Source organism: Hibiscus syriacus, unplaced genomic scaffold, assembly GCF_006381635.1.
Source record: "Hibiscus syriacus cultivar Baekdansim isolate YM2019G1 unplaced genomic scaffold, ASM638163v2 tig00112344_pilon, whole genome shotgun sequence".
NCBI lineage: Eukaryota > Viridiplantae > Streptophyta > Magnoliopsida > Malvales > Malvaceae > Hibiscus > Hibiscus syriacus.
In genome coordinates this window covers 373,563-507,514 of record NW_024063307.1, presented here as the reverse complement: position 1 = coordinate 507,514, position 133,952 = coordinate 373,563, and the positions used below count along the sequence as shown (strand labels likewise).

At 34.2% G+C, this 133,952-nt stretch overlaps 11 protein-coding genes, 1 long non-coding RNA gene and 2 pseudogenes across 18 annotated transcripts; 8 read left to right on the top strand and 6 right to left on the bottom strand.

The window, feature by feature from the left end:
* The first annotated feature begins 20,154 nt into the window (after positions 1-20,154).
* Positions 20,155-23,562, top strand: LOC120178104 (BEL1-like homeodomain protein 6). 2 transcript variants are annotated; one of them, XM_039184049.1, is made up of 6 exons: positions 20,156-20,939; positions 21,057-21,731; positions 21,762-21,916; positions 21,990-22,369; positions 22,457-22,517; positions 22,602-23,561. In XM_039184049.1, exons 2-6 carry the CDS (start codon positions 21,080-21,082, stop codon positions 23,328-23,330), a joined length of 1,977 nt encoding a protein of 658 aa, XP_039039980.1. In that variant the 5' UTR covers positions 20,156-20,939; positions 21,057-21,079; the 3' UTR covers positions 23,331-23,561. The 2 variants fall into 2 exon arrangements, with proteins under 2 accessions (XP_039039979.1, XP_039039980.1); XM_039184048.1 differs by having other exon boundaries at positions 20,155-20,939; positions 21,057-21,916; positions 22,602-23,562.
* A 383-nt stretch (positions 23,563-23,945) lies between these two features.
* On the bottom strand, positions 23,946-25,134 carry LOC120178108. The gene is given in 4 exon segments (XM_039184052.1): positions 23,946-24,362; positions 24,365-24,385; positions 24,388-24,928; positions 25,086-25,134. Coding segments are annotated over 3 exon segments (975 nt in total). The 5' UTR covers positions 24,926-24,928; positions 25,086-25,134; the 3' UTR covers position 23,946.
* Positions 25,135-26,620: 1,486 nt separating this feature from the next.
* LOC120178105 (SUMO-activating enzyme subunit 2-like) lies at positions 26,621-32,018 on the top strand. Of its 2 annotated transcripts, XM_039184050.1 has the most exons (11): positions 26,621-27,003; positions 27,087-27,176; positions 28,637-28,720; positions 28,804-29,022; positions 29,570-29,671; positions 29,839-30,288; positions 30,369-30,598; positions 30,714-30,807; positions 30,893-31,075; positions 31,242-31,339; positions 31,486-32,018. In XM_039184050.1, exons 1-11 carry the CDS (start codon positions 26,971-26,973, stop codon positions 31,802-31,804), a joined length of 1,902 nt encoding a protein of 633 aa, XP_039039981.1. In that variant the 5' UTR covers positions 26,621-26,970; the 3' UTR covers positions 31,805-32,018. The 2 variants fall into 2 exon arrangements, with proteins under 2 accessions (XP_039039981.1, XP_039039982.1); XM_039184051.1 differs by lacking the exons at positions 26,621-27,003; positions 27,087-27,176 and adding an exon at positions 27,708-27,726 and having other exon boundaries at positions 31,486-32,017.
* A 2,329-nt stretch (positions 32,019-34,347) lies between these two features.
* Positions 34,348-37,459, bottom strand: LOC120178107 (annotated as a pseudogene).
* Positions 37,460-39,043: 1,584 nt separating this feature from the next.
* LOC120178110 (protein CASPARIAN STRIP INTEGRITY FACTOR 1-like) lies at positions 39,044-56,798 on the bottom strand. Its single transcript, XM_039184054.1, has 4 exons — positions 56,788-56,798; positions 39,955-40,044; positions 39,613-39,671; positions 39,044-39,342 (listed from the first exon to the last, which is right to left on the bottom strand). The coding sequence occupies exons 2-4, from the start codon at positions 40,025-40,027 to the stop codon at positions 39,223-39,225; spliced, it is 252 nt and encodes an 83-aa protein (XP_039039985.1). The 5' UTR covers positions 40,028-40,044; positions 56,788-56,798; the 3' UTR covers positions 39,044-39,222.
* LOC120178109 (bZIP transcription factor 11-like) lies at positions 51,183-57,476 on the bottom strand. The gene is made up of 3 exons (XM_039184053.1): positions 57,465-57,476; positions 54,132-54,139; positions 51,183-52,183 (listed from the first exon to the last, which is right to left on the bottom strand). The coding sequence occupies exon 3, from the start codon at positions 51,855-51,857 to the stop codon at positions 51,396-51,398; it is 462 nt and encodes a 153-aa protein (XP_039039984.1). The 5' UTR covers positions 51,858-52,183; positions 54,132-54,139; positions 57,465-57,476; the 3' UTR covers positions 51,183-51,395.
* A 4,047-nt stretch (positions 57,477-61,523) lies between these two features.
* Positions 61,524-65,823, top strand: LOC120178255 (bifunctional dihydrofolate reductase-thymidylate synthase-like). Of its 2 annotated transcripts, none has more exons than XM_039184170.1 (12): positions 61,524-61,749; positions 62,405-62,893; positions 62,983-63,382; positions 63,503-63,547; positions 63,708-63,770; positions 64,032-64,093; positions 64,175-64,249; positions 64,341-64,506; positions 64,586-64,709; positions 64,982-65,088; positions 65,191-65,371; positions 65,568-65,823. In XM_039184170.1, the coding sequence occupies exons 2-11, from the start codon at positions 62,454-62,456 to the stop codon at positions 65,299-65,301; spliced, it is 1,593 nt and encodes a 530-aa protein (XP_039040101.1). In that variant the 5' UTR covers positions 61,524-61,749; positions 62,405-62,453; the 3' UTR covers positions 65,302-65,371; positions 65,568-65,823. The 2 variants fall into 2 exon arrangements, with proteins under 2 accessions (XP_039040101.1, XP_039040100.1); XM_039184169.1 differs by having other exon boundaries at positions 61,526-61,749; positions 63,705-63,770; positions 65,568-65,808.
* A 4,330-nt stretch (positions 65,824-70,153) lies between these two features.
* On the top strand, positions 70,154-71,445 carry LOC120178256 (annotated as a pseudogene).
* On the bottom strand, positions 71,353-71,574 carry LOC120178257. Its single transcript, XR_005521501.1, has 2 exons — positions 71,521-71,574; positions 71,353-71,450 (listed from the first exon to the last, which is right to left on the bottom strand). It is a non-coding gene; the product is annotated as an uncharacterized LOC120178257 (long non-coding RNA).
* A 21,036-nt stretch (positions 71,575-92,610) lies between these two features.
* LOC120178188 (glucose-1-phosphate adenylyltransferase large subunit 1-like) lies at positions 92,611-96,156 on the top strand. 2 transcript variants are annotated; one of them, XM_039184121.1, is made up of 14 exons: positions 92,611-92,694; positions 92,969-93,217; positions 93,308-93,430; positions 93,563-93,733; positions 93,886-93,978; positions 94,093-94,173; positions 94,256-94,311; positions 94,433-94,526; positions 94,611-94,796; positions 94,967-95,047; positions 95,165-95,251; positions 95,329-95,433; positions 95,527-95,694; positions 95,776-96,156. In XM_039184121.1, exons 2-14 carry the CDS (start codon positions 92,990-92,992, stop codon positions 95,875-95,877), a joined length of 1,575 nt encoding a protein of 524 aa, XP_039040052.1. In that variant the 5' UTR covers positions 92,611-92,694; positions 92,969-92,989; the 3' UTR covers positions 95,878-96,156. The 2 variants fall into 2 exon arrangements, with proteins under 2 accessions (XP_039040052.1, XP_039040051.1); XM_039184120.1 differs by lacking the exon at positions 92,611-92,694 and adding an exon at positions 92,824-92,856.
* Positions 96,157-96,162: 6 nt separating this feature from the next.
* LOC120178189 (F-box protein At2g16365-like) lies at positions 96,163-97,916 on the bottom strand. Its single transcript, XM_039184122.1, has 3 exons — positions 97,790-97,916; positions 97,018-97,545; positions 96,163-96,901 (listed from the first exon to the last, which is right to left on the bottom strand). The coding sequence occupies exons 2-3, from the start codon at positions 97,507-97,509 to the stop codon at positions 96,314-96,316; spliced, it is 1,080 nt and encodes a 359-aa protein (XP_039040053.1). The 5' UTR covers positions 97,510-97,545; positions 97,790-97,916; the 3' UTR covers positions 96,163-96,313.
* Positions 97,917-101,110: 3,194 nt separating this feature from the next.
* On the top strand, positions 101,111-103,387 carry LOC120178190 (protein RER1A-like). 3 transcript variants are annotated; one of them, XM_039184123.1, is made up of 5 exons: positions 101,122-101,168; positions 101,457-101,461; positions 101,742-102,113; positions 102,803-102,983; positions 103,087-103,387. In XM_039184123.1, exons 3-5 carry the CDS (start codon positions 101,764-101,766, stop codon positions 103,138-103,140), a joined length of 585 nt encoding a protein of 194 aa, XP_039040054.1. In that variant the 5' UTR covers positions 101,122-101,168; positions 101,457-101,461; positions 101,742-101,763; the 3' UTR covers positions 103,141-103,387. The 3 variants fall into 3 exon arrangements, with proteins under 3 accessions (XP_039040056.1, XP_039040055.1, XP_039040054.1); XM_039184125.1 differs by lacking the exon at positions 101,457-101,461 and having other exon boundaries at positions 101,111-101,179; positions 101,745-102,113; XM_039184124.1 differs by lacking the exon at positions 101,457-101,461 and having other exon boundaries at positions 101,115-101,164; positions 101,745-102,113.
* A 719-nt stretch (positions 103,388-104,106) lies between these two features.
* On the top strand, positions 104,107-108,816 carry LOC120178078 (adoMet-dependent rRNA methyltransferase spb1-like). Its single transcript, XM_039184027.1, has 11 exons — positions 104,107-104,195; positions 104,421-104,974; positions 105,055-105,213; positions 105,298-105,344; positions 105,449-105,605; positions 105,679-105,740; positions 105,983-106,181; positions 106,442-106,531; positions 106,944-107,089; positions 107,161-107,275; positions 107,526-108,816. Exons 2-11 carry the CDS (start codon positions 104,453-104,455, stop codon positions 108,588-108,590), a joined length of 2,562 nt encoding a protein of 853 aa, XP_039039958.1. The 5' UTR covers positions 104,107-104,195; positions 104,421-104,452; the 3' UTR covers positions 108,591-108,816.
* A 12,974-nt stretch (positions 108,817-121,790) lies between these two features.
* LOC120178084 (cysteine-rich and transmembrane domain-containing protein WIH2-like) lies at positions 121,791-122,770 on the top strand. Its single transcript, XM_039184032.1, has 3 exons — positions 121,791-121,902; positions 122,064-122,235; positions 122,586-122,770. The coding sequence occupies exons 1-3, from the start codon at positions 121,851-121,853 to the stop codon at positions 122,629-122,631; spliced, it is 270 nt and encodes an 89-aa protein (XP_039039963.1). The 5' UTR covers positions 121,791-121,850; the 3' UTR covers positions 122,632-122,770.
* Positions 122,771-133,952: the final 11,182 nt, after the last annotated feature.

The following is a 133,952-nucleotide window of genomic DNA, read 5'->3' as shown; positions in this document are numbered from 1 at the left end:
TTTTTCCGGATTTGTCAAAATGCCCAACAAAATCGCAATGCGATCGCTAATTCGCAACGCGATCTCCATTATCGCAAATCAGTTTCCAGATTCGCAACGCGATTATGACTATTGCAATGCAATTTTCCAATTTCGCGTTGCGATTTTCCCAATTCGCAATGCGAATAAGTAAATCGCAATGCGATACTGACTATCGCAATGCAATTTTCCTAATTCGCATTGCGATTTACGTATTCGCGTTGCGATTTTCATAATTCGCAATGCGAATACGTAAATCGCAACGCGATTAAGTAACTCGCAATGAATTAGGAAAATCGCAATGCGAATACATAAATCGCAATGCGAATCTTACTATCGCAATGCGATTTACATAGCGCCATTCGTATTAACGCGTATTTTTTTTTCAAATTCCAAACACAAATTTTTTCTTAATATATCGGAAATTAAACCGTCCACAGTAATCGCAACTCATAACCTCAAACCTAAAATCACAACACTCAGTCCCATCTCCATCTCTCACTCTCTACGGCGAAATCCATCCCCATCTCCGAAGATTTCCGTCACCATCGCCGGCGAAATCCCTCACAACCATTCACGGTCAGAAATCCCTCACAATCATTCAGAAATGGAAAATCAACCTCCGAGGGTTAGTTTTTTTAATTATTTTTATTTTGAAAATTTTGCATATTTTTAGGTTTTTCATATTGAAATTGATGATAAGTTTACTGGTAATTTCAATAATAGATTAACCATTTCACTTAGATTTCTTATTAAATTCATTCGATTGCTGCCAATACTGCTAAACTGTTTAGCCTGTGAAGTTAGTATTTGTCTTTGTTTTGTCTTTTGGTTGAAGTAATGCAGAAGAAGAATAGTTTCGAGAATGAAAATCGCAACGCGGAAATAACTATCGCAACGAGAGAATCGCAACGCGAAATGAAAATCGCAACGCGAAACCAAAATCGTATTGCGCTTTTCATTTCGCGTTGTGATTCTCTCGTTGCGATAGTCATTTCGCGTTGCGATTCTCTCGTTGCGACTCTCTCGTTGCGATAGTCATTTCCGCGTTGCGATTTTCATTATCTCGTTGCGATTTTCATTTCAACCAAAAGACAAAACAATGTTGCAAATTTTAGTTTCAAGAATAAACTACTATTTATGTTGATTGTTTTTGGTATATCTTCACAGTGTAGTTTTTGGTATATCTAACTTGGTATGTTTATTATTTTTGTAGAAATTTTTTTCGGCGTCATTGACATTAAGGAATAAAGTTAGCCTAGCCACTACAATTGCTTCGAAGCTTTCACCTGCACAAAGAAAATTGTTTGAGGAAACCTGCTTCGGGCCATGGCTGAGAGTACAGCATCCGGGTGGAGATGCTAATTTGACCCATTTGTGGCTTCAGACTATGACTAGCGATCTACCCGACAGTATACAACGTGGTGAGGAAGAGATATGGTTTCATTTTCCATCGGCGTATACTTGTTTTGGGCGGAAGGAGTTATGCTTAATCACTGGTCTACGATTCAGACACGATGATGTAGGCCGGTACACTCGTCATATCACCCACCCATCATAGTTATCCAGGGTTTTTCCTGATGAGTCAATAGAGAAGCTGAACTTACACGTCGACGACATGAAGAAATTGTTTAATAAGAAATATGGTTTTACTCGGATGAATGACGTCGATGTTGTCCGAGTATGCCTTCTACTACTTTTGTATGCCGGCTTTTTAGGCAGAGAGGCCAGACAACCTATTCCTCAGGAGCTAATATTATTGGTAGAGGACCTAAATGCATGGAATCTGTTTCCGTGGGGTTCGTATATATGGAAAGCTACCTGGACTAAGTTGTCGTCTGCCTTTGATGACCGCAAAAGTTTGCGGGGCGATGGGTCGAAATACACTCAGGCTTTGTTTGGGCCTTTAAGGTAAGAATTTCTATATAATGTTTTCAAAATTATAATTAATTATTTAACAATTACTAATGTTTGTTATTATATTATTTGTAGATTTGGATATTCGAGGCTTTCCCCAGCATGCGGACATATGCATTAAAAACCTCAAATGATATTCCTAGGGCTATTTCCTGGAAGAGGAAATGTCTGTTGGATTGGGAAGACTTAATACCATATGCGACAATAAATAATGTAAGTTAACACAAATACTATCATATATAAACAAGTTATTAATAGTAGACGTTTAAATTTGTTTGAGTTTTTATATTTTTAGGAGGCCAACATTCCATTAATGAGACTGACACCCACGGAGGCTGAGCTTGCCACTGATTGGTGGCAAGCTAGTCAGCGTTTTCTTGATGGCACAAATGATGAGCAGCCTCCATTTCCTCCACTTCAAGAGCCATCACCTCACCCAGAGCCATCACCTGATCGACCCGACTATACACCTCTACAACGAGAGCCATCACCTATCCCGTCACATCATCGAGCCTCTTGTCCACCATCACCTCATGATAGGCGACCGGCAAAGATGCCACGACTTCTATCTCCCTGTTCTCCACCTCCACCTCCACGGGATGAGTCAAGGGAGTTACGTGATGAGGTCAATGCCTTGCGTGAGGAGATTGGTACTCTACGCGATAACGATGGTGCATGGCGTGTGGATGTGTCTAGTTTACGTGGTGAGGTTGCCGCTCTACGTGAGATGGTAGTATCGTTGCAGAATGAGGTTCATACTCTACGCAACGAGGTAAGTTTAAGATTTTCCATATTTAACTTGATGATAAATTTACTCGTAATTTCACTTAAATTAACCATTTCACTTAGATTGCTTAGTAAATTTATTCGGTTGCTGCTAATACTGATAAACTGTTTATTAACACTGTGAAGTTAGTATTTGTCTTTTTGTTTTGTCTTTTGGTTGAAGTAAATTTATTCGGTTGCTGCCAATTCTGCTAAACTGTGTATTCTTTAACACTGTGAAGTTAGTATTTGTCTTTGTTTTGTCTTTTGGTTGAAAGTTTGAAATATATTTGTCTTTGTTTTCATTGTTTAAATATCATGTCTATTTATTTACTAATATTTGTATTTAATTATTTAGCGGACCGATAAGGTGGATGCTTTACGTCGGGTTTTTCTTGCACGACAGAGTTTACGCATCAGACGGCGTGCACGTGCTATTAAGTCTCCGTACACCCCAATAGTGCAAAGACACCGCAAGAAGAAGCCCGACTCGCCTGTCATCCCTCAAGAGTCCACTCCTATCGTTGAAGAGGCCCCTATCATTCCTCGAGAGTCCCCTCCCACCTTTCAAGAGGCCACTGTCTTCGTTGAAGAGGTCCCTCCCACCATTCAAGAGCCCGATTCACATGGCGTCATATGTAGGATTCTTGAGAAACCCTCTGACGTGCCGGACATGATGGATTCAAGTTGGCTCTCGTATGAGTTACCGGCCAGTACCATACCGGTATCTGAAGTGGAGAGGAAACAACTACCGGACACAATTCTGGATAACACCCTTTGGGCTAAGACCGCAGTTGATTTTTATCTACATGAGCTGAGCCAGGGGTGTTTCACTGACATATGCAAGCTCAACGATGATATCTATTTGTTGCTTGATCGGTCTTGGTGGGGCGTATTATTAGGGGTCGAAGACAATGGCTATTTCGATGGAGGGGTAAGTCTTATACTTTTCTTATATTTTAATTTGATTTTTTTTAAAATTTATGTAAGTTACTAATATATGTCTTTTTTTGTAAAACAGCATATCGATGCGTGGGTGTCACGTCTTCTAATAATTAGGAAACTTAAGGAAAATAAAAGAAATACACGATATACAATTATGCCGACGTCTTTTAACGTCGTTCACTTGAAGAATCAACGAGATGAATCATTTGCGTTGGGTAATGGACAAGCTGAACTTTATCCTGCATGGTGGGAGATCGATAAGGTTAGTGTTTATTTTAGATTGAGTTTAAAGGTATTCATAAATAAGTGCGCAAATGAATGAATTATTACTTATGATTGCAGGTGTTTATCCCTGTTTTGGAACGTAAACATTGGCTTCTCGTCGAGCTTCAGATCCCATCCTTTAAGGCAATAGTATATGACAACATGATAATTACATATCATTGGCTGATTTAAGAGATATTATTAAGGGATGGAGCTCTCATTTGGCTAAATTCTTGGATGCGATAAATTATTGGACTCGTTCTGGAAACAAGAAGCCAAAGAAGCTCAATATTACAGTTAGCATAGACGAGACCGCACCACAACAAACGAAAGGACCCAGAGGGGATTGTGGTCCTCTCGTATGCTTGGCGTTGGACCATTTGATCACAGGAAGTATAATGTATCTACCTCCCACCGATAGAGATAGAGCTGCAGTATGCTTGTGGTTTCGGCATTATATGGCTAGATCGATATATACGAGACGCTGCCTACCTGCATCTGCGTTATAAAAATGACCATAAACAATTGGTATGTTTATAGGCTTGTGGTTTGAAAATGTTTGGTTAAGTACCTAGAATTCAATAATTTGCTGTTTGTAGGTTTTAGATGTGTAAAAAGTGTTGTTTGAGCAAATGTTTGGTTTATGCAGGTTAATCTCATAAGTGAGCTGCGTGAAAATGATGTATGGCTGCAAAAGTTGATTCAATAGTAGATGAAGAAATAAGAATTATTGCTTATTTTTTTATTGTTTAATTGATTTGTAAAATGTGATTTGTAAAAGTTGATTTGTTTAATTGATGTTAACATAATTCTTATTTGTGCTTGTTTAATTGATTGAAATGTAATGGTTGATTTTGTTGATTTCAATCTGCATTATGTTGAAGGCAAAAATTACTATCGCAATGCGAAATGAAAATCGCAACGAGATAATCGCAATACGAAATGAAATTGCAACTAGAGAATCGCAATGCGAAATAAAAATCGCAACGCGAAACTAAAATCGCAACGCGAAACTAAATTCGCGTTGCGATTTTCATTTCGCTTTGCGATTCCCTCGTTGCGATTTTCATTTCGCTTTGCGATTCCCTCGTTGCGATTTTCATTTCGCATTGCGATTCTCTCGTTGCGATTTTCATTTCGCATTGCGATTATCTCGTTGCGATTTTCATTTCGCATTGCGATAGTAATTTTCGCGTTGCGATAGACATTAAGATGATTGCGAACGTCATTTTCGTGTTGCGATAGTCAAATGATTGCCTAATAAGTGATAACAACTGAATAGATCATAGCAATTTTCAAACTCAAGTTACTAATACATGCCTAACTGAAAATGTTAAAAGTTCACACATAAAATCTACATAATAAAACGTTTGCATTTAAAAATCACCTAAGTTAACAGTCCAAAAAGGTGAAGCCAGTTGTGATTGGGATTTTAAAGATGATTACGATTTTGATTGCCTTTTTCTTGACACCATATGAGCTTTGGATTTTGATGATGATCCATATTTTGGTAGAGGAAAAGATGATTGTGATGGCACTGGTGATCCACATGTCAACCTTGTATGACCACTTTCCTTGCACCGACTACATGTCGATCTCTTCTTTTCTTCACCCTTAGACGGTATACGATCGTGACTTTTTGGTCGGCCAGGTAGCCTTCTGTCCATGGCTGGTGGCAAAACTGTTTGTAAGTAATTTGGTATGTACCACTTAGAAGGATGTGGAATAGGGTAGACAATCTCGGCATAAGTCTGTCGATATACTTCTGTAGTGTAGCAATCCATAGCCTATGTGCTTGAATCATCTTGGTTTAGATGAAGAGCAACTTTTATAACATGGCCACGCGGATAACCAGATGTTTGCCATTTCATACAACTACACGTCCTTGCATTTAGATCGACAAGCCCATTTAAGTTATTATCCAGTACTTCAAACAAAGTGTTTGAACATGGTTCAACTCTCTATGACGTTGACTTCACAACACGTTTCGTTATCTTTTTTTCAGTCAATGGTGTAACACGATGTTCCAATGTTCCTGTAAATTTAAATAAATAATACTTAGTAAAATATATGATAAGTTACGAATTCAAAGAAATAATACATGCATGGTTTCTTTTCTTGTAGTACCATTGTTGAATAGAGGCTCAAAAAAACTCCATTAACATAGTAATGGGTAATTTCCGGGAATGACGACTTAGAGCGTTGATTGATTCTGCACTATTAGACGTCATGAAACCATATCTTGCTCCAAGTTGATATACTCTTGACCATCTTTCAAACCCGACATCTTCTAGTGTTTGAGCACACTGAGACAAAACACGTCTTAAACAGTTTATATGCTTATTGAAATCCACTTCCCGATAAGCTTTTACAGCCTTCCAGTATGTCCATTTGTGCTTTTTTATACCAACAGACCTTGATTTTAGATTTCTATACAAATGAACACCACAAAGTCCATGAAAAGCATCTGGGAAACACCTTATAACAGCGTTGTCAATTGAGTTTGCCCTATCGGATATGATTGTCAGATTGCTAATAGGAACTATGCAATCCCTAAGATGCCCCATAAACCATATCCATGAATCAGAGGTTTCAGATTTGCCAACCCCGTAAGCTATTGGCAATATCCCATTGTTAGCATCCATGGCTACTGCTAATAAGCTTACTCCAAGGTATCGACCTTTCAAATGTGCTCCGTCAACTATAATAACTGGACGCATGCAAGTAATAAACGAACGAATCTACAAAATAATATATACAAGAAATATAATCATTTAAATGTGAAATGCATGTAACTAACAAAAATGAGTCAACAGAATTATATTGATTTACTAACCGCAGCACCAATGGAGATAAACAGCAACTCAAAGCGTCCATCTCTATCTGTTTTGATATGAGTTACCGACCCAGGATTTTTAATCTTTAAATTGTGACAATAAGCCGACAGTTGGGCAAACGATGCTTCTGGCGACCCCCTCAACAATTCCAAGGCATAACATTTGGCTCTCCAAGCTTGAGAATATGATATACTAATCTTGAACCGAGCATTCATGTCAGTCATAATTTCATGTCCCCGATATACCATGCCATTCAAAAACATTAACTCAGCCAGAAAACCACCCAACACCTTTTTGTTTGCCTGTCTATAGTGAGAAAAACTTGGGTTCTTGAACATGTATGTTTATCAATAAAAGTCCTAACTTGAAACATTTCGCAATCTTTTATCCTCTTTGCAATCATACGCCACGTACAGTTTTTGTCAATCATACACCTTGTTTCGAAACGATCTTTGCTTGATTTGTTAACTTTTAGTTGATAGCCATCTTCCACACATTTCGTATACAAAGCTATTTCAAGTCTTCCTTTGTATCAAAACAATCATCTTTCTTGATACGAATAACTTTTGTGTAACAATCAACTGCTTTCTTTACCAACTCTTCTTCCGGTATCTGAAGTAATTCTGGCATATTCCAGTTATATTCCCGTGGCATTTTCTTTTCTTCGGGGACTTTTTCTTCTTCTTTTTCTTCTTCAGGATTATATGAATTACAGAATGGATGCTCAACATGTTCATTCACAGTCGTAACTTCCTCCTCATTATCATCAACAACATCTTCTCGGCAACGGTTGTTTCATCATCAAAATTCGGGTATTGACCAATATCAAAATCATTACACGCAAGGTCTGTTTCTTCTTCTGAAACATCATCAAAATCTGAGTATTGACCAATATCAAAGTCCGGGTATTGACCAAGATCAAATTTCGAATACTGACTAGTACTCACAATTTTTTCTGTTGGCTCATCATCGTCTAATTGGTCAATACGAAAATCGGAATTTGGTGCTGAAAGTTGATTGGGATTTGGATTAGAGAAAGGTTGTGGGTTTTGAGAAAAACTTAGTTGATTACTACCCGCTACTGACCCAACAATACTACTTCTAGGTTCAACAACATACAATATAACATCATCACTTGAAACACTAATGTAAGCAATGAATCGTTCAACATCTTATTATCGGTTAACAAATAAACTTTACCATTTCTCTGATAAGATAGCCTAAATCCACTTAGGGGCTCTAAATTCAATTTCTTTGAAACACGTTACATTAGAGTTTCATAAGTTAACTTTTTTAATGACAGTTTTAGTTGAAGATTCATGTGTAAAGGCATATATTGTAAAACACCATGAACATTCTCCCATGACCCTCCAAAACACAAATCTATCCAAACATGATCAACATTAGATGATTTCATGGTTGTAAATTAATTTACTAAACAAACGAGCTGCGAAACTAAGACCTGTTGCCGGATAGGGAAGGATGTAGGAACGAATATAGGAACGGATGTCACCGGAGAGAGTGATAGATGGAGATGGAATGAGTTGCGATTTAGGGATTTAGGTTATGAGTTGTTGCTGCTGCGTAGATATATACATAAAAAATTTGTGTTGCGAAACTAAAACCTATTGCGAACTTTGAAAATCGCAACGCGATACTGACTTTCGCAATGCGATACTGACTTTCGTAATGCAATTCTGACTTCCGCAACGCGATTCTGACTTTCGCAACGAGATTCTGACTTTCGCAACGAGATTCTGAAAATCGCAATCATCTTCAAAATCCCAATCACAACCGGCTTCACCTTTTGGGACTGTTAACTTAGGTGATTTTTAAATGCAAACGGTGTATTATGTGTATTTTATGTGTGCACTTTTAACATTTTCAGTTAGACATGTATTAGTAACTTGAGTTTGAACATTGCTATGATCTGTTCAGTTGTTATCACTTATTAGACATTCATTTGACTATCGCAACGCGAAAATGGCTATCGCAACGCGAAAATGGCTATCGCAACTAGAAAATCACAATGCGAAATGAAAATCGCATTGCGATTTTCTCGTTGCGATAGTCAGTTTCGTGTTGCGATAGTCTGTTTTGCCTTCAACATAATGCAGATTGAAAATCAACAAATCAACTATTACATTTCAATCAATTAAACAATCACAAATAAGAATTATGTACACATCAATTAAACAAATCAACATTTACAAATCATTTTTTACAAATCAATTAAACAATCAAAAAATAATAATAATTCTTATTTCCTCATCAATTATTGAATCAATGAATCAACTTTTGCACCCGTACATCCATTTCACGCAGCTCACTTAAGGATTAACCTGCAGAAACCAAACATTTGCTCAAACAAGACTTCCTACACATCTAAAACCTACAAACAGCAAATTATTGAATTCTAGGTACTTAACCAAACATTTTCAAACCAAAAGGAGTATATATGTTAACAAAACTTGCATTTGACTTACCAATTAACAATGGATACTTTCATAACGCGGATGCAGGTAGGCAGCGTCTAGAATATATCGCTCTAGCCATATAATGCCGAAACCACAAGCCTACTGCAACTCTATCTCTATCCGTGAGAGGTAGAAACTCTGTGCTTCCCGTCGTCAAACGCGCCAAGCACATGCATACGAGAGGACCACAATCCCCTCTGGCTCCCGGCGATTGTTGTGGCACGGTCTCGTCTCTGACAACTGTGACATTGAACTTCTTTGGCTTCTTGTGTCCAGAATGAGTCCAATAATTAATCTCATCCAAGAATTTAGCCAAATGAGAGCTTCATCCCTTGATAATATCTCTCAAATCATACAGTGATATATAAATTATCATGCTGTCATATACTATTATCTTCAGGGATGGGAGCTGAAGTTGGACGAGAAGCCAATGACGACGTTCCAAAACAGGGATAAACACCTGCAATCATAAGTAATAATTCATTTATTTGCGCACTTATTTATGAATACCTTTAAAAAATTTAAAAAATAAACACTAACCTTATCGTCCTCCCACCATGCAGGATAAAGTTTAGCTTGTCCATTGCCCAACGAAAATGATTCATCTCGTTGATTCTTCAAGTGAACTACGTGAAAAGCCGCCGGCATTATTGTATATCGCGAATTTTTTTTATTTTTCCTAAGCTTCCTTATTATTAGAAGACGTGACACCCACGCATCGATATGCTGTTTTACAAAAAAAGACATATATTAGTGAATTACATTAATTTTAAAAAAATTAATCAAAATCATATAAGACAAATATAAGACTTACCTCCCCATCGAAATAGCCACTGTCTTCAACCCCTAATAACATACCCCACCAAGACCGATTAAGCAACAAATACATCTCATCGTTGAGTTTGCTTATGTCAGTGTAACACCCTTGGCTCCGCTCATGTAGATAAAAATCAACTGCGGTCTTAGCCCAAAGGGTATTATCCAGAATTTTTTCCGGTAGTTGTCTCCTCTCCACTTCAGATACCGGAAGGGTACTAGCAGGTAACTCATACGAGAGCCAACTCTCATCCATCATGTCCAGCAACGGTGGGGGTTTCTCAATAATTCGATATATTACCCCATGTGAATCGGGCTTTGGAATGGTGGGAGGGACCTCTTCAACGATGACAGTGGCCTCTTGAACGGTGGGGGGGACTCTTGAGGGATGATAGGGGCCTCTTGAACGATTGGAGGGGACTCTTGAGGGATGACAGGTGAGTCGGGCTTCTTCTTGCGGAGTCTTCGCACCATTGGGGTGAACGGAGACGTAATAGCACGTGCACGTCGTCTGATGCGTGAAATCTGTCGTGCAAGGAAAACCCGACGTAAAACATCCACCTTATCGGGCCGCTAAAAAAAATTAATACATAAATCAGTAAATAAACAGACATGATATTAAACAAAGACAAATATGTTTCAAACTTGCATTGTATTCACCCAAGTCATTATTCTATCATAGTTCACAAAATGCATCAGATAACATTCCAGAAATAAGCACTTATATAAACATTTAAAAGGACAACATATATAAACATTCAAGAAGAAGAATAGTTTACTTTCGCAACACGAAACTTACTTTCGCAACGCGAAAATGACTATCGCAACGCGGAAATGACTATCGCAACGCGGAAATGGCTATCGCAATGCGAAATGAAAATCGCAACGACAAAATCGCAACGCGAAACACAAATTGCATTGCGATTTTCATTTCGCGTTGCGATTTTGTCGTTGCGATTTTCATTTCGCATTGCGATAGCCATTTCCGCGTTGCGATAATCATTTTCTTGTTGCGAAAGTAAACTATTCTTCTTCTGCAAATTGAAACTTGAATGGATTGCATTACTTCAACCAAAAGACAAAAACAAAACCAAAAACAAATACTAACAAAACAGTTTAGCAGTATTGGCAGCAACCGAATGAATTTATTAAGCAATCTAAGTGAAATGGTTAATCTAAGTGAAATTATGAGTAAATTTATCATCAAGTTAAATATGAAAAATCTTAAACTTACCTCGTTGCGTAGAGTATGAACCTCATTCTGCAACGATGCTACCATCTCACGTAGAGCGGCTACCTCATCGCATAAAGTAGACACCTCAACACGCCATGCACCATCGTCTTTGCGTAAAGTACCAACCTCCTCACGCAAGGCATTGACCTCATCACGTAACTCTCCTAACTCATCCCGTGGAGGTGGAAAACAGGGAGATAAACGTCGTGGCATCTTTGCCGGTCGCCTATCTTGCGGTGATGGTGGAGAAGAGGCTCGATGATGTGATAGAATATGTGATGGCTGTCGTTATGGAGGTGTATAGTTGGGTCGATCAGGGTCGATCAGGTGATGGCTCTGGGTGAGGTGATAGCTCTGGGTGAGGTGATGGCTCCCGAAGTGGAGGCTTCTCATCATCCGTGCCATAAAAAAAACGCTTACTAGCTTGCCACCAATTAGTGGCAAGCTCAGCTTCCGTGGGTGTCAGCCTCTGTAATGGAGTGTTGGCCTCCTAACAATATAAAAGCTCAAACAAAGTTAAACGTGTACTAGTAATAACTTGTTTATAAACATATGGTAGTATTTATGTTAACTTACATTATTTATTGTCGTATACCATAATAAATCTTCCCATTGCAAGGTCCGTTTCCTCTTCCAGGAAATAGCCCTGAGAATATCATTTGAAGTTTTTATTTCATATGTCTTCATGGCGGGAAAGGCCTCAAATATCCAAATCTACAAACAATATAATAACAAATATTAGTAATTGTTAAATAATTACTTATAATTTTGGAAACATTATATAAAAATTCTTACCTTAAAGGCCCAAATAAAGCCTGTCAAAGCGTATTTGGAACCATCGCCATGCAAACTTTTTCGATCATCCAAGGCAGACGATAACTTATTCCATGTAGCTTTCCATAAATACGAGCCCCACGGAAACAGGTTCCACGCATTTAGGTCTTCTACCAATTTGATTAGATCATTCGGAATAGATTGTCTGGCCTCTCTGCCTAAAAAGTCGGCATGCAAAAGTATTAGAAGGCATACTCGGACAACATCGACGTCATCCATCCGAGTAAAACCATCTTTCTTATTCAATAATATCGTCAGGTCTTCCACGTGTAGATTCGGCCTCTCCAGCTCAGGAAAAACCCGGGATAACCATGATGGGCGGGTAATGTGTCTAGTGTACCGACCTACATCATCGTGTCCGAAGCGTAGACCGGTGATTAAGCAAAACTCCTCCCGCCCAAAACACGTATACGCCGGTGGAAAATCAAACCATATCTCTTCATCACGACGTTGTATAGTATATGGTAGATCCCTAGTCATGGTTTGAAGAAACAGGTGTGTCATCATCGCATCTCCACCGGGATGTTGTACTTTCAGCCATGGCCCGAAGCAAGTATCCTCAAACATTTTTCTTTGTGCAGGTGAAAGCTTCGACGCAATTGTTTTGGCCAGGATGACTTTATTTCTTAAGGTCAATTGAGCCGAATAAAAGTTCTACAAAAATAATAAACATACTAAGTTAGATATACCAAAAACTACACTGTGAAGATATACCAAAAATAATAATAAACATAAAGAGTAGTAGTTTATTCTTCAAACTTAAATTTGCAACACTGTGAATTTCTTATTTGTCTTTGTTTTTTGGTTGAAGTAATGTAATTCATTCAAGTTTCAATTTGCAGAAGAAGAATAGTTTCTGAAAATGAAAATTGTAACACGAAAATGACAATCGCAACGTGAATTTGACTATCGCAACGAGAGAATAAAATCGCGTTGCGATTTTGTCGTTGCGATTTTCATTTCGCGTTGCGATTCTCGATTGATTTAATAAGCAATCTAAGTGAAATGGTTAATCTATTATTGAAATTACCAGTAAACTTATCATCATTTTCAATATGAAAAACCTAATAATAATGCAAAAATTTCAAAAAGAAAATAATTAAAAAAACTAACCCTCAGTGGTTGATTTGGTTGATTTTCCATTTCTGATTGTGAGGGTGGCTCTGAGAGATGGAGATAGACGGATTTCGCCGGAGATGGGGACGGATTTCGTCGGAGATGGGTGAGAGAGTGAGAGATGGAGATGGGACTGAGTTGTGATTTTAGGTTTTAGGTTATGAGTTGCGATTACGGGATATACTGTGGACGGTTCAGTGTTCTAATATATTAATATTCGTGTTTGGAATTTGAAAATAAAATACGCTTTGCGATACTAATGGCGCTTTGAAAATCGCATTGCGATTATGTATTATCTCATTGCGAAAGTCAGTATTGCGTTGCGAAATTAAGTATCTAGTTGTGAAAGTCAGTATCGCGTTGCGATTTTGTATTATCGCGTTGCGATAGTCAGTATCGCGTTGCGATTTTCCAAATTCGCGTTGCGATTTTCAAAATTCGCATTGCGATTTACTTATTCGCATTGCGAATTGGGAAAATCGCAACGCGAAATTGGAAAATCGCATTGCGATAGTCATAATCGCGTTGCGAATCTGGAAATTGATTTACGATAATGGAGATCGCGTTGCGAATTAGCGATCGCATTGCGATTTTGTTGGTCATTTTGGCAAATCCGGAAAAAGTTGGTTAAAATCGTATATTATATGGGATTTTTGGTCATTGAGGTTATTTTCTCTTCTTATTATTTCAGGTTAAAGAATCGATCATATATAGTCGTCGACATTAGTATGGGAGTTCCTTCGACGTTACTTGCAGAGTACGGTACCTATAAAATTAGGTGGTATATATGTCATATTTGTTTTTATATCATTTGTTTGAAACTTATTGAAGTTTGTTTTAACATTAAAATGATTCTTGAACTTATGATTTTATGTATAAATTGTTTTACAGTTTTAAAAGGTTATACAAATTTTTTTATTTTTATTGTGGATTCCTTCGATAGTCCTAATTTGACACCTCAGATCGGATTGGGTCACCCGTACTGATTTAGGGTTGTTATAAACGTTTTCATCAAAATACTTTAAAGTCATTTTTTTCTATTTTGATTGCTTGGTTCGTTGGAAAAATAGGAGACCTCCTTTTACATTCGTTTTGTGTGAGATTTTATATCCCAATTGTTTTTTTAACAAATCAGTAAAAAAACTGTTTTTTCAACTCATTCTTTTTCTTGCTTTGTGGTTGCCTTTTTGTCAAATATGGAGCGAATGACCACTGGTAGGGCTTGCTGGCAGCTGACATGGAGGCGCTCAAGAGCTCGAGATTGTTGTGGCTTCGGGACCACGTTGTGCTGCTTGGAGGAATCTATCAGCGTGGACTTGGGACCACTGCTTGGGTGATGTGGATGGTGCATGCCACGTGGGTGACTTGGCTGTTGAAAAATAGAGAACCAAAGCTGCCGGCGGCAACAGTTTCTCCTTAAACATCTGGGGTTTCTGTTGTTGGTTTGAATTTGGGCTGATTAGGTCAGCTAGTTTTAGGGTTAACATCAATGGATTTGTAAATTGGGTTAATTGATGTAATCGGGCTGGCAGATTTGGGTCATAATGTATTGGGTTCGAATGCGTAATGGGTCTGAAGGGTTAAATGAGTTTGAAATGGTTAATGTAAATTAACTTTGGGTTAATGTAGTGGGTATTGGGTTGTAAATGGACACTTAAACATTTATTGGATTTGGTTTTATAGTTGTGTGATAGTTGTGTGAACAAATGATTTTTTTAATTAATTAAACCCTTGGATTTTAATTTATATTTAAAATCCAAGTAGACACGAGAATATGCACCAATCCATCAATAATTAAGGGTGTACAAAATAGATTTATTTGAAGCTCGGTGACCCACACTTCGATAGTTCTTTAAAATTTCATCCACATAATTCAAAGCAACTTAACATTGTACCGAACAATTTGGACAAAATTAGGTTGTAACATCCCGAATTCCATGTTAGGAGTTTCGGGCTAACCCGAGTTGGGCTTTGGATAAATCCCTTGGCTTGTGGGAAGCCTTGACCCAAGTTAAGGAGGTATTGAGCTTAGGTTAAGCCCTTTAGTAGATAAAAGGGAGATTTTTTAGAGTTAACCAAATGTAGAAGGGCCAATGACGAAATAAACCCATTTCTTATTTTAAAGGCTGAATTCCATTAAAAATGGATGATCTCACATCTGTCACACTCTTTTTTTTTCTTAAGTCTTCTTTTTCCTCTTCATCTCCTTCATCTTCGTTTTCTCTAACCTAAAACCAACAAAGTTGATAACTTGGTGACCTTGCAACCCTATTTTGGCATTCTAAAGGTAAGACTCCTAACCCTCTCATCCTAAGATTCAATTCAAGCACTCTCTTGCAAGATTTGAACATAGTTGCCACAAATGGGTTTTATGAGGGTTTAAGAGACCTAGGTGTTTTAATATGTTTTTCAGAGAGTTTAAGCCTTAGGAATTGTTCTTAAACCCTTCTTACGCTCTAAATTTAGTTAGTAACACTTGTCTTGATCTCTTGCTTAGTGAGAGAAGTTGAAGAAAACTCCAAAGTTAGAGGAAAGAAAAAGCTTGCACTTGATCGAGCTTTGAACGCCTACAACGGCTTAGGAAACAAAGGTTAAACACTTCTAACTTATCTCTACCATATGTAGATCTTTAGGTGTGTTTTGGTAGGTTGCATGAGCTATAAAGTATGTCTATGGTAGATTACATCTTTGGATGCTTCGGCATGTTAAAATCCTTTTTATGATCCCCTTATTCGTACATATGACTTAAATAAGAATTGGGAACCTCAATAGGATATTTTGGGTTGAAAGTACTTTTCGTGCCCAAAATAGAGCATTTATAGGTCGGAGTATCAGTATTGGAAGAAAAGTACCGATACAGTTCTTCAGCTAGTGAAAAATGAGGAAATTTTCCAAAAGGAGTATCGATATTCATTTAGAGAGTATCGATACTGCAGGTCTGATTTCGATACCCAAAGGGTGGTATCGATACCGAGGACACAAATCATATTTTAGTAGCCATTTTTGGTATTGATACTCCCAGTAAAAGTATCGATACTGAGGTATTTTTCAAAACATCGTGCCTAATTTTGGTATCGATACTCAGGCCAATATTGATATCCAACACCAGAGTATCGATACTCATATAGGAGTATCGATATTACCTTTCCCTATCAGCCTTTATCAAGCAGTCAATATCGATACTGAGAGTTAGGTATCGATACTCAGGGTTAGTATCGATACCAACGAACAAATTTGGATAAATAATCCAATGATTAAGAGATTTGACTTGAGGGGCTCAATAACATCAATATATCAGTAAATAAAACTATAAGTGAGAACAATTAGAAACAGTAACAGCTAGGACTGCATAAAACTAGCATTGTTTGACACTCAAACAATAATCAAGACAACCGAGCCTCTTTAGCAGAACACGGCAGTCAGTGGATATCCAGTCAGTGCCAAGGTACTTCAGTAGTTGACTGGGCGCAGTTGTCCCAAGACTCAACGGAGTAAGTTGGAGGGTTTACGTTTTCGATGCAGTTCCGAATCTCCCCAAATACCCAAGAGTATTTCAGAAAGACTAGAGGGGTGTGTGAGCTCCGAGATGCGGAACCCTAAGTCGCACCATGATGCCTACTTCAGCATGTTAGATCAACATTTTCATGTCTTCATACCTATGTCACTTGCATGATCATTTATTTAATGCATGTAATACAATACAATTATTAGTGTTGCACTGAACTCTTGAGCTCAGCGTATGTAATGTATTTCCGTGCACAGGTTTATAGGAGACCAGTTTGGGAGCGCGATCGTCATCAGATATTCCAACTCAACTGAGATCACCATAGTACGTCTTGATTTGTATTAGATGACATGTACTATTTATAGACCCTTCTATATTCAGTCGTAACTCTTTTGACTTAAACTCAGTGTTGTATTATTTTGGATATATTTTGGGAATTCCCAGTATTTTGTAAACTCAAATTTATTATCACATTTTATTTTATTTACTATGGATGAATTTTTCTCAGATAGTTATAATCAGTTTTCAAAGAAATTTTTGGGTTAACCACTTCAGTGGTCTCTTGTGACATCATAATCTATGAATCTTTGGGTCTGACTGGATCATGGTGTTACATTGGTATTACACCCAATAAGGATTTTTTTATATAATAATAATATAGATAATTCGTGATTTTTTTTAAATTCAATTTAATATTGAAAATTAGTCTATAAATAAATAGAATATTATTATTTAGTACCTATATATTGTAGATTAGCGACTAATTAATCTAATATAGAACCAGATTTCAGTTGACAATTTCGCTTATAAAAATCATATAATGGTTTTGAATTAGTCCAATAATAGCATAAAGTAAATAAAAGTTCATCATTTAAATTTCTTAATATATATATATATATATATATATATATATTAATTGAATAGATTTTTAAATTTCTTAATATTGTATTTTGGGTAAGTGGTTTAAAATATTACATATTTGCTACCAACAACCAGTTAGTCTAGTAGGATGAGACACTAGATTTTTTAAACAAATCATGAGTTCGAACCCTAACGTTTGCGAATAGAGCAAACTAAGTTAAAATAGTCGTTCTCGCATCTGTAATATCCAATATATATTAGTCGATTAAATATTACAAACGTGCCGGCCGTGTGGAATTTCTTGCTGGCCCCCTCTTGGATTTATTAATAAAGATTTGGTTCCTGCAGCCAATCACATATTTCCTCGTGTTTTATTATTTAATTTTTGGGTAAATAACGTATTTAACACTTAAACTATTAATTTTGATTCATTTTAATAAAATTTCATTTTTTTGAAGATCATACCTAAAGTTTTTTTTTAGTATCCCTATTCAAAATTTAACATTAAATTTTGAATTAAAAGTTTAGGTATTAAAACATATCAAAATTGATAATTTAAGTACTAAACACGTTAAATTTTTAACAGTAAAATACTAAAATAAAACAATACTGAACATTATGTATGATTTTAAAAGAATTAAAAGTTTAAGTATTAAAATAGACTAAAACTAATAATTTAAGTACTAAATACATAATTTACCCTATATATTTTTTTCTTTCGCGAATCAAAATTCAACCTAACCACATATGTTCACATGACCCAATCCTTTCCGCACACGTCAAAGCTTCTTTGTTTCTTAGGCATAGAGCAAACATCTTTTGGATTTTTATTCTATTTGATCCTTTAATTTTCTTATTTTTACATGAAAGTCCCTCCCAGTCCATCTTTGTCTATAAGCCACCATAATTGCATTTTGTTTTGTTTTCTAAGCTAAACACTGCCTTTAATTTAGTCTGTTAGAAATAATATACACACATACATACACTTAATAAGTTTGAAAATTCAATAATTTTATTAAAAGAAGAAATTAAACAATATATATATTTGTTTTTTTATCCGAATTTAAATTATCTTAATGATAATCTTCGCATCAATTATTATTTTATGTATAATCACTAATATTCAATCCATTAATAGAATAATTCAAATTAAATATTGTAAATACTGATTATGGAAACGACTCTTCCAGTCTAATTCATAATGGGGACATAAATTTAAATAAATTTATGAAATATTGGCCCTACTTAATATTTTTTATAAACTATATGATGAATGCAGTCTAAATTAGTTTATATCCGTTATGTCAGCCATCATAAAGAAATAAAAAGTACATAAATGCAGTTGAGTACCGATATATAATTATTTTAATTAAAAAAATTGAAGTTTCATTATAAATTTAATTTGTTTTATAATTTAAGCAACTTGATATCGCTTAAGCAATGTCTCAGGTTCGAGTCTTTATGTATGTAGAAAATCCCCGCTTGAAGACTCACTCATCAAAATCAGGTGTGCTACTCAGGTCGGTCCAGATATAATCAACTTAATATTCTTATAGTATATCCTTTGAAAATTGCTTAATTTTATACATTTGTATTATATTTTGGGGTTCTATTGTCTGATCGTTAGATATATTTTGCAAAGATTTGTGCCATCAAAGAGAAAGTGACCCTTGGTTTTACGAAGAACCCAAAAATAAGAAGGTGATTATATTCTTTGATGGTCAACGAATTAAAAATTAGATAAATTTAGTTATTTTTACATTAAACAATTAGGTATATAAAATATTTTCTTAGTATAATCATCGGTATTTAATTTGTTAATCGGTTAATCTAAATTAGATACTATAGAGATTCATTAAATAAGTGACAAATCGAGTCTCTTAATCTTTTTTTTATTCACAAAGTTATGATTCATACTTAATCTTACTTGAAGAACTTAATGCAGATGCATATTTTACGGGTATTAAATACAATTAATATGTTTGTATCAATGAAAAAAATTATAAAATTTAATGCAGAAGAGTACTAAATTTAAAAAATTCAAAGAGTACGATGACTGAGATGCATTTAGACCTAAAAGCAAAAAATTCAAATAAAACATATCTAATCATGATTTTAATCCCTATGTTTTAATTTGTCTGAATTCAGTTCTTGTAGTTTATGAAAATTAACAAGTTAATCCCCTTGTTGGTAAACACATAAAGCATTGGTTCTATTAATTTATTATATATAAATAGTCAAAATGCCTATTTTCGGGTTGGTGGTCTACTGGTGAGGTCTAAAAGTGTCATCCAAATAGACAACTTCTTAATTTTTGTGAAGTGCATAGATCAAATTCTGATAAATTAAAATAAAAGGACCATGTTTTCATTTTTCGTAAAATATAAGGGCAAAATATATAATAAGACCAATAAATAACTTGCAAAAAATATTTTCTCTTTTATAACAATAATAATAATATAAAACTTGTAGTAGTTGAATAAAATAAAAATAACAGAAAAGAATATAGGTTATAATCTTATATGGTGGACATTGCAGCAAGTAAAGGCCAAAAATTCCAGAGAGAGAGAGAGAGGGGGGTGGGGGAGCAGCTTCTTCCATGGTGAAAGAGATAACAAAGTGGATTGAGAGAGAAATGAAAGTGAAGGTTCAAAGGCAAGAAGCTTTTAGGTCCACCAACTAGTTGTTAGAGATAGAAACTCATTAACCAAACGTATATCCTCAACAACAACAAAGAAACAAAGCTGCTGCCGGATAATTCGAAAGAATAAGCAAAGAGAGAAAGAGGTAGGCCAAGTCGAGTCGAGTCAAATCGAGTCGAGCAGCCGAGAAAAGGGTTGTCCGAAGATCGAACCCTCGACACAGCTCTGCTTAGGTTATGGAGCAAGAACTTCGGAAAAACCAGAAACGGACTTTTCTTTTTCTTCCTAGTTGATATCATAAAAGAGGAAACCATATATATATATATATATATATATATATATGATTAGTGAAAAAGTAGCCAAAAAAAGGAGATATAATTTCATTCATTCCTCTCTCCTTCTCTCTCTAACCTTTTTGTGTTTGAATTATCATCATGGTTACATTTTATCTGAAGTATCAAACTGCAGATTGAAAAGAAGTCATTACCATGATTTTCTAAGGTCTGGGTTTGTTTTATTCTATATTTTTACTGGTGTATCTACAAAAGTTTCGACGAAAAAGTGAAATGTTTGGAGCTTAGGTTGTTGTTGTTGTACTGGGTTATTGGGATCTAAAAGTGTTTGATTTCGTAAGGATTTTGTTATCATCGTCGGATCTGCTGGTGTCTTTGACAATTCATGTTCCCCACAAATGTTGCTGGTTCCAAGGTATTTTTTTATTCATATGCGATGTATATATAGTTTTTGACTTTATCTTTCATGTATGGATATATGGATGTATGAATATTGTTTCTAGTGGAAGTAATTTCAACTGCCTGTTTTCAGTTTACTATGTAATCTGAGTTGAAATGTCTACTTATTACACCGGTTCGGATAACCAAAGCGATGCCGCTCCGATGATGTATATGCGAGAATCATCGCCTGGTTCATATGCAGAGGCACCAGTTCTTCCTGGTACCATGATGATGCATATGAATTCCAGTTCATTTGCTGTGAATCCTCAGCTGCAGCCGAGTAATTGCATTGAGATTCAGGCTGTGGAAGCTTCGGATTTGACTTCGCAGCAGCAAGAAATCTTGTCGAGCCTCGACGGATCACGATTCGCGGAACATGATTTCGGTGCTTGGAGGGATGGTAGGAATGAAATGCTTTCTATGCATCCAATGGTTGGTACTGCTAACATCCTTCACAATGGTCTAAACTTGCAAGGTCAAGGATTGTCACTAAGCCTTGGTACTCAGATGCCCTTTGGGATTCAAATGCCTTCTATCCCCCATCGTAATCCCTATTCGGGTTTCGCTTCGTTCTTGATTCGTAATCCGTCACTTCCTTCTAGAGACGAGCAATCGAGAAATGCAGATTATCTGCCGCATGGTTTTGCTGGAGCTAATCAAGATTCATATGGAATGTCTGGTATGTCCAGGACTATTCCAAATTCTAAATATGTCAAGGCAGCACAAGAGTTGCTCAATGAAGTTGTCAATGTTCCTAAGGCCGTAAAGCAGCCGGATTGCGAGAAAAACCAAAACTCACAAGATAACTGGACGAAGCGTTACAAAGAGGATGGGGAATCGAAGAATGTGGCTTCAACCCAGCAAGACTCCGCCCAAAAAAACGGGCTTTCGCATGCCGAAAGACAAGAACTACAAAGCAAGTTAACAAAGCTGTTGTACATGTTGGATGAGGTAAGAACCAGATCACTTTGTTATTTTTGTTGTTTGATCGATTGTGTCTGAAGCTTAATAGTTGTTTCTGTAGGTTGGTAGAAGGTATAAACAGTATAATCATCAGATGCAAATCGTAGTGTCATCATTCGATGTGATAGCCGGGTGTGGAGCCGCTAAGCCTTACACTGCAGTTGCGCTTCAAACTATATCCCGACAGTTTCGATGCTTGAAAGATGCAATTAATGATCAAATTCGGGCAACACGTAAAAGTCTCGGAGACCAGGATGCTTCAGAAAATGGTAAAGGAGTAGGAATTACTCGTCTGCGTTATGTCGAGAAGCAACTAAGGCAACAGAAAGCTCTTCAGCAGCTCGGTTTGATGCAACCTCATGCATGGAGGCCGCAGAGAGGGCTGCCAGAAAACTCTGTTTCGATTCTTCGTGCTTGGCTGTTTGAGCATTTTCTTCATCCGTATGTTCTAACACGATACTCCTTTCGAAAATATCCTGATGCATTGTAACTCAATTGTACTTATGTGCTATTTTTATTGTCCTCCAGCTACCCGAAGGACTCCGAGAAGATCATGTTAGCAAGACAAACGGGCTTAACTAGAAGTCAGGTAATCACATATTAATCATCTTGCTACCACTGTATCCATGAACCGTAGCAATGTTTCCTTGATGATGTATTTGCATCTGCTCAGGTTTCGAATTGGTTTATAAATGCGAGAGTACGTCTTTGGAAGCCAATGGTCGAAGAGATGTACAAGGAAGAATTTGCAGATTTAGAGATGGACTCCATTTCTTCATCTGAAAACGCAGTCAAAGCAAGAAAAGGCGATACAAGGACCTCCAAGGACAGAGGTGAAGATCTGCAACAAAGCGGGAGTTCATCAACCACGGAGAGATGTAGCGCCGGAGAGTTGGTGTATTCCAATTCCGACTGCGTCTTGGATGTAGATATCGCTGGATCAACAACCAGAGCTAGTTTCCAATATGTCACACATGGAGACGCTGAAACTGATTATGGGTTACTGAGTCAGAGGACGAACCAGAAGCCTAATGCGGATGACTCTAATATCTTCCCAAATGCAATTACTCATTCCGATAGTACTAATGCAATTACTTACTCCGATAGTGCTAGTGGTCGGTTTACGAAAGCTGCTACTGCTTCTTACCACATGAAGGCATTGGGGAGTTTCGGAAGCGGAAGTAGCATCTCTCTTTCTTTAGGATTGCAGCATTGTGAAGAGGGTAGCATACCTATATCAGGTGGAAGCCATCAGAATTTCATTGCAATGAAAGCAGATGACATATACAATCCTGCAACATCTTCTGTAGGAGCTGAAACAACAGATATCGAATACATAAATCCCGGTACCCGGCAGAACAGTTTCGGTTCCTCTCGTATGTTGCACGACTTTGTAGCATAAAGCCTTCATGACCCGGATTTACATCATTGATCTTCATTATTCTGGTATGGAAAGAACCTGAAGAGCTAGAGCGTGATTCTCGACGCCACTGAGCATTCATCTTGCTTGCCAAGGTATCGGATAGATTTAGACCTCTGCATATATAACAGTATAAACATAGTCATCGTATATATCAAGAAATTGTTTGGAATGTCAGCATATTCGCCAACGGCAGTCTAGTAAAATGTATTTTTAAGTAATCTTCTATCAACAAAACATCATACATTTTGGCCTAATAAATCGAACAAAATAATGTAACATATCCAATAATGTGTAAGCTGAGATTACATTTGGATAAATTATATTACTAGAAACAAACAGACCCCTTAAAGTAGAGTTTTCAGTGTTTTATTTTCCACACACAGCTAAATTTCCTAATACATGGTGGATGTTGCAGTTTGGTTTCAGTCAGGGTAGTAACTTTTTTCATCAGGTCTTCGGTTGTTTGAAGACAAACTTCGAACATTAAACGATTTGGTCCAGCTTGAGTCGAGGGATCGATACTACGGGCTGTGAATTTCAGTCCGTATTCAAGTCGGATGGAGAGAAAGGAGAATGCGGCACAATTGCGCACTGCTCAGTTCATATGAGATTCGAACCATTTGAAAATCTCATCGGATTGCAAACTAGTCATTTCATGATAGGCAAACGCAAGATTTAGATCTTCGTCAACAGGATGCATCAAATCTTTTTCCAGCAAGTTAATCTTACTATCCCGGAGAGCATCTTTCCAAGGCGTTACACGTCCGTCCTGCTTCATATACCCGTTCTCGTCGACAAAGCCTCTACCAGAAACGGTCTGATCAAAACCCCGGATTCTGTCGGACAAAAAGGTCGGTGACAGAGGCAACTCCATGCATTCTATCTCCGCAACATCAACCCCTTTACTTCGCAAAACTCCCATGAAATTAGTAATTTTCCATTTTCTACTTGTATCTTTCGGCATGTGCACGAAAAGGGTAGGTGGATAGTCCTCTGCAATGTCCATTCGGCGAATAATCCTTCGGCGATCGTCTACTAAACTTCAAATTGTTAGTGATAGCCGATACGAAAAACCCACCCGAAGAAGCTCCCAAAGCAACAAGAGGCAGCTTTCCAAGATTGTGTTTCTTAACCCACCATGTTATAATATCTTCAACAACCAACCTTTCCTTCTCAAAAGTCCAGCACTTCCCAGCACTCGATATAGTCAAGACGGCGAACTTACGGGCAAGAGCATGAAGCACGAGCAGCCTGTCCTCCGGCAAACCAACACATTCGGGGCGTTCAATAGACCTCTCCCAAAAATCAACAGCTCTAAGACCATATCCATGAGCCAGAAAAAGAACAGCCTTAGGCGAATCGGGTATTTGCCATATCAAATCCGTACCGTTCCGGAACTCTCTCCTCGGATCGAATTGCACCAAAGACACAAACCTATTCCATGGTTTTGCATCATTTTTCCGGAAAAGCAATACCAATGCTACTGAGACTGATACCAGAAACATATCTGGGACTACAATCGGGTATTTTTGAGGTACATGCCATGCCTTTAACTTTGTTCCACGATTCAGCATCACCGTCAACAAATCAACACTAACAAGACTTGTACAACTTCTAATAATTATATTAAAAAAAACCCTAAATTCTTGTTGAAACGGTGCACTAAAAATTTAGTCTCATGGTGAAAAATAACTGTTACAGATCGAATGTTAATAGTTCATGAAGTAAAATAGCTGGAAAATATTTTGGGTTGTTGTAGATCTAAAGCCTTCTGGTTTCCTAATTATCACATATCTCAAGTTTCACTTTCCGGTTCTAGGAGGTTTGAATGTGTTAATTCTATTATATTATTAATCAATCTTATTTTTGGTTAAACTAATTAATTTTTTATTAATCTCCTGTATAATTTTCAATGTTGAACATTTATATCATGACATTCTTGATGCTTGAACCTGTTTACTTAAAAAAAAAGATTGTGCTTTGTTAAACTAATTAGATATTCAATTATAGCGCAGTTTTTTAGATGCGTTATTTTATTTTATGATAAACTACAAATTTAGTATTTAAACTATTAGTTTTGATTTATTTTAGTATTTAAACTTTTAATTTTTTTAAAATCATATATATCGTTTAGTTTTTATTTCATTTTAATATCTCGTTATTTAAAATTTAACGCATTTAATACCTAAAATATCAGCTTTGGTCCATTTTAGTACCTAAACTTTCAATTTTCTTTAAATTTAACGTTAATTTCTGAAGGGATACTGAAATGAAACAAAAACTAAAGTTTTTGACGAAGGGTACTAAAATTTAGGTATGGTTATGAAAAAAATTAAAAGTTTAGGTACTAAAACGGACCAAAACCGATACATTATATACTAAACGTACAATTTACCCTTTATTTTAGTAGAATATGTTTAAAAACTCTCAATTACTTACATTAAAAGTTTATATTTTGTAGACATGATACTTAAAATCTTGAAAGACAATAATTCTTTAATCACTTCAATACAATTTTTAAATCTTAAAATAAATATATTTATGTAAACTTACATAATTTATATATCCTCAATTTTTTTAATAAAAAAAGCTTGAATCCTTCCTCAAATTTTATTTAACATATTAGCATTTGATTTCAGCCTGAATCTCTAAATGATTTCTTCAATCTCTATCTATCCCAAAACTTCATACTTTTTTATATTAGGTTAATTTTTATGAAATTGAATCAAATTATCTTTGATTTATTTTTTATCCAATCAGAGGTGACACATATCATCATTTGATTTGATAAAAATAAATTTAATTATGTAAATTAAAATTTATAAAAAAATCCTCCAATCAGGAGATGTGACACGTGTAATGTCATATGTTAACACGTATCAACTCCTAATTGGATGGTTAATTTATTAAATAAAATAAAAATTAAGACTAAATTGATTGAATATATAAATATTGATGATTAAATATATAATTATATTAATTTTATTAACTGTCATTAAATGTTAACGGCAAATGACTATATTGGAACCAATTAAATAGTTAAGTGATCTTATTGACTCAATATTGAAAATGGTGATCATATTGACAGGAATCCCTATTTTGGGTGGTCATTCATATAGTTTACCCTAAAAAATTACGACTACATTAAAAGCAATTAAAAATTATGACTTTTCTAATTTTGGTCTTCGTTCTTCAACTAGCTTGTAGTCCTAATAATTGAAGGCATAAAACCCTAAAGAAGCTAGCTTAATATCAACATCCAAAGATCTCTTGATCTGCCATTGAAATTCGAGCTAAATTAAACCGCGCCGGTAGCGGCGGAGCAGCACATCAACCACTTTTCAGAATCTCTTTGGTCTCCCGAGAAAGAGAGGGGGAAAAAGTTTAAAAAAGGATTTATTTTTCCTTTATTTTTTTGTAATTTTTATTATATATTTTACTTTCGTTTAGCCCCCCATGGCTTTAATCGTTGTTTGACGTCCCGTGTTCGAAACCTCACAAACCCCACGAAAATATCTCTTATAAAACGGAAGGGGGAAATCGATTTCAATTTCACTTCCTATTCTTTACTTCTGGGACCTTCATATTCTTCTTGTTAATCTCTGGTTTGACCCTCGAAATGGCTTCTGAGGAACAGTTATCCTCCATTAAGGTATGAAATTAAAATCCCATAAAGAAAATTAAGCATTTTATTTAACTACAATTTACCCCCTTTTCCCCTCTTTTGAATGGTAGAGGGCGAGAGTGCTTATGGTAGGGGCTGGAGGGATTGGATGTGAGCTTCTCAAGACACTTGCCCTTTCTGGGTTTCAGGATATTCATATTGTAAGTTGATTACTTACTAAAGCGATTCTCAAAAATATTTTTTTGGGATTTAAATTATCCCTAATTGTAGTTACCTCTAGGGTTTAAAGTTTAAACAGTCTAATTTCGTTTCTTTTAGAATTCGGTACGACAGAAACTAGTTCTAGAAGAATTCACGGGGGTTATTTACTTTTCATGGGTCTCAAGTTTCGTTTATGATGCATGTAGAAACCGCTCTATGCATATAATTTGACAATAATTACTGAGATAATCATCATAAATTGTTGTCAAATGATTTTCTGCTGTCTCCGTGGGTGATGATTCTAGAGGTTTAATTGACCGGAGATTCTGGATGCATGTTTTAGTTTGGAAGAATTGGCAAAATCTGTTTGACATAATTCCGGTGGTTTTGATGCAATTAATTGGTAGTGGTGATAGCGGGAGTCAAGGTGATACCAATGGTGCTGTCATACATGCTGTAGGACATCAGAAATTGTAGAAGCACAGAGCTCATCATGCTGGGAACACATATTGTCAAAATCGAAGGAGATACCGAAAGTTTTAACTGGCGGTAAATGTTGTTGGTTGTAGTATGATGTTGCCCTTAGGCTGACTTAATTGGTAATATAGTTAGTTCTTGACTTCTATGGTTCTTTGAGAATGGGGTTGGTTATGATGATACAAAAGATCTATGGATAAACTAAGTTGGTAGAATGTGCTGATATTATGTTATTGATGTGTTGGGGTCTTGGTTTTTAAGGGCGCAAGGCGCACTGAGGCCCAAAAGGTCCCTGGAGCCTAGGCACAAGGCGCAAGCACGCGCCTTTCGTATGCGAGGTGCACTGTTTGTAATATATAATATATATCAAGTGTAAACTATATTTTGTACTCAAAATAACATGATAAATAATATTATAGTTCTTTAAAGATTAAAATATTCAATACTACACTATCAACTAACAACACACAAACTAACATAAAAAACATAGTGAGTGAGAGCTTATTTTTAAGATGGGGTTTTTTAATATAAAAATATAATAATTTATTAAAATAGTAATATTTTAAAAAAATCGAAAGGCGCTGCGTCTGGTGCCTAAAGCCCCGAGGCACATGCCTCTGAGAGCCTCTTGTAAATCGCCTTGCCTCAACCCAGGAGGGCGCCATCTTAATTGCCTGGCTGCTCCTCGATCCTAGGCGCGCCCGTGGCGCATCTTTTAAAACCAACTTGGGGTTTAGTTAACTATAAGAGGGGAGCTATCAATTATATACATGATGATTCTAAGGGTTTTACCTGGGTTTTGTCTTTTACAATCATTAAAAAATATCATTTGCTATGCCTTGTGGGGTCAAGTTGATTGTGTGTGTTGGAACTGATGTTTTGTCCTTCACTTCTTGTTGTAGAACTTACTTACCGGCTTAAGTAATAGACATAATTTTTTTGTAACTTATTTATTCATGCAAATATATTTTTCTGCTTGCAGATTGACATGGACACTATTGAAGTCAGTAACCTGAATAGACAATTTTTGTTCCGACGATCCCATGTTGGGCTGTCTAAGGCCAAAGTACATTTATGAACTTTTTCCCATGTTTGCTTTAATTGGTAGTTTTAACTTAATGATATGTATTTCATCAATATTTTTATCAGGTTGCTCGAGATGCAGTTTTAAGATTCAGGCCCAACATAAGCATTACACCATACCATTCAAATGTTAAGGAGTCTCACTTCAACGTTGATTTCTTTAAGGAGTTTGATGTTGTGTTGAATGGGTTGGATAACTTAGATGCAAGGCGCCATGTAAATCGTCTTTGCTTGGCAGCTGATGTCCCATTGGTTGAAAGTGGGACCACAGGGTTCTTGGGACAGGTAATCTAGGTTTTTGCATGTCTTTTAGCTATAATATTTGTGGTTCTTATCTTGTAACTAGGTTTCTCTTGGCAAGTGCTATTGTAAGGCTCCATATATTTTCTTTATCAAATAGGTACTATACTGATGCATCTCTGAAATATGCTTAAAAAATTAGCTGTTGTAAGCAATTTAAATTTAGGAATTTTCTTTTGAAGTGTTTCTTTATTACTAGTTCAATACGCTTACATGTCTCTGTTCCTCCTTCACTTTATACTGGTTTATTAACTGAACGTCTGAGCCTTAACATCGCCTTAGGTTCTGAAGGTTTAAGTTTCATTGAAGTCTTGTCTGACTTGAATATTCTTTGGTTATTTGACTTAAATTGCTTGAACTTTTGTGTTCCGTTTTCTTATCAACCCTCTCTATCTCTCAGTCGATATGAACTTATGCTTTGATGCTGTGCCTTCTTTTGCTTGGCTTTTGCATTGCTTTTATGTTATTAGTTTCCTTTCTGAATGTTTTTGAATATGACCATATTGTATGATTATAACTATCCTGTATGTAGGTTACTGTACATTTGAAGGGAAAAACAGAGTGCTATGAGTGTCAGCCAAAACCTGCCCCAAAGACTTATCCTGTGTGTACTATTACGAGCACTCCATCAAAGGTAATCATTCATTTTTTAGACTTTCTTTTGGGTGGGAGTCATTTGCTTCTTTGTATTGGCTTTGAGCAACCAGTAGTCAATATGCTAGAATTATGATCTCATGTTTAGGTATATTGTTGCCTAGAATTGTTTTACTTCAAGTTCTAATTGTATTGCTCAAATTGTAGTTTATTCATTGTATCGTGTGGGCCAAGGACCTGCTTTTTGCGAAGTTGTTTGGGGACAAGGATCAGGAAAATGATTTGAATGTGCGCTCTAATGATACTGGAAACTCATCTGAACATTCAGCAGATGTATTTGAATATAGAAAAGATGAAGATATCGAACAATATGGAAGAAGAATATATGATCACGTATTTGGTCATAACATAGAAGTTGCTCTATCTAATGAAGAAACATGGAAAAACCGGAACAAACCACGACCTATATATAGTAAAGACGTCCTGCCTGTGAAAATGACTGAAGAGAATGGGAACACAGAAAAAGATTGTGCAACTGGTGATGTTTCGGTCATGGCATTTCTGAGCTTGAAGAATCCTCAGGATATATGGAGTCTGGCTGAAAACACACGAGTTTTCCTCGAAGCTTTGAGGTTATTTTTCTCTAAGAGAAGAAAGGTCAGTGATAACCTCTTGCTTATGAAAAACTGATCATCTCCACCTACCAAGTTAGACTGATTTGTTTCATCATTTGACAGGATATAGGGAACCTTACCTTTGATAAAGACGATCAATTGGCTGTGGAATTTGTTACTGCTGCTGCAAATATCCGGGCTTCTTCTTTTGCGATTCCTTTACATAGTCTTTTTGAAGCTAAAGGAATTGCTGGTAATATTGTGCATGCTGTTGCAACAACAAACGCTATCGTAGCTGGGTTGATTGTGATTGAAGCAATTAAGGTTTTGAAAAAGGATAACAACAATTACAGGTTTAGTTCAGTTTCTTTAATTCGTAGCTGAATTTGTTTTCTTCTGATTATTTTGAGGTTCCTAAATACAAAGTAATTATATATTTCAGTTGAGTATAATGCGATCTATTTGCAGGATGACATATTGTCTAGAACATCCTTCAAGAAAGTTGCTTCTAATGCCTGTAGAACCCTACGAGCCTAACAAGTCTTGCTACGTTTGTTCAGAGGTATATCTAAAACAGATGTCTGACTGGATTTTTTTTTTTTTGTGAATGTTCTGAATCTTTCTTACATTTAATATCTCTAAAACAGACGCCACTATCCCTTGAGGTTAATACTCACCATTCTAAGTTGCGGGATTTTGTTGAGAAGATTGTTAAAGGCAAACTTGGCATGAACTTTGCTGTAATTATGCAAGGGACGAGTATTCTTTATGAAGTTGGTGAAGATCTCGAAGAGGATATGGTAGCAATTTATGCTGCAAATCTTGAGAAAGTAATATCCTTTTCCCTTGTATTTTAACCAAATCCTTTAACACGAATCTATTTGCCTTTTGTGTTATTAATTACTTGTGAATTCAAGTCTTGAAATCGCAGGTGTTGCTATTTTACACTTTGGCACTAAAGGTAGTATGATAATTGCAATTTATTTCTTTTCACAGGCTTTATCCGAGCTGCCTTCTCCGGTTACTAGTGGAACTGTTCTTACTGTAGAGGATCTTCAACAGGAGTTCTCTTGCAGTATAAATATCAAGCATAGGTTTGTATTTAACTTGGATTTAAAATCCTTTTATTGTGTCCATACCATAAAATTTTAAAATTTTACACATTTTTTCCTTCATCCGAATGGCTCATCTATTTTGCCTATAGAAGTCGCATTGATAAATTTGCTTTTTGTGCTCTCAGGGAAGGATTCGACGAGGAGAAAGAACCCAATGGAATGGTTCTCTCTGGATGGGTAGAAGCGCCTGTTTATAAGGACAATAATAAGCCTATTGGAAATGGTGAAAGTACATCCAATACTTTTCCATCAGAAGAGAAGGATGTTGAAATTCAGGAAATGTCGGAGGGGACCGAAACTGTTACCGGGAAGAAAAGAAAACTGTCCAAGGTCGATGAAAATAGAAATCAAAAGAAACCCGAAAAGCTCGATGTTGATGACGAGGATGACGAACTCATTATATCCGACGACTGGGAATCGCTCACCAAGAAGAAAAGGGTCTAACAGGTTTTACACCTAGATTGTGGACATCATCTCACCTCTGATTCTATAATCATTAAGCTAAATGGTAATTCTTTTTGTAGGCCGTAATCGTTACATGTTAGGGACAGAATCTATAGTATTTTGCTTGATTAGGTGTTTCTAACTGTTATGTCGATTCCGTTTTTGTGGTGTACCAGTGTTACAGCGATGTGTAATTGTCATGTTCTTAGATTTTAACAGAGGTCTTTGACTTTGCAAGCATTCAGATTTAACATCAATGTGAAATGAAAATTATCAATGGTTGAATGTATACAGAAATGACATTTGCTATCCTTGTATAATTGAAAATTATCCATTCATGCTTTGGAACTGCGTTAATATTGCAGTTCCGGAATGATCACCCTTGATCAGTCGGACCCATGTTGTCTTCCGGATTGGGAACCGGACTGTTGTTATTGATAGGACTGGTGGATAGCACCACTATAGAGGGCTGGGAAGTGGTGTTGGCCTCTGATGACTTGTTCTTGTCCTCCAATTTCGCTTCGGTGAATGCTTCTTGCAGCCGGAAGGCGTACTCCAAGTTCCACAAAACATCCCCCTATCGAAGGCCTATCGACACTGTATTCGGCCAAGCACTTCTCGGCAGCATTGGCAAACTTCATTGATTCTGGTTAACTTCATTGATTTCGGATTGATGGAACCGACAAGTTGAGGAAAAATAACCTTTCCTACCAAGTCCTCCCCCTTCCATTGCATTGCCCAATTAGGCCAAGTTAACATGCTCCCTTGGTAATTGTGGGTTAACAGCAGGCCTTGCACACAAGCTCTCAAGCAAAACCATCTCAAATGAGTAAACATCTAATCTAATTCCCCCCCCCCCAGTTGTTGCCTTTTAAAATATTTAAAATCCGAATACCTAAAGCTACCTGTCACAACCCAATTTCGGGTCAGAAGTTCTGGAGACAAATTGAAATTTGGTATCTAATTTGTAAAGGTAATGACTAAACTAAATTTGGGATAAAATTAGATGTCTGTTTTGTAAACAGTATAAAATATAATGGCTTACACTGTAATTATACCTTTACTTTTAATTAGTTGTTTCCTATACGTTCTGGACTTGCAAAAACGGAATTAAGGAAGCTTTTATACCTTTGCTTCGTGCACTCCCCCGTCACCATCTCGAAGGAACCAAAATCGGTGGTGCCAAACTCATCCTTGTTTATTGATTCTGAATAGTTTTCTATTAAAGGTGGTCACATGTCTTCGCATTGTTCTCCAGACTTAATAGTACTATTCGTGAGAAACGTAAAGTTTAGTCAATATAGATTAACTGGTATATATGTATCTCCTTAACCTATTTAATACCTGTAATATTATATGTTGTTATGTTGCATGATATTATCTGTACACATGTATCTATTATGGTTAAATTTGTTTGAGTTTTGACTGATTTCTGATTAATACTACATCACCTTTGAACTATATATTGATACACTTCTATCATTTTAAATGGGATTTTATTTTTGTTCTGATTTTGCATGGGATTATATCTATGTCCTAATTTTGCATGGGATTATATACTTGTCCTGGTTCTGCATGGGATCCTCTACAGAGGGTAACATCTCCGTCCTGTTTCTGATTTCTAATGAGTTTCTCCTTGGAGGTTAACTCAGGCTCCTCTTTGGAGAGTATCATCCCCATCCTCATCCCGATTTCTGTTTTCTGCTCTGGATCCTATTTGGAGATCTCAGGTTCCTCTCAACAGGTATTGTTTTTCATTTTGTTTGTCTATGACGAGAGGTAAGGTTCTGAGAAACTCAGCATGATTTTTCAAGGACACACTGGGCTTTGTAGTTCACTCTGTTTTTGTTTATATTTTTAAATATTATTTAGATGTATAACCAATTTGGCTATAGGATGTGTAGTCTCGATTGTTTACTGTACGAGATTAAATATTTATACAAATCCTTTTTAATTGTGGCATGAGTTTATTTTTGATTTTACAATCAATAAATGTTTTTAAGACGATTTATTAAACTAAGATCGTTGTAAACCATTTCTATGATCAGCCAGACTATCCTGATTCAATTGCAACTCCTAGACCGGGTCTAGGGTTACCCTACCTTTCACTGTGGTGCTAACATGACTATATCCCATGAGCGTGTCTTTCGATAGACCGGAATCGACAACCAATAACTATGTGGATTTAGAACTAAACTTTGAAGTAGATCTACGTATTCAGAAATTATAGATGCCCGACTCATGGCCTATTTGTTCAGCTAGCTAAACAGGTAAAATCTTCAAGATTTTGCCATGAAGCACGTTGACTGAAATGGATAATCATACCCAGAGCAGTTGCAAAACGAGAAGAGTAAACAAATGCCTTTCCGGGAAAAACATCCAGAACCAATTAGCCATACATAAATTCACATGAATCATGTCCTGTATGAATCCAAAGCATGAAACAGGTCAATCTGTACAAACTAAGAATAATATCACTACGGTACTATGGCTATTCTTTTCACCTGTAAATTAGCAATATCTTCTTTACTAGTGCAAGTTCCACCTGAAAATCGGGTCAGTGAAACTTCATAATGGTGTTGAGAATTCTTCAGAATGGCCCTTCCCTGGCACCCTATTCAACAGGGCTGCAAAGAAACGAATCACCGTGACATCGGAGCTATAAGAAAGGCAGTTTTATTCGTAAATCGAATAAATACCTTGGCCTGAACAGAAAACGAATTGTACACGAGCTCATGTCTAGCTAGATTTGGTCCAGAAAAGAGCCTTTTTCTGGGTATAGTGATTCTCTGAAGGGGACCTACTTTCCTTTGATGCAAAAGAGAAGTGCTTCCACAGGAACGACCTGCTCCAGGAGCTTTTCATGTTCGAACTGGAGGCCTTTCCTTTGAGTCCGTTTTTTCACGGACGATTAAATACAGTAGGATCATCGTCAATATCACTGCCAACAACTTGGTTCCTTGATCTTTTGTTGTTCTTAACCTTAAAGCCCATTTCTGCTTTAAATGCTTTCTCGGATAATTTACGTGTTGTCTTCTACCCCAGTGCACATATTGGGCAAGCTGGATCGTACTTGTCGATTTCAGGGGTCATATGTTCCAAACATTCAGCATGGTAAACATGCCCACATGTTAGAACAGCAACAACAGGAAGCTCGTTGCTAATAATGACCTTCTGGATGCTCCACAAAGAATTTTCCGATAGTAGCTTTGGGCAAACACCACATGTTTGCAGATCAACAGAGGAAGATGCTGAGATTCGGCCACTGGACGTGCTTGCCTTCTCATGATGAGAAACACATGTGTAATTATCAAAAGACCACCTTTCCCTACAAGATGTATCCATAAGTTCAGAAAAGGCATGCATAGACCAACCATCGGAAGAACAACCCCGAGAGCCACCAGTTGATTCATTACTCCATGAAGGCACCTTTGGCTTTTCCTCACCAACCGAGTACCTATTAGGTGATTTTAAATCCAGAGGCGACCTTGTTGTTGTTGAACCGGTACGATGCGTATGACTCTGGGATAACAAAGGGGAAGTAGCTGAGGAGGAAGCTGATGGAAAAGAATCTGATAACTTAGGACGAGACAGATATGAGGATGCTGGGGATTCTATTGACTCCCTCACCTGAAACACAACCAGATTTCTTGATCACATAATAGGAAACAGACATGAAACTGCACCTACAGGAAATAGCATTACTTGCTCTAAGTTCACATCAACAGATATATTTCTTGAAATAGATTGATCTGCATAATATATGTAGAAGATCGTTAGAAATAATAACTGCAAAAGAACCTTTCTGACATCCTTTAACAGAGGACCTGTTTCTTTCAGCAAGAGAATAACACTAGCAAAGGAGACAAGTAAAGCAAATCTCATGCCAAGCCAGATGGTAATCCTGTTATGCACGCAACTACTTTATCAAGCAAGATTCTCAGGAGATTGCTAAAGATGTAACCTAATATACCTATGAGATATACGGTTCATATCTTCCAAAAGAGCGAGAGAGAAGCTTCAGTTTTAACTAAGTTATGCATTATTGTTCCTTTCCGGTGCTTCTAACGGCTTGAGCCTGTCTGTTTTCTGATATTTGATCAGAAACATTTTTCTATGTCTACTTCAGCCATTATCTATCTATTTCAGCTACTATGCTCCTGTATGGTACGGTAATAGAAGGAAAACAAGTTTAACGTTCAAAATTAGCCCCAACATCATTGAATGAAGCGTGATTCACACTTAGACCAGCAGCAAAGGAGATTACCTGAATCGGGAGTTCTCAATTGTCCACCAGTTCCTTCTGAAGTAGGAGATTCTTTCCATGTCCGAGACTGAAAACTCTCGGACACACTTCCATCCTCCGAAACACTTGCAGATTCATATTTGACCTCTGATCCATCGTCCCGACTAATCGCATCCGAGAACCAACTTATAGAAGTGTCTTCACCCGCTACACGCCCACGGTTATCCCAACGAAAACTCCACGTTGATGAACACCTTGTATTCCTGTGTAAAAGCTCATTGCCTGATCCATTTACAATAGCTTTGTCTCTAGCTGCAACACAACAAGCAGCCCCCATGATCAACCACAACTAAAACCGATGCTCTAACAGTATTTAAACAACCATCATTCACATTACTGGTAAAACGAGCTCCAACAACGACATCCTCAGCATCACTCTACTGGGAGAACTGCCGACGATATAACCCCTTGTTTACTGACCAAAAACAGAAGAAAAACAGCAATAAGCTTATTGATAATTCTAGACGCTAAAAATAAAATATAAGAATATCGCAGCACTTGGCTTTAAAATCTAGCTCTAATTCTTACTAAATCGAAGTCAAAAAAAGGGATCAATATGAACAGAGAAAAAAATTCTAAAAATAGAAAGAAATTACTACCATTATGGATTGAAAAATAAACTCTAATCAGTTAAAAAAAATCAAGAGACAGCGAGTTACAGTTTGTAGACTAATAATAACACTTTCAGAATCGGTATCCACAGTTCCACACTCACTCAAAACTAAAAGAGAAAGCAAAACATATATATATATATATATATAGCACACAACGAACACATCGCAAAAAGAATCAGATTGAGAGATCTATGGAGCATTGGTCTCACTACGAACAATAGTACACCACCCTAAATCAAACCAGAACAGTGTTACTATTGGAATAACATACTAACAGAGTTTTTAACAAAGTTGCAGAATCATACGGGTAATCATGACTCAAGCGGTCGGACGGAAGAGAGGAGTTTGGCCGAGAAATCAAAGGGTCAGGAGGTACCTATCATAATCAGAGTCGTAAATCAATACTTGACCTTTCCAAAATTCTCCTTAACCAATTTATTTAAATTAACTATGCAAGTTCAGGTTCGAAGGTCGATTTAGAGGTTTTTAGGTTAAAATTTAACAGAATGAATTTCGGATTTAAATTTAAGACGTTAAAAAATATAAAATAAGAGTTTTCAAAAAAAAATATTTTTTTAATAAAAGTCAACTGTCAAAGTCAATGAATCTAGTCAACGATCAAGTTAAAGTCAACAAATCAAACCGGTTAGGATTGACTTGGGTCAGTTCTTGTTCACTCAACCCGATTCGAGTTGACTCTAACCAGTTCTAATAGGTTCCAAAGCTAGGGAGGAGCCCCACGCGTATGCGATGGTGCATGGCGACATGTGACGATGACGATGGGGTCGGGGACGACGACCTAACATCCCACAAGCAACCAAACACCAAAAACAACCCAAATCAACATATTATCAACCAAAAACACGATGAAAATAATTGAATAAAGCGATTGGAAGATTACCCACGTTGGACGGTGAGGCAAAGACGACAAGGCAACAATCCCCAATCGGGTTGGAACCACCTGGGGAGCACAACGGTGGCAGGCGTGAGGCGAAACGCTGACTGTATCGGTCGAAAATGCGACGAACAGCAAGGAAAACCTTTGGTTTTTCCAACGGGCCTTCAAACGTTTCTCCTTGACGAAAGGCTGGTATTTTGATGAGTGACCGGCTGGGGTTGGATCGGAGCGAGGTTGCGCTTCTATATGTGTCGGCGATGTCTCTCACCGACGAGTGGCAGCCAAGATCAACGATTCAGGACCCGAAGTTTATCCTTCTTCGCGATGAACGGTGGCCGATTTGAAGTCGATGACAATTGAAGTTTGGACGGGGAGCGACGCCAGTTCGGTTGACAGTGGCGGTGTACTCCACCGCTGGCCGAAGACGGTTGGTCGATGATGGGACGACGGGGATGGCTTTTGGGTTAACTGGGTGTTTTGGGTTGGTTCACGCTCGAGAGGGGTTCTCTGATTTTGGTTTTTGGGTTTTTTTTCTACTGGCCAATATAGGGTAAAATCCGGACCAAGTCCCAAAACTTACTATATATTCGAAATTGACCCAAAATATTTAAAATTATCCATTTTGATCCCTTATTTAAATTAAACATATATTTTAAATTAAAATTTAGGGTGTGACAAGATTTTACTTGTTGAATTGTGAGTTCGACAATATTAAATAAAAAATATAGCTTTTTAACTATTTTTTTTCTTGCTTCCATTTTCTAAACGGTTTGAAATGATTTTCTTCATATATGATTTTATGTTAATTGACCAAACTAATAATTATTAATTCAATTGACTAATTTGATTCTAGCAACATTATAATTTAATTTCGATTATAGTAATTATATATATGGGTAAACACACTTTAATACTTAAACTATCAGTTTTGATCTGTTTTAGTACTTACATTTTTAATTTTTTTTAAAACCATATATAATGTTTAGTTTTCATTTCATTTTAGTCCCCCACCGTTAAAAACTTAACTCGTTTAGTACCTAAACTATCAGTTTTGGTCATTTTTAATACCTAAACTTTCAATTTTTTCAAAACTTAATATTAAATTTTGAATGGGGGTACTAAAATAAAATATAAACTAAAGTTTTTAATGGCGTGGTACTAAAGTGAAATAAAACTAAATTTCAGGTATGGTTTTGAAAAAAATTAAAAGTTTAGATACTAAAACGGATCAAAATTGATAGTTAAGATACTAAATGAGTAATTTACCCTATATATATTAACACACATTTTATATGATTAGGTAGGAACAGTTAACATTGAAGGGCTATGGCACATCGTTACTTAATAGAATATTTATATGTCGCACATAATACATAATAAGATTCAGTCCATGGCTCTCTCTCTTACACTCACTGTACTTTGAAACAAAGCATTAAGCTTCTTAAACCTAGTATTACAATATATATGACATATAATACAATATATTTATTACTAATTATTATATTAATTATAATGTAATAATAGATAATGCTTCATGTTCTCCAAGTAGGGTGACGAAGCAGAGGGCCAAGCTCTTTACCCAAATTGGTAGATGAGGCACTTAATTAGGTATGAGCTTGAAGGGAGGCTTGACAAGAGCCGGTGATGGATCATATTTTCCATAGTCTTTGGTGTTCACTCTAAGCACCCTTTCATGGATTCCTTCCCCTTCCCCGCTCTCCTGCACTCACATCAATAGAAAACTAAACTCATTATAGTGTATATATATATATATATATTCATCAAACGCTAGAAAAACCCTAGAAAAGCGAGGTAGGTTTAAACCCTACCTAATAGTTAGCATGTTGGGTAGAGTAATAAGAAGTTCGATGTCTCTTAAATGTAGTTCTCATGTTCTAGTCTGATGAAAAATCCGATCCGACTCCGCTCTAAACTTAATCGAAATCGAAATAAAAAAAGGGGGAGAGATTGATGAAAATGCAGTACGAACCTCAAGAGCTGCATCAACTTCTTCCTTAACCAACCTATTCACGAACTTAGAATGTCGACCTGTAAACCCCAATTCCATCATCTAAATATTGAAACCCTAATCACCCTGTATACTATTAAACATGCAAAATACTTGATCCATCATCTTTAAAACCCATTATTCTATGTAGCAAAAGCATGGTAAAACCCCTAAAAATCAAGGTTGAATCTGCTCTCACCAGCGTCTTTATATATACAAAAAAAACCCTTTAAAAATAGTAATTTTTAACATTTTAATCGACAAAGCGTGCATGACATGCACCAGAGACTAAAAAGTTGCTCAAAAAGATATAGAAGAACCCACCTGCCATCGAAGTTGATAAAAGCAAAGCCGAAACCAAGAACAAAAGTAGAACAATCTTCTTCAGATTATGCATGTTTAAGCAATTATTCTCTCATTCAAGTGTGAATATATGGAGCAAATCGCAAGAGGGATATTTGTATTAGCTCCAACGTTACATTTGCTATAAGAGCTATAGGCTTAGGGATGAACCAACAACTGGGTTTTGTTTTTTATTGTGAAGAATGCATTCTTATTGTATTTTTTTCAAGTTTAAAAAATTCTAAAGTTATAAGAAAAAGGTTGACGATACCACTTTTCCTTTTGTTGGGGCACCTAGTCTAATGAGTAAGTGGATTAGATAGTTATTTAAAACAATAGTATTGAGTGTGACACTTAAGTGAAATTAGGAGAATACCCTCGATTTTTCTATCTTATTGGATGGATAAAAGTGTGGTACATATCCATGTATCATTTGTACGGATTACATTTTAGTCGTATACTTTAAAACAAGTTAAAAGATAGACTCATTAAGTGACATTAGTGGTAAAATGAAATGTTATTCTCTTTAGAGAACTGAGTTTGAGCAGTTACGTATGTAATGCGTGTGTACGTTATCAATGACTAAAAAATATTCTAAACAGATAATATCCTCTAATAACATATGATAACCAATAAATACTAGGGTGAAAGTAAGGCACAACATACTTCTAAAAGGAGAACTTAACTTTAAATTTTAGAGATGACATTGTTGGGAGGAGTACCTCGGAACCTTGAACATGAGACGTGATTTTTTTAAAAGAATGATCAAAATGAAATTCACACCTTAGTATAGGGATCCGTAAATTACTTGCACCATCATTGTTGGTCGTTTGATGCCAACCATCTTACTAGGGATAAAGATGGGAACATGAAAAAATGTATGGCCATTGGGGGAGTTTTTCATGGCCTAACCCTAGAAACCATGTCAAAAGGACCAATTAGGTTTGCATTAAAATAAGGTTTTATGGAGCATTAGTGCTTCCAATTATCCTTAACGACAACAACAACGCACCAAATACAACTAAAACAGACAGTGGTGGGGAATAAAGAGAAAGAGTGAAAAAAGCATGCAATGTGAGATATTATATTATATCCTTTGTAAAAGATTTGCATTATTAATAATTTTTTAAGTAAAGTGAGGGTTAGGGCATATCTTCTTCCCTTGACTTAAGTAAAATTTCTCACTTTACGCCGTTAATAATTGATAGTCTACAAAGTGTTGAACTAGGTTATAATGTAAGAATGGGAGAAATGGATTATTATCATTAGCAAAGCACTAGGAAGCCTAAAGAAAAATAGAAGTTTGAGATTAACGATAAGAAATGAAAAAATACTTACAAGGAAAAAAATAATGAGATAATTTCAATTGTTTATTTTCATCCATCCAACGATCCTAAAAAATATAAATATAAATTTTTTTAGTTTTACATTAGATGCAAGTGAATATTAACTCTATATATACACGAAATAAAATATTTATGAAATCTTCTTAATGTAATGTGTGTACGGTATCAATGATTAAATATTTTTAATTATAAAAAAGAAGTAAAATTAAAATAAATTAAAATATCTAAATAAATATATATTATCAGTCTCTCTCTCTATATATATAAAAGCTGATCCAACAATGAAAGTAAAAATGGAAGCTTGAACAAATTCTTGTAGTTTGATCAACATCTCCTAAGTGGAGTTTATGACGTACGTTGTGCCCTAAAAATAAAAATGAACCCTACCTATGACATGCTCAATATAGCTGCAGAAGATGACAGATATCTTTTTTGTAAAGGGAAGGTAGGCCAATCCTTCCATGATGATAATTATAACAAATGTGCAGAGAGATTTGATGATAATGTAATTTTTTATATTAAATGATGCATGATTTGAAAACAAAGGTGGTAAAGATAGGGATGGTCAAAAACTCAAAATACCCGAATCCAACTGATCTCGACCCAACTCAAATTTATAGTGGCGTTTTTTAAAAGAAAATCAGAGGTTAGGATGAAACGGAAGGTGTAGTGCCGGTGGATGAAGGATGACCAAAAAGGAAAGTGTTGTGCCGGTGGACGGGGATGATCGGAAAGGAAGGGGCAGGTTGGTGAGGGTGATATTGCCGAAGGTGGGGGTGGGGGTTTGTAATTTAAGGTTTTGATATAATTTTTGGGTTTAGATATGATTTTAGTTTTTTTTTAATTTAATTTAATATATATTTTTATTTTAATCTATATTTATTAATATAATAATAATAATAATAATAAGACTGTCACGTCACATAAAAAATAATAATAAAATAAGTAAAAGTACCAATTAGGAGCAATGTCAAAATTTAATAAATTAATTAAAAAATTTGAAATTACGCGAGTGAAATAGAAAAAAAAAATTCAATGAGAAATGATGTAGTTTAACCCTACAAAATATTGTATAACAATGTTATATACAGAAACTTAAATAATGGTTGGCTAGAGGTTGTTATATAAAGGTAGTAGTGTTGTTCGAAATTATTATTGTATAATTGTGATATCTATAATAATTGTAATAATATTTCATATGTCCGTAATCACGATAAATACAATGTAATTAAAAACATAACTTTAATCGTAATTTAAATGTATGATTATATGTAACCCTCCTTGACGCCATTAAGCCTGCAAACATGGCGAATGTCAACCAAACTTAAAATATGAGAACCAATATGCACATTGTTTGAAGCATATATGCCAATATAAAATCCCTCTAAAACCTACAATTATATAATTATGAACTGTAAAGTGATAGTTGCTCACTTCACCCTCTATTTCCGAAGTTAGAGGTTTAATCATTGTTTATGAAAAGGGTAAATTATGTGTTTAGCGCATAAATGATTAATTTTGGTTTGTTTTAGTATCTAAACTTTCAATTTTTTTAAAATCATGCTTAACGTTTTAGATTTTGTTTTATTTTAATACATGTTAAAAACTTAATATTAAGTTTAAAAAAATAAAAGTTTAGGTACTAAAATGAACAATTAAGATCCTATTTTCGAAAAAAGAAAATTTCTAGTAACACCAAGGGTCAATTTGGGAATGATTATGGAAATGAAAAAGTGATTTTTTGAAAGGTGATTAAAAAGTATTGTAAAATTTTACTTTTAAAAATATTTTTGGAATGTGCAATTTAAAATTTATTTCTTTGAGATTGATACTAATTCATTATTTTGAAAAGATAAAATATTCATTTTTAAATATTATATTATAAATTGAAAATATAATATTTAAAGATAAAAATATAATTTATACAACAAAAGTTATAAATTTGAACTTTTGAAATTATGTTGAAAATCATTTTTTTCAACTAAAATTTTAAACTGGCCATAAGCATACTAAAAAAGAAATTCGTAAGATTTTGGTCAAATTTTACTATTAGTCCCTTTATTCTAATTTGATTATTTTTAATCTTTATATTTTTAAAATTACAAAATTACGATCCTAACACAAACGATAGCACGTTCAATTGTAATTTTTTACTATAGTCCTTATACTATATGTAAGTTGTAGAATTATTTCTTATTCTTAGATTTAATCATACTAAAATTTTGTAATTTAATTATGTTGTCTACGTACAATTTAAATTAAAAATAATATTTTGGAATTCAAGAAGTGCATAGTAAATTTATAACTTAAAATATCATACACGGATTTGGAGAGGAGAGACTCAAGGATCAAATTTTGGTATATGATGATATCTTGGGCCGACGAATAGTTTTTCAGGTTTTATTCCCCAATAGGCAAACGAATAAATTATATATGAAAATAGCATAAGCTTTTTATCGCAACTAGTCCTTCGGGAGAAAGTCCGACTAGTTACGATGATAGGATTTTTTAAAATGATTTTGAAAAATGTTTGGAGTCGTCACCAATCATTTTAAGATGCGATTGAAACACATAAAATTAGGTAATTTTAATAAAAAAAATATTTTATCAAAAATACCAGTTTTGTCTGCGAAAACCATAAATCAGGTTCGGGAGTCAGTTACGCGTAGGGAAATGTTAGCACCTCCACAGAGCCCAAAAATTGGTACCTAGTTGGTTACCCTATATTTAAAATCAAAAATTTCGAGTTTGAGATTTTATTTAACTTAAAAATCAATATGGATGCAAATTTGAAAATGATACTCGTTTATTGAGACCGATAACATTCTCCTTCAAGCATGTATGTGAAAGCTCAATTATTAACCCCCAATAAACGAACATTGTCTCGAAATTTTAATAAATCATGTCATGGGGTTTTGAAAATGATGTTCATCTACTTCAGGAATTACCTACGGTCCCCTAAGCATAATTCAAAAGATACACTATTAACTCAACATTGTCTTATTATTTTAAAATAAAGATGCAATCAGACTACCTTTTAAATACCTAATTATGCTAGGTGGGTTAATTAAGGTTTTCCTAACTTAAAGTGTCAAATTATGAACATTAAAGAACTTAAAGGACTAAACCTAAAAAAATGGAGGCTATAATATTAACCCTAGTTGATTTTAACCAATTATTGAATCGAATAATCAATTTGAACCCTCGAGCATCTTAATGCGAAATCAAAAATAGAATTATTCCCTAAATTAAAAGACTAAGGTGAAATTCAGCGTAAAGTGGAGTTCATTTTTAATATTGTTCATGGAACTCGTCACCTTGAGGTGTTCAATTTATCCAAATAATATATTTTATTAAAACTTATCACATCAAAATGATGAGTTGTATTAAAATATAATTTTTATTAACTTTTATCACATCAGGATAAAAAATTTTGATTGAAAATTTATTTTTTATTGAAACTCGTCACTGTAACAAATGTCATTTATTCCGAAATAAATTGTTTTGTGCAGTATTGGGTTAAATAATAAAATTGTTTGTCCTATTGGACTAAAGAAACCTATTTTTTCTTAGAATGACAATTAATACAAAATTTGGGTCCATTGGTTCATTTTGTAATTTGTGACCCCATTGGGTAATTCCATGAAAGACCCATATCTAGTTTTTCAATCTCGAACGCTCATTAGGCTTTAACTACATTAAGGGCTGCCCAACATTGAATGTTTTGATTGAAATTCCATTTATATATGGGCGTGGATACTTTGATTTAGGATTACAATTAATAAAAGAGTAAAAGTTAAATTTATTGAACGGTTTTAGGGTTGAAAAGATATTCTTTACAGATTTAAAGTTCGAGCAACGACGTCTATAAAAATATATGTATTATGAATGATCGAGAAAGATTGTAAAAAATGTACTATATTATAAACACCTAAACTATATATATTATTTATAATTTTTTTATTTTTTAGTATAATAATATAATATAACTATTACTAAAAATAAGACATGTCCTTAACCATCAATAGGATGTGAACGAGGAGCGGGGCGGTTTTTTGTCGTCCCAACTCCGACTCGAAAATATATACTTAAAACCTGATCTCACCCCAATGAATTTTAAGTTTTTCCCCGATTTTTAGACTAAAACTCCTATCCTTATTCAATTTGAATATATTAGTATTTTAAAACAATTAAAATAATATATTTTATAATAATATATTTATAATTATTTATTATATTTTAATGATTAATTAATATATTTTATAATAATTTTTTATATTTTTAATAATTAATAATATATTTTAATAATATAAAAATAAAAAAAATTAAATATAATGTATATATAAAAACAAAAATTAACTGGGGCGGGCCGACTCGGTAATTTTTACTTAAAACTCATCTCCGCCCCGCCCTAAAATTTTATAATATATACCCTTTCTGCCTCGAACCCTGAAATTTTAAAAAAAAATATTTTTATAGGATCGAATCGAAACCCGTCAGATTCGAATATTTTCACCATCTCTAATCATCAACCCCTCAACCTCCCTCACTTAAAAAAAAGTTTAATATTAAATTAGAATGTGATCAACACCCACCACTGATGCTCAATGAATAAGACACCATTCTCAATGAAGTCTCTTTTGTTTTTTTTTTTTTGGTGCTTAAAAAAACTAATATTTGGTCGACAATGTCTTAGAATATCACTGCCTAGCCACAACAACAAAGCTACAGAATCCACATTAATTAAATGATTAATTTTTTGTTCAACACTAATCAATCTCACCACCATTAGACCCAAACCAAACATTGCATGACACCTTTTTACCGGGATCACGCCAGCCATACAATAGCATGGTTGGCCACATGCATTCAGTTTCTTTTTATTAAATAGGGTAAATACAATACAATAGTTGTTTAAAGATAATTTTTAATCATTTTATATCAAACAGTCACACTCTGGTATTTTTGGTGCTCGAACCCGATGCCTCAATGAATAAATATAATTCTCTTACCACTAAAATCGTTTGGTTCGTGTAAAATCTTAAAACGAAATATATATAACATGTTTAAACATAAGATCGAAGTTGATTTTTGACTTAATTGATCCAATTAATAAATTAATTGGTTTAATTAAAAATTGAGTTACTCATATTGGTTATAATTACTTATAATTGTGATTGTAGTTACTCATATCCATACATGCCAATGAAATTCATTTTGAATTTTTATTAACCAAGACGAAGCAAATGTTTTTAGGGTTAAAGAAATGATTATTATCTCAAAAGATTCCATATTCTAATATGATGATTGCATGAATGTTTGAGCGTTTATTATAAAATAATAAAAATATTTGAAACAAATACTATCTTACAATCTAGACTAATCACTCATTAATATATCAACATTTTTAATGAAATAAAATAATGGAGAAAACGGTTTTTTTTATATGTTTGATTCAAATAATGATAGAAAGAAAGTAATTGTGAAAAAGGTAAACATAAAAGAATGGGTATTTTTTGTTTTGTGAATTTTTTTTAAAAGAAGTCTTTTTCCAAAAAGTTATATATTGTTGGGTATTTTTATAAAGAAAGAGTAATATATATATAGTATAATTAGGATATGTGTAGGGGTGAGCAAAGCTCGACCCGACATGAAAAATCAATTTTTTCGACTCAACTCGACTAGAGAAGACTCGACTCGAATTGACTTCGAGTTATAATTTCATAAACTCGTCTCAATTCGAAAAAAATAAGTTCAAATCGAGTTGTAAAATACAACTTGAATAACTCGAATAACCAAAAATTTTAGTAATTATTGGATTAATTTTCAAGTTTAAGTCGAGTCTCTCAATTCTGTATAAATAAAACTCGTCTCAATTCTGTATGATATATGTATATCACATATGAGAAAATATATTTGTATTGTATGTGATTATAAAAAAACTATTTAAATTTTAATCAAATAATATGGTAATATTATAAATATTTATAATTAAATTTAAACATAAACTCGAAAATTTAACTCGACTTGACTCAAAATTTTTAAACTTAACTCAACTTGAAAAATTTAAAGTCAATTTCGAGTTGTAAAATAGGATTTCTCAACTCGAATAACTTGAAATTTTTTAACTCGACTCGATCAAACGCTCAACCCTAAATATGTCAGGTTTTGTTTGTCATTGAAACCAAACCAATAATCCGATTGGAATTTCCCCTCTTTACTTCAATATACATAATAATATTTAGGTTCCCTCAAATTATTGTTAATATATAATAAGAAATGATTATTAATACTTTTATTTTACTCAACCTATAATCATCTTTAAATGTATATTATTAGTTGTATTTTTAATTGAAGTAATTATGATATAATTTTAATTAACATAATCATCAAATAATAACAATCATAATTTATTTTTTAATGTTAAAGTTGGTGTCATGGTTTGAATTGTGACCTCCAAAATTTAACTCCTGATTATCCCTATGTCACCCACTCCTATTTTATGAAACAACCCGACACAGGCGTGATAATGTCATTTTCAAAGGACTGTTTTTTTCAATAAAATGGTAATGAAATAATTTATTTTCATGTTTTTCATTTTAATTATTGACTGCCTTACAAGCTTCGACATTTGCCTGAGAATAAATTTATTAGTTTCACGAGTGCTTACGGAACCATGATTGTGAGCAATATATTATGTGGTCAAAAATCATGGACTAAGGGTAATTATGGACCAAATGTACATGTTTAACTTTACCCCTTTTGACTTTGAAGTCGCACGAACCAACTAAAGTAAATAGTTAAAAAAATCAAAGTTGTTTCTAGAAGTTATAGGTTCGAGAATCAGTTGTTAGAGATGGACATGGGTCGGGTTTCGGCCAATCCGATCAGACCGAAAATTTTACACCCTCAACCGACCCGTCCCGAATAATATACACCCTTCACCGACCCGACTTTTTGAGATAAAATCAGAATTCGACTCGACTCAAAATAATAATAAAAATATTATTTTTATTCAATAAAAACTTTTATTTTTTGTTTAGCCGACAACAACATTAATATTAATATTGATTGTCGACTGCCGATGATTATTATTTTTCTTTTTTTATATTATGTCTTTATTTTTTTTTCTTGATTTTTTCCACTTTTAAATAAGAATCTATGCCCTTGTGGTTTTTGGTAAGTTTTTTGCATACTTCTGCGGTCGTGTTGGTGATTCGACAAATATCCTTAAGACATTTATTTTTTGATTGGCTTGTTGATGGGCACGTATTGTCAAATCTCCTCTTTTATAAATGGTCGTTTGTCGATATAATAAGAATTGTGTAGCGAAGCAATGCCAGATTGTTTGATTTGCCCACCACTTCTTTATCACATCGTAAAGTGTCTCGTTTGACATAGATAATGAGTTTTTATGAAGGTTACTTGATTGTTTTGATGTTTGGAAGGTGTCATTCTCTTCGTATCTTTGAGTTTAATATTTTTATTTTACGTATGAGCTTTTGGTGACAATTGTCTCCAATTTTCTCTTTAGATGCGTTGTAAATTTGATTCCTCATTTTTTATTAATGAAATTCAGTTGCCATTGTTCAAGGAAAAAAAAGAATAGAAGTTGATGGTATTATCAAAAGTAAAAATATTCGAAATTACAATAAAAGTTTATAACTATCATCGTAAACTAAATAAATAATTTGAACTTTTCCTATAACATTGAAACTAATCATTTTAGATCATATAATGATCAGATATGGAATTAATCTATTAGAAGATCATCGAGAACCACAAATAAGAACCGAACATCGTGAGAAACTATCTACGAATGTAAAATAGCACATCCAAATTCAATCCAAAGGTCCATAGCAGGGAAGATCAACAAGATTTCAAATAAGTGTCATTTTGATCAGTTGTGACGTCGTCAAATTCTACCTTGATAAAACATAAATAAAAGAACAACCAAAAGACCAAATAAAAATTAAAAAATCTGCCACAAAGACATAGATAAATGTGTTATAACGACATAATTATTCTTATTAAAATAAAAAAAGATAAAAGAGAATCAACGGTCGACAACCAACATCAAACCTGGTATCACTGCCGATGAAACAAAATAAAAAAAATTGATATGATATATATAAAAAACAACATAAACTCAAAACAAAACGAAAAAAAGGAAGGGGAAAGAAAGAAAGGCTAGGATTTATTACTAAGATTTATTTAAGTGATCGTATTCTTTTATAAAAAAAATTATGTAATTAATATATAAATATATATATATATATATTCATATTCAAAATAATTTTTGAATTTTCACGGAGTGATAGGGAAGCAGTGACGGTCTAATGAACGTTGTTCTTGTTGAAAAATAAAACCTAGAAAGCTCTAGACTCGATGAATAACAAAGAAGATGAATAGTAGAAAGTGACTCCCTTATGAAGGTGAACAGTAAAGATAATGATGTGGAGGATGAATTTATGGAAAAATAGATGGATAAGTGTCCTATCGAACCTTCCTAGTCACAATGAAAATGCAAACTCGATAATATGGCTCTAAGTGTCCTATCAAACCCTCCTAGTCGTAATGAAAAGACAAATTCGATAATATAACTCTAATAAACCCTCTTAGTCATGATGAAAAGGTAAATTGGAGTGTGAAGATTAATCTCCCTCACAATAACTTGAAAGAACTCCAGGAGAAGAAGCTTTGAAGGCACAAGTCAATCAACACTTGTAAAAACGAACTCTCGTTGTATTATTAATCAAAGAAATTTGTTTTTACAAAATTGAATGAAGTCTCATTTATATAGAGGATGAATTATAAAGGTCCTAAATAACTAATTAATAAAATAATAACAAACTAAAACATTTTAACTCTAATTCCTAATAAAATATTAATAACTAAAAATAATGTTTTAACTTAACTTAATTCCTAATAAAATAATAAATCTAATACTAAAAGATAATGCATAATTCTATGTTAAATTATATTACAAATAATCAATAAAAATATTAAAAATTCGTAATATTTACTAAATCACATATTAATCCCGTATAGGATTTTCTGCATGCACTATCTTCACTAAAATGATCATATCTTGAGTGTCCGATATTAAATCGATGCAATTCAAGATCTGATGGAAAGCTAAGAGACATATGGTCGTATCTCCATAATATATGTTAACAAAAAAATCAAAATATAATTCAAAAAGTCGTCGCAAGTATGTTGTTGTTCTGATTTTCTTTTTCAAGACTTAGACGAGTGAATCATTTAAAAGAGTTATTACTTATTCTTTTAATATAATCCTTGTGATGCACGGAGTAAACCATTATTATAATTAAAAATGGCATCTTTGTACCTATCAGCTGACAATCACAGGTTCATGAACTGTTGAATTAATATGGAAAAAAACGAAGGAGACGCCATGAACAAAACCACACACTTCCTTTCTACAAATTTGTCAAAGTCACTTAAGTAAACACAAACAAGGTTGCTACTGCAATTATTTTGGCTTAATATATATATATATATATATATGGTTAATAAAAAATTAATTTTTAATTATATGGTTAATAAAACTTTTTAATTACGCCGATTATAATTGTATTTATAAAATAATATATATATTAATTATTGTCTGATGTATGAACGATTAAATCTTTTTGACGTCGTAAATGAGATAAAAATGATCATGTATTCTATTTGAAGACGGGCTACAAAAATAATTCTCGCATTTAATTTTATTTTTTAAATATCATAAATGATAAAATTCAATATATGAATAAATTCTAAATTTAAAATTAATACGATTTATTTAATCATTAAAATAAATTAAAGTCAAATAATTTTTAAGATCATAATAAAATATTTATAAAGAAAACACCCCAAGTACATTAAATAAGGGATTTTGCTGTGGCATTGCATAAGTTGAAACCATTAAACCCCATTTTACAAACTAAAAAGACCCAACACTAAGCACGACAACAACTGCTCTTTGTGCCGACACATAACCTTATTTCTAACTACTCCTACTGATAATAATAATCCATCCTCTCTTTCAAATTGGCCCTCTCGTGCAGATTTTCAATACTCAAACACATTATCCGCCGATGCCATGATCGGCTGATTCAAGTGATTCAATGGGTTGAAGAAGCTGTCAGCCGACTCAGTGAAACCAAACCCATCGGCATCGGAGTTAGTACCGCCGCCGTTGATGAATCCGATGATCTCGTTCAGGGACTGTAACCGGTGGCCCAGCTCGTTGGCCTGAGCTCGGAGCACCGAGTTCTGGGTCTCGACGTTCAAGTAACGCTGTGTGGTGATGTCCAACTGAGTCAGGATCTGCTGGTTGTCGTTTCGGAGCTGAGTCACTTGAGCTTGAAGATCGTCGAGATGCTTCTTTTTCCTCATCCTCGACCGCCGTGCCGATTCCCTGTTCGATATCATTCTCTTTCTTTTTCTTTCGTTCATTAATGCCTGTAAATCGCCCTCCGACCCCGAGTTCGTGGTGAGTGAACCGGATGATGTTCCGCTCGAGGAAGCCATGGAATTTTATCAAGAGAAAATACAAATTTATTCTAATAATAACAATAAATACCTAAAAAAAAGATAGATTAATGGCAGTAGACTAGTAGTAACTTTATTTATTTATTATATATTTTGAGGGGGAAGAAGAAGAATCACGAAACGTAGTACAACCAGTAGAGGAAAACAACTGAGAAAGATTGAACGAGTTGGGTCCTGCGGATGGATGTGGAATTGATCATCAACCCAGAAAGGAAGATTTCACTGAGAATTGGAGACATGAATCTCAAACATCAAGAACAAAAGATTGGGCATCAAGATTTTCTTGTTTTAAACAAAAAGGAAAGCTTTGAACACCGAAAAGATTTCAGGTTTCGGGGTTGAAAAATGAGAAACCCAGACCCCGGTTTTGGATCAAAAGAGACTGAACGAGAGGAATCTAAAGAAAAAGACTGAAGAGGAGGGGAAGGGAAAGAAGAGGATCGAGGGTTGATTTATAGAAGGCAAAAGGACCTGCAAGTTGATGGAAATTTGATTTTAAAAAAATAGAAAAATTAGATTGAGAAGAAGAAGTAAATGAAAAAAGGGTTTTGGGAATCTGCTCCGAGAGGGGTGAAAATTACTAAAAGTTTTATGAAAAGTTGATTGGACGTGTGTGCAAGATAAAGAAAGAAGTGAATGCAAGTGGGCAGGTCCAGCTGGGAAGCACCAATCCTTCAATCTACTTTGTGTTGTGTAGTAAATTCATGAAACTGAAACTGTCAAGTGAGCATGGCACATTAGGTAATTTTACTCATATTATCAAAATAATACTTATTCATCATCAATTATTGATCTAATCTAGAGCCTTCCCTTTTTTTTCTTCTTATTTTTTTCTTATGTCTTTATTTTTTTTCTTTCATTAGCTGTCGACGGCATCAATTTTAGTATTGATACCGTCTAGATATCTTTTGTCTTATATCTTTATTTTTATGGAACAAATTTCTCTAATTTCATAGCACGTATCCTCTCTTTTTTTTTTGTACCTTTTTATTTTTTTTATCGTTTATTGTTTATTTTCTATCGAGATTAGATTTGATATTATCAAGACTGATTAAAATTGCACTCGTTTGTTATCTCGTTGATTTCTCATTCTTTAGATTCTCGAATTGGATTTGGATAACGTAACTTGTTATCGTAAAAAATTATCTTCTAATATTTGGCTTATTTGTGTTTTATCAGTAGTCTTTCAGTAGTTTAAATCCCTAGTTATGGTTTGTTTGACGTAACAGTTAGATTTGTTCGTATCTACCCGTTTTGAGTTTTTCTGTATGAAATTTTCATCTTTTCCTTATATGGCCCTGATACGATCTGGAGTGGTTAGTTTTTAATGATTTTAGGAGTATCCCAATTATGTATCTAATTTACGATTTTCGTCACAAATTTTATTATAATTTTGGATATTTCATATTTATTAATAAAATTTTTGCTTTTATTTAAAAAAAGTATTGATCTAATATCTATTTTGTGCTCATACAATTATGTTTTCTAACAAGCATCACATTTATTTATAAAGATGAAAATTTATGAATCCACATAATAAATATAGATTTCTAATAAAACTATAAATATAAAGTGAATTGAAAAATATTTTTTAAATAAATTACCTTTAACTGAAATGAAATTAAAAGTTAAATGCTTGATAACTTGATTGAGATGAATATGTTAAGAAGATGAACAAAATACTAAAAACATATAAATTTTTTGTATCATAAAATTAGAAATAATAAAGTAAAATAAATTTTCATTTATTTTGAAAAATTAATACAGAAAGTGAATGTTAACGTAATCTAATAAATATATTTAAGTGGTTTCTAAATTATTATTTTTTTATAGAAAGTCTATATTTTATTAAAAATAAAAATATTCAAAATTACAATAAATTTACAAGCATAACCGTAAACCTAAAATATAATTATGATTTTTCAATTACCATTGAGACAAAAAAAATAGCCACATATATCACATAAGGACCAAAAAGGAAAATGTTAAAAAACCTAACAAAAAAACTCGAATAAAAAAATACGAACAAATCTAATTGCATTGGTAAATGAATCACAAAAAGGATGAAACTACTGAAAGGCCACGACAAATTGCAAATAAGAATCAAGCGACGTGATAAAACTATCAACGAACTCAAAATGCGTATCCAAATCAATCCGAGGGTACAAAGTAGAAGATTATCATGATAACAAATAAGAGACATATTGATCAGTCATGACGATGTCAAATCTAACCCTGAGAAAAAAGATAAACAAAAATAACTAAAAAAACATAAACTACGAAAAAAATCGTAAACTACCAAAAAGGCGGAGAAAAACATGCAACAAAGGTATAGATAAATGTGTCATAAAGACACATAACATGTCACAAATATAATTATTTTATTAAAACAATTAAAAAATAAAGAAAAAAATAACCAACGGACGACAACCAGCATTAAAACCGATATCGTCGCCGGTTAAACAAAATAAAAATAAAAAGTTGAATTGATAGATAAAATTGACACAAATTATAAAGAAGAAGAAGAAAAAAAGAAAAATAGAAGAGGGGAAAAAGTGGCTAGGGTTTTTAATATCTATTTTTTATAATATCATATCTAATGATTAGTTTATGTTTCAGTTTGGTATCCTATCGTTAAAAATATTAATAGAAATTATTGATGTGACATTTAAAAAATCAATGTTGTTGTGGTATTACCTTATATGGTGATGTCAGCATCATCGTTAAGTTAGGGGTAAATTGAAACATAAACTAAATATTATGTATGATTTTGGGAAAAAATAAAGATTATATATCAAAAATGAAACAAAAGTGGTAGTTTAGATACCAAGTTTATAATTTACCCTTTAAGTTTTTTAATATTTTTGGGGGGCTCGTGATCCCACTAGTCTCTTATTTTTCCGCCGTTGTAGAAAATTATATTGGAGTTTAAGTTGAATAATATTTTTAAATTATTCCATATCCATTATATGATTTATGTATAAAGTTTAATATTATTTTTAACATTAAAAATATGAATTATCTATTTGAAAATATAATTTATTTTACTATTGCATACAACATTTATTCAGAATCCGATAATTCTATTATAACGGACAAGGGCTGCTTGACCTTAATAAGAAAAGCCGCTTATGTATCTAATCGAAGTATAAGAAAAAAGCTTGTGCTTATGATAGAAAATATAATAGTTTTTCAAAAAATTCTTTAATGACTGCAGCTACAAATTAATTAACTATTATTTTAAAATTTACGTCCAATATATAAATTTTATACGGATTAATTAATTTCAGTGATCAAGGAATAATTATTATCTTTGGAGATTATAAGTCCGAGCATAACGTCTGTTGAGATATTTGAATATTCATTGTAAAATGATCGAAGTATTTCGAATAGATGTTATCTTGTAATTACCTAGATTAATTTAAACTACAATAATAATAAAGTTTTTAAGGAGTTAAAGAATTATATATATTATTTAAAAACTAAATAAGTGAGATATAATATTTAACTAACTCGTGGAAATAAAAAATTTATGATATTGAAGAAAAAAGCCTGTGCTTATAACCTCAAAAATAATCAAATGTTTATTTGTCAAAAGAATTAAACAATAACAACAAAATTCTATTCTCATATGCAATAGGGTAAGGGGAGGTAGGGTAGTAGGCTGCCCCTAATAATGTCAGGTTGAGAGCAGTTTCTGTGGAAGACCTCCGGCAGTCAGAAAATTAAAAAAAATATATAATACAATGCATGTATAAATAAATAAATACATAGTTAAACAGTCTTCATATACAGTCTAAATATACGCGTCTATAATAGGAAGTAATCCCTACAGATAAATCCTTACGTAAAAATCTACAACAATATACTACCCAAATATTAAAGTAATGCCAATTTGATTGGTGTTTTTACCCAAAAACCACCCAAATATTATATTATTATCCGTTAGGTATCATTTTCCTAAATTTTATCGATTTAACACTTTATAATAAGACGCATTTCGTAATTTAATATATTTAAATACTTATTTTTAATTATGAGTTCAAACAAGTTATATAACACAAAATAAAAATATTTCATTGACATGTAAATATATTATTTATTGAATATAATTAATTAGATTTATAATTTAACTTAAAATTTTACTTAAATTATATCAAATTACTTACAATTGAAACCAGACTAATAATACTTTAAGCTTTAAAGTGAGCAGCCAAAGTAGCAATATTAGACACGTAATATGATTAATGAGTGAAATTTGAGTTAAGGCGGTGCTTAGTGTTTGACTTTGGCAGTAATGGTATTATTATATTTATCGACCAACTCAAAATATTAGCTTGTTTTCTTTATTATATTTCTTTATATTAATTAATTTGTCTAATTAAGTTCTTTTTTTTTTTACATAAGGTTTTAAATGTCATTTTCTCTGTTGGTTGTTCCGAGGTAACTTCGTGGTGAAGAAAAATACAAGAGTGGGAAGGCCGCCCAAATGCGAAAATGAAGACATTGGATCTTTTCATGCCCAAAATACTTCGATTCTAGACCAATTTTGGGTCCTCTTCTTAACTATTTATTTCCTACTATAATATACTATATTTAAACTTTAGATAAAGTACACGAATGGTCTCTCAACTATATGGTACTGTTTTATTAAGTCTCTCTACTATTAAAAGTTATAAAATAGTCATTCGATTTAGAGTGTTGTTTTGTTGAGTCCCTCGACTTTCAAAAGTTACGAAATTGTCACATAACTATTCATTATGTTCTAAATTCGTACTTTTCCGTTAAAAGATCAATGATATTCTAAGTTGAACATTAACTTACTAACTATGTTATGATAAAATATGATATCAGAACCTCAAACGAGTATCACATCTCAGTCATCAGGTTAATGTCCAGCTTAGACAACAACTATTTTTTAACATAAAAGGACGAGTTTGGAATATAATGAATAGTCGGATGACCATTTTATAACTTTTGATAGTTGAGGGACTCAACAAAGTAACATTCTATAGTCGGAGAACAAATTTATAACTTTTAATTGTCAATAAACTTAATAAAACAATTCCTTATAATTAGGGGGTCATTTGTGTAGTTTACCCTTAAATTTGTTATATACCTGATATTTTGTATTATATTTAAATTTATTACATGACGTATGATGAAAATAATAATAACTATAAATATTTTTTTGTTGCTGTCTCGTTTCAATATTTCGCTTTGATTAAGGATCCGGACTGACCCGCGTCGCATACCTGGCTTTGGTATTTGAGTCTTTCAACAGAGATTTTTTTTGCTTACACAAGGACTAGAACTTGAGACCTTATTTAAGCGATATCAAACTGATTATCACCTGAACCAATCTTTATTGGTATTATTTATAAACAATATTCAGATCATAAATTCTAATAATTTTAATGTTACCTATACTTTTTTTCATTTACAATATATCAATAAATAATCCTTGTATATATATATGATTAAACTATGTGCATAATTTGTTTGTCAATCTTTTGTGAGAAAATATCCACTTATCGTCTTAATGCAATGAAACTAATTAAACTTTATATTTAATATTTATCCAACAACTTTTGACCATGAAAAAGTGTACTATTCTCTCCAATAAAAATGTACCTTTTTTGATTTTTTTTAAAAATTATTCTATGCATATAAAAAAATTTGGTGTAAAATATTTAAAATTACTTTGTATTAATAGATATGCATTCCATAATTAAAATAATAATCATTTTCAATTTATAAGAAAGTGATCGTTACTATTTGAGTAAATTTTCATTTTTTTTACTGAAGGTTCAAAAGTAACAAATTGATCATGAACATTTTTAATTTGTAACAAAGTGGTCACTAATACTATTGATTTGTAACAAAATGACTGTTCCACCATCATTCTCGTTAAATTAATGATAAGGCAACATTAACAAAGATGCAAATATTTAGTTTTTCCTCTAAACTATTACTAAAACATCAAATAAGTCATTGAACAATAATTTTATATATAATTTACCCTCAAAATTTTATAATGTTTTTAGAAAAAGCTATATATCTAGATATGATCACTTTCTTTTTTATTTAATTAAGATGTGATAACCTCGATTTAACTGGCGTTAACTGCAGTTAAATATTTTTATATAATCACACATTTGTTCATTGTTATTTACATATTATCTCAATTTAATAATACTTTTAATAAATTAAAATAAATTTAATCCTCCAATCGAATGATGTCACATGTCATGCCACATATCATCATTCGGTTGGAGGACTAACTTTATTTTAATTTAATATATTTATTTTCACCAATCAAAGGGTGACATATGTCACCCTTTGGTTGAAAGAAAGCAAATGAAAGCAAATCAAGGCAAAAAACATTTAAACCTTGGTCACTTAGGAAACTAAACATGTATCCAACCATTGTATATATTTTGTATCTTAGTGTTTAAATACTTAAATTCATAATATTATATATATATTAACTTATTAAATATATTTTATTATTAACTTAATTTAAAAATATTTTATTTTATGTTAAAATTTATTTAAAAGTATGCTAAATTGAGAGAATGTGTAAATAACAAGACCAAATGTGTGATTATACAAACTATTTGATCACATATTCTTTTAATTGTTAATTGCAATTAACCTGTGATGGTTACATCATAATCAAAGAAAAACAAAAGTTTTCATATCTTAATTAAATAGAAACAAGAATGTTTATATCTTTATGTTTTTTTAAATTAGTGACTAGAAGTAGACAAAATATAAACATAAGTGATTAGTTGTGTAGTTAACCCAATAATTTAATATTGTCAAGGTGTAAGTTTCATTTACCCGTAAATGATGGCATTACCAAACCAAAGGGCATCAGACTGTTTTGGCATGAAACAAATGCATTCTAATTATTGTTGCATTAATGGGAAAAAATATTGTTGCATCTTACGTGGCAAAAGATTATAAACCATTTAAAAAAATTAAATTATAACCTTTATATAAAATATGGGTAAATTACATTAGAAGCCCCCAAAGCATGATTTAGATTCTAAATTGATTTGCAAACTTCAAATTTTTATAGACTTGACTCAAAAACAAAGACATTAAGTATATCACTTTTTATCTAAGTACCTAAATTATCTTTTAATCAAAGTAAGTATCTAAAATATTTACCGTTGTCATCTAAGTACATAAAATAATAATTTTTTTTATCTAAATACCTAAAGTATTTTAATTAATATTACATATCAACTTTTAGTTGTTAAGATGAAAAAAATGATGTAACTATCGAATATGTGTTTAGGTGACATCATTTGTGTTTTCAAAAATTGAAATCGCCATCCATTATTTTGAATTAAGTATAATTAATTATTATTTTTAAATATGTAGGTAAAAAAGTGATATTCTTTAAATACATGTTTTTAAAATGAGGTAATATTATAATTAAATCATCAAAATATTAATATCTTATCAATGTAGTCCTTCCACTAGTTTAATTGTCCACTCAAAGTATTAAATACTAGTTTGGATTTTATGCTGACCACATTAAAGAAAATACAGATTAAATTTTAAATAATGGCAACTTATTGAATATGTGAGAGATAAATTAATTTAATTTTTTTAGGATAACAAAAATAATAATAACATTAAGTACATTATAGGAGATGACCATCCAACTCAGTTGATAGAGCACAAAGTTCTTAACCTTGAGGTCGTGGGATCGAGTCCCATGGAGGGTATTTTATAATTTGGAGGTCTTCTACGAAAACTGCTCTTAATCTAGGGTTGGGAGCAACCTACTATCTTATCTCCCCTTTACCCCATTATATATGGGAACAAGGGACGACCATTTATTAAGTACATTGTAGGAGAAACTAACTTCAAAACTAGTAGGAGAAACTAACTTCAAAACTAGTAGGCTTATTCCATACATTGGATACTACTTCACGTTAAATTTGAGTAGAAAAATATAAAAATAATGATTTTTCTTGAATTATTGAATTAATAAAAATGAATGATTAAGATTAACGATAAGAAATAAGATTTTTTTTCTATATAAAAAAGTGAATTATGTTAAATTTTAAACGCATTCATTTTAATGATTAAATTTAATTAATCTAAAGATTTAAAATAATATATAAAATTTAAAATTTGTATATTATATAAATATTTCGTAACACATAGAGATGAATTGAGGGGATGTTGGGGTTCGGTCACGCCTCCTAGAATTTTCAAAATCCCTTATATTTTAGATTTTTTTAATTTTTTTATTAATTATCTAATTTCATATCTCCTAAAATTTTATAACTTTACACCCTTAAATTTTTTAATATAACTTCTCAAATTCGCAATATAAATTTATGGGTTTATCCTTGAAAACACAATTCTAAAAGCATTGCTTTAGAAGGAAAATTTATCGTAGTAGTGGGAATTCGTAAGTTTGGAGGATCAACCTAAGAATTGGAATTATACCAGTTATGCATGTCAAGCAAAACACGTGGGAGATGGCGACGTGAACGGCTGGGATTGCTTTTCCGGGAATGATCTTAACGGTGTTGGGATGGGGAGTAATTTAAGACATTCAGGCAATTTCCATATCTGAGTCTAATTTCTCCCCGTTGATCAACCAAAGGACGGTACCTAAAGCAATCGCAGCCGCTCAATATGGTCAAGACACTTCCTCAAGGAACCAATGTCTGGTTATCAAGTGGCATATGATAATTGGTTTGTTTTGGACTTACCCTCCTTCCGGGCATAGCACCTAGATTGGGATATCCTAATCCCACATCTCGATTTGACCTGATTCTATAAGGGTGTCCCCCCTCCCCCCTCTCTTATATATATATATATATAGTATTTAAGATTTTAAGAATTTTGTTCAAAAAGAAATTTAAGAATTTGTTTTTTATCATATGGATATTGGTTATTAAATGAAAAGAGTATGGTGGTTGGATCCATAAAAATTAAAATTTTTAAAATTAAATCTCAAGTGTGTGAAAAGTGTACGGGGTAAGAGAAGAATTAGACTAAAATGAATAGATAATAATTACACAGTTATTAGTGATAATATAATTAATATTTGGAGCTACAAATATTTCGATGAATTAAAAGATTGTTATAAACATATAATTTTGTAGTTAAATATTAGACGAAATAGTAAAGAAGCCCAATAATAATTTTAGTTCATAAAACTTATTTGGTTTACCAATTTGATACTAATCCAAAACAATTTAATAAATTTAATATTTCATATTTAAAAATATATTATTTTGTTGTTGTTTATGGAAAAAATATTGTTTTATAACTACTATTTTGATCTGATGGACTCGCTTAGTTTGACAGTGTCGTAAAATAAGATTAAATCGATGGAATTTTTAAATATAAATGATTAAATTTATGAATTGTTGGGATAAATAAAATTGATAAAAATATATAAATTTCAGGGACTAAAAATATTATTATATAAGAAAATATTAAATGTTTATTTTAATTTTAACAATGAAGTTACTTATTTGTAGTAATATTTTAATAGAATGGTTTGTTTGTAATTTTTAGAAAAAAGTGAGCTATTTATCACTAAACCTATAATTAAGGGACGTTAGATGTAGTTTACCCTTAAAATTTACCTTGACGCCCCCCCGCGTCGCGTCAACAATGCATTTTGGATTTATTTTATTTTCTTCAAAATTTCAAAGTACTCTCTTTCTTGTACCTACTAAATACTGATTCTCCACTCAACTTCCCCAATTTCCCCCAAAACAACCCCTACAAAAGAAACCCTAACTTCTCTGTTCTCTGTTCTTCTTGCAGTATCCTAACCTCTTGCGGTTGCTGATTGAAGATTTTGTGTCTCCGTCTCAGATCGGTCGGTAATTTCATTTGCATTTCTCTCTCTCTATCTCCCTCTCTATCTGGAAAGGTTATATTTATTTATTTTATTAACTTTGATTATAATGTTCCTTGAACTACTTCTAATAGCTGGTTTGATTTTGCCTAATTCCATGAATGTTATGTAGAAAGAAATACTATTTTTTTTTATAAAAAGAGTGGAATGTTTGGTATAGGTGCGATTATCGATGATTTTATTCCTTTTCATTTTCTATGGAAAATCTCAACTAAGTGTCTTCATTATTTGTTAAATTATTTAGGATTTTTCTCCCGTTATTTCTGTTCTTATTTTTTTAAAAATAATTATTCTTCCATTACTTTTTTCTTTCACATGCATCGACAGATCGAATCTCTCTGGCTCTGATTTATCATTTTTGAATATGTATCTTTTGGCATTATTTTATTATTAGACGGTTAGATTCATTTGTCGAAACAGAACAGAGAACGGTTAAAACTGATTTTTGTTTTGCGGTTATTTTTAGTTTATTTTCTGACTGTTGTCTATATAGGTTTGACTAGGATCAAAGAGTTGTCTAAGTAGGTTCTGTTGTTTTTATCTTCTACTTGAAGCTAGATGTAGATTTGATATTATAGTCATTGGTTTTTTTACTTTAGTCTTGTTTTTGATACAGGATTTGACATTTTAGTCATTGAGTTTCTGATTTTGTTTTTGGTTCGAATATGTCTGCTAACACCTTGATGAACATTCCTAATGGAAACGGAAATGGCAATGTCGAGGTCCTACCGGATCCAAGGCGAACTTACCAGATCGTTGTCGCCGCCACTAAAGATTGGGGTATTGGTAAAGATGGGAAGTTGCCTTGGCAATTGCCTTCTGATCTCAAATTCTTCAAAGATCTCACTCTGACTACGGCAGACCCTGGGAAAAGGAATGCGGTCATAATGGGTAGAAAAACGTGGGAAAGTATTCCCCTTCAATATCGACCACTTCCAGGTCGTCTTAATGTTGTTCTGACTCGTTCAGGGAGTTTTGATATTGCAACTGCTGAGAATGTTGTTATATGTGGAAGCATGACATCTGCTTTGGAATTATTAGCTGCATCTCCTTATTGTCTTTCGATCGAGAAAGTATTTGTAATAGGGGGTGGCCAGATATTTAGGTGCAGAGCATGCATCTTAAAATTTTGCAAGATTCTTAATTCTTTATTTTCCTCCCCTCTTATCTTATATGCTCTACCTTTCGGTTCAGGGAATCCCTTAATGCTGCTGGATGTGATGCTATTCACCTTACAGAAATTGAGACCAGCATCGAATGTGATACATTTATGCCTTCCATTGATTCCTCAGTATTTCAGCCTTGGTACTCGTCATTTCCTCAAGTGGAAAACAACATCCGGTATTGCTTTGCAACGTATGTTCGTGTGAGAACCTCTGCTGTTGAACACATCAACCTGGATGACAACCAGGTCCTTGACAATAAGCTAGATTCCTCTAAGTTTGAGATACAAAATTTCTCTTTCCTGCCTAAGAAGATTTTTGAGAAACACGAGGAGTACTTGTACCTGAATATGATTCAAGACATCATCTCTGATGGTAATCTGAAGGATGACAGGACTGGGACTGGTACTTTTTCAAAATTTGGTTGCCAGGTGATCCGCAGCTCTAAGTTAAAATCCTGTCTGATTTGCTTCTGGAAATTGGTTTCCAGCAATATGTTTTTGGGCTTGTGATTGCTGATTATTTTAATTCTTTTATAATGTATTTGACAGATGCGATTCAACTTGCGAAAAACTTTTCCGCTTCTGACAACCAAGGCATGCATATTGTTGTTAGTTTTATGTATTTACATACTTACATCGTAATGGAGTTATGCCTTCTGTATTTATTTTCAATATTAATTATACGGATAATTGATTTGCATTTGTATTTTTTTTTTGAGGAATGATCTGCATTTGTATTGATTGTCTTCAGAAGGTATTCTGGCGAGGTGTTGTTGAGGAGCTGCTCTGGTTCATCAGTGGCTCAACTAATGCCAAGGTTAATTTCTTGAATAACAAGCTCCGTTTACATTGCTTGGCATATTTTATGCTCCTATAAATGAAGGCAGAGCTTCTATTCTTCATTTATCTCTCGATTTTCTGTCAGTTTCTTGTAGAGTTTATCTTTGGCTTTTAGCATTTTCTGTGGGTCTTCGAACTTTTTTCCCTATTCCAAAAACTTTGATCTTATTTAGAAGATGGCTTAACCAGTCAGATCGGGGAATAGAGTTCCATTCTAAAATATTTGCATTGTTAACAGGTCCTTCAAGAAAAGGGCATTCATATATGGGACGGTAATGCATCCAGGGAGTTTCTTGACAGGTATCACTCTAACCTTTTTGGTTTTGCTATCAATTTGTACTATTTTTTTCCTGTTATTACCAACTTGCTCTTGAATCTCAGTATTGGGTTGACTGGTAGAGAGGAGGGTGACTTGGGACCTGTGTATGGGTTCCAGTGGAGGTATTTTGGTGCGAGGTTAGTGGATTTCAACTTTCCCATTTTTCGCTGCCTATACATTTTTGTGCGACGGTGTTGCTTCATTTGTTTTGTATATGATCTTTTTCAGGTATACTGACATGCATGCCGACTACACTGGACAAGGATTTGATCAGTTGTTGGATGTTATTGACAAGATTAAAAATAATCCAAATGATAGAAGGATTATACTCTCAGCCTGGAATCCTTCTGATCTCAAACTTATGGCACTTCCGCCTTGCCACATGTTTGCTCAGGTTAGTATTGGTTTGTGATTGTTTTCTCTCGCTTTCTTTTGTACTTAAATTAAGCCTTTCCAATATAAATGTTTTGCAGTTCTACGTAGCAAATGGGGAATTATCATGCCAAATGTATCAGCGCTCTTGTGACATGGGCTTGGGTGTGCCATTTAACATCGCATCTTATGCTCTCCTAACGTGCATGATTGCTCATGTTTGTGGTACGATGTTGCCACTGAAACTAATACTATGTTTATGCATGATTGAATTGCTGGAATGAACCGTATTATGTGGTTATCTTTAGTTATTTTACCATTTAGTGGATAAAAGAGTGGCTTTCGTCCCTCATCTCTCGGAATTTAGTCTCTTAACTTTTAGATAATAAATACAGCAAATGAGCGGAAAATGAACAGAAAAGAGAACTTGATGCTCGAGCTGTTTGATTTCGTCCAGCTCCATTATCTAACCTATCTTAATTTCGATTGTCCATCAGATCTTGCCCCGGGTGATTTCATCCATGTGCTTGGTGATACTCATGTTTATAGTACTCATGTTAGGCCCCTACAAGAGCAGCTCCAGAAACTGCCAAAGCCTTTTCCAGTTGAGTTTAATTATTCATCTTAAAACCATGTGGGGGAAGTATTCCTACTTCTCGGTCACCTCGTTCCTTCCAGATTATTCTCTTACCATATTGAAATGCAGATCTTGAAGATCAATCCTGAGAAAAAGAACATCGATTCCTTTGTGGCTTCCGATTTCGAACTCATAGTCTATGATCCTCACAAGAAAATAGAGATGAAAATGGCTGTATAGAGCTCTACTTTAGGTTCTCTAAATCCAAAGGCTCCAGTCCAATTCTGTGTGGCATCTACTTAGTTTTAAGGTAAATTTACAATCCTACAGCTAGTGCATCTAGATCTAGGTTTAACAGTTTATTATATCGAGAGCTCGAGCCCTGGAACTGCATGTGTTGGCATGCATCCTAGCTGACGATGCTGCTAAAATGGAACGAGCAAATGGTTTTAGTGCAAGGATTTTATTCTGCGAGACTGACTGACTATTTTGTGCAATATTTCCAGGGCCGATTACCGGGGTAGTATGGCAATGTGGCGACTTAAACTGATAGCGAAATAGAAAAAAAAGTCTGCTACTAGTTGGATACAATTTGAGGATGATATGTAGTGAGAATCCTTTAGTTCGACATCATTGTTGGTGGTTCTAAGGCGATTTAGGATACTGTAGTTTCTTGTTGTGCAAGTTTATATCTGTCGTTTTGGTTTTTGGGGATTCCATGCTACGAATCCTTTACTCCCTGAATTGCTCAACACATTCTTGATATAGATTTTGAAAGACCCAAGTTTCTTCGGTGAAAGTGCTTTCTTTGGTGCATTTGTTTCGAGTTTAATGTGTGAATTAATGGTGGCTTTAGGGTTGAGCAAAACACATTCTGTTTGAATTTTCAGTTATTTGTAGTATTTGAGTCCATTCGAAATTTTGGTTTGGATTTTGTTCTCTAGTCGGATTTGAGTTTGTGAAAATGAAGACTAAAACGACGTCATTTTGATCTTAGTTAAATAATTTGTTCTTTATACGACATGTTTTTTTTCTTTTTAAAATTTAGTCTCTTAGTTTTGCATTGTTTCTCTTTTCGTCAGTTTCAAATTCTTGGTTCCCTTTTACGTCGAGACTAACTATTTTCTTTCGATGCTGGAGATCAACACTCGAAGAATAAGTACTAGAACCAGCATCAACAAATTCGCCATCTGATAGTGCTTCCACATTGCGAGTTTTATATCGAAAACACAGGGAATGGTACTCTGTTGTTGTTAATGGATTCAATTCTATTCTCCTGTTTTGTTTCTATGTTCTTCAGTTATTGCTTCTAATACACGTATTGAGCATATCTATATCTATATATATATATGCTCTCCTTCGGTAATTTTTTATTTGTTTTTAATTCTTGAACTTTTTATTTTTTTATTTTAAATTTGCATTCGTATTTATTTTAGTTTTTATATATTTAATTTAGTTTCTTTTTTATTTAATATTTATCTGTTTATTTTGTTTGAATTTTAGGATAAGAGTTAAAGAAAAGAAGTTTGATAATAATTTATTGCCTAATAATTAATTTCAATTACTTAAAAGTAAATAAAATTTATGATTCATGTATTCAAATACTGATAGCAAATTATTGTAAAATATTTTTTATTATAATTATATTTTTTTAATATTTTTTTTATAATTTAAATTGATATATTTTATATAAAATAATTATTTCTTTTAAATTTATTTATAATGTATATTTTTTTTGAATGGTTAAAAGGATAAAAATATCATTTAAATTATTTTATTTTAAATTTTATGAGTAGTTATGGTTAAATCAAAATATTGAAATTATTATTTTAAAATTCAAATATTTATGGTAAATTACGTTTTTAGTATCTAAACTATCAATGTTTATCCATTTTAATACCTAAACTTTCATTTTTATTTAAAATCACACTTAAATTTTAGTTTTTATTTCATTTTAGTACCCGCTATTAAAAACTTTAGTTTTTGTTCCATTTTAGTACCTCATTCAAAATTTAACGTTAAGCTTTGAAAAAAATTGAAAGTTTAGATACTAAAACAGACAAAAACTTGTAGTTTAGGTACTAAACGCGTAGTTTACCCTGAAAATTATTGATAATATTTTTTTCCTTAATAGAATATTTCATATATAAAAATATTATTAATGAACTATCTTAAAATATTTTTATATTTTATTATACTTAAGTTTATATATTTTATATATCATAGTATTAATATGTGTAAATATAATTTAAATGATATTGTAATACCCCGAATCTCGGGTTAGTAGTTCGAGTCAACCCGAGACTCATGAGTCAAGCCCATTAGATTTTCTAAACCAGTTTAAACCAGTTCATAAGGGTATTGGGCTCAAGGTGGGCCTAAGAGCTAAAGCTAAGTGGTTGTTTTAAGTTGGGATTAAGAGGAGAAGGACCAAAAGTGGAGTTTACCCATAGTCAGTTTTAAATGATAGAAACCCCTTATTTAAAAGGGATTTCACGTGTAAACCAAACCCCACTAAAATATCTCCTCATTTCCTCTTTTCTCTCTTTATTTTCTCTCAATAGCAAGTAGAGAGGCAAAAGCTTTAAGATTCTCAAGCCTACTATGAAGCAACCAAGGTAAGAATCCTGATCCTCGCACTTCAAGCTTCATTTTGAGTCCCTAATCTTATTTTTTGAGGATGGTTTCAAAAATGGGTTTTTATAAAGGTTAAGGGAATCAAAGGATTTAAGTTTATTTTAGTAAATTTGGGTTGTTTGAAGTATCCTTAACCTTGTTTTAAGTCTTAGATAAATTAGTAAACCCTTTTTATTACCTTTGTTTAGCTAAAGAGGTGGGAGAAAGTTCAAAGGCAAGAGGTATAGAAAAAGTCAATCCTAGTTGATTCGAGAGGAGTTCTAGCAGCCAAGAAAGTCAGGTAACACACTCACAACTTCCTCATATCAGTTGTAGATCATTAAAAATGAGTTTAACTATAAAGTTAAGACTTTAAGCATGTTGAGTAGAATTCCATAGTAGATTTCATGTTTGATGTTTATAGCATGTTATAAAGCCTTATTTATGGCCCCTAAGATCAAATAAGACTTAATAACACATTGGGAAACCTTAAAGTACGAAAAATAGTGAGTTTAAGGGACTCGTTCAAACTCAAATAGGGCATTCTAATATGTTAGTATCGGTACTGAAAGAACAGTGCTGATATTGTTAGTCGTGAAAGGCTAAAACCTAGCATATAGTTAAGGGCAGTATCGGTATTGCTTCAAGGAGTATCGATACTCGAGGTCCAATATCGGTACCTAGATGGTTGGTATCGATACTAAGGTATTTTTGAAACATTGAACCTAAATTTGGTACGAGTACTTATGATAGTATCGATACCCCAATACCAGAGTATAAATACTCAACATAGAGTATCGATACCACCTAAACCAAGTAACCTATAACAGTTGAGGGGTGTCGATACCAACAGGTGGCTATCAATAACAATGGGTTAGTATCGATACTGAAGGGCCAACATCAATACCCACGAGCAGTTTTGAATGAATAATCTTAGGATGCTAAAAGGAGTTGAGGTTTCCCAAAAGTTTATAATAACTTCCAAATAATACTACAAGTGAGAACCATATTGATGTTTAATTCAAACATAGAAACGTGATAAAGTAGGGTGAAATAAGACTAACCTTGTTTGAATGCTCGGGAAATGATCAAGACACCTGAGTTCCTTTTAGTAAAGCTAGCAGCGTCGAAAGTATAGATTCATTCTGGATATATTCTTTGGGAGTGTGCAAGGCACTTTAAGCTGACCAACTAAAGTCAAGGCCTGTCACTTGCAAATGGTGGGTTAGTTGAGGATGTGGTGTCCGATGCAGAGATTCTGAGGGCCTCATTCTCGATAAACTAGAAGGGTGTGTGAGCTCCAAGATGCAAAACCCTCAGCGGCACCATGATGTCTACCATAGAGTAGAGAGTGAGTATACAAGTATACTCACTAAAGAAAAATAGTAGACTTGATAGCTTGAGCCTTTTAGTGATATACAATTAGGATGATTTAGTTGTTAGTGTGGCACTGAGCTAGTTAGTTCAGCGTTGGAATTTGTTTCCTTACGCATATTAGGTGGAGCTTTCGAGAATTGAGATGGCAATGGGTTGGGTTTTTGGGCCACCCGATCTGACCCGAGAAGAAAGGGTCATCCACCCGTGACTCGACCCAACCCGACGAAATTAAGGTTTCACCCGACCCGACCCGAATATATGACTTAGAAATCCGACCCGACCCGAAATAATTTGAAATTATAAATAAAAATTTAATATAAAAATAAAAAATATATAATAAACTGAGTATCAGGTCAATGGGTACCCGATTAAGCAACATTTTGTAACCCAGGACCAATTCGAAAACCCAAAAATTTAACGGTCTGGTCGGGAATTTTCAAAATAAATACCCGTTATATTTTAACCAGGTCGACGGGTCGAGTCAACCGGGTTGATATTTTTTGAACACCCCTAGTCACATATTCGAGCACCAGCAACTGTAGAGCAGGATGATTAAGCATTCATTATCAAATTGTTGAAAGTATTTAGAACAAATACTACTTTGTAATCATCTTAGCTTAATTAAAAAAATTATTTTCTTTTTATTTACCAACATGCTAAAAAGTAAATAGAAATTAAATAATTTTAATCATTTTTCGGGTTTTATTTATAGTTGGGAACTAAGACTAATTAAGTGTTTCCTAATTATGTTAAATGTTTGGCTTTATTTGCAATATGCTTTTGATAAATGAAACCTTGGTATGATTTTGAAACCCTATATAAATATCAACTTTAAGTTTTTAACGACGGGATAAAAAATGAAACTTAAATTAAACATTATATATGATTCTTTTTAAAATAAAATAAAATTTAAATACCAAAACTGAAGAAAAGTAATAGTGTAGGTACTAAAATATGTAATTTACCAGAAATATTTTCGTTAAACAAATCTATATTACTAAATACGGGTTGAAAAGAATTAAGCGGCCCAAAACCGACACTAGCTCAATAAAGACTGAAATAAAACGACTGCGTAGCCCTATCTAGGGCAACATCGAGTCATCGACCAAACCCTGTAGTTAAAAGCTTCTTCACACCCTAAATTCAAATCCATAAAACTGCGCCTCCACTGTTTCCCCCGTTTTATCTCTCACTTTGAGGCTTGAGCAGATCAGATGGTATGTTTCTCCGATTATCTGTGTTTTTTCACCATTGAATCCGATGTTCAAACTCAAAATTTGTTTTGAATTTTCTGGGTTTACTTTTTTCTTTTTTTGCAGGCACCAAAGAAAGACAAGGCCCCTCCTCCTTCCTCCAAGCCAGCGAAGTCTGGAGGTGGCAAGCAAAAGAAGAAGGTCAGATCCTTTCATTTCTATTCAGTGGGGTTGATTTTAATGCATTTCAGAGTTAGATAAGAAATGGGTTTATCTTCTTTTGTGTGTGTGTTTTTCTGGTAATTACAGAAGTGGAGCAAGTGAAAGCAAAAGGAGAAGGTGAACAACATGGTGCTGTTTGACCAAGCTACCTATGATAAGATTCTCTCTGAGGCTCCTAAATACAAGCTCATCACTCCCTCTATTTTGTCTGATCGTTTGAGGGTATGTTTTCTCATTTGTTTTGGTTTTGTATTTTCCTTTTTTTATTATTGCATATAGTTGTTTCTGTATGTTTTGCATTTGTGATTATATATGGTTTTAGTTTGGTTATCTGTGTTGTTGTCAATTGTCTGGAGGTAAAGATCTATGGATAGATGAACTTGGGTACCCTTTTTAGAAGTGGATGATGATAGGGGTTCTTTTTTCAGAGATTTATCCTGGTGTTTTTTTGGTTATTCACTGTAGAATTTGTATTGAACTTTATTAGAATGGGTACTGTAATCGCTTTAAATAGAGTAAGTGCAATGTGATTCAACCAAATTTGAAGTGATATACACAAATATGAGAATCTTTCATAGACTTTTTGTCTGATTAATGTATGTATATTTATGCATTTGTGGTAGAGTCTAGGGGATATGCTCCCTTTCCTTGTCGACTTGTGTTTGTTCTTAACGGTGAGCATCCCTGGATAAAAATACTGAATTCATCAAGCTATATATGTTGGTCTGTACTTGCATGCATGAATATCATTAAATGAAAGCCGGCATTCTGTTATTATGTCTAATATGGTTTTACATAAGCCGCCCAGATTAACGGGTCACTTGCAAGGAAGGCCATAAGGGAGTTGATGGCAAAAGGATTGATCCGGTTGGTGTCTGCTCATTCGAGTCAGCAGATTTACACTAGGGCAACAAACACCTAGATGTTTTGTTATATTTTTGCTTATTTAGTTCTATGTAGTATTTCCATTTCATGTTTCTGCTATAAATTATTGGTACTTTTACCAAAGAACTCCCACTCAAATGGGATCTTTCTATTATGTGTGAGCTACAGTTTCTTGTTATTGTTATGATTTAATGGATACTTCTTTTCAGATTTATTTTGCTTGGATTTGGCTTCTGAGCTTTCCTAAATTTCTTCTCTAAATGAGATTTTAGTATGTATTGGTTTGTCTCATCTATGTGGTTTTGGCTGTCTATATATTGTTTTATGAATATTTGGGGTTGAAATTTGATACCAATTGTTTATACATCTTGGTATGTATTGTTTTTGTTCTCGGTATTGATGTATTTTTTATACATCTTGGATTTATTAGTGTTTTATAATGAGGAGGTTAATGGCAATATTATTTGCATTATATTTTGGGTAAACTACATATTTTGTATTTAAACTATCAATTTTGATCTGTTTTTGTACCTAAACTTTCAATTTTGTCAAAATCATAGTAAAACATTTAGTTTTTTCGTTTTAATAACTTAATGTATTTAGTTCGTAAATTATCAGTTTTGGTCTGTTTTAATATCTAAATGTTCTATTTTTTTATTACTTAATGTTAAATTTTGAATGAGGTATTAAAATGAAACAACTATTGTACTTTAGGTCTTATTTTAAAAAATTAAAAATTTAGATACTAAATCGAATTGAAAATGATAGTTTAGGTATTAAATATATAATTTATATATTTGGAGTTGTAAACACCTTGTCTTTTACTTCTGTTCTATTATGTGATAGGGGTGTATTCGGTTCGGTTCGGTTTTTTACCAAAAATTGAACCGAATTGAAATAAATGGTTTTTTAAAATTTAAACCGAAACCGAGACTGGATGGTTAAAAAAAGAAAAAATCAAAATCGGATTTTTTCGGTTCGGTTCGGTTTATTGGTTTTTAATGAAAAAATCACTTGAAACTGTAAAAGATTTTTTAAAAAAATGCCTATTCGGCTCAATATGGAACAAATGAGTTTCATATAGAAAATTCGAATCGTACCGAATCAAAAGAATAGAGATTTTAAATCGAATCGAAAATTGAACCGTATAATATCAAACTGAATCGAATCGTTTTACTCGATTTTTATCGATTTTTTAATTTTTTTCGGTTTTGTTGCTTAGTCCTACTATGTGATTGTTAAATAGAAGATATGTTAGGACACGTGGACTTTTTCTTATAACATGTTAAGACACGTGGACCTTTTTCAGGCTGCCATTTGACACTTCAATTGAGACAGGTCAAATGACTTCACGTCAAATGTTAAATGGAATATATATTTAAAATTTTATTAATAATATATATATATATATATAGAGAAAATAACCTCAATTACCAAAAATCTCATATAATATACGATTTTAACCAACTTTTTTTGGATTTGCCAAAATGACCAACAAAATCGCAACGCGATCGCTAATTCGCAACGCGATCTCCATTATCACAAATTCGCGTTGTATTTTCGCAATGCGATAGTTGAAAATCGCGTTGCGATGGTCTACAGTATCGTTGCGATTTTCCCAATTCGCAATGCGAATAAGTAAATCGCAACGCGAATTGGGAAAATCGCAATGCGATACTTACTATCGCAATGCGATAATACAAAATCGCAACGAGATACTTACTTTCGCAACGCGATACTGACTTTCGCAACGCGATTTACATAGCGCCATTCGTATTAACGCGTATTTTTTTTTTCAAATTCCAAACACATATTTTTTCTTAATAAATCGAAAAATGAACCGTCCACAGTAATCGCAACTCATAACCTCAAACCCAAAAACACAACACTCAGTCCCATCTCCATCTCTCACTCTCTACGGCGAAATCCGTACCCATCTCCGAAGATTTCCGTCCCCATCGCCGGCGAAATCCCTCACAACCATTCACAGTCAAAAATCCTTCACAATCATTCAGAAATGGAAAATCAACCTCCGAGGGTTATTTTTTTTTTTTTTATTTTGAAATTTTTGCATTATTTTAGGTTTTTCATATTGAGATTGATGATAAGTTTACTGGTAATTTCAATAATAGATTAACCATTTCACTTAGATTTCTTATTAAATTCATTCGATTGCTGCCAATACTGCTAAACTGTTTAGCATGTGAAGTTAGTATTTGTCTTTGCTTTGTCTTTTGGTTGAAGTAATGCAGAAGAAGAATAGTTTCGAGAATGAAAATCGCAACGCGGAAATAACTATCGCAACGAGATAATCGCAACGCGAAATAAAAATCGCAACGCGAAACCAAAATCGCATTGCGATTTTCATTTCGCGTTGCGATTTTCATTTCGCGTTGCGATTTTTATTTCGCGGTTGCGATTTTCATTTCGCGTTGCGATTGTCTGGTCGCGATAGTCATTTCGCGTTGCGATTCTCTCGTTGTGATAGTCATTTCCGCGTTGCGATTCTCATTATCTCATTGCGATTTTCATTTCAACCAAAAGACAAAAACAGTGTTACAAATTTTAGTTTCAAGAATAAACTACTATTTATGTTTATTGTTTTGTTTTTGGTATATCTTGACAGTGTAATTTTTGGTATATCTAACTTGGTATGTTTATTGTTTTTTTGTAGAAATTTTTTTCGGATTCATTGACATTAAGGAATAAAGTTAGCCTAGCCACTACAATTGCTTCGAAGCTTTCACCTGCACAAAGAAAATTGTTTGAAGAAACCTGCTTCGGGCCATGGCTGAGAGTACAACATCCGGGTGGAGATGCTAGTTTGACCCATTTGTGGCTTCAGACCATGACTAGCGATCTACCCGACAGTATACAACGTGGTGAGGAAGAGATATGGTTTCATTTTCCACCGGCGTATACTTGTTTTGGGCGGAAGGAGTTCTGCTTAATCACTGGTCTACGATTCGGACACGATGATGTAGGCCGGTACACTCGTCATATCACCCGCCCATCATGGTTATCCAGGGTTTTTCCTGATGAGTCAATAGAGAAGCCGAACTTACACGTCGACGACATGAAGAAATTTTTTAATAAGAAAGATGGTTTTACTCGGATGAATGACGTCGATGTTGTCCGAGTATGCCTTCTACTACTTTTGTATGCCGGCTTTCTAGGCAGAGAGGCCATACAACCTATTCCTCAGGAGCTAATATTATTGGTAGAGGACCTAAATGCATGGAATCTGTTTCCGTGGGGTTCGTATATATGGAAAGCTACCTGGACTAAGTTGTCGTCTGCCTTTATTGACCGCAAAAGTTTGCGGGGCGATGGGTCGAAATACACTTTGTCAGGCTTTGTTTGGGCCTTTAAGGTAAGAATTTCTATATAATGTTTTCAAAATTATAATTAATTATTTAACAATTACTAATGTTTGTTATTATATTGTTTGTAGATTTGGATATTCGAGGCTTTCCCCAGCATGCAGACATATGCATTAAAATCCTCAGATGATATTCCTAAGGCTATTTCCTGGAAGAGGAAACGTATGTTGGATTGGGAAGACTTAATACCATATGCGACAATAAATAATGTAAGTTAACACAAATACTATCATATATAAACAAGTTATTAATAGTAGACGTTTAACTTTGTTTATTTTTTATATTTTTAGGAGGCCAACACTCCATTAATGAGACTGACACCCACGGAGGTTGAGCTTGCCACTGATTGGTGGCAAGCTAGTCAGCGTTTTTTTGATGGCACGAATGATGAGCAGCCTCCACTTCCTCCACTTCGAGAGCCATCACCTCACCCAGAGCCATCACCTGATCAACCCGACTATACACCTATACAACGAGAAAATGGCTATCGCAACGCGAAAATGGTTATCGCAACGAGAAAATCGCAATGCGAAATGAAAATCGCATTGCGATTTTCTCGTTGCGATTTTCATTTCGCATTGCGATTTTCATTTCGCATTGCGATTTTCTCGTTGCGATTTTCATTTCTCATTGCGATTTTCATTTCGCATTGCGATTTCCATTTCGCGTTGCGATAGTCTGTTTTGCCTTCAACATAAAGCAGATTGAAAATCAACAAATCAACTATTACATTTCAACACAAATTATGTACACATCAATTAAACAAATCAAGATTTACAAATCATCTTTTACAAATCAATTAAACAATCAAAAAATAATAATTATTCTTATTTCTTCATCAATTATTGAATCAATGAATCAACAACTTTGTGACCCCGTACATCCATTTCACGCAGCTCACTTAAGGATTAACCTGCAGAAACCAAACATTTGCTCAAACAAGACTTCCTACACATCTAAAACCTACAAACAGCAAATTATTGAATTCTAGGTACTTAACCAAACATTTTCAAACCAAAAGGAGTATATATGTTAACAAAACTTGCATTTGACTTACCAATTAACAATGGACACTTTCATAACGCGGATGCAGGTAGGCAGCGTCTCGAATATATTGCTCTAGCCATATAATGCCGAAACCACAAGCATACTGCAGCTTTATCTCTATCGGTGGGAGGTAAAAACTCTGTGCTTCCCGTCGTCAAACGCGCCAAGCAAAGGCATACGAGAGGACCACAATCCCCTCTGGCTCCCGGCGATTGTTGTGGCGCGGTCTCGTCTCTGACAACTGTGACATTAAACTTCTTTGACTTCTTGTGTCCAGAATGACTCCAATACTTAATCCCATCCAAGAATTTAGCCAAATGAGAGCTCCATCCCTTGAAAATATCTCTCAAATCAGACAGTGATATGTAATTGATCATGCTGTCATACACTATTATCTTCAGGGATGGGAGCTGAAGTTGGACGAGAAGCCAGTGACGACGTTCCAAAACAGGGATAAACACCTGCGATCATAAGTAATAATTCATTTATTTGCGCACTTATTTATTAACACCTTTAAAAAATTTAAAAAATAAACACTAACCTTATCGACCTCCCACCATGCAGGATAAAGTTTAGCTTGTCCATTGCCCAACAAAAATGATTCATCTCGTTGATTCTTCAAGTGAACTGCGTGAAAAGCCGTCGGCATTATTGTATATAGCGAATTTTTTTTATTTTTCCTAAGCTTCCTTATTATTAGTAGACGTGACACCCACGCATCGATATGCTGTTTTACAAAAAAAATACATATATTAGTGAATTACATTAATTTTTAAACAAATTAATCAAAATCATATATAAGACAAATATAGTCTTACCTCCCCATCCAAATAGCCACTGTCTTCAACCCCTAATAGCACACCCCACCAAGACTGATCAAGCAACAAAAACATTTCATCGTTGAGTTTGCTGATGTCAGTGTAACACCCTTGGCTCCGCTCATGTAGATAAAAATCAACTGCGGTCTTAGCCCAAAGGGTATTATCCACAATTGTTTCTGGTAGTTGTCTCCTCTCCACTTCAGATACCAGAAGGGTACTAGCCGGTAACTCATACGAGAGCCAACTCTCATCCATCATGTCCGGAACCGGTGGGGGTTTCTCAATACTTCGATATATTACCCCATGTGAATCGGGCTCTGGAATGGTGGGAGGGACCTCTTCAACGATGACAGTGGCCTCTTGAACGGTGGGGGGGAATCTTGAGTGAGAATAGGGGCCTCTTGAACGATTGGAGGGGACTCTTGAGGGATGATCGGTGAGTCGAGCTTCTTCTTGCGGAGTCTTCGCACCATTGGGGTGAACGGAGACGTAATAGCACGTCTACGCCGTCTGATGCGTGAACTCCGTCGTGCAAGGAAAACCCGACGTAAAGCATCCACCTTATCGGGCCGCTAAAAAAAATTAATACATAAATCAGTAAATAAACAGACATGATATTAAACAAAGACAAATATGTTTCAAACTAGCATTGTATTCACCCAAATCATTATTCTATCATAGTTCACAAAATGCTCAGATAACATTCCAGAAGTAAGCACTTATATAAACATTTAAAAGGACAACATATATAAACATTCCAGAAGAAGAATAGTTTACTTTCGCAACACGAAACTTAAAATCGCAACGCGAAATGACTATCGCAACGCGGAAATGGCTATCGCAATGCGAAATGAAAATCGCAACGACAAAATCGCAACGCGAAATGAAATCGCAACGACAAAATCGCAACGCGAAACACAAATCGCATTGCGATTTTCATTTCGCGTTGCGATTTTGTCGTTGCGATTTCATTTCGCGTTGCGATTTTGTCGTTGCGATTTTCATTTCGCATTGCGATAGCCATTTCCGCGTTGCGATAGTCATTTCGTGTTGCGAAAGTAAACTATTCTTCTTCTGCAAATTGAAACTTGAATGGATTGCATTACTTCAACCAAAAGACAAAAACAAAACAAAAAACAAATACTAACAAAAACAGATTGGCAGCAACCGAATGAATTACGAGTATGAAAAATCTTAAACTTACCTCGTTGCGTAGAGTATGAACCTCATTCTGCAACGATGCTACCATCTCACGTAGAGCGGCTACCTCACCCCGTAATGTAGACACCTCAACACGCCATGCACCATCGTCTTTGCGTAAAGTACCGACCTCCTCACGCAAGGCATTGACCTCATCACGTAACTCCCCTAACTCATCCCGTTGAGGTGGAGGTGGAGAACAGGGAGATAAACGTCGTGGCATCTTTGCAGTCGCCTATCTTGCGGTGATGGTGGAGAAGAGGCTCGATGATGTGACAGAATAGGTGATGGCTGTCGTTGTGGAGGTGTATAGCCGGGTCGATCAGATGATGGCTCTGGGTGGGGTGATAGCTCTGGGCGAGGTGATGGCTCCCGAAGTGGAGGCTGCTCATCAACCGTTCCATCAAAAAAACGCTTACTAGCTTGCCACCAATCAGTGGCAAGCTCAGCTTCCGTGGGTGTCAGCCTTTGTAGAGGAGTGTTGGCCTCCTAACAATATAAAAGCTCAAACAAAGTTAAATGTGTACTAGTAATAACTTGTTTATAAACATATGGTAGTATTTATGTTAACTTACATTATTTATTGTCGTATACCGTAGTAAATCTTCCCATTGCAAGGTTCGTTTCCTCTTCCAGGAAATAGCCCTGGGAATATTATTTGAAGTTTTTATTGCATATGTCTTCATGGCGGGAAAGGCCTCAAATATCCAAATCTACAAACAATATAATAACAAACATTAGTAATTGTTAAATAATTACTTATAATTTTGGAAACATTATATAAAAATTCTTACCTTAAAGGCCCAAATAAAGCCTGTCAAAGTGTATTTGGAACCATCGCCATACAAACTTTTTCGATCATCCAAGGCAGACGATAACTTATTCCATGTAGCTTTCCATAAATACGAGCCCCACGGAAACAGGTTCCACGCATTTAGGTCTTCTACCAATTTGATTAGATCATTTGGAATAGGTTGTCTGGCCTCTCTGCCTAAAAAGCCGGCATGCAAAAGAATTAGAAGGCATACTCGGACAACGTCGACGTCATCCATCCGAGTAAAACCATCTTTATTATTCAAAAATCTTGTCAGGTCTTCTACGTGTAGACTCGGCCTCTCCAGCTCAGGAAAAACCCGGGATAGCCATGATGGGCGGGTAATGTGTCTAGTGTACCGACCTACATCATCGTGTCCGAAGCGTAGACCGGTGATTAAGCAAAACTCCTCCCGCCCAAAACACGTATACGCCGGTGGAAAATCAAACCATATCTCTTCATCACGACGTTGTATAGTCTCTGGTAGATCTCTAGTCATGGTTTGAAGAAACAGGTGTGTCAACATCGCATCTCCACCGGGATGTTGTACTTTCAGCCATGGCCCGAAGCATGTATCCTCAAACATTTTTCTTTGTGCAGGTAAAAGCTTCGACGCAATTGTTTTGGCCAGGCTGACTTTATTTCTCAAGGTCAATTGAGCCGAATAAAAGTTCTACAAAAACAATAAACATACTAAATTAGATATACCAAAAACTATACTGTGAAGATATACCAAAAACAATAATAAACATAAATAGTAGTAGTTTATTCTTCAAACTTAAATATGCAACACTGTGAAGTAATCGCAACACGAAACTAAAATCGCGTTGCGATTTGCATTTCGCGTTGCGATTTGCATTTCGCGTTGCGATTCTTGGTTGATTTAATAAGCAATCTAAGTGAAATGGTTAATCTATTATTGAAATTACCAGTAAACTTATCATCAATTTCAATATGAAAAACCTAATAATAATGCAAAAATTTCAAAAAGAAAATAATTAAAAAAACTAACCCTCGTTGGTTGATTTGGTTGATTTTCCATTTCTGATTGTGAGGGTGGCTCTGAGAGATTTAGATAGACGGATTTCGCCGGAGATGGGGACGGATTTCGTCGGAGATGGGTGAGAGAGTGAGAGATGGAGATGGGACTGAGTTGTGATTTTAGGTTTTAGGTTATGAGTTGCGATTACGGGATATACTGTGGACAGTTCAGTGTTCCAATATATTAATATTCATGTTTGGAATTTAAAAATAAAATACTTGGCCAGGATACTAATGGCGCTTTGAAAATCGCATTGCGATTATGTAAATCGCGTTGCGAAAGTCAGTATCGCGTTGTGAAAGTAAGTATCTCGTTGCGATTTTGTATTATCGCATTGCGATAGTAAGTATCGCATTGCGATTTTCCCAATTCGCGTTGCGATTTACTTATTCGCATTGCGATTTTCCCAATTCGTGTTGCGATTTACTTATTCGCATTGCGAATTGGGAAAATCGCAACGATACTGTAGACCATCGCAACGCGATTTTCAACTATCGCATTGCGAAAATACAACGCGAATTTGCGATAATGGAGATCGCGTTGCGAATTAGCGATCGCATTGCGATTTTGTTGGTCATTTTGGCAAATCCGAAAAAAGTTGGTTAAAATCGTATATTATATGAGATTTTTGGTCACTGAGATTATTTTCTCATATATATATATATATATATATATATTTGTAGACTGTTGCTCGACTTTTAAGGAGATCAATATTCTCTTTTATTTTTTTATAAATAAATAAAAAAAGCAAAAAAGATGGTTAACTAATGGTGTTTTTACAACTTTCATGCAATTTCCATCCCCAAAGTTCAAATGCTTTGTTACCCTGTATTATTCAAATCAAGTTGAAAAAGTAAAGTGGAAGACCAAATAGGATTCCACTTGAGCATGATTATCATAAGTCACCGGTTGGTTTTACCAAATTGCCATTTGCATTTGCGGTTCGTATATATAAAGAGAAACTATTTTGGTGATGTAACCAACTTGCCACGTTAACTTTTGCCTCTTGTTCTTTGTTTCCATCTTCTGGGGATGGGCATGAGGCGGGGGTCGGTTTTTTTTTGCAGTCCCAATTCGAAAAATATATATCTAAAACTTGATCTCGAAAATATATATCTAAAACTTGATATCGTTCCGCTTCGGTAAATGTTAAAGATTTTTCTCGTTTTGAATTTTTCTTGATTTTTAGATTAAAATTTTAATCCCAACCTGACCCAATCCGAATATATTAATTTTTAAAAATATTGTAATAATATATTTATAATTATTTATTATATTTAAAATGTTAAATTAATATATTTTATAATTTTTTTTATATTTTAATAATTAAATAATAAATTTTAATAATATAAAAATAAAATTCTTAAAATATTAATTATAATAAACAAAAATTATTAACCTCGTCGGGTCGGATCATTGATTTTTTTCCTTAAATTCGATCCCACTTTGCCTCAAAAGTTTTTACTATATAACCCGTTTCGTTCCGGATTTCAAAATCTCAAAAAAAAAATATCTCTATAGAGTTGGGTCAGGGGCGTCGAATTCGGACATTTTCACCATCTCTAATCTTCACCGTCTTTCCAATATGGGCCTACGCCAATATTTTCTATTTTAGTTCGACATCTCAGTTTTTTTTTCTTCACTTTTTTATTTATAAATTTTAAATTTTAGGTAAACTACACATTTAATATTTAAATTATCAGTTTTAATTCGTTTTGGTACTTAAATTTTTAATTTTTTTAATTCATACCTAACATTTAGTTTTTGTTTTATTTTAGTTATCGCAGTTAAAAACATACAGATGAATTGACCTGGCATAGCTCCGATTGACGGATGATCAATTTGAACGGTGGACCACAGGGGAATTATGAGCCAACCAATATAGTCCAAATTTAGGCACATTGAACGGTGGACTATGGAGAGTGCATGATGAAAAAATTGAAGAGTTTATCGTCGATTTTAGGAGATTGAGATATTTTTGAATGAATAGGAGGTTGGAATCACGTTTAGGGGGTCAAAAGGTGTAGGTTTAAAAGTTTGGGCTTCATCAGCCGACGAATACGATGACCGATGAATTTAGACGCGGCAGCCAGTGAACCCATCTTTTAAGTTTTTAATGGCAATATACTAAAATGAAACAAAAACTAAATATTATGTATGATTTTGACAAAAACAAAAGTTTATATACTAAAATAGATCAAAACTGATAGTATATATATATATATGCTAAATACGTAATTTACCCTAATTTTTATTAAATAATATTAATATTTTTTTACAGCTCGAGTGAATGTATATTTGGACACTTGGTTTTAATGCCCATTTCTGAACATCTGCTGGGTCTCCCCTACCTGGGATAACTCGAAACCATCAAAGATTCAAGTGGGGATTATTATTAATCATGAACAATTAGTATTTGAGAGGTCAACGGATGTCGTTCATTTAATCAAATTATTAGAGCTACTATCCGTTAATTAACAGCCACGTGTACGGTCAAGAGAACCATTCAACCCCACTTCATTAAACATCAAATGACCTATTCATTACGTACTTTGTATGTTTATGTTTTCTCTTGAGATGGGTTTTAACTTTTTTTTATTAGAGAAAATAAATTCAGTGACAAAAAATGTCTTATAATATACGATTTTAACTAATTTTTTTGGATTTTTCAAAATGACCAACTAAATCGCAACGCGATCGATAATTCGCAACGCGATCTCCGGTATCGCAAATTAGTTTCCAGATTCGTAACGCGAACTTCGACTATCGCATTGCGATTAACATATTCGCATTGCGATAGTCCAAGTTCGCGTTGCGATAGTCGAAGTTCGCGTTGCGATTTTCCAAATTTGTTGCGATAGTCGAAGTTCGCGTTGCGATTTATTCCAAATTCGTTACGATAGTCCAAGTTCGCGTTGCGATTTATTCCAAATTCGTTGCGATAGTCAAAGTTCGCGTTGCGATTTATTCCAAGTTCGTTGCGATAGTCGAAATTCGCGTTGCGATTTATTCCAAATTCGTTGCGATAGTCCAAAATCGCAACGACTTGTGGTATTGCATTTGTTTCTTAAGAATTTTCTCTAAAAATATAGTATTCGTGTGGACGTGTCGAAGACACATATTACCACGACCACGACCACGACCCGAGACGAGACGGCGGCGGCACGCGAGAGTCCCCCTTGTTCTCTATCACTCAACAAGGAAGTGAGAAAGCCAAGCCTTAAAAGCCAAGCCTTAAATACCATTCCCAATAGTGTTTCCAATACTATGTGGGATTGAGCATTACCAACACTTGTTCCCAATACTATGTGAGATTGAGCCTTAAATAGTGATATTATTTTTGAATGTTTTGCTTAAAATTGCAATAATCGCGATTGATTGTAGATTGACTTTTAATTATGACATATTTAATCGTATAATACTAATGCAATTGGTTGTTGATTCAGTTATTTTAAGGTGCATGATTGTTAATTGTTTCATGAATAATCACATTGTATTGGAAACAAGTGTTGGTAATGCTCAATCCCACATAGTATTGGAAACACTATTGGGAATGGTATTTAAGACTTGGTTTTCCCACTTCCTTGTTGAGTGATAGAGAACAAGGGGGACTCTCGCGCGCCGCCGTCGTCTCGTCTCGTCTCGGGTCGTGGTCGTGGTCGTGGTAATACGTGTGTTCGACACATCCGCGCGAATACTATCGTTTTAGAGAAAATTCTTAAGAAACAAATGCAATACCACCAGTCGTTGCGATTTTGGACTATCGCAACGAATTTTGAATAAATCACAACGTGAACTTCGACTATCGCAACAAATTTGGAATAAATCGCAACGCGAACTTCGACTATCGCAACGAATTTGGAAAATCGCAACGCAAACTTCGACTATCGCAACGAATTTGGAATAAATCGCAACACGAACTTCGACTATCGCAACGAATTTGGAAAATCGCAACGCAAACTTGGACTATCGCAACGCGAACTTGGTTGGACTATCGTAATGCGAATATGTAAATCGCATTGCGATAGTCCAAGTTCGCGTTGCGATAGTCAAAATTCGTGTTGCGAATCTGGAAACTGATTTGCGATACCGGAGATCGCGTTGGGAATTATCGATCGCATTGCGATTTAGTTGGTCATTTTGGCAAATCCAAAAAAAGTTGGTTAAAATCGTATATTATAAGGCATTTTTTGTCACTGAGGTTATTTTCTTTTTTTATTATGGGTTTTAACCTATTCATTGCACAATTGGGCATGTTGTCCCTTTCCGCGCTTTTCCCGAAAAATTATCGGTGATCGGTATATTTATCGATCTAACATCGGTCATATTATATTTTTTGATCTAACACCCGTAGCAGTAAAGCACGCTCCCTGCCCCGCGCTATATGCTGATTTGGCGTCACGTGGGGTATAACGCGCTCCCTGTACCGCGCTATACGCTGACATGGCTTATACGTGAGTATAGCGCAGCCCCTGATCCGCGCTATAGTTGTTTATCTGACACGTGGGGTATAACGCGGTACAGTGGGCGCGCTATACCTTTAATTACCCCCCAATCCTCCCTATAAATACCCTCATCCTCTATTACTTTCATCACACCATATTCTCTCAAATTCTCTCTCTATTTAAGGTATATTTTTTAATATTAAGTATTTAATTTATTTAACCATTTTACTTTATTTAATATTTTACTAATATAATTTTTTTGCATATATATAATGGAAGGCGGTCTACTTCGATTGGATAGAAATCATATATCTCGACACTTTGCTGATACGGTAACATTTTAACGTTTTAATTTAATTTAAATTATTTGTAATAATTTGTTGATTTATTTAATGCATGATTATTAGATTAAGAATTAATTTGTGTAATTATTTAATTTTAGGAAAAGAACCGTGTATTAGATCCTTTTATTAGGAATCTTAAGTTAGTGATACCTAGACGTGTCTTGTCGTATTTAGTAGAGGCTGGATTTGGTTACATAGGTAGATATCAGGTTCACTGTAAGATAGAACCAGACCTTATTTCTGCCTTAGTAGAGCGGTGGAGGCCGGAGACCCACACATTCCATCTTCCGTGCGAAGAGTGCACGATTACACTTGAGGATATTGCTATACACCTAGGGCTTCCGGTGGATGGAGATGTGATATCAGGGATCTCGCAGGGTTCCTGGACTACTTTGTGTCGGGATAATCTAGGACGTGCCCCGTAAAGTTTTATCGGATGTAGGATACCGTTAAATTGGTTAGATGCCAATTTTTGAGAGTTGAGCGCATACGCCTCTGAGGATGAAGTTAAGATGTATGCATGGGCATGCATACTGCAGTTGATAGGAGAGTTGCTGATGCCGGACAAATCGCACAACCTAGTTCACTGCATGTGGTTGCGACATCTTAGAGACTTTTGTCTGGTCGGATCATTCAGTTGGGGCTCAGCAGTTTTGGCTTTGATGTATATGGATATGTGTGGAGCCACTGACTACAGGCGTAATGCTATCGGCGGATGTCCCGTTGTGAAGAACCCATTCGTATTTCCACTACTTCTGATGTAATTATAAAACTGATTTTGTATATTAATAATTTTATACAGCTTATAATAATTTTTTTCCTTGAATAGGTGGTCTACTGACAGGAAAAATCATCAGGAGCTACCTGATGATTTAGAAAAAATTAGGGTGCTAATCGATCAGAAGGCTGGCACACAAGTATGAATTTTAATGTTTAAAAATTGATTTTAGATTATAGTTATATAATTAGATTATTATTTTGATAAAAATTTATATAATATTTGTTTTAGTTTGAATGGGTGTCATATTGTACTGATGATGTGAGGGCGGTGATCCCATCTGAGTTGAGGGGACCATCAGATGTTTGCATGGCGATGGTCCCTCTGATCTGTTATGCGACCGCCGAGTGACACTCTACTGATCGCGTGCTCCGGCAGTTTGGTTGTTTTCAACCAATTCTGGAAACACCTTGCAATATGGACTAGTTGTATAGCTTAGATAGACGCGGCAAGAGATATAAAAATTGGCTGGTAAGGCATCATGAGTGGGTCGTGTTGTGGGAGGATCGACATCGGCGTCTTCCCCGTAGAGAGCACATTATACTTTACCTCTTGAGTGTTGCTGACGGTTATTATGAGTGGTTCAACAGTAACGGGAAATCGTTTCTGCTTCTCGAGAATGCACGAGGGCAGACCTTTCCGCGACGTCGACAGAGACGTTCACCGATACATCACCATTGTCCCCCGACTCATGGACAGAGAGCAGGTGCTTCTGGTTTATCCTCAGCTGCACCGGCAGGACCTTCACAGTAGCCACCACATCCATTTATGATGCCGCAACCATATATGATGCCGCGACCATATATGATGCCGCCGCCTTTCCATTACCAGATGTCGCCGCCGCCGTCTTCACCTGGTTGTATGACCCCGTCGCCGCCACCGTCATAGATGACCCCTCCTGGAGGCTATTATGGGTCTATGTTTGTAGACCCGACTTGGGGTTCATATGCTAGATATATAACGGGTTCAGCCTCATCACCCATGGCCGCAGCACAGACACCTCCTGTATAGTTTTCACACTCAGCGATGTCTGGGTTTTATGAGTTTTCCTAGTTTTCGCAAGCCGGTGGGATAGTCAGTCATACACCTCAGGGGTCTTTATTCTATGAAGGTGCTTCATCGTTATCAGCTCCTCATCAACCTAATGTACATACTCAGGACGACAATGACGACGACGACGACGGTGATGACGATGACAGCGAGGAGTCAGAACCAGTGATACAAAGAAATCCTCATCGAGACCGACAACCACCGCCCTGCCGAACACATTCGCGTCGCAGGCATCGATAGATTTTTTATTATATTTGTATTTACTTTATTTTTTTTTTAAATTGTAATTTTTTTTATTATTTCTCATTTAATACTTTCTTTATTTTGTTAAATTTGTTGGACTTTTTTTAATGTATTTCAGTTAATTTGTTTATTACCATTTAATATCAACTATTATAATTTGGTTATCATTTACCATTTAATTCTTATTGTAAGTTTGTTGTATTTAAAATTATATTCAAATACCAAATTGTTATTAGTTTGATAAAATTTAATTATTGTGTTCGTTTTTTTTAATCTTCATCAGCGATTATCGAATGACATTAACTTGAAGTAAATGCAAATCAAAGTACAAGAATTATTATTTGATAAACAAATACATCATTTCCTCATCAATTATTACTTGATGGCAACAGAAGTGGACATGTTTTTCTAGTGTGTCCTTGGTTTCTATAATGCCCACATCTTCTGTATTGTCTAGATATTTCTCGAATATCCATATCGCAATGAATTCGATTGGATTTTGGATTACCACGGTCCCTCAATAAACTCAGATTTGGTACAATCGGAAGCCAATCTTGAACCTCATTAGGGTATTTTTCATTACCTATGAGGGGAAACTCAAATTCATATACCTTAAAAACTTCAGATAGTAGGTATACGGGATCCACAAAATGGTTATAGTCTTGACGTGTATGCGAGCAAGTTGCTATCACATGAGAGAATGGATACTTCAGAGCTTGAAAAAACCCGCAGTCGCACGTTCTGTCCCTTAGATTTACTCTTAACGACACAACTTCAATCCCTTGAAGAGGTCGCAGCAACTATGTGACATGAAACATTTTATGCCTTCTAGAGAAGTTTGTTATAGACATTCCATTTGATGCAACAATTTTCTTCTGTAGATCTGCAAGTAATCTAGGGTGATAGACATGACCGCCTTGCATCCAAGTTTGAGCTTGTTCCCCGAGCTTCGCAAAAAGTGCCCTCAAACGAAAATATGTAGTCTTTACCAAAGCCGTTACTGGTAAGTGACGTGCACCCTTTAAAGTTGAATTGATTGCCTCTTCCAAGTTGGTCGTCATGTGTCCATATCGATATCCACCATCATATGCATTCGTCCACATTTCTTTATCGATGAGGCTGATGTAATCGTATCTTCCTTGTTCTTCGCCCGCAAATCTTGAAGCATTGATTCAAACGTTTGAGGAAGTTTCGTAACCTGATAAAAAAATGTATAACTTACTAACTTGCTTTATTTGCAAAATTAAAACGATTGAAAGAAAATAAACTACATCAGTTTCACTTACCCATGCGCACAATTAATTGAAGCTCATCATTCTTCTTGTACCTTCCATGATAGTTCGCAGCAATGTGTCGGAGACAATACATATATTGGATAAAGGGTGGTTGCCACATTGGACCCAAAGACTCTATTGTTGCTTTGATCACAGCTCTGCGATCTGAAATGACAAAGATATTTTCCCTCGTCATAACATGTGCACGTAAATTTTGGAGGAAAAAAAGCCCAAGAATTTGTATTTTCTCATTCGACAAGAGCAAAAGCAACTGGAAGAATGTTGCGATTGTCATCTTGGACAACTGCCAATAATAAAACTTGCTTGTATTTTTCATACAAGAAAGTCCCGTCAATCTGGACCACATGCTTGCAGTATTTGGCAGCATTAACGCATTGTGGGTAACTCCAAAAAACCCAGTAGAATTGGCTTCGATCGCGAAGAACTCGATCATTATGGTATGCATAGGAGGTTTCAAAGTTCACAATTGTCCCAGGGTTCAACGTCCGCACCAGCCTAAACCAACCTGAAAGTTCTTTGTAAGATGCATCTCATTCGCTATGAAGTTTGACAATGGCATTTTGTTTTGCCAACCAAGCTTTTTATAGGAGATAATATACCCATACTGCGATTGTATAGCTGAAATCAACACTGCAACAGCTATATGAGAGCTTGTTTTTACCATGGGCATGATGGCTTGACATATCATTTCAGAGTCCAAGTTAGGATGATCTTGGTTGACCCCTCCAGCACAACATGTGTGAGGACCGTTGTATACTGTTAGTTCCCATATGTTGTTTTTCCTCTTCATTTTCGATACGCGAACCATCCAATTGCATCTGTTTTCGCGTCGGGCACAATAACATACATATTTTCGGTCGTCGATCGATTGACTTTGGACTGAACATAATTACAAATATTGTAATTTTTTATAGCCATCACCACTTCTTCTTTGCTTGAAAACTCCATGCCTAAATATAACTTACCATTATTTATTGATGAGTAATATCCATAGTCACCAAGATGAGACATATCCGCAAATTCTGGCCCGTACATTGCACCATAATCAGCTTCATACATATGTGAAGGAGGGTCAGTTTGTGCCATATTTCCTGGAACTTCATCATCATCAGAGTTGAATTACGGTGATTCTGGGTGAATGAATAGTCCAGTCTCAGCACCATCCGCACCAGGCTCACGAAGCGGTTCTTTTGGTGGAGATGATGGTTCCTCCATGCTCTCCACATTTAGGTCGAAGAACCTACTACTTGCACGCCTTCCCCTTGAACTGAAAGGCATATTGACATTGAGATCGAAAAAGCTCGCAGTCGAATGTCTCCCCCTGGAGCTTGAAGCCATCGTGTCAAATAGAAACTGCACAGATGGTTGCGTCGATGGCATCTCCATATGGTCAAAGAAATTTGCAGATGAATGCATTCCCCTTGAACTGGACGCGGTGTTACCATACGGATTGTTTGTGGACCCACCTCAGTACATATCGTAAGGAGTTGCGGATGAATGTCTCCCCATTATTGCATTAAAATCATTACACATTACTGTAGTCGGGCTGTCAACTTGATCAACTTGTTCAGCCAACCCATAGTGGGAGCTTAATGATTGACCTCGAACAGCATGCACTTGAACAAAATATGCATACATCTCAATAGCGGCGTCTGAATAATTACTTTGAGCTTCAACCATCATTTGAACATCATCATTGTTTGAAAGTTCGAACGATGTATAAGTTAATGGCAACAATGATGTTGGAAATCTGTACTACAACGACAACATTCTTCTACTACTTCCAACATGAATCTTCCTCGAAATCTTCGTTATCAGCTCCTCAAGAGTTATGTTTCTCTTGAATGATATTTTAACACGCTCATTTGATACGAAAACAACGCCGGTTTCATCTTCTCGAATTTCACCATCATAATAAACAATAGCTAAAAGTCGCGTCATTCTTTGAGTTTAAAAGTGCGGCAATATTATATCTACACAAAAAAAAAATTGAAATAAACCTGATTAAATAAATTATATATGAACAAAAATATAACACAATAAATTTTTTACACATCAACGTAAATAATTTAAATAATATAATTTTATATTATTACATGTACCGCAAAACTATTTTGACGTATGCTCCTGCTTTTCAATTTTACAAACACACAAATTAATTGAAAATAATTAGTATAATATTTTTTCAAATAATCATAATAAACAATAAGTATAATAAAAAAAATTATAACAAAATTTATAACAAAAAATCGCACGAACTTCTAAATCAAATTTGAGAAAATTACCATAATTATTACTCGTTGACGGAATTGTTGTATTAATTTATAAGTTGAGAGGATAGATGTGAGGAGATGTGAGAAACTTAACCGGGAGTGAAGGGTATTTATAACCATATAAGGCGCGGTACCTGCACAGCGCTATATGTAATTATTCAGATAAAAGATATAGCGCGGGCCCTCATACCCAGTTATAGCGCTGAGCAGGGTAGCGCTATGTCCCTACATGGCGTATAGCGCGGATCAAGGGATACGCTATACCCACGTGTAAGTCATGTTAGCATATAGCGCGGTACAGGGGCGCACTATACCCCATGTGGCGCCAAATCAACATATAACGTGGGGGCAGGGAGGGCGCTTTACTGCTACGGGTATTAGATCGAGAAATATAATATGACCGATGTTAGATCGATAAATATACAGGTCACCGATGATTTTTCGAGAAAAACACCGTCCCTTTCATTATCTTTAACTCACCAATCACCTTAAATGTGTTTTCAAATTCGCAATAATACTTATAAAAATTCGTTCATATTGGCCTGAACTAAATGATTTTCGTAATAAATGAATTATTGTTATTCCTTGAGAATTTGAGTTCGAGCATCATAAATACTAAGGATATGAGCGTTCGATATAAAAAAGTGAAAAATTTATCTTTAAACATATATTATTTTGTATCACCCCTACATTAATAAAAAAAATGATTTGTATTCCATTATTAATTTTTTTTTATAAGTCGCGTACTTTATTTATACACTTCCATGCTCCATACCCCATAAATTGGGATGGATCAAGAGCTAGCTGATGGAAATATTTATCTTTATTTTACACATGTAACTCTTCTAATTTATTTATTTTAAATAATATTTTTTTTATAATTAGTGGTATTTGATGAACTTATATTTATATATCGAATATGAATATTATTAAAATATTTCATAAAGAGGGGGGGCCGCACGTGACAGGTCAAGGCAATAAAGTGGGGGTGTTTGTGCTGCATGAAATGTGAACCGTCATGTGTTAGGTACAGATGGATTTAGGTCTATCCTCTCTTAAAATTTTAAAATTACGATATATTTTAGATTTTATTTATATATTTTTTATTAAAATTTTAATTTTGACTTTTAAAATTTTATAAATATATATTTCAGTGCCAAATGCAGTTGTTTGTTCCTTTCAAGATATTCTTTGCAGTAATAATATAATTCCTTTTCTTTACAAGGTAAATTACACCCGATATGTGTTTAAATAATTTATAGAATCCGAGTTTAAAGATATTAATCGAATCAAAGATGTATACAACTTGTACACTGATATTAATTAGGGATGTTTAAAAATATTCAACCCGGTTGATCTGATATGTTGATCCGTCAATTCGAACCCAAACATCAAGTAATTGTCTAAAAAAATTTACTCTATCGGATCGGATATTTGATCTGTGATTTTTCTCGGGTGATTGGACCATTTGGTCCAAAATTTTATTACTTTTATTTATAAGACAATTAATATAATATATATATTAATTTTAAACTGTACTTTTTATTTTAGATTCAAAATATTTTATTTTATTTTAAAATTAAATTTAAATCTATATTTTTTAAGCTTGTATTATATACTTAGTTTTTAGTTTTTAATTTTTATTAATTTATTAATAGGAGATTCTAAAAAAAAATGATTGATATTAATATTTTCTTTTGAAAATAATTTATATATATATATATGTATGTATATATCCTTAAAAAGAACTTTGAATCACTAATTTTATGTATGAATTATGTATTATGAACTTTTAAATTTTATATGTAATTAATTTTTTTTAAAAAGATAATATATATACACCCAACTAATGCATACCCAAACTTAACAGGCCGAGACATAAGACGAGAAATATACTACCCTATACTTCAAGTACCTGATTTTGAACACCTTTAAATTATTAATGAAATAAATAGTTATTAATTTAGAAAATTAAAAATTAAGATAAATTATTTATTTATTTAAGTAATTTAATTTTAACCATTAACTATTTTTAAATACATATTATTATGTTTTATGTTTTATTTTAATTATTTATTATTAAAAATGAATACATTTTTGATGTGATAATTTATTATCTTTTTAATAATATATTAACATTAATATATTACCGTCAACTTTATAAAAAGAGAATAAAATAAAACTACAAAAATAAATAGATGACTGTAAATTATAACAGTCAGCCTAACATGTCCAAGCGGGTGGGAAATATGTCGCTGTCTACTGTCAGAAAATGAGCCCTCCAAGAAGCCAGCACAGCCGTGAAAGAAGATTTTCATCAGCAGCACCAAAATTAATCAAAGGAATACGTCAACAGCTGGTGTCTAGAGAGCACAAAATGGAGAAACACAAATAAAAATATCTCAAACCTCTTCAAATTTATTTTTTCCTTTCAAAATTCATGAGCTGAAAGCTGAAAATGGACACGTGTTCGGCTATCGAGAGCTTTCACAATTTCTTATGATTGTATAAATACCACCATTGCTGGGTTTCTCGTGAAGTGCTCACGAGCTTGAGTAAAGCTTTTAACTTGATAAACCAGTTAAACCACACATTGCTTAAAAAGGTGATTTGATTTACTTTTTTTTTTCTTTGCGAATCCAATTCCACAACTTTTCACTCGGTGTATGTTGTTTTCTCATTAAAAAATGCTTCCTTTTGGTTAAAAGATGACTCTTTTGATTCTGGAGTTTGTGAATCTTGCTTCTTTATGAGTTTAACGATCTGGGTTGTTTATATAATCTTAAATACTTTCATCTGATCCAACTTCTTGGGGGTTTCTTTTGATTTTCTTTTATGTGATCTACGGTTTGATTTAGTTCATTATCTATCTGTTTCAGTTTCATTTGGTAGGAGCTCCAATGGATTCTTGCTGTGCGGCCTTGAGAGTCAATTCTCATTTGGTGAATGCAAGAAAATCTGGCTATGGCAATGGGGACAACACATTTCTAGGGGAGAGAACAAGAGGGAGTCTTAATAACAACAGTGTTTGGGTCAATCAGCTGAAAAACAGCTTGAGAGCTGATGATAAGAAGATCAAATCTGGTGCTTTTGCTGTTCTTACATCAAACACTCCCAGGGAAGCTGTGGTATGTTGATCTTTTTAGTGATTTACTGTTGAAAAAAATGGATGATTTGCAATGATTCTTTGTAATAAGTGTTGATCTTTTCGGTTCTAGACTGTACAACCACGGCGATTCGAACGACAGCGAGTCGATCCCAAAACTGTGGCTTCGATCATATTGGGAGGAGGTCCAGGGACTCATCTCCTTCCACTTACCAAAAGGGCAGCTACACCTGCTGTAAGTCTATATATAGTGATGATGCTTAGTTCATGTTTGGTGATGAATTTGATACTTTTTAATTTGATTCGGATTCTTTGGTTTCGGTTTTGACCATGGTGAATGCCTTTTTTATGTGAATTTGATGTTTAGGTTCCGGTTGGAGGGTGCTATAAGCTGATAGACATTCCGATGAGCAACTGTATTAACAGTGGGATAAACAAGATCTTTGTTTTGACTCAGTTCAACTCGGCTTCCCTCAATCGCCACATTGCGCGCACCTATTACGGCAATGGTATCAATTTCGGAGATGGCTTTGTGGAGGTATGATATCCTTGTGTTGAACTTGAGTAAGCAAAACACAAGTCGGTCTTCGTTAAGGAGTTCTCGTATCCGATTCTATATGATCTGTAGTGATTGGAATAAGGATTTGTTGATTGTTAAGAGTACTTTAACAAAGCTCACTTGGTTAACAGGTTCTTGCAGCCACTCAAACATCGGGAGAGGAAGGGAAGAAATGGTTCCAAGGAACCGCCGATGCTGTGAGGCAATTCATATGGTTATTTGAGGTAGAAACCGAGTTTCATTTCCCTTTGTAATGATAAAAATGGCTTGGAATTCATGTAGTTTGCGTGTCATTCATCCGGATATTAAACGTGACGGATTGAGTTTTTTACATGTAGGATACAAAGATGAACATCGAGAATGTAATGATCTTGTGCGGGGATCATCTCTATCGAATGGATTATATGGAATTTCTACAGGTATTGATTACTTTTACTGGGTTGGAATCGTGTTTTCTGGCATTGCCAAGAGCCTAACTAACTTATTTGCAATGCATAACAGAGTCATGTCGACAATGATGCTGACATTACAATCTCATGCGTGCCTGTGGACAACAGGTATTTCGATCTTCTGCCATTTTAATGGCGTAGTTCTCGTTCGATAGATATATTACCATTTCTAATTATTCACTATTAGTACATCTAAAGAGCTGACCATGGATAACGGGTTTCTTTCCAGTCGTGCATCTGATTACGGATTGGTGAAGATGGATGGCAGGGGTCGTATCGTCCAGTTTGCTGAAAAACCGAAGGGTGCTGATTTGCAAGCAATGGTAAGCATTTTCGACTTTGGCATTATCGATTATCACAGCTTTTTCAGTGAGAAATTGTTTTATTTACTTCATGATTCTCTGCAGCAAACAGATACCACACTTCTAGGGTTGTCTCCCCAAGAAGCACTGAGATCCCCTTACATTGCGTCGATGGGCGTTTACGTCTTCAAGATGGACGTGTTATTGAAACTTCTGAGATGGAGATATCCGACTTCGAACGACTTTGGCTCTGAAATCATTCCTGCTGCGGTGAAGGAGCGTGATGTCCAGGTAAGAGCTATAAAAATGGAACATTCATATCTCTTTATACAAGCGACGGGTTCGCTTATCATGAGGCTTCAAATGCAAAACCGACCCCTACCAAAGAAGCATCATGCCATTCGTATTCATCAAGAGTTTCTGAATGTCTTAAGGCATCTGATTACTGTATGTACGTGCAGGCATATATTTTCAAGGACTACTGGGAGGATATCGGAACGATCAAGTCATTTTATGAAGCCAATTTGGCCCTCACTGAAGAGGTCGGTTTTATCGTGATACGCTTTCGTTTGTTCAAGGACAATGGCACTGCCTACATTCAGTCTTGTTGCATATACTTATCTCATCATAATGCTGATAAACTTGTCCTGTCTTTGCAGTTCCCGAAATTCGAGTTTTATGACCCAAAAACTCCTTTCTATACGTCTCCTCGCTACTTACCGCCAACCAAAATCGATAAATGCAGGGTATAGTTTGTCTACTTTGGATTAAAGTTGTGGCACTTTGTTTTTCTGCCTTCTCATGTTTTGGTTTGTTTATGCAGATTAAAGATGCAATAATCTCCCACGGATGTTTCTTGCGAGAATGTAGCGTCCAACACTCGATAGTCGGCGAACGCTCCCGTTTAGACTACGGTGTCGAGCTTCAGGTGAATTTTCATCCTTTCCCAGTTTAAGCTAAACCGGTTTTCTTTATCCCTTATACTTTTGACTAATCACGTTCACTCCTTTCCAATCTACAGGACACAATAATGATGGGAGCAGACTATTACCAAACTGAACCCGAAATTGCATCTCTGCTAGCGGACGGTAAGGTCCCGATCGGAATCGGACGCAATACCAAAATCAGGAACTGCATCATCGACAAGAATGCTAAAATAGGACAAGATGTGGTCATTGTGAACAAAGATGTAAGCATATCATCCTTTTTCATCCACTTAACCATTGCTTGCATTATTCGAAGTATCGACTAATTGTTGATTCTTCCTTAGGGTGTTCAAGAAGCCGACAGGCCGGAAGAAGGATTTTACATCCGGTCCGGTATAACCATCGTTATGGAGAAGGCAACAATAGCAGACGGCACAGTTATATAAAAATGCATCTCAGAGACTTCCAAGGGCAGCTCTATGATCAGAACTGAAGGTGCTTCGCAGATAGCAACCATGAACCGTCGATTCGGGTCTGAAAATCGGATACGGCATACTTCGTACTCGGTATTTTTCCTCGAAGAAAAGAAAAGAAGCTGCATTTCCATCCAACTACTATATATATGTAAATTACAAGCTCTTTATGCAGTGTAAAATAGATGCTGGATCTCAGAGAAAATAAGTTGCATCAAGATAAATGACAGCTTTGCAGCTCGCCTTTTCTTTGTATTAGTAGAGTAGAAGCCTGTATGTTTTATCCATTTGATGTCAATGTTCATCAAATAATCAATAAAAGCATGGATGATACCATGCATTTTAAGTTCGTCGAGATGTTATTAAGTTCATTCGAATCGAATCTACAAATCGGATGTCACACTAACGATCATGGCCTTCCCCAGACTATCGAAGAACCCTTTCTTCGAAATTCGCAGGGATGGAAACCGTCCATGGCCTTCCCCATCAGAGCCATGGCTGCAATGCTCGGAAATTGCTTCTTTTCGAGTTCGTCGAATGTCGCTGTTGAAGTCTGTGGCTCACATAGCACTAAAGCTTCAGGCTTTGTGTTTGGAGATTCGTTTCTCCGACGACACCATCTATGAATCCAAGATTTCGAAAGAGAGAATTCTCGGTTCTTCCTCGTCAAATCACCGGAAGGGTTGCCGTTCTTTAATAGCATTGCGGTTTGATCGCGTGCTGGCTCCGGTCTTGCCTGGTTTCCGTCTACCGTGGGTTCTGAAATGCTCGACTTGAGACGTTTAACACATCTGCGGATCGGCTCCGGTCCAAGAACATCTCGACAAGCAGCGGAAGTCGAGGGCTGCTTCGCGAGGTAAACGAGATGCGGTACATCTAAACTCTGGGTTTTCAAGGTACTTATCCCTCCATCATCGATCGAGTCCGCCACGGCCGAAAACGCAGGGAGCTCATTCATATCAGGTAATTCAGTGTTCGCATGAACTCTCTTGTTACTCTGCAAATCATTTGCATTAGTTGATAATGAACCAAACAATTGTCTTCCGACAAAACACACTAATTACAGAACATCAAGAATAGGATCATCAAACTAGTAAAATAGGCAAGAATTACCTCTTCTGATGAACACATGCTTGAAAGATGGATCTTCTGCGAAACATCCGATTCCATTGCATCAGTTTCAGCTGATGACTCATTCTTTAAACAAACAGTAGAAGGTCTGTCATCTACAAAATCGTCCTGCCCGAGCCGACCATGGAAACCGAAACCGGGAGATAAACTCAAGAACTCTCCGAACATGTTTCGTTTCGGTTCCCGGGTAACCGTGGCATCTTTGAAGTCATGTCCTCCGGTTAAGTTAGCACCAGTCTTCTTTGTAACAAAGAATTGGTGAGTTATCTGAGGATCCTTTCCATGCAATTCAGGGTGAGACGACTTACTCCGAACTATCGTACTCAAGTTAACGTTGAGATCGATCCTGTACTTGACTGCCTCACCCATGCTCGAAGTGCCCGGTGCATTGTTGTTCGAAGTCTTACCACTGTCCACCGTATTCCAAGATTTCAGTACCGTTTCCGGCCTGGAAAGCAAAGGATGATCATGCATCGTTTGTCGATCGTGAACCGCAGAGGACACCTGAAACTGCAATTCAGTAATCAGCAAAGACAATCAGACACAATCTATTAGGTTTCAACACACGAGCACAAATTACAATAAATTACAAATAAGAAAAGCAAAATCTTGCACTTCTATGGATCAACAAAATCTGCATAAACCTATCTTTTGCAGGAACGAAGCTGACTCTTCACATGCATACATACTACAAGTACGCAGATTCAGACAAAGCAAGGAATTCAGTAGACAAGTTAACTCGAATTAGACTCACCTCAATCACTGAGTCCAGGGTTCACCAGAAAAAGCAAAAGATGAACGGTGAAACAGAGAGTATAGGGATGTTGTGTTCACAAATGAAGGCAGAGAGAGTAAAGCTTCATAAACAGCCATTGCAGTGAGCCACATATGTTCATAGCTTTTAAGAGAGTTGAGCCGACAAGCTGGGGACAAACGAGGGTCCCATTAACTTTCACTTTTCTGATTGGTCCTTTTTTTGTTTATTTCATTACTAATTATCTATTCACACTCCGACAGCATGCAATAAAGGGATGGGTGTCCTTTGTCCACGTCATCCTATGAAAAAATCCGCTCATTTCCTGGAAAATGCTTAGATCTTCTTTCCCCAGAAAAAAATACCTTCTTCTTTTTGAAGAACCAGAAAAAAAAAACTATCAATCAAACATATGAAAGATTTTTCTAAGGTTGTTGGAGAGGTAACGTAGTGGTGAATATAGAAAAATATTATTAATTGTATTAAAATAAATATAATAAAGAAATAATCTAAAAAGAGTATATCTCACATATATAATATTATAATTTAAAAATTTAGTAACAACTAAAACCAGTGTAATTAAATGTTCAAAAACACTTTCAAATTTATGTGAAAAATACATGGTCTGAAATATAATATTTTCATCAATTAATATGAACTCTCATTTTCAAAGAATCAAACTCATCTATGATCGAGACAAAAAATATTAAATAATTTTAATTGAATAAGATATGATATTTGGAGTATCTTTTAAATTTTTATTATAATCTTGTAAATAATATTAAAAATTTGCTAAACAAACGACTAAAAACGTCACAAATTCATAAGTAATTAAATAATAAAATAAAGCATAGAATTTTAAAAAATGTAATAAAGAACTGCAAAAGAATATCAAAACTCAAAATGTTAGTTAAGATATTTGATTACTTTCCGTCTTTAAAAATAATTCTTTGAATTTAAAAATCACATAATAAAATGAATGGAATAAATTGGGTTGGAAGTGTCGTCATCGTCTATATAATATCCGATCTAAATTAGTGGGTTAATAAAACAAATACCAATGATTAATTAAAAAAACATATAATGAAATTAAATAAATAAATAAATAAATAAGAAATAGATACTAGTGATTATTTAAAAAAACACATAATAAAAATAAATAAATAAGAAAGAGATAACATTCTATATATATATATATATATATATATATATATATATATATATATATATATATATATATATATATATATATATATATATATATATAAAGAAGATATCTCTTAATTTAATAAGATACCTCGTGATATAAAAGATACATTTGTGGTTAAAAGAATTATTATTGTTCTTATAGGTAAAAGATTCTAGCATCAACGACTGTATGGGATAATTGAGCGTTTATTATTAAATAATTGAAAATATTTAAAATAAATACTATTTTTATAATTATTTTAGTTTAATCAGAAAAAAATTATAATTAAACTTGAAATTAAATAAGGCTCTAATTAATTTAATTTTAATTAAATTAAATTAAAATTAAATGTAATGCCAAGGCTTAGGCAGGCTCAGGCCTACATCTGCCCTTGAGATAATGGCTGTCTCTTGGAACTTTAGGGGGTGTTTGGTTCAAGGAATGTGGGATTCTCATGGGATGGGAATCCCACATTCCCATGTTTGGTTGGCCGGGAATCTCATTCCCAGTAATGTTTTATTACCAATAGTAGATTTTTTGGGGTATATTACCGGGAATGTCATTACCTCCCTTCCCTTAGGTATTGTAACATTACCGGCGTTTTGGACTAAAATGCCCTTAAATTTTTATTTTTTTTCAAAAATATCCTTCTTCTGTCATTAAATAATAAAAATTCTACGAATGTTAAATTACAAATTTATCCTTAAATTATTTTAGATTTACAAAAAAAGTCTATAATTAAAATTTTATATGAAGTTTAGGGGTTAAATTTTTTTTACCCTTTCATTAAACATTTTTTATATTTTTAATTTTGTAAAAAAATTATATAAATATTATGAATTTAATTTTTTAAAGAAAATATATAAATATTTTACAATTTGTAATATTATACAAATATATATAATAAGGACAATTTGGTCAAATATACATTCCAATAATCTTTTATTCCTTTGACCAAACACGGTAATCTTACATTCCTGCTAAACCAACCAAACACAAAATACAACATTCCCAGTAATCCTATTCCCTGGTAATCTTTTATTCCCACTGGTAATCTTACATTCCGTGAACCAAACGCACCCTTAAATTTAAATTTTCTCAACTTATCTTACTTCACTCGTATTGTCAAGGTTTTAGCTTTTGATATTATTTAAGAGATTTAATGATTTATTTTACTAAATAAAGTAATTATTGATAATAATTAATATTTATTTTGATGTAATACATTTACATATATTTAATTATTTTTTATTAATATAAAGCGATTACAAGTGATAATATATATTCTAGTATTTATTTATTTATATAGTAGTGTTAGATGTTAGATTATAATTATAGTTATTTGAATGTTTTTGAAAAACATTTCTATTCACTTGAATTTGACATCAAAATTAGATACCATTAAGATCAATTTTGATTCTTAATTTGTTTAATTTTCAATAAATTTATTAACATGTATTTATTTTTTCCCTTATTACTTTCTTATATAAGCCTAAAAAACTCCATAATAAAAGTCAGGGTAAATTACACATTTAATATTTAAACTATCAGTTTTGATTCATTTTAGTACATAAACTTTCAATTTTTTTTCAAAAAACATACCTAATGTTTATTTTTTGTTTCATTTTATTATCACCGTTAAAAACTTAACACATTTGGTACATAAACTATCAATTTTGGTATGTTTTAGTACCTTTTTTTGCAAAACTTAAAGTTAAATTTTGAACACGGGTACCAAAATAAAACAAAAGCTAAACTTTAGGTATGATTTTTAAAAGGTGAAAATTTAAGTACTAAAACATATCAAAATTAATAGTTTAAGTACTAATCGCATAATTTATCCTAAAAGTCAAACTAAAGAATACCAAAACGACAATAAGAAGATGACAAACGCATGGACAAATGGCTAAAACGGCATATTCTAAATTATTTCCCGTTTGAATGGATCCGTTTTTTCCAACGACCACTGCTCAAGCATTTTCACTGTCGGTAAAACTGAAAATCAACGCAGTAAGAATTAAAAAAAGTAAAAATTATATTTTTTAAAAAATGAAAAGAAAAAACATAGATATACCCATCTCCGTCTCCGAATACATCTGCTCTGTGATCGGCTCTTTGCTTCATCTTCGTCTCAAAAACACAAAAAAGAAAAAATAATTTCTCAGAGAGCCCAAAGCTTAACAACGGAGAGTCCTTTCGAGGTTACTCTTTCGTTTATTTCAATGTTTCTTTAGTTTAAACTTCATTTTTTAAGTTTTATATTCATTGTTCATAAAGATCTTTACTTGTTTTCTAAGCATTCAATAATTTTTGTTAAAGTTCATGGAAGATTCCCCTGTTTATTTAACGCTTTATGCTATTACTGTGTAAATACATGATCTTTTTTTTGTTTTCTGGATCTGGGTTTTTGAAGCTTTGTTGTTTCCTTCTAAAAACGCTAGGATTTATGGTTTGGTTTGTGAGAAAGCTGAAGCAGAGTTTTGGGATCTCATCTTGTTTTCGTAGCTTTGGGTTTTATTTTTTTGGTGATGTGTGATTGGTTTTTGTGGTGGGTTTGTAATCTCAGTTCGTATCTTCTGGTCATGAGTTTTCAATGCATTTTCTTGGTTTACAATCATAGAATTAGGGTTTTTCTCTAAATTGGATTCATTGATTGAAAATGACATAGCTAGTTTGCTTTGTGATGCTTAATGGTAACTATGTTTCATTGGGAACTTAATGGATCTTTGTGCTTAAGTTGATTGGTATTCTTCTCTTATGGCATAGAATTTGCAGCTAATACCGAATGGAGGGAATCGGAGGGGGCGGTGCGTCAGTGGCTTCGCCGTTGCCTCAGTGGGGGCACGACGCTTGGAGAATGTATCAGTATTATCTGGATAAGTCAACTCCTCATTCGACTTATAGGTGGATTGGAACCCTTGTTGTAGCAGCTGTCTACTGTTTGCGGGTCTATTATGCTCAAGGGTTTTACATCGTCTCGTATGGCCTAGGGATCTACCTGCTAAATTTGCTAATTGGGTTTTTGTCTCCACTTGTTGATCCCGAACTTGAAGGTTCTGATGGACCTGTATTGCCGACGAAAGGTTCAGATGAATTCAAGCCGTTTATCCGCAGGCTACCCGAGTTTAAGTTCTGGTAATTGAAAACTTTATTTCATATGGTTTATTAAGGGAACACTGCAATTCACTCGAGGTATATTGATCTATTTAGGCAAGCACAAAAGCACCGTCTGGTTTTTTGAGATAGCTGGAAACAATACCCTTTATTATTCACCAAACGGAAAAAAGATGTGAAAACATGTGCTGCCAGGTTAAATGGTGTGATCATTCGTTTCATTTCATGATTGTTGATGATGATTCAAGAAAGAAAAAGGAATATTTACTTTATTGCGGGTATGATTATAGTAGCTTGTATTCAATTGAAATTTAGGTCTTAGTTATCTTTATTGCTTTTTCCTTTTTGAATCTCATAATGGAGTTATATGTATGTATGTATGTATGTATGTATGTAAAGGTTTGGTAGGTAACTCTCTTTATTGTTTTAACATTGTTCGGTTAATTGCAATGTAAAATGACTTTAATTTTCTTGGACAAAAACTTATCTCATAGATTCTGACCTTTGTCATTCTATTCGGTGTTCTTCTGTAAGTCTCTGATTCTGCAAAATGAGGAAAATGTGCTCGAAACCATTTGCTCTTTATCTGTCTATCGTATTTTGTCATCTTCGATGCTCGTTGTCTTGCTTGTGACAAATATGAATTGGTGCTAAATGAATGGACATTAAAGTATGAATATAATACACACGTTTTATGATTTTTTTTCCAGGTACTCCATGACAAAGGCTTTCTGCATAGCATTTCTCATGACTTTCTTTTCCGTTTTCGATGTTCCCGTCTTTTGGCCTATATTGCTTTGTTATTGGGTCGTTCTCTTCGTTCTTACAATGAGGCGTCAGATTGGGCACATGATCAAATACAAGTATATCCCGTTCAACATCGGAAAACAGGTCAGCTTGTGAACCATATTTGAAACTTTACCAATGAGATTTCTTTGCTTTAAATTCTACCGGCTATAGGGAAGTCTAATATCCGTCCTCCTCTCTTCGACAGAAGTATACCGGTAAGAAAGCTTCCGCAAGTAGCAGTCGTGTCCGTGGGGATTGAAGCTTGATCGTTTCATTTGGACGATGATTCGTTATCGTAGATTGTCACCGTCGGAGAAGATGCATTTATGTTGTCTGTGGATTTTTTTTTAATATGCAGTTACTACAAACATAAAAGTTCAGTTGTCCCTGTGAAGAAGATATTGACATCCAGAGCTGAAACTTTAGTGTTTATACATATTGTCAACATTTGATCAAAGTTTTTTGTGATTATTGGCCAGTAATGTATACAACAAATTATTGTTCCACTTCACTGCTCTTTTATATTAGTATTGCGATTGGAGTAAACTGAGTTGGAAGGGTCGCCCTTACCTATGCAGTACATGATCCGGATTAGTCGATCAATAGATTAAATAAAAATAAATATATAGAAATTACAACAAATTTTTAGATCTCCATATACGTTATTTATGTTTGATGAGGCCTAATTATCTATATTCAATTCCTCAATAGATATCGGAAAAAGAATCCCAGAGATTGTATGAGTGTATAGGGTCATAATAGACTTTTTCTTTATACATTTTGATTTTCTTTTTACTATTAAAAATAAATGTATAGAAATTACAATAATATTTTATATTTTATTATTATTTGCAATTCATGCTAACATTTTTGTTGGAGGAGATACCAATTCATGAATTTTTAGGGATTATAAGTAGCAAATATACTTCATCAGGAGAAGGGAGTTTTTAGGGGTTTAGATATTTTAATTGTTTTATTTTTATTTTAAATATTATTCAATATTAGATGTTAATAAATTTGTCATGTCATAATAAAATATTTTATTTTATTAAAGAGCGATTAAAACAGAAGTAATTTAAAAGCTTAGTGGTTAGATTAAAAAATTCGTAAACTTAATTGACCAAAATAAGAGTTAAAAAATTATTGAATGATGAATCATGAAATTTACCCAATAAAGTTCATAAAATTTCCTTCAAAACCTACTTCTTTTTTGCGCTATTTAAAACCTACTTCATATATATCTTCACTCGTCCACCGCCGCCAGAGAAACCTCTCCACCGCCGATCTTTTGCCTTCAAGTTCCGTACGGACGAGGTAAATTGATTTCTTCCCCTGTTTTTGCATTACCCTGCTCTATTTGATTTTCTGTCTCGGATGCTACTGCTTGTTTCTCTGTCTCCCTCTGTTTGCTTTGCTTTGCTGAGAAAGGAGTATACTTTTAAAGCTATAGGTTTAGGTGTTTCCTCTTAGGGTCTAGCGATTAGTCTTTTTAACATCATTCTAACGTGCCATGTTTTCGTTTTTCGTCTTCTCCATCAGCTGTTGGGTTTGGATTCGATTGAAGAGAGGGTATGGGTAAAGTGAAAGGGAAGCATAGGTTAGATAAGTACTACCAGTTAGCCAAAGAACACGGCTACCGTTCCAGAGCATCATGGAAGTTAATCCAACTCGATTCCAAATTCTCCTTCCTAAAATCAGCCCACGCCGTCCTCGACCTCTGTGCAGCCCCCGGTGGCTGGATGCAAGTGGCCGTGCAGCGTGCTCCTGTCGGCAGCCTCGTACTTGGTCTTGATCTCGTTCCTATCGCTCCCATACGAGGTGCGGTCGCTCTCCAACAAGACATAACCAAATCTGAATGTAAGTCCATGGTTAAACGGGTCATGGAAGAGCGTGGGGTTATGGCGTTTGATGTAATTTTGCATGATGGATCCCCTAATGTTGGTGGAGCTTGGGCTCAAGAAGCAATGAGCCAAAATGCTTTGGTTATTGATTCGGTTAAGTTGGCTACCCAGTTCTTGGCCCCTAAAGGCACCTTTGTTACCAAGGTTTTTAGGTCCCAAGACTACAGCTCCGTTCTCTATTGTCTGAAACAGGTGATAAACATTAATCAGAACCATAGAGACTCTCTGTAAAGTTTGGTTTTTAATTCGACACCTTTTCGTTTGGTTTGCAGTTGTTTGAGAAGGTTGAAGTCGATAAACCTGCTGCTAGTCGTTCAGCATCAGCTGAGATTTATGTTTTGGGGCTAAGGTATAAAGCCCCTGCAAAGATTGATCCACGTCTTCTTGACTTCAAACATCTGTTCCAGGGATCAATAGAACCACAAAAGAAGGTTTTTGTTTCATTTTATATTTCGAAAATCTCTTCTTTCCTCCATCGATAGTATCTATGCTCATTTTTTATTGCTGCACGTTAGGTGATTGATGTGCTTAGGGTAACTAAACAAAAGAGACACCGTGATGGGTACGTTTTGATCATACACTAATGTAACTGCTTGTCTGCTTTGTTCATATTTCTGTAAATATTTTCAAGTGCTAACTTTGTTTCTAACTATGTGCTGATCACAGGTATGAAGATGGGGAGACAATCTCGAAGAAGATGTCTACTGCCGCTGACTTCATTTCGTCTGATTCTCCTCTCGAAATCCTTGGTTCGGTTACTACCATAACCTTTGAGGATCCAGCTTCATTGCCTATTAAGGATCACAGCTATACCTCAGAAGAGGTGATTATCATTTCAATATTTTTAGTCTTACCTGCCTTGAAACTTGTTACTTACTTCGCTGCTGTCTTGACAGGTCAAAGCTCTTTGTGATGATCTGCGTGTTCTAGGAAAGCAGGATTTCAAGTACCTTTTGAAGTAAGAAACATTCTTTTCAGTTTTTCCCTTTTGAGATTTTTAAGTCTAAACAATTTGTGATAATAAGAAAACATGTGAAAGTAAAGCTATAATCGGAGCACTAGGTGCATAGGACTATGAGTGGGAACTTGATTTGAATTCCAATTGTTCATCTGATGGGAAAAATGTTAGATCTATGTGCATGAATGTGACGTGTATTACATGACTTGAGTACGTTGATTTTATATTTGATTTTTGTGTAGATGGCGGATGCAATTGAGAAAAGCTTTGTCTCCTTCAGAAAAGGCTACTCCTCCTACTCCTACCACTGCTACAGATGTTGATAAAGGGGATGAGGAGAATGAAGATGATAAATTACTCAATGAGATGGAGGAGCTCACATATGCCATGGAGCGTAAGAAGAAGAGAGAAAAGAAGCTGCTTGCAAAAAGACAAGCGAAGGTTTATTGCCTTATTAAACCCTGTATTTATGTCTTAGTGCAAGTTACCATGTGTCAGAAATCATGATTGGAATGAATTTTGTGATTATAGCAATGATAACTTACCTGCAGTATAATAATTAAATTATTCCTTTTTTCCTTTTGAAAAAGTTAAGCATCCATCTTATGGATGGGTTGATATTTATTATGTTCCACTTAGCTGTAGGATTTTTTTCATGCCCGCTCGTTTAGTTGCTGATTTCTTGCCTTGCTGTTTTGCAGGACAAATCACGGAAGGCAACAGGAATGCAAATCGATGCCCTTGAAGATGGTTACGTTGATCATGAGTTGTTCTCTCTTTCTTCCATTAAGGTTTGTTTTACTAAGACTTCAAACTGGATTAACTCCAATAAAGTTTTTTACTAGCAAAAATACAATTTATTACTGAAAGTATAAAAGGATGTTCTCTCTATCTCATTTGAACCAGAGGCATAATTGACGTTTAATCTTGTTGATTATTAATCTTAACATCATTTCCGTTTACCATACATTGTTAACTGACACGATACACTGTGTAAGTGCTAAAAGGAAGTTTCTTCTATCATCTGTAAAAGTATTAGGTTTCCTAAATGAACTAATGAAGTCATCACTACCCTGCATATTTCTTCTTAATTTGTTGTTTACAGTTATGATTCTTTGGTAGTTCCTGAAAAGTTAGGTTGTCTTTTACCGTTTCTACTTTGGCATAAACTTTTATTTGATACTGGTCTATTACTGATTTTAGGGTAAGAAAGATCTTGCAGCAGTTGATTCCACCGAGGACGATGATGGCAATGTTGACTCAAGGGACAGTGAAGATGAACAAAATCGAGAAGGAAGCACTGAAGATGAGTCATCCAGTGATGTTGATTCTGAAGAAGAACGCAGAAGGTTAGTGTCTTCTCATGACAAATATAATTTCTAACGTTCTCTGTATGTTAACCTCGAAATTTTAATGTTAGATATGATGAAAAAATAGAAGAGATCCTTGATCATGCGTATGAGGAGTACGCTGCCAAAAAGGATGGAAGTACAAAGCAGAGGAAGCGTGCAAAACAGGCCTATGAACAATTAGAGGTATGAAGCACTTAAAGTGTGCTAGAACTCAAATATTGGATCTCTCGCACAACTTTAACTAAAAAGAGAAACACGCAGTTGTATCTTTAAATTGAATTTCATATATCACATTTCGTGGTAGTTTTATTTCGTCACATCTCTTTGTTTCTGATTTGCAAGAACCCTGTTCTACATCTTCCTTTTGTTCTCCCTTATTTATTGACATCTCCATACTGCTGCCCTTATTGAATTTCTCTTCATGGTTGTTAAGGATGGTGATGGTGATGATGACATTCTTTCCGATCATGATTCGGACAAGGGTGAGGCTGATCCTGAAGCAAATCCTCTTATGGTACCACTAGATGATGGTGAAGGACCAACACAAGAGGAGATTACGAATAGATGGTTTGGTCAGGATATTTTTGCTGAGGCTGTGGAGCAAGGGGATTTAGGGAAGTATGACAGTGATGATGAAATGGAGGTCGATAACCGAGAGGAAAATCCAGTGATTCCCAAGAAGTCCAAAGTAAAGCAAAAGCAGGATGCGAAAACTTCTATCCCTGACGAGGCCAAGGAAACGGAAGTAAACAATGCTGCAGGCCCGAAAGGCTCCAAACTCCAGGCTTCTAAGGTAGATGATGAGTTTGAGATTGTTCCAGCTCCAGCTACTGATTCCAGTGATGACTCGTCTTCAGATGACACAGGGGACGATGATGTTGAGACAAAAGCTGAGATATTAGCTTGTGCTAAGAAGATGCTGAGGAAAAAGCAGAGGAATCAGATTCTCGATGATGCTTACAATAAATATATGTTTGATGATGATGGTTTACCCACTTGGTTCATAGATGAGGAAAAGAGGCATCGTCGACCAATTAAACCTGTTACAAAGGAAGAGATCGTTGCAATGCGAGCACAGTTCAAAGAGATCAATGCTCGACCCGCTAAGAAAGTTGCAGAGGCAAAGGCTCGAAAGAAGCGGATTGCAATGAAAAAACTTGATAAGGTGCGCCAGAAAGCAAACAGCATATCAGACCAAGCCGACATCTCTGAACGATCAAAGAGGAAGCAAATCGAACAACTATACAAGAAGGCTACACCCAAGAAGCCCCAAAAGGAATATGTGGTTGCAAAGAAAGGGGTTCAAGTTAGGGCGGGCAAGGGGAAAGTCCTTGTTGATCGGCGAATGAAAAAGGATGCTAGGGCACGAGGAACCGGTAAACCTGGAAAAGGCGGTTCGAGGAATGGAAAGAACGGAAAAGCTAAGAAAGGTAAAGGATCCGGCAAAGCTTCAGGTATGAAAGGAAACAAAAACAAAGGTGGTCGCATGCATGACTGAACAGCTTAAGTTTTGGAAGATGCAATTTTGGATAAATTAAACGATTAAACAATTTTAGATTTTTTTTGGTTTTGAGTGTTGTTTATTCAAAATTAAGGTTACAAACCTTAATGCCTCAGATCTTTTAAGTGATTAGTTTCTGATCAAGAGGTTTTGAATGATCTGAAGACTCCTCTCATATTTCTGTTGTTCAAGTTATTAGTTACTCATATTAGCCTTCTTTTCATATTGGTCTTTAAACTTTTGAATATTTAAATTTCATTCCCAGACTATGACTCATTCTAAATGAGTCCTTTAAGTTTTGAACATTTTAATTTCATCCCTTCTTCCTAGATTGTGGGTTCAATTTCTATTAAAGGCAAAATTAAGGATTTGTTATCATTCAAAGGATATCATATCATTTTACATGCATGTAGTGTACGTTGTTTCTATCGCCTTTCTTCATAGATGCTTTATTTATGTTAATAAAATTTGTTATTATTATTATTGTTGTTGAAATAATAATAATAAAATTTATTATTGTTGTTGTTGTTGTTACTTAGAACATTAAGAGAATATTATGGGAATATGGTTGATTATTGTAATAATATTATCATTAGTAGCATCACTGATACTGGTAGGTACGTAGCAGCATAATGGGGGTTCGTCGTCGTTTAACGAAGGTGCATTAGCCATATTCTTCATTTATTTAGCTTCACATTCTTCATCCTGCTGCTGCATATCAAAAGAACAATGTAAAATAATAGGAATATTATCAAATATGGACGTGTTTTAAATTACAAGAAAAAAGAGGTTGTAGATTCAACTCCCATAAATATAATTATCATTATTGTTAATGATGACATTTTAAAGAATATTCGTTATCAGATGATTTAGAATTTTTCAAATACATACATTATCTTGCAATCATTTCGACAATCATACAAGAGTACTTCAAATTTTAGATACTAATTTATAATTGTAAGAATATATTAACCCTAGATAAATAAAATTGTATACTATTGTAGGAGTTGTCCCAATCCTTCGACGAGACCAGTGGTGAGCGAGTCCAATGGTAAAATTTTAATTGGATTAAATAGAATTTGGGTTATAAAGTATAATAGAATATTTATATACGTTATGATTATGAAATTTAAACTTGTAAGGTCAAGTTCGAATCTTATCACCGTCACTCTCGGTGTATAATTTATAAATTTTCATGTAAATCCTAATTAAGTCTTAGGAATACATTAACCTTGGATTAGAGAGTCACCGTTAACGTAAACTTTTTGTAACAAAAAAAATCCCTTGAACTATAGCAAATCGAAATCCCATTTTTTCCGTTTTTGTTTTAACCTTTCGATCATTGAGGCATCAACATCAATTATGTCAAAGAATGTACATGTTTTTCATGATCAATGAGCTAGTTTATAAGGCAATGTGAAAATTACAAATCATGATCAAATATGTCTCAAATGTCAAATGGCTCTTCCATGTCTTTATTTACAACAAGATATGGTAAATTATTTGATGCAATAACATCCCTTTCAAACAGTCCCTAAAATGCGCACAACACATCAAAAGCCGACACCATATGATGAGAAAAATTACCCATATTATAATTCCTATTGTCGGTGTTATATATTGATGCGAAAAATTTAAACAAATCATAATATTTTAAGTAGCGCCCAATATTAATATTTTCGGTATAAAAAAATGTTTTAGATAGTGTTCTACTAAAAATATTAAAAATTTTAATAATTTATTTCCTTAACCATATATTAAGACGGTCCTACCTCACATCCTTAACAGTATATGGTGTGCTGATCTTGTTATGTTGTTTTCGGTTAAAGTGCTTAACAAAAGTCAATGTCGGCTTCATGTCTGCTGCTTCTTTTCTAACAAATTATATATTTTTGGATCGCAATGCATTTTTAAAACGATTAACTCATACACTATTAGTTAATATTTTTATTAAGTAAATATAAAAAGGATAAATTACATATTTTGTACTTAAATTATTGCTTTTATTTCGTTTTAGTATCTAAACTTTAATTTTTTTTAGAATCATTAATGACAATGTTTATCCGGCATGAAATCAATTTTTTATTAATCACATTTTTTATTCGTCGGCATTTCTGGGGCCATTCATACATATTTAGACCATGGAACCGCTTGTTGATACCAAATGCTCATTGCTTTACTAATTTAATTGACAAGTGCCTTTTGCATTGGTTGCCCTCTTGCCACCATTGAATCCTTCAACCTCCATCTTAACCACTGCACCAAGATGACGAAAACGATCACCTCCTGAAGAAAACATCCCAGAAAAATCGGTGGCGGTGTCGACCGGAGTCGAGGGAAAAAACCGAGAAACCGAAAGTCGATCATAACAGTAGTGTTTCAACAATTTTCGAGTAACAAATGTTAAAAAAAACTCCAGTTAACCAAACCAAAACAAATTCCATTTGTTATGGAAAAAGTACATCTGCAATGTGTATTGGTGTATCCTTGGTTCAATTACGAAAAACAATCAACAGGCGGACAAGAATATCCCGTAAACTAATTAATTCCAAGTCCGCAGATCGGGTTCCGTTTGATGAGACCGAGGTCCACCTGCAACGACAACCATACATGAGTTATCCATCGGAAAATAGCCGCTATGCAGCGAGACAATACTCGGCGTACGTGTTCGTACCTTGTGTCCGGAGAGATGATTCCATAAAGTATCATAGTCGGTCTACGTCACGCAAACAAAAACGGAAACCAATACTTTGTTCAGACAACTTTCTTCAGCAAAAACTCATAATGCCGGACTATATAAGATATTAACCTCTCGGTTCTTACCTTTCGAGGGAAAGGCCCAAGCAATCACGCGAACATCCTCCGGGAATCCTATTGGAAGCAACATCTCCGGTCTGAACATACCGGAGTTGTCAATTTCGACCCATTTCTCCGGACTGAATATAATCCTCTGGCAGTTCCCTCGTGGTGGACAGGAGTTATCAATCGGAAAATAGCCGCTATGCAGCAAGACAATACTCGGCGTACGTGTTCGTACCTTGTGTCCGGAGAGATGATTCCATAAAGTATCTGTTAAAAGAAGTGTAATTACAGAAAACGTGCTCCATCTCTTTCATTATCTACAAAATAAGTTTACAAGACCAAATCCTTTATATACAGCCCACCAACCGTTACAAGCCTAACTAACAATCTAACTAATTAATAACTGCAATCTAACTAATTAACAACAACTTAACTAATCAAATAATAGAAAACTAACACTCCCCCTCAAGTTGGTGGTTAAAGATGTTGATTAACCCCAACTTGGAACTCAAATATTCATGTTGTTGAACTCCCAAAGCTTTTGTTAGAATGTCTGCTTGCTGGTCTGTTGTCTTCACATACTCTGTTTTAATTATTCATTCTTGAATTTTTTCTCGAACAAAATGACAGTCAATTTCACTGGGCTTTGTTCTTTTCTGCAGCAGTCATTGCCATACTGCGATACTCTGCCTCTGCAGATGACCTTGCAATTGTGTTTTGTTTCTTGGACTTCCAAGATAGCAAAGAGTCCCCCAGTTTTACACAAGAACCAGTTACTGACCTCCTAGTCATTGGGCAAGTTGCCCAATCTGAATCACAAAAGGCTTGAAGTTGGCATTGACTTTTGCACTCAGCAACACTCCTTGACCTGGACTGCTTTTGATATACATGACCACCCTCAAAGCTGCATCCAAGTGTAATTTCCTTGGTTGCTGCATGAATTGATCAACAATTGTACTGAATAAGCAATATCAGGCCTTGTGTTGGTGAGATAAATCAATTTCCCAATCATCTTTGATAACTTGTCTTGTCCTTTAACAGCTCCACATCAACTTTGCTGGTCCTGTGTTGTTAAACCCAAGCTCATTCAGTAAGCCTGTTAACCACACTATTTCTGCAGCAGTCATTGCCATACTGCGATACTCTGCCTCTGCAGATGACCTTGCAATTGTGTTTTGTTTCTTGGACTTCCAAGATAGCAAAGAGTCCCCCAGTTTTACACAAGAACCAGTTACTGACCTCCTAGTCATGGGCAAGTTGCCAATCTGAATCAAAAGGCTTGAAGTTGGCATTGACTTTCTGCACTCAGCACACTCCTTGACCTGGACTGCTTTTGATATACATGACCACCCTCAAAGCTGCATCCAAGTGTAATTTCCTTGGTTGCTGCATGAATTGACTCAACAATTGTACTGAATAAGCAATATCAGGCCTTGTGTTGGTGAGATAAATCAATTTCCCAATCAATCTTTGATAACTTGTCTTGTCCTTTAACAGCTCGTCTTCAGAAGTCAACCTCTTATTTTATTCCAAAGGAGTTGCAACAGGCCTTGCACCCCCCAATCCAGTTTCTTCAATTAACTCCAAAGCATACTTCCTTTGACTTATAATTATTCCCTTTGCTGATCTTAACATTTCTAAGCCAGGAAATACCTTAATTCACCAAGATCTTTCATTTTGAAATTTTTATTCAGATTCCTTTGAGTTCTTCAATCAATCCATTGTTATTTCCAGTTATCAAAAGATCATCCACATATATAAGCATTATGACTACTTTGCTTCCTTGTGACTTAGTAAACAATGAGTAGTCAAACTTGCTTTGAGAATAACCTGCCAACAGAAGAACCTCTGTGAGTTTCATGTTCCACTGCCTTGAAGCCTGCTTTAATCCATACAAGGATTTTTACAGTCTGCACACCCTGGTCTCCCCCTGATTGCAAAATCCTTCAGGTAAGGACATGTATACCTCCTCAACTAAATCACCCTGGAGGAAAGCATTGTAGACGTCCATTTGAAAAAGCGGCCATTGATGAATAGAAGCAAGGGCCAAGACTGTTCTAACCGTGACCATTTTTGCCACAGGTGAGAAGGTCTCAACATAATCAACCCCTTCTCTTTGAGTGTATCCTTTAGCAACAAGACGAGCTTTAAACCTCTCCACTTCTCCATTCGATTTATATTTGATGCGATACACCCATTTACTTCCAATGGGAGTCTTATTAGAAGGCAGGGGAACCAATGACCAGGTATTATTAGATTCCAAAGCTAAAAACTCCTCATTCATGGCTTTAATCCATTCAAGATTTTGAATGGCTTCAGTATAGGTCTTAGGCTCAACTAAATGAGATATAGAAGAAAGTTAAAGTTGAGTTTTAGTAGGAAGACGAGAATAAGAAAGAAAGTTAGAGATAGTATAAGTACTTGGAAGAGAGGAAGATTAGTAGGACTGCACATAATCATGTAACCAAGAAGGCTGTTTTTTGACCCTAGTAGACTGCCTAGGGGGAATAAGAATGCTACTTGATGGAGGAGCCATCAGAAATAATGGGTTGAGGTGAAGGTTGAGGTGAAATGGAATCATCTGTTGAAGCTTAAGGTGATGCAGAATGAGGTGAAGAACCAGAAGGTATAAAAGATTGGGTGTGAGAAGGCATAATCAGAAAATCAGAATCAGAAATGTCTTGAATAGGAAAAAATATAGAAGAATAAGAAGAAATGGGAAATTGGAAAGGAAAAATGTCCTCATGGAACTTAACATCTCTATTAACAAAAAAGGTTTTTTTTTCAAGATTGAACAGTAAGTAGCCTTTTTGAGTGGCAGAATAACCCATGAAGACAGAAGGTATTGTCTTTGGGGAAAACTTATCTTTGTAATTTGGTTGGGTGGCATAACATAAACAACCAAAAACTCTCATATGAGACAAATTGGGAGGTTTACCATGAAGAAGTTCAAAGGGGCTTTTTCCAGCTAAAGAAGAAGAAGGCAACCTATTAATGATATAACAGGTTGTGGTGACACATTCCCCCAAAACTTAACAGGAACTTGAGAATGAAACTTGAGGGCTCTAGCTACCTCTAACAAATGCTTGTGTTTTCTTTCAGCAATGTCATTTTGCTGAGGAGTATGAACACATGAACTTTGATGAACAATACCCAATGAAGAAAAAAAGGAAGAACACTCATTAGCAAATAACTCAGAACCATTGTCACTTATAATGTACTTGATTGTGACTGAAAAATGATTTTTTACATAGGCAAAGAATTGTTTTAAAGAAATGATTGCATCACTCTTAAGCCTCAACAAAAAAATCCAAGACATCCTTGTGTGATCATCAACAATGGTGAGAAAAGATCTATAACCACTATGAGTGGAAATCCTATAGGGTCCCCATAGATCAATATGTACCAAATCAAAAGGTGCAGAAGCTCTAGAAGTACTGTGTGGAAAAGGTAACCTAGATTGTTTAGCAAGAGGACAAATTGAGCATTTAAGGACACTGTCAGCATGAAATTTATGAGATTGTAAATATTGAATTTTATGTAAACTAGAGAAAGATGAGTGTCCTAAACGAGCATGCCAAAGTTTTGTATTATTGACAGTTGAAAGATTCATACAATTGGAAGAGCCCAAGGCAGGACCACAAGAAAAGGAATTACAGTGATTAATAGAAAAAATACCAGAATCAAAAGTTGAAGAATCAAAAAAAATACAGCCCACGAGACTCCCTACCAATCCCCTTCATCTCTCCAGTAGAGAGATCCTGTAAAATGCAGAAGTCAGGGTAAAATGAAACAGTACAATTAAGCTCTTTGGTCAGCTTAGAAACAGACAAATGGTTGTGTGCAAAATCTGGAATAAACAGGACATGTTTAAGGGAATTGTTCTGGTCAAGAGGAAAAGAACCTGTATATGTTATGGGGGCTGTTTGACCATTAGGTAAGTATACAAATCTAGAGGCTGATGTGCAAGGAACTGGAGAGACTAGTTTTTGAAAATCTAACATATGGTCAGTGGCCCCTGAGTCTAATATCCAATTGAAAGAAAGACTAGTGGTAGCAGAGGTAATACCTGCAGTATTTGATGTTGCAGCTGGCATTGTATCCACAGAAGGAGCCTTGTTTAAGAGATGAAGTATTTGATCATATTGAGCCTTTGTAAACATAGGAACACTGGAGACAGTATCTGGCTGTGACTCAGAACTTGTCTGATTGTGAGAACCAAAAGGAGACCGAGTAGAGGCCAAAGCAACCTGGCCAGCTTTCTTCTTTGAGAACTTAAAATTGGCAGGAAATCCAATCAACCGGTAGCAATTCTCACGTTTATGCCCACGAACCTTGCAATAGTCACACACACCAGAAAATCTTTTTTTATCAGCATTCCCAACAGAGGTGGAGTACAAAGCCGAGACCTCAGAAATTGGAGAAAGGGCAGAAGAGTGAATCCTCTGTGATTCCTCCTGAACCAGCATCGAATACGCCATGTTCACAGTCGGCAATGGCTTCATGAGTAGAATTTGGCTTCGCACAGCAGTGTATGTATCGTTGAGGCCCATGAGAAATTGAAATAATTTCTGTTGTGCATAGTGAGCAATCGTGCGTTGTGAAAGAGCACAATCACAAGGGGAAATGGGAGCCAAGGCTTCATACTCATCCCAAAGTGATTTCAATCGAGTGAAATAGGTTGAGATGGAGGAATCACCTTGATTCAGGAGCGCGATTTCTCGGTGAAGAAAGAAGGATCTGGAACCATCAACTTTGGCAAACCTCTCCCTCAAATCCTGCCAAACCGAGGCAGCACTCGATGCGAAAACAATCCCAGCAGAGAGCTCTTTGCTGACTGTATTAAGAATCCAAGACAGGACGAGAGCATTACACCTCTCCCATTGAGGATGTAAAGACTCATCGAAATCTTCTCGTCGGCAATCACCGGTGACAAAGCCCAATTTATTCTTCGCAAGTAGGGCAATCTTCATCGACCGGCTCCACACACCATAGTTCTCGATGCCGAGAAGCTGATGCGAAACAAGTAGGAATCCCGGTGCATCGGAGGCATGCAGGAACAACGGGTGGTTGAAATCAAATGCTGAATTTTCCATGGCTGCTGCGGAGAAGAGAAAGGAGAAGAGAAATCCCTAAAATGATTTTGACCAAACAAAGCAGAGTCAAGGAAAAAAATCAACTGACTCGTGATACCATGTTAAAAGAAGTGTAATTACAGAAAACGTGCTCCATCTCTTTCATTATCTACAAAATAAGTTTACAAGACCAAATCCTTTATATACAACCCACCAACCGTTACAAGCCTAACTAACAATCTAACTAATTAATAACTGCAATCTAACTAATTAACAACAACCTAACTAATCAAATAACAGAAAACTAACAGTATCATAGTCGGTCTACGTCACGCAAACAAAAACGGAAACCAATACTTTGTTCAGACACAACTTTCTTCAGCAAAAACTCATAATGCCGGACTATATAAGATATTAACTTCTCGGTTCCTACCTTTCGAGGGAAAGGCCCCAAGCAATCACGCGAACATCCTCCGGGAATCCTATTGGAAGCAACATCTCCGGTCTGAACATACCGGAGTTGTCAATTTCGACCCATTTCTCCGGTCTGAACATAATCCTCTGGCAGTTCCCTCGTGGTGGACAGAGCTGCAGAATGTATCATGTGAATCACGTCGAGCTGTTGCTGCGGCTAGAACAATGCATCAAAGTTCCAAAAGCTACATGCATAAAATAAGACAACCTTAGAAACAAGTTTTTTTTATTGCTGGATGTAATGTAGGATTTCGGGTTCCTTCCATACCATTTAAAAAAATGATAAAATCATCTACATAAAGCTTGAAGACGACCTTGTGACAGAATACCGAAGGAATGCATACATTCTTTTCTCTGGTTTCCCTACTTAACAATCATATCCTGGTTTCTTACAGAAGCTCCACTTGCAATCGACAACCAGAGGACAACATAAGAATGCGGAAAAAAGAGGTGGCTATGCAAAGTACCTGCTTTCCACGAAATTAATTGTTGGCATCTCCTCAAAACAACAGTCAGCACATATATGAAAATATATAGGCTTAATACTAAAATTTAATACTAAAATAAGTGTCCAAACTATTTTTTTTACTCATCCCGATGCCTAACGTTACTTATTTAGGTGTCTGGGCTGTAACGGTGTTAATTTTCCTGTTAATTGATATGTGTCTTAATATGATAATTTTAAAAATATTTAAAATTATATATTAAAAAAAACAGAAAACACAAATTTTGAAATAAACCTAAAAATTTGAAACCTTCATTTCAACCCTTAAATCCACGCCGACCGTCGTCTTTTGCTGTCGACGAAGCTCCACCCAACCTCCCCGCCGACCAAAACTCCCATGAAATCATGACCAATCGACGGCCAAAAAATAATAAAAATTTACTTTATATATTTAAAGATAATTAATATAACCCTCTATTTATTATTATTTTTCAATCAAACTCTTATTTTTATTGAATACAAATAATATTTTTTATAAATATATTTATTTCGGGTTGGGTCAGATCGCATTTAGTTCTATCTCAAAAAAATCGAATCAGATTCGAGTCGAGTGAAGTTACTCCTAAACTCGGGTCGGATCGAATTTGATGGAAGTTCTATATTTTGGGTCGAATAAAATTGATAAAAAAAACTTTACCCTACCTATCCATGTCCATCCCTAATTACAATAGATTTAGAGGCCAATTTTTATATTTGTTCTTAGACCATCAAAATTTCAGAAACAAGTCTGCATACTGTGCTTGTATTATGATAAACTAATTACCAACACGATGTTATAGTTGATGTTTATTTTTCGCTCCTAATAATTTTTTTTTTATTTTTTAGAAATGATTAATTAATTTGTTTGGCATTATCTTCAATAATATAAACTTTATAAGAAGAGTGTATTATTTAGTTTTTTTCCCTTTATTATAAAAGCAGTGTAATTGCTTGGAAAATGGAAACGCCCACTAATCAACATAAAAAATAAATAAATTCTATTTTTTTGGGGATAATTTTAATATAATAAAATCTATTATATTTGTTGAGTTGTAGGTTTCTTTTGTTAATTCTTTTTCCAATTCAAGCAAATCCGGGTTATACAATCTATCATGTGTTCAAATAAATGTGTATTTACTTCTCCAAAACAAATATGTTAATACTAATAAATAAGTTTATCATGTCGTAGTAAAATAAAAATTATTTTTTATTATCGATAACTAGTCGGTCTAGTGAGATGAGACATTAGATCCCTTAAGTAAGATTGGAAGTTTAAACCCAGACGTTTATGAATGGAGCAAACTGGGTTTGGAGGGTCGCTCTCGTCTCTATAATACCCGATCCGAATTAGTTGATCAATAGATCAAATAATTAATTAAAAAATATTTTTTATTAACATAATTATAAAATGTTTTCATTACCAATCATACGAACGAATCCCAACAAGTTAGAGAACACAAACAATGATGAACCTATCACATTTTTAGTGCATTCACACGCATTCCCTACTTTATATCCTTCACGCTACGTTTTTTCTTGTAACAATGATATAACCTTCTTTGACGGGGAAATGATTACAGTATTAGTGTACGGTTAAAATATTATCGGTTTTTTATTATTATTATTTTAATAAAATCTATAAAAAAAATTATCAGAATATTATTATTTTTATTGATTTTGTTATTATTGGTTGTTTTATCGATTTTATTAATAAATCCGATAAAACGCTATCGATTTTTTTTCTACTAGTTTTGTTATTATTGGGTACTTTATCAGAATTGTTAAAAAATAATAATATTTTAGGTATATTTTTACCGATTTTGTAAAAAAATAATAATAAAATTGATAACGTCTTTCCTTAACCTTATATTAAGGATGTTGTACTGTAAAACTTTCATCTTTGACGCTGCTCCTCGTGGCATCCGAAATCTGGTTCTGGCCGACGCACGCTGCCCTCTTCAACCTCCAACTACTGTTAGCTAGTTCTCTATATCACTCTCAATTCAAGAAAGAAAAAAAAAATCCGATCGAACTGAGCTGTTGTGAACCCTAATCCTACCCAAATCTCATTCATGAGTGGGGACACAGGGTTGGTAGGGCCTTCCCACATTAAATGGTTAAAATTTTGTATTTATTTTCCTTTTTGATCCCTCCAAAAGTTATGGATTTCAATTTAATCATATTGAAAAAATATCTGAATTTATGAAACATTAAATGGATAAAATTAATTTGGTGGCTCAAAGCCTCAAACGCAGACTTTTAGTCCACATATAGTTTTATAGAACATAAACTCATTTGGGGTAGACAACTTTGCTTTGTTTATTTTGCATCGTGATAAGTGGTATTACTGAACTTTACAATATAAAAAACACTGGTCAAATCATAAATATGAAACATAATAATTTTATATCAAACTTTTTTTTGTTTGGTACAGAGTTTAGGTAAGGGGTAGTTTCCCGGTCCAGGGTCAGGATATACTTAAGACCCAATTAGGATTTACATAGTAATTTACAGATTGTCCACCAAGAGTGACGACAGTAGATTCAAACTTGACCTTATACAAACTTAAATTCATGAATCCCAACCACTTGTGCCAACACTCATCGCTTATATCAAACTTATTAACAGTTAGTCAATTAGTTACTTATCTATCACTGTAGTTCCATTTCGGTTACTCAACTATTTTTTCTTTCAAAATCATACTTATTGTTATGTTTTGGTTACAAGATATTAAAAAATAAATAAAATTAGTAACGTGAACTTTTTAATTTTTCAATAATGACATAGTATTACATTTTGATGATGTGTAAGCATCACCGTTAATTTTTAACGGCGGGTGATAGAAACGTAATTTAAAATATGATTTAGAAAGATATAGTCACATGACCAAGATGAAACCAAAATGGTAGTTGAACGACTAAATACTTTGTTTAACCTTTGTTTTTTTTAAAGAAATTAACTTTTTTGTTGTTTTAAGGCTTATATCACAAACAAATAAGTACATGAAGATACCTTATTTTTCATTTAAGTACTTAAACTATTTTTGGTCAAAATAAGTACCTAAAAATATTTTATGTCAAAATAGATACTTAAACTATTCAAGCTTTTTAATTTAAGTTCCTAATATGTTCACATATGACATTAGTTAAAGAATATTTTAGGTACTTAGATGAAAAAATGAATACTTTATGTACCTATTTTGATAAAAAAATAACTATAAATATTTATTTTGATAAAAAAGAGGATATATTTTATGAATTTATTTATTATATAAGCCTTATTTTAACTCGCACTGGACACGGAATTCTGGCTTAATTTCCAAGGCAAAGTAATAGGTTTTATATTAAATAATTAATTTTTTATTGTAAAGTGTGTGTGTGTGTGTTTGTTTTTTTATGGGAACGGACGTATCGTAAAGGTATCTCCCTATCAAAATGGGCTGCATTACCCATCAACAGCCACATGCTGTCGCGGCACTTTAAAACTTTAAAGGGGAATTTCAACATGGGGTACCCTGCTAAAAATATTTACTATATTGCACCATGGCTGAAAATAATTAAAAAAATAGTTATTTGAGAGAAGTGGTTTTCCTGATGAAAAAAAGGAAACGAAATATAAAATGAAAAAAAAGGCATAAGATGTAATTTTTTTTTTCTAAATCTGATATATTTTTTTATAATTATCATTTTTATTGGTTATACTCATCTTAAAATTTTATTTATGTTCACTCGTACAAAAAATTTTATATTATTAATATATATGTGTCTATCTTAAAAAAATATTTATAGATTCACCACTAACTATTATAAATTTACCCAAAAATAATTGACACTTTTTAGGAATAAATTTAAGATAAATCTTAAAACTATACTAAATTTAGTCAAATATATAAAGTTAGATATATTCTTTATTTTGGTATAAATGTATACATATAAAAACTTAGGCTTGTATGTATAATTATATTAAAATACTACACATTAAATCAAATTTTATGTACATTTTAGTACTCAGTAGATATATTTAATTTGTATTAATTTTTTTTGTTTTCTCATTTGATACACTTTATATTGAAGTGATCTTAAAGAAATGTAAGGCTAGTGATGATTTTGTCAAAACAATTCAGTGACTAAAATAAAAAGAGACAATAAGTTGATGAATAATATATAATTTACCCTAAAGTAAATGACAAATCGTTCACAACTTCAACAACAGTGAAAAGAATTCAAAAATGGTATACAAATTTCACTATACGTATATGTATACATATCCAGTTCCCTTATTCCCCACACTTCACACAAAGCCTTATTTATCTGGAAAAAATTTTCCCGGAAAGAGAAGGAAAATAAACCCAGAGAGAGAGAGAGAGAGAGAGAGAGAATCATCCTCGCTGAAAGTATCTGCAGAAATTTCTGTTAGAAAACAATGAGTTATTACAATCAGCAACAGCCTCCTGTCGGTGTTCCTCCTCCTCAAGGTCAACTCCAGAGTCTTCGTTTAATTTATTTTATTTTCTTTCCTTTTTAAAAAAACACATTTATTCTATATTTTTGCCTTTTTTTTTTGAATTGCGATTGAATAGATCTGGTAATCTGGTGGACGTGGATCTGATTGTTTTGTTCCTTTTGAAATTGTAAGGTTATCCACCGGAAGGATATCCGAAGGACGCTTATCCGCCGCCGGGATATCCTCCACAACAAGGATATCCTCAAGGTTATCCTCCTCAGGGATATCCTCCTCCTTACGCACCTCAATATGCTCAGGGGCCGCCGCCTCAGCAACAGCAGAGCACTGGCTTCATGGAGGGCTGGTAAGTCCTTTCGATCATTCTCTGCACGTTTTAGGATTTTCTTGTATAGTACAACTCTGTACCTAGTATTTCTGTAGCGTATATACGGTTTGCATGTCAGATCTACGATTCTTACGCAATTGCCGATGAAAATGAACAGTCGGTTCTTCAAGTTTTCACATGAACAGTGAATTCTTCAACAACAAAAAAGTTCAAAGTCCCCAAAACACCCCTTGGCCAAGCTTTTGATATTGTCTTTTACTCTTTTCTTTTCAATTCCTGGTTGATTTGGAATTCCAGCATTGAAAACCAATCAAATCTGTTGATGTCGATAATAATCACGAGGCGTTTGAATTCCTTTTTCGGTGCAGTTTGGCTGCCCTGTGCTGTTGTTGCCTGCTGGATGCTTGCTTCTGAAAGCTTCTGCCGGCCTTAATCGAATCAAATGCTCTTCATTTCCGCATGTATCTTTCTATCTTTTTTCCGTCTCGTTTTCCATTGAATCGGACCTTTGCTTGGATTTAAAACTCTGTGTGATACTGTTCTTCAACTTTAACCTATATTCATCAATATTATCTTTATTGATCGACTGAATCACCCGTGAAGTGAAGAATAATTTGTATTTTTAACTTGGTTATCTAAAATCGAAGTCTACTTTGGCATTATTAAATGAAAACCCCCATGTATTATTTTATTGGAAAAACAACTTGAAATATATTTTCTCAATTAATAATGTTTAAAGTTGTTTTTACAATTAAATAATAAATGTTTTTTTTATTTAAGGTTTAAATATATAAAAGTTGTTATTTAATGTTTTTTTTAGTTTGGTGCCTAACGTTTAATTTTGTTTCTCAAAATGGGTCATGTATTGACAGACCACTAATTTTTTTGGTTAAGTGACATGTGTCATAATATGGTAATTTTAAATTTTTTTAAAAAAATAAATTTTAAAAATATTATTATATTTATAAAAAAAAACCTTATTTCTTTTAAATTACAAAATAAACTCAAATCCTAACACCTAAGCTTACCCACAGAGGCGGACGACGACTACGACGTGACCCACCGGTTGGGTTTTGAGTGGACGACGACGAGGAAGTTAAATATAGTGTCAATGAGGCGAATGGAGGTTTGAGGTAGACGGAATTGTCCAAAATTCGAGGCATCAGGGTGGGTTTTCGACGAAACTTCAAGGGTTCAATTCCGGTGAATGACGACGACTATCCACGAATTGTTTTGGAGGTTTTGATCATGGCGAAGAGACGCTTCAATTGGGTTGGGCGGTGACAGGAACGGACGAGCGGCGGCGACGGTGGTCGGCGTAGGTTTAAGGATTGAAATAAAAAATTTCAAAATTTTGAGATTATTTCAAAATTAATGTATTTTTAATTTTAAAAAATATTTAATTTTTAGATTAAAATCAGATACTTGAAATGAACCCGATCAACCCGCCTAAGCTTGATTTCAAGCTTGAAATTAATGGGAAACTTTGCCTGATGATTCCCAGAATTTTCTCAGTCACTTTCTCATTGTCAGACAGTAAAGCCTCCATCTTGTCATTGAAAATTTTGAAAAAAAGAGTAAAAGAATTAGACAATTAAAGACCACCAAATGATGAGCATGTTTTACTTGAAATTTGAGTACCCAACGGGCCAAATTGTCTCCATTGCCAACTTCAAGCCTTAACCTTTACACCATTCAAACTCTTCAACTTCATCATATTCTTCTCCATGAGCTTCCTCGAACCCGTATAGCTTCTCCGGTGACCGTGTCACCGTGGTTGGTTTCTCGGGTGGTAATTGGAAAACGGCAGCAGCAGATCCCAGGGCTGATCGGATACATTCTGCCTGAATCCCATAATTCACCAACTAAAAGCACCCAATTCTCGCAATGGTATCGAGAACGTTGAAAAGAGAATCGGTTTCCATGGAACTCAACAGCTTGAAATCAAGCTTCGGCTGGTTGATCGGATACATTTCAAGTATCTGATTTTTATCCAAAATTTATATATATTTTAAAATAAAAAACACATTAATTTCGAAATAATCTCAAAACTTTTAAAACCTCAATTTCAACCATTAAACCCACGTCGACCGCCACCATCGCTCGTCCATTCCTGTCACCGCCCAGCCCAATCGAAGCATCTCGCCGCCATTATCAAAGCCCCCAAAAACAATTCATGGATAGCTATCGTCATTCGCCGGAATCGAACCCTTGAAGTTTCGTCGAAAACCCACCTTGACACCTCGGATTTTGGACGATTCCGGCCTCCTCGGACCTCCGTTCGCCTCATCGCCACTATATTTAGTTCTTCATTGCCATCCGCTCAAAACCCAATCGGTGGGCCACGTCGTAATCGTCGTCCGCCGCCGTGGGTAAGCTTCAGTGTTAGGATTTAAGCTTTTTTGTAATTTAAAAGAAATAAGGGTTTTTTTTATAAATATAATAATATTTTTAATATTTATTTTTAAAAAGAAAATTTAAAATTAGACATGTGTCACTTAACGGAGAAAACTAACGGTCTGTCACGGCGTGATCCATTTTGAATAATGAAATAAAACGTTAGGCACTAAACTAAAAAAACGAGATTAGACACCTTTTGTATATTTAATCATTTATTTAATAATGCCATCTACTATATCCAATTTATTCATTTTCTTCCTCTTCTTCACTCAATGGAAGTGCCGCCACGAACTCTAATATTTATTAAAATATATTATTTACCCTTTTTCTGGTAATATGTCGTCTTCTCTCTTCAAATAATAAAGTAAGAATAATTATAAATTCATCGCTTAATTTTTTCTCATTCTTATTCAATTGTATTAATAAATTTTAAAATTATAATTTAATAAATAAAGTTCAAAAATTAAACTTTTTTCTCCCAAAAATATTATCTCTCTAACTGTCACCTAAGCAAAGCTTGTAGTGGAATTCAAGAAAACCAACATTCGACATATATGCTGAGGGTCTGTTTGTTTAGCTGTAATTGTTTTTTCAGAAAATGAATTATTGGAATTTGAATTACTGGAAAATGAATTACTGGAATTTGAATTCTGGAAAATGAATTACATTTCTGGAAAGAGAAAATAACCTCATTGAACAAAAATGTCTTATAATATACGATTTTAACAAACTTTTTTTGGATTTGTCAAAATGACCAACTAAATCGCAATGCGATCGATAATTCGCAACGCGATCTCCGGTATCGCAAATCAGTTTCCAGATTCGCAACACGAACTTCGACTATCGCATTGCGATTTACATATTCGCATTGCGATAGTCGAAGTTCGCGTTGCGATAGTCGAAGTTCGCGTTGCGATTTTCCAAATTCGTTGCGATAGTCCAAGTTCGCGTTGCGATTTATTCCAAATTTGTTGCGATAGTCCAAGTTCGCGTTGCGATTTATTACAAATTCGTTGCGATAGTCCAAGTTCGTTGCGATTTATTTCAAATTCGTTGCGATAGCCCAAAATCGCAACGACTAGTGGTATTGCATTTGTTTCTTAAGAATTTTCTCTAAAAAGATAGTATTCGCGCGGACGTGTCGAAGACACGTATTACCACGACCACGAGACGGACGACGGCGGCGCGCGAGAGTCCCCCTTGTTCTCTATCACTCAACAAGGAAGTGGGAAAGTCAAGCCTTAAATATCATTCCCAATAGTATTTCCAATACTATGTGGGATTGAGCATTACCAACACTTGTTTCCAATAATATGTGATTATTCAGGAAACAATTACCAATTATGCACCTTAAAACAACTGAATCAGCAACCAATTGCATTAGTATTATATGATTAAATATGTCATAATTAAAAGTCAATCTACAATCAATCGCGATTATTGCAATTTTAAGCAAACATTCAAAAAAAATTGCATCACTCGCGAGAATAAAAAAAATTGTTATCGTGTAATTACAATCAATTGAAAATAAATTAGAATTGCATGAAAACTAAACGAACCACAAATACTTTTCATACAAATACTAAAGTCATTAACTATAATTCACAAATAATATCACTATTTAAGGCTCAATCCCACATAGTATTGGGAACAAGTGTTGGTAATGCTCAATCCCACATAATATTGGAAACACTATTGGGAATGGTATTTAAGGCTTGGCTTTCCCACTTTCTTGTTGAGTGATAGAGAACAAAGGGGATTCTCGCGCGCCGCCGCCGCCGTCTGTCTCGTCTCGTGGTAATACGTGTCTTCGACACGTCCGCGCGAATACTATATTTTTAGAGAAAATTCTTAAGAAACAAATGCAATACCATCAGTCGTTGCGATTTTGGACTATCGCAACGCGAACTTCGATTATCGCAACTAACTTGGACTATCGCAACGCGAATTTGGAATAAATCGCAACGCGAAATTCTACTATCGCAACGAACTTGGACTATCGCATTGCGATAGTCGATGTTCGCGATGCAAATCTGGAAACTGATTTGCGATACCGGAGATCACGTTGCGAATTATCGATCGCATTGCGATTTAGTTGGTCATTTTGGCAAATCCAAAATAAGTTGGTTAAAATCATATATTATAAGGCATTTTTGGTCACTGAGGTTATTTTCTCTTCTGGGAAACATCTAGAAAACGTTTTATGATGTTTGGAAGATGTTATTTAAACTTTTTTTCCACTAGTTGAAGAGTTTTTTAAAAATTATTTATTACAAATATTAAATATAATAAATAATATTATTTATCATAAAACTTAATATTATTATTTTAAAATATTAAAATAATTTATTTATTATTAAATATTATTTTTATAATTTTATTAATAAAAATATTAATATTGGTATATTTTAGTGAAATAAAATATTATAAATTATATTAATTATTTATTAAAGTAATAGTGTTATATTATATTTTAAAAATATTAATTAGTATATTTTAAATATCTTTACTAAAATATTATTTAAATATATAAATAATATTATTCATTATTAAATATATAAAAAAATTATTATATATTATTAAAATAAAAATATAATATCTTATATTATATTATATTATTATAATATAATTGATTATTTTATATAATATTAAAAATATAATATTATATTATTATAAATATTAATAAATATATTTTAAATATTTTAATAAATAATATTTTGATGAAAATGATATTAAAATATTTTATTAATATTAAATTCATAAAATAAAATTATTTTGAGTATTTTTACTTTAAATTGAAAAGTTCAGAAAATGACTTACGGAAAATGAATATGTAAGTCATTTTACAGAAAACACAAAGGAAATTATGTTACTAGGAAAATGAATTACATTCCGGAAAATGAATTACGTGAAACAAACACGGGAAAACATTTTCTGGAAAACGAATTACGTGAAACAAACACGAGAAAACATTTTCCGGAAAACGAATTACATGAAACAAACACGAGATTTCGGGGAAAACCAATTCCGTAATTGGTTTTACGGCAAACAAACAGACCCTAAATTTGAGTACTTCTGCTACACGAGAGTCTTAATATACGACTAAAGAAATGTCATACTAAAAATATTAATATTTTTTTAACATTTTTGATAAAGTGCTACGTAAAATATTATTTTTTAATGGAAATATTTTCGCTATCTAATTTCTGATAGAAAAAATAACATTTGAGGTAGCGCCCAATATTAACATTTTCGGTAGAAAAAATAATATTTTAGGTAGCGTTTTACCGAAAATGTTAAACATTTTAGGTAGCGTCCAACATTAACATTTCCAGTAGAAAAAAATAATGTTTTAGGTAGCATTTTATCGAAAATATTAAAAATATTAACATTTTCCGTAGCTCATTTTTTTAGCCGTATATTAAGGATGCCGTACCTTAGACATCACCACTAAATTTTCGAAAAGAAAGTAACAAAATAAAAGTATTCACATTTAATTTTTGGTGGTTGAATGTTAGGATAACGATCAACGATGATCGAACAATAGTTGAAATCCAAGTATATAAAAAAAAGTGAAAAAAAGAAGACCAAGAAGAAAAAAGAAGTCATATTCCATCTTAGAGGTACTTGTAAATTTATTTATTTTTATTTATGGTGTATTAACTATAAGCTTTTAGAACGAACTAATTTATCTCAATAATAAAAATAATCGTTGTTGTTCCTAAATGTTATGGATTCGAGCTTCAACGATTGCAGTATGGTGATCGAGTATTCATTGTCAAATGATTAATAATATTTATAACATATATTACTTTGTAATTATCTTAGCTTAATAAAAAAACTATAAGTTTTTTTATCCTTCCGGTTCCAAGGCTTTACCTTGACTAATTCATACTGACCCGCGTCGCACATCTGGCTTTGGTAGGTGAGTCTCCCATCTAAGATTTTTATACATACACAAGGACTCGAACTCAGACCTTATTGACATGGTTTATATAAATTAAATTTACATATAGACATAAAATTATTTTAAAATATAAACTTAACAATTTTTTAAAAATTAATCTATAATTTTTATTGTACACACTAAATCTTGCATTTGACATTTTTTAATTTTTAAATCTCCCTAAAAATGTTAATTTTTAAAAATTAAGGCTCGCTGGTTTGTTGTGCCTTGTGCTCAAAGCACACGAGCCACAAGTCCAAGGTTCGAGAGCTGGTATCTTCAGCTAAGGTGGTAAACGACCATGCATGTTTCAAAGGGTAAATTACACAATTGGTCACTTAAGAATAAGAGTTATTTTCAAATACCTTCTTTTGCACATCTTGTTCCCAAAATGTTGATTTACTACTACTACTACTATTATTGATCTTAAATTAAATAGTATACGCTAAACATGTTAAATCAAACTCTATTATTAATAAATGTACTATGTGTACACCTATAAACGAATCGAACAAACACGAGTGGAGGCATGTTCATGTTCGTTCGTTAAAATGATAAACAAATACAAACGAACAAAATAAGCATAAACATATATAAATTTAAATGATTTAGGGTATTTTTTTCAATCTATTATGAAATGAAATGAATAGTTAATTGTTTGGTTGGAAATACATATGTGAATAAATTTACCGAACATAAACAAATAGATTACCTAACGTAAATGAACAATTGAACCCTTTGTTTGTGTCTGTTTATCTAATTAAATGAAAATAAAATACGATTCATATTCGTTCGTTTAATAATAAATAAATAAATAAAAACAAATTGCCCATCGAACAATTCACGAACAATTCACTGAATGTTCGATTCTTTTACAATCATATAAATCGTTTGGTTCTTGCTATTAGAGTTTAGGGTTAAGTATACAAATGATCTATTGATTATAGGGTGCTATTTTGTTAAGTTCCCCGACTATCAAAAGTTATTGTAACACCATAATCCAGTTAGATCTGAAGATACGTTAATTACAATGTTACACGGGATTACCGAAATAGTGACCCAAATTTTCTTTTAAAACTGCTTGTAAATCTCTGAAATTTAGACATTCATAATGTAATCTAAAAACATAATAATAAACAGGGTTTATAAATAATGGGGGCTCCTAAAATACATCTGCAAAATAATACAAAATACTGAGTTTCAAAAGAGTTACGACTGAATACATAACCAAATCCATAACAATACATGCCCTCTAAAAATAACTCAAGATGTACTCTAAATGGTCTCTGGAAATATGAATCTACTGCACTGGAATATCTGATGATGATAGCTCCCCACGACCTGCTCCCTAAGAACCTGTGCACGGAAACGCATTCTGAACGTTGAGCTTACGAGCTCAGTGCCTCACTGAAAACTGTACTATACTATATGCATTCACTAGATGAAGTGACAAGTGGCACAAGTCTGAGTGTACAACTAGTGGACTGCTAATCTGTGACTGGCATCATGGTGCGGCTGAGGGATTTTGCATCTTGGAGCTCAAGCACCCCTCTAGCACTGCCGAAGCACCATCGAGTACTCCTGGGTGAGATATGAAATTCTACATGGGAACGTACACCCACCGACTTACTCCATCGAGTCTTGGGACATAGTGTCGTGGCACTGACTTGGATCCACTGACTGTCGTATTTTTGCTAAAAGGAACTCGGGTGTCCTGATTATTTCCAGAGCGTCAACCAAGGCTAGTTTTAAGTAAACCTAGCTATTTTTGTTTCTACCGTTCTGATATTAATTATTGTTCTCGGTTGAAGTCTTATTTGAGGGTATACTAAAGTGTTGGGGTACCTCGAGTATAATTCCCTTAAAAACTGACCTTTTTGTCCAAAACAGACTGAAAGTATCGATACTAACCCAAGAGTATTGATACTCCTATAAAAGTTTCAATACTTTATATAAGTACCGATACTTTTAAACATTTTTTTCTGCCCAGTTTCGAAACTTTCTGGAAGTTTCGAAAATATGACCCAAAGTATCGATACTCTTGCCCAGAAACTCACGAGTTTGCCCGAGAAGAAGAACAAATTTCGATATATCCCTCTAGTATTGAAACTCAACCTGCAAAATGCATAAAATAGGTGTAAAAACTCCTATTCTACTATCCCAAAGACCTTAGTGAGGCCCCCAAACATTATTAATGTTTTATAAAGATACAAAGGAACATAAGTAGGGCCTTAGACATGTTTATAACTCTAAAACATGAAATCTACCATAGGAATGGTTCAAGCTTATGCAAACTACTACATTTCATCTAAATGACTTACATATGGTATAGTTGAGTCAAGAGTGAGTTATCTTTGATGCTAAACTACTGAAAACACCCAATGCTCAACGAAGGTTGAGTTTCTCATTCCCTTTAGCTTTGGAGCTTTCTCCAACCTCTCTCACTAAACAAGATTCAAAAAAAGATTACTAGCTGAATGTAAAGGCTAAGAAGGGTTTAAAAACACTTTCTATAACTAGGAAACATTGAAAACAAGTTGAATTCTCTGAATTTCTTAAACCCCTTAAAAATCCATTTTTGGCATCCATCACCAAACCTTGCAAGAGTGGGCTTGAAATAAACCTTAGGAAGAGTAGAATGTGATTTTTACCTTGGTTTAAAGGGATAAATTGGAGATAAACTAAAGCTTCCACATCTACTCAAGTTTTCTAAGAAAGAAGGTAAAGCCTTGGAAAAATAAAATGATAAGGGAGAGTTGAGAAAATGAGGAAGGGAAAACAATGTGAAATTAGATTCAATTAAAGGATTTCAAATTTACTTTTGAACAAGGGAATAATTGTTCCTTGGTCCCTCCAATTATGTCTGCAGATTAAAAACCTCAAGCTCAAATCCTCTTTAATTTGGGTTAAGGCTTCTTACAAGCTAAGGAATTAAACCAAGGCCCATCTTGGGTTAGCCCAATACTTCTAACCCGGGATTCGGGGTGTTACAATTACAAAATGGTCCTCCGACTATATGATGTTATTTTGTTGAGTACATCGACTATTAAAAGTTATAAAATGGTCACTTGATTATTCATTATGTCATTAACTCGTCATTTTTCATTAAAAAATGGCGATAGTTTGTGCTGGAAGTTAATTTACTGGTTGAGATATGATAGTCGTTTGAGATTATGTGATCATATTTTATCATATATCGGACATCATATTAACATCCAGCTTAGACTATCATCAATTTTTAATGAAAAAGGACAAATTTGGAACATAACGAATAGTTGGGTGACTATTTTGTAACTTTTAATAGTTGAGTGACTCGAAAAAGCAATATCCTATAGTTACGAGACTATTTTGTAACTTTTGGTACTTGAGGGATCACCAATGCAACACCCTACAATTGGGGGACCATTTGTGTACTTTACCCTAGAGTTTAATGGTTATTAAGCTTTAATTACAAGTGGCAGGTAAAAAAATATAAAATCATGAAATTTAAAAGATTTATTTTACCATAACATTCATAAAGCATATTATTCATTTTATGGTAAATTTTGAAAGAAATAAAAAATGAACTTGCGAACAAGTATTTGACGAAGCCGGCTTCTTTCACCGGCTCTTGAAGCGGCTTGCTGGTTTGTCGTGCTCTTGTGCTAAGTCCAAGGTTCGAGAGCCAGTATTCGCATTTCAAAGGGTAAACTATATGATTAGTACCTTATAAAATAAGAGGTATTTTCAAATACCTTTCTTTTTTGCACATCTTTTTTTTAATTCATAAATTCTTAAAATTTTGGTCTTATTAAATAGTATACGTTAAACCTGTTAAACTCTATTATTAATATATGTGCTATGCGTACGCCTGCAAATAAATCGAACAAACACAAGCGGAGGTATGTTCATGTTCGTTCATTTAATTTTAACAGAACAAATGAATGAACACGAACATTTAAACAAATAGAATTTATTATTCGTGTCTGTTCGTTAAAGAATGCAGTTTGTTCGTATTTGTTCGTTAAATTGATAAACAAATACAAACGGACATAAATAAACATAAACGTATATAAATTTAAATGATTTAGTGTGTTTTTTTAGCCTATCGTGACATGAAATGAATAGTGAGTTGTTGGGTTGGAAATACATATATGAATGAATTTAAGCGAACATAAACAAACAGATTACTGAACAAAAATGAACAAGCGAACCCTTTGTTTGTGTTTGTTTATTTAATTAAATAAAATAAAATATGATTCATATTCGTTCGTTTAATAATAAATAAACAAGCATAAACAAAATTTCCTTTGAATAATTCACAAACAATTAACCGAATGTTCGATTCGTTTACATCCCTGTCTTTGTATACCTTGTAGACTTAATTTATGTTTCTTAATTTTATCATTTTTAACCAGCATTGATTAGATCATACTTAGAACTTAATCAAATTTTACCATAAGTACTGCATTTATAATTTACACACATCACAATTATTATTTTTAATCATACTTAACATAGTAAAACTTATAAACTATTTGCAGCTCTAAGTTATACAAGACCAACAATATGATTTGGTGAAAGACCAACAAACGACCTTAGTGATAAAGAGATCGATACTCTCTTTTGAGGTTATCGGTTTAAGCAAATATATTTACATAAAAATTATAAATAGATATTATCTTATAATCACCTTAAGACTATTAAAAATGCATTTGATTGATACTTTTAAGGATGTTATTCAATGTTTTAATCAGATATATTAAATCTCTTACCGAATATGATAATTCATCGTTGATGATACAAATTATTTCCATATCATCTGTTTTTATTGCAACTCTCTTAACACTCAATCTCTACACATGTACCAAACCATCATAAATAACATAAAGTTAAACATTCATAATAAAAGGCTTAAATATAAAGTAAGTGTCCAAACTATATAGTTTTTCACGAATTGGTTGTCAAATTATTTTTTGAATCATCTAGGTGTCTAATATTACAAACGTTATCATTTTAAGTGTCTCAGTCGTAACCGTTATTATAAAACCCCGTTAAATGACGCGTGTCATAATCTTAAATTTTTAAAAATAAATCTTAATTTTTTTTTAAAAAAAAAGCACCTTTCTAGTTTTCCCAACTCATTTCTCACCCCTTTCCGTCCCCTGTTCCCATGGCTTTGCCATGGCCAAATGCCCAAACGCCGAATGATCTATTAAACAATCGAACAAATGGCTGGTTTCCAGAGTCAGCTACACGGATGATTATTACGATCGATCAAAAGAATTTAAGGGATTGAGTATTTTAGATTTTAGGGGTTATAAATTAAGATGTATGGATTTAGAAAATTTTGGTTTTGAGATGATAATAAGGGTTGTAATCGGTCAGTGGGTGGTCGATCGCCAGCGAA

Bases quoted from the DNA above. Each gene is read 5' to 3' on its own strand.
- LOC120178104 (XM_039184048.1), top strand. From the start codon at position 21,080: ATGTCTACTTATTACACCGGTTCGGATAACCAAAGCGATGCCGCTCCG. The intron at 22,370-22,456 runs GTATGTTCTAAC...ATTGTCCTCCAG, and splicing joins TTTGAGCATTTTCTTCATCC to CTACCCGAAGGACTCCGAGA. The intron at 22,518-22,601 runs GTAATCACATAT...GCATCTGCTCAG, and splicing joins CGGGCTTAACTAGAAGTCAG to GTTTCGAATTGGTTTATAAA.
- LOC120178105 (XM_039184050.1), top strand. From the start codon at position 26,971: ATGGCTTCTGAGGAACAGTTATCCTCCATTAAG. The intron at 27,004-27,086 runs GTATGAAATTAA...TTTGAATGGTAG, and splicing joins AACAGTTATCCTCCATTAAG to AGGGCGAGAGTGCTTATGGT. The intron at 28,721-28,803 runs GTACATTTATGA...TATTTTTATCAG, and splicing joins TTGGGCTGTCTAAGGCCAAA to GTTGCTCGAGATGCAGTTTT.
- LOC120178110 (XM_039184054.1), bottom strand. From the start codon at position 40,027: ATGCATAATCTGAAGAAGATTGTTCTACTTTTGTTCTTGGTTTCGGCT. The intron at 39,672-39,954 runs GTGGGTTCTTCT...TGGGGTTTACAG, and splicing joins TTTATCAACTTCGATGGCAG to GTCGACATTCTAAGTTCGTG. The intron at 39,343-39,612 runs GTTCGTACTGCA...ATGTGAGTGCAG, and splicing joins AAGTTGATGCAGCTCTTGAG to GAGAGCGGGGAAGGGGAAGG.
- LOC120178109 (XM_039184053.1), bottom strand. From the start codon at position 51,857: ATGGCTTCCTCGAGCGGAACATCATCCGGTTCACTCACCACGAACTCG.
- LOC120178255 (XM_039184169.1), top strand. From the start codon at position 62,454: ATGTCTGCTAACACCTTGATGAACATTCCTAATGGAAACGGAAATGGC. The intron at 64,710-64,981 runs GTACGATGTTGC...ATTGTCCATCAG, and splicing joins CATGATTGCTCATGTTTGTG to ATCTTGCCCCGGGTGATTTC. The intron at 65,089-65,190 runs GTTGAGTTTAAT...ATTGAAATGCAG, and splicing joins AACTGCCAAAGCCTTTTCCA to ATCTTGAAGATCAATCCTGA.
- LOC120178188 (XM_039184120.1), top strand. The intron at 93,979-94,092 runs GTAGAAACCGAG...TTTTACATGTAG, and splicing joins AATTCATATGGTTATTTGAG to GATACAAAGATGAACATCGA. The intron at 94,797-94,966 runs GTAAGAGCTATA...ATGTACGTGCAG, and splicing joins TGAAGGAGCGTGATGTCCAG to GCATATATTTTCAAGGACTA.
- LOC120178189 (XM_039184122.1), bottom strand. From the start codon at position 97,509: ATGCATGATCATCCTTTGCTTTCCAGGCCGGAAACGGTACTGAAATCT. The intron at 96,902-97,017 runs GTAATTCTTGCC...AATGATTTGCAG, and splicing joins GCATGTGTTCATCAGAAGAG to AGTAACAAGAGAGTTCATGC.
- LOC120178190 (XM_039184125.1), top strand. From the start codon at position 101,764: ATGGAGGGAATCGGAGGGGGCGGTGCGTCAGTGGCTTCGCCGTTGCCT. The intron at 102,114-102,802 runs GTAATTGAAAAC...TTTTTTTTCCAG, and splicing joins CTACCCGAGTTTAAGTTCTG to GTACTCCATGACAAAGGCTT. The intron at 102,984-103,086 runs GTCAGCTTGTGA...TCTCTTCGACAG, and splicing joins CGTTCAACATCGGAAAACAG to AAGTATACCGGTAAGAAAGC.
- LOC120178078 (XM_039184027.1), top strand. From the start codon at position 104,453: ATGGGTAAAGTGAAAGGGAAGCATAGGTTAGATAAGTACTACCAGTTA. The intron at 105,214-105,297 runs GTTTTTGTTTCA...GCTGCACGTTAG, and splicing joins CAATAGAACCACAAAAGAAG to GTGATTGATGTGCTTAGGGT. The intron at 105,741-105,982 runs GTAAGAAACATT...ATTTTTGTGTAG, and splicing joins GATTTCAAGTACCTTTTGAA to ATGGCGGATGCAATTGAGAA.
- LOC120178084 (XM_039184032.1), top strand. From the start codon at position 121,851: ATGAGTTATTACAATCAGCAACAGCCTCCTGTCGGTGTTCCTCCTCCT. The intron at 121,903-122,063 runs GTCAACTCCAGA...TGAAATTGTAAG, and splicing joins CGGTGTTCCTCCTCCTCAAG to GTTATCCACCGGAAGGATAT. The intron at 122,236-122,585 runs GTAAGTCCTTTC...TTTTCGGTGCAG, and splicing joins ACTGGCTTCATGGAGGGCTG to TTTGGCTGCCCTGTGCTGTT.